Source organism: Rhipicephalus sanguineus, chromosome 2, assembly GCF_013339695.2.
Source record: "Rhipicephalus sanguineus isolate Rsan-2018 chromosome 2, BIME_Rsan_1.4, whole genome shotgun sequence".
Lineage (NCBI taxonomy): Eukaryota > Metazoa > Arthropoda > Arachnida > Ixodida > Ixodidae > Rhipicephalus > Rhipicephalus sanguineus.
The window spans coordinates 110,074,879-110,219,057 of NC_051177.1; the positions used below are offsets into that span (position 1 = coordinate 110,074,879).

A 144,179-nucleotide genomic window follows, 5' to 3' on the forward strand; every position below is an offset into this window, starting at 1 on the left:
TGGGTCTGGACGCCAATACGACGACGCGGACTGAGCGAGAAGCTTCTTCGACGATACTTCGGACCGTACAGGGTGCTTCGACGTCTCGGCGCACTCGACTACGAGGTTGTCCCCGACGGCATCACGAACTCCCAGAGGCGCCGAGCTCGACCCGAGGTCGTGCATGTGGTGCGCCTTAAACCGTACCATGCTCGTTAGCACACCTGAGGACTCTAATGTTTGCCTTCTTTATTAGTTTTCTTTAGTATTGCATGTATTCATGTTCTGTTTTTAAGCATCGGGACGATGCTTTTTCAGAGGGGGGCATTGCCGCGAGTCTTATATTTCATGAGTGTAAGCTTCACCCACAAAGACTGTGGGCAACGCGCTGAGCAGGCCTCGCCATGATGTGTAGGAAGCTTCGCGATTGTTTTGGAACAATCTGTTAAGATTGCGCGCCGCACGAGAATGTTCCAGCTTTGTCTAGAGATAACGTCGCCACCAGCGATATCGCTGGAAAGTTCGACAGCGCCTGTATAAAAACCGACGCGCTTGACTGCTTGTAGTTGATCGACGGACGACGCCCTGTTCGCCGCTATCATTGTACAGCGTGTATTGCTGTAGTTCTAGTTCTCAGTTTCTCGACCACAAGTTCGGCCAAATAAACAGTTTCATCTCGGACGTGCTGACTGTTGTCTTCGTCGACGTCACGACTACGGGACAATAGAGAAAAAGTTAGAAGGCAAGAGAACGAGTAGAGAAAGAGTGACAAAGAGATGTGAAAATAGAAGTACAGAGAAAGGAAATGAAAACAAGAGAGAAAATTTCAGAAAGACAGAGAAATGAAGAGACAGATAGAGAAAGAGAGAGGGTAAGGCAAGAAAGAGAGAAAAGATAGAAGGCGACGGAACAAGCACAGAGAGGGAGAGAGAAACAGATTGAATGAAAGAGAGTTAAAAAAGAAAGCGAAAAAGAGAAAAAATATTGAAAGACAGACAATAAGCTAGAGAGAGAGAGATACAAAAACAAACATACACAAAAAGAGAGAAAAAGAGAGACAGAAGGGACAGCAACGTATAATGTGATATAGCAAGCGGCGGGAAATTGAGATGAGGGAAGGGAGGAGGAAAAGAAAGAGAGCTACGCCACTAGCTCTGCCGCATCCTCAGTCTTTGCACCATTGGTGCGCAGCTACCACAATTTATTTTACTCCCACAAAACCTAAATTCCGCCAATTGAAACCCACAGCTCATGCTTGGCAGCTTATTTCGCAGTAAGTGAGCAAATGCTGCGTGCGCGTATCTAATAAATGACGAATTCTAAATTAAAAATTACACCATCTCCCGCTAAAGGGGACCATGAGGCGATGCGAAGCCGGAGCACTTGCACGATCGTGTTCCGTTGGCGTTCGTTGGGCATGCTACCGACGTCGCGTCGTGGAACGCGAAGAGGAACGCTACGCGCGTGGTGTCTTCCCTCTAGCCTAGCCGTTCAATCTCACAGGGCGAGCGGGAACGCGGTCGACAGGCGCACGAGAGGGGGAGCGTAGGAGAGGAGAGAGAGAGGGGGAGGGGACGCGCATGCGCTGGCGCTCGTCGCGGCGTTGCGCAAGAGATGGGCACACCATCTCCCGCTAAAGGGGACTATGAGGCGATACGAAGCACCGTTTCAGCATGTCGAGCCCGCGTTTCAGAGGGGGAGTAGGAGTGGAGAGGGGGGTAGAGAGGGGAAGTGGAGAGGGTTCGCGCATGCGCAGTAACGGTGGTCACGCCGCACGCCACCACCACCACCACCATTGGTTTGAGCTCCGCTATAAGATGCTTCGCATCTAAAAGTTGTTTTTTGTAACACAAAGAAGGGGCGGAACTGTACGGACCTAACAGATTCCGCAGCCCTGCAGTAGCGCAGCTCATCGCGTAAAAACAAGGCACGCTTACATAATATAAAGACGCAAGATCCTACATCAGTGTGCGAAATAAAGGAACGACGCACATTCTTTTCAACAACAATATTTTCGTCATCATATTGATCATTTCAAGAAGTATTAGTCCACTTTACAGATTACGGTATGGTGCTTCATAAGACTGATGAAAAACTAGTAAACTTGCGCGTTCTTTTTTTGATATGGCGCCACATGTGCCGGATTTCTCCTTTATTGTTTTTAATAAATACTCGGATTTGCACTAAAGGTTCCCCAACCAATGTGTGCGCACTGAAATTTTAATAAAATTTCGCCATGCGCGGATGGGCTCTTGGGAGCCCATCCGCGCATGGCGTGCTACCTCAGCGTCACCAGCTGGCCACTTCTGGCCTGCTATAAAGCCGACAGCGAATGCTACGCTCTTCAGTGGGTCTTGCGGCGGCACAATGTGCACTTGGTTCAAGCTTGTCTGCACTGTCTTACAGGTAGGGCCAAAATACGACTTCCCTTGCTATAGGAACGCCGATCGATGTCTAGTGCTGCTGCCTGACCCACTTATGACGGCATTATCGTTCTTCTCTGTCAGTAGAATTTTGTTGCTATTATCCGGCGATGTTGAGAGCAATCCTGGCCCTGACAAGTTAAACGAAAAACTGTCGTAGCTGCTCGAGGGACAAGAAAAAATCCGTTCTGAGCTCTCTTCATGGACAGCCAAGTTCGCTTCCCTCGAAGAAAGGCTAAATAGGCTTGAGGCCTCGGTATTATCAGCCAAGGAAGCAATTCCACGTGTTGAACAACTTGAAAAAACGGTAACTCATCTTGCTAACTTGGTGTCGAAGTTAGACAACCGTTCTGATGAACTTGAAAACAGGTCCCGTAGAAATAATATTATTGTCTACGGACTGCCTGAACACCATTCTGAGTCTCCCGGGCAGCTGCTTGATTTGTTCACGAGCCTAATGTCTGATAAACTTGGTCTTGAATGTACCGACATCGAACGATGGCACAGACTTGGATCGCGCAGAGGGGGAAAGCCCCGCCCTGCTATATTTAAATTTGTGGACTACAGATCTAAACTTGCTGTTTTAAAGAATGCCAGAAAGCTGAAAGGAACACAAATATATGTAAACGAGGACTTCTCAGAGCGCGTTAGAAAGGTACGCAGCGCCCTTTGGAAACTTTCAGCTAGCCAAAGAAAAAATGCCACCACCTCTCGTCTGCAGTATGATTCCTTGCTGATAAATAACACACGTTACGTGTTAAGCGAAGCGGGCGACTCTATCATTCAAGCCAAGAAGCAATCTTCTCAGCCTCCAGGAACTTGACTCCGCTCTGATAACTTTTCTTTAGCAAATATTAATGCCCGTAGCATTCTTAACAAGATTCAAGACTTTCATCACTTCGTTGCATGCTATCATCCTTCTGTAATATGCGTAACAGAAACTTGGCTTAATGAACATATCATAGACTCGGAAATTTTACCACCAGGTTACAATGTTCTGAGAAAAGATAGATGTGGCCGTCGTGGTGGTGGAGTTGCGCTCTTTGTGAAAAAAGACATTGAATTTACTGTACTTCCCGATGTAACCAACTGTGAATCTATTTGGTGTAAAATTAGGATTTGCGGTCTTACGCTGGCTATTGGAGCGGTCTATCGTCCACCTGATGCGGGTTTTGGTATCTTTTCTGATCTCATGGATTATATAGCCAAACAAAAATTAAATGGTTGCAAAATGTTAATCACTGGGGACTTCAATACCCCCGCCATAGACTGGAAGACTCTATCAGCACATGGCCAACACAAGGTCACCTGTGACTATTTGATTGACTTAACTATTTCTTTTGACCTGACGCAAATTCTTTCTTCTGCAACCCGCGAAAATGCAATTCTTGATCTTGTTTTCATTAATGAGCATATCAAAGAATATGGCTATCATTGTGAGATTGTCGAAGGCCTGTCGGATCACAAAGGTGTCGTAGTTGATTTTAACTTAACGACTGTACCTAACCTTCCTTTACATCAGACTGTTGTGAAGTACGAGCATGCTGATGATAACTCCATAATCGAGATACTTGCATCCTGTTTTGATGAGTTTTTAAACAGCGCCAGCCATTACCACGTCGATGTACTAGTGAACCGCTTTAATGGAATTGTTGGCCGTTGTATTGCTAATTGCATTCCAACAAAGTGTATAAAACGCAATCCCAAGCATCCTTGGTACACTCGCGACATTATACATCTGATTCGCCGTATCAGGTGTCTTCGCAAACATTCCAAACCTGGCAATCCAATAACCCTTTCAGACACGGTGTGTACAATTGTACACATCAACTTCGGAGTCGCATTACGCACCGCGTGTTTCTTCAAATGGTCTGAAACTTAGTGTGCACATTCGTCCAGGCCTCCTGAGTGGACAACTAGCGGTTATTTAACTTCATTATGCTGCTTATTGCTGCAGATGATCACTTTGCTAGAGAGAATACCATGTTCGACGATCGTTCGACGTGCGACGTTCCAGGACCGACGTCAAGAGTACCTTTTTCCTCGCTCGAAAAGCATACAACCAAAAAACAAACTGTGCATGCATTTTGGGCCTAATAGTTGATTCATTTTATGCAAAGATTAAAGCTGACAGATTGCAGAATAATTATATATTTAATTACAGGCTAATTAACATTAATTACCGAAACTCATACAAAACAACACATTCCTTCATTTTATTTCTTGGAATGTAATACTGAGTGCCTTGAAAGCATGCCATGCAAATTTGATGCATTTTCAGACAGTGCATCATAATTCGTGCCTGAAAGGGATAAAATCCTCTGTGTTACCTAAACTGAAAAGTAGTTTAAAATCTGCTATGTCAAGTGCGAAAAGCTTCTATTTTAATAATACTTTGTCGTCGTTCATGAAAGACAGGCCGTCAAAGTTTTGGAAAGCCATCAATCCCCCAAGTCAGAGCTGTCCTTCCTCATTTATTATTTCTGATAAACCATGCTCTGATAATCTTAGCATTTCTGAAGCATTTAATGACTATTTTAAATCAGTGTTCACACGTGATGATGGGCGTAGTCCCACATTTTTTACTAACTCATCTCCACCACCTTTCCCAAGCTTGCTAATTACTACTGCGGGCGTTCGTAACCTTGCACTCAAAATTGATACAACGAAAAGCGCCGGGCCAGATGGTATACCTAATATGTTTTTGAAACGTTATTCTGAATGGACCTCTGGGTATTTATCAGTCATTTTTTGAAAGTCTGTTGAGTCATCTACTGTCCCATTACTCTGGAAGTGCGCCAAGGTCGTTCCCATACATAAGGATGGCAATAAACAGGTGGTGTGCAACTATAGGCCAATTTCATTAATATCAACGTCCTGTAAACTCCTGGAACACATCATCTATAAATATATCATCGAGTACTTGTCTGAACAGAATATTCTCTCACATGCTCAACATGGCTTTCGTTCTGGTTTTTCGACGGTGACACAATTACTAGAATTCTCCCACGATATTGCATCCACACTTAATGCCAGAGGACAGCTTGATGCCATCTTCATTGACTATAGGAAAGCCTTTGATACAGTATGTCATAATAAGCTTCTCATTAAAATCAAGGAACTAATTCATGACACTAAACTTACAGACTGGATACAGGACTATCTGAGCTCAAGAACACAATTTGTTGCATTTAATCGTGCTCACTCATCTCAGGTCAGTGTTACATCCGGTGTACCACAAGGATCGGTACTGGGTCCATTACTCTTCATCATCTACATAAACGATGTCGTTAAAGTAACTACTGGGACTTCTGTGAAATTGAGACTTTATGCCGATGACTGTGTCATATATTCTTATGTGACTGGCACTCAAGATCAGTTGCAGTTAAATAAAGTTTTCGACCGTTTTTGCGAGTGGAGTAAGACATGGCAGATGTCGCTGAACTTCAAAAAAACAGTCTCAATGACTTTCTCAAATAAAAAGCATCCGTTAAAGTTTTCATATTTTAGTTGTAACCACAAGCTCGAAAGTGTAGACACTTTCAAATACCTCGGCGTTACTTTCACCCCTGACTTGAAATGGCATGCTCACATTCTGAATATATCAAATAAGGCGTTAAGAAAGCTGGGTTGCCTAAAGAGAAACCTTCGAGATGCAACTAGGGAATGTAAACTAGTAGCATACAGATCTCTAATAAGGCCTCTCCTAGAGTATGCGTCTGTCGTATGGGCACCGCATCATGCCAATGACATAAATATGCTTGATTCTATTCAGAAAAAAGCCATAAGGTTTATATGTAAGCGTTATGATCGCCATTTTTCACCTACATTATATGCTAATGAATTACAGCTAAAAAGTTTGGCTCTCCGACGCACTTGTGACCGTCTTGTCCTGTTGCATAAGATCACTCATGGGGAAACATTTATCGATGCACCCATTGCCTTTACTAACCCTTCTTCTCGAATCACAAGGAGAAGTCACCACCTTAACATAGCTCCTTTGAAGTCATCCATTGATTGCTTCAAGTTTTCCTTTTTTCCTCACACTATTGATACTTGGAATGGTCTTCCGGGCTCCCTGCGCGAGCTGTCAAACGATGAATTCGTTGAGCAGTTGCCAAACTTTTTTCACTGATCAGCTGTGTATACTTTCCTGATGTTCTGCCCATTCAATGTGTATACTTCAGTGTGTATGCTCAATGTGTATACATTATCTGTGTTGTATTTAATGTGACTTAATATGATTTAGTGTGACTTAGTGCGTTGTATTTTATCTTGTGTTTGTACTCACTCCTGCAATAGCTTGCTGTGCAAGATGGCAGTATTTGTAAATAAATAAATAAATATCGCACGATATCGATGGCGGCTCAAATGAAACAAAACTTGTGAACGAAAATAGAACTGAGTGTATTGAAGAAGAAGGCGAAAAACGGCGGAATTCATGTTGTCGTTCACCAGTACAAATCGCTCGCGCGTGCGCCATTGAATGCAGGCAGCCAAGAGGTCTTGTATGGCAGCGCCCGACGCTTCACTCTTGCAAAGCATTTGCGCCTGCCGACACTCGACTTGAATAAAGCACGCATGAGTCCTCCGTCAACGAGGGTCGCGTTTCGAGCGCTGCGACAATTCCGCATGCGTGCAAGTGCAAAAATAACGATGATAAATAAATCTATTGGAGAGCAACGCCTAAGGCTTCGCATTGTGCGAATTTCCGCCCCGCTTCTGGTGCTTTTTATGGCTGTTCCGACGCTGTATAGAAGCAGTCTGCGATGAACGCGTGGAGAGGAATACCCACTGCATCCAGAGAGCCGTGTTTACATCCCAGGAGAAATCATGACATCGAGAGAAGCATGCAGCAAATTCAAAAGGAAACAATGGTACTAAAACAGATTAAGAGTGCTTATACCGATACAGAAAATATACGAGAGAAAGGCACGAAAAAAATGAAAAAAAGAACTGAAAGAGCTGCAGTCAAAATTCGGAACAACGTCCCGTTTTGCGAAGAAGCAGAAAATTTTTAGAATGCCGGTTCTCTCTGCCCCATATACAAAAAAAAATAAGGAAAAACAAACAAACAAACCATCTGAGGCTGCCGTATTTATAACAAAGACCCACTATCGACATTCCTGTCGTTGTTTGTCAGCGACCGAAGATCTGTTAAAACAAGAAACAAACTCGCACCACAAAACAAGCAGCGTGAACCTGTCAGTTGTCTCTTCTATGTTTGCGATCGGAAAACACGGAGCAGCACTCTTGTGGATTCCCTAACTTGAACTCTTGCGATCCCCCTGACGACAGAACAAGAATCGAGGAAACCGTCTGTCTTTTTTTCTTTTTTTTCTCACCTCTCAACTGTCCTCACTAGTATTCAGTTGCTTTCAGCTCACATGCAGCAAGCGACTCTGGTGCCGCTGGAGTTTTCGCAGTTTTAAAATAATAACAGCATCCGGAGAAGCAATAAAAACACTTTAGTTTCGCGAACGCCGCTACATTTAGTCATTATCGATGCCTAGTCAAACAAGCCAGGTAGCCTTTTAGGTTATGACGGTTGTTCTGCGTTAGTTGTAACTTTTGCTTAGAAAGATACTTAACCCGCCTAAACACAGAACCACGCGGGGAACAGAGAACCGAACACGCTTCATTCCAGCTGGTGCTCAGCGTCTTTGAAGTGTTTACTGTCTGTCTACCTACTCTATAGTTGCAACATTGTTTTCATGTCTACGATAAACTTTACGACGGCGCTATGTTTGATGAGACCGCCGACAGATTGAGCCAGCATCTTCACCGCCTTGTTTGCGAAACTCGGTTGGCAAAACCTTCTTCTTAGTAATATTTGCACATTCCAAAGCAGAATATACAGCCGCATGAAAATTACTCCTCTACTACAAAAGAAATTTATTGGACTGCCCACGTTCCTTTGAAGTGAACCGTAATACAAAAACTCGCATATATCTCCACTAATGCGCTATAGTTCTGAATTGGAACACTCAGCGTAATGACGACAGGTGAGGTTTCCTTGCTTCATTTGCGCTCTAAACAACCTTTAGAGCTGTCCAAAAGTAACACATTTTGTATTAAAGGCGTGTAGACACGAAAATCGAACGGTAACCTGGCACGAAGATGCCTGCAGCACGAGCACTACGGGCTTGCAAGAAATGATATCACGAATTTTTACATAAAACAGGGGACATGATCTAATTTATTTGAATTTTGATGTTTCGAAACGAGCATCCTATTGCAAAACCCAGAGCTACTGGGCACCAGCGTTCAGTGCCATGCCTCATTGTAGGCCCAGTGTCACGCTAGATGCTGGGTCGCTGGAGCGGCATTTCACTGGGAGGCGCTCCCAAACTTTTACTGCACCTCCCAAACTCTGATCATGAGGATGATGATGGTGATAATGATAATGATCGCTTGCGATAAAAATGGAGCATCAGAATCAGACAAACAGTGATTAACATAAATAGAGACAGAACTGTAGGAGACTGTAAAGAGAGATAAGGTTGGATAACAAAAGGCAACGGCAGATCACAGTATACAGAGGCATATACAGCTACACAGATCTATATAAAGACATATAGAGACAGGAGTAGATACAGATGACTGATAAGGAATGATAAGAGCTGAGAAGGCCTCAAAACAATGATATACATTAATAATGGTATAGCACACCTGAACTGAAGAGAGTGATCGCAATCGAAATCAAGTCAACGCGTCAAGGCTTTCGCCTTCAAGGTGGTGTAACCAATCGATAAGAGGCCCCGAGACTTGCTTTTTTTTTCTTTGTGCTTGTCAGGACTGCTCAAATAATCTCAATCACAGATGGTGCTTTTGCTTCTCTTAATACTTCTTTAGAAGGTATATTAATAATTCTTGGGTTTAACGTCCCGAAACCGCGATATGATTGCGTGGGACGCCGTAGACGAGCTCTCCGGACATTTCGACCAAGTGAGGTTCTTTAACGTGCACCTACATCTAAGTACACGAGCCTCAAGCATAATGGCCTCTATTGAAAGACCGGGATTCGATTCCGTGACCTTCGGGTTAGAAGTCGAGCACAGTAACCACTAGATCATCCTGGCAGATTTCTTTCGTAGGTGCTTGCCATGTTTTATAGTTTGTACCCACTAATATCAGACGAGCTACGAGACTGGCAAGTAAACTGCATTATTAAGTGCAGTAATAATTGGGCAATGACAATTTTCAGGTTAAGCGCAAAGCATAAGTACTTACCGGAATAGACGAGACCGGTAACAGATGCTTCAGATCACAAGTCCCAATATCAAGACACGGTAACTAAATGCAATCATCGCATGCATCTTGAGTGCATTTTGTCTACACATTTAATAGATAAGAGAAAGGAGACTTTGTCAGGTGCAATGCAAATTTCACACATTAATAAGAACATTTGCATAACATTTACCTGACATAAGGTAACAAATACGTTGAGATAGGGTATACTCATGATGATTAGCACAAACAAGAGACAGAACAATAATGTGCACTACACCAGCGCAGTGCTGCCGCGTACATTCTTCCCGTCCTGTGTCTTGTTTGCGCAATCATGATAAACTCACCTGAATCTTAGGAATAGAGATAACGAGTACCATGCGAGTTCTCGGAGAACTAGTTCGTTCTAAAAGAAGCATACAGGAGCCAAGGACTGCGGCGAGCCAACATTCGTTCTTATGTGTGTTTTTATTTCTGTAAAAACTGTAAGAACCCTTACCTTTACCAGAGGCAAATGCGAAGGCGTCGTTGCTCTTTCATATGATTTAGTTGCTTTGTGCGCATAACATACCACTCGTATCTTGCACGATAGACAGTTAAAAAAACCAGCAGTATAGTTAGCTTCCGGTTTGCCTCATCTAATTGTCTGTCAGGTTTACCCCCCTGCTTTTCCCACGCCGGCGAGAAGCGGACTCATGATTGGCAGTCGCAAGCGCCCACGCTACAAGCCACAACTATGCGCTGCTAATTATCTCGAGGGTCGCATCCAATAGTGCGTGCAATTAGCGATCTTCTTTCCTCCTGCATTCCCGCTGGCTTTCTCAGACTGTCCGTGTCGGATGATGGTCATGGACTCGCAGGTACTCCCACCGACGAGAAGCCGGTGCCGATTTAATGATCCCGCTTGCTTGCGAAATGATGGTCGTCTCGTGTGGCAGGAGTCAATTAAGGCCAGCTCGGCTCGACAGAACGGCGCTTTCTTTGCACTAATGAGAAGCCTGATGCGCGGTAAGAGGTGTAAACTTGACCCCATGTTCTCGATTAATCCATGGTATGGACTTTTTATCCGCAACACTTGCAAGTCGGAAACCCGTCTAATGATGGGTTAGCGTACCTGCCTGAAAATATGCGGGATAGGACAGCACAATAAGTTGGGAAAGCGCAAGTATACATATTATAGAAGCAATGTAGAGAAGCTATTTTGCGCCTGATGCCTAATATCACGTTATTGCTTAGTGCCGCCTTGCCTTATAATAAATTCTAATGGGCGATCCTCTTTTTCGCTACAGATACTTGAGAATATGTAGGAATAAATAAGCGGAAAATTCGCTGAAACCTGGTTCTTATTCACGCAACGAGATGCTTGTTTCTTGGGAGCCATTGCAAATTAGTAGCGATCTTTTATGCGAGAGGTGTAGGGAGAGGCGTTGTTGGGGCGGTGCTGTAGACACAAAAATACAACAAGATCAGACACATGGTGGTCGACCTGCTGAGCATAGCGTTTCCACATCTGCCCTGAGTAAAAGAGAAATGGCGAATAGGAAGGCTGGGAAAGTGAGAAACTGAGCACTTTGCTCAGCGAGAAAATATGCGCCTTAGGGTGCCTTGTAATGTCCGCACAGGTGATCCATTTGCTACGTGTGTTGAGGTCATAGGCAGGAGTGCCAGAAAGACAACATGACAGCTTACGGAAAGCCTTTATCAAAAAGAAAGGGTCGCTGTGTAACAGCAACAGTTCCGTTTGTTCATATTCTCCACAACTCAGCTTTTCCGAGGCCCATTTTTAACACCGATACCTAGCGATATTGAAACAAGTATGCTTGGTGTAGAGCGTTACAAAGCTTACGTTGATGCTCTAATGTTTGAGAAATGAAATCATTTGGTAGCTAGGTCACTGCGTATTGTACCTCTTTTTTATGTCTCTCTTTGCGCCCGCAGTGTTCAACTGAGCACTGCGTACACTCTGCATAGGATGCACATCGCAGTAGTGACAATGAACTGAGAATCCCAGGCTAAAGTCCCTAGATTTTCCTCAAATCTAGGGACTTTATCCCAGGCTGACGAACAATGTATGGTGACGCCTGAGAGATGACGCCTATATTGAGATATTTATTTTATCATTTGAATAAAAAAGCAAGACAAAGAAACTAAGATGATGCCACGACTGCAAGGTACAGGCTAATTGCGCTAGAGTACAACGTTGTATTCATATGATGATATAACCTAGGGAGATACGACCCAACCAAGGAGAATAAACCTGAGAGGGTAGGCGAAAAAGAATTCAGGGTGGTAGGAAAACTTCCTGGTGTGAAAGAGAAATGGAGCACGGGTGATTACGGGTGACTTGCGCAGTAAAATATTTTTTTATATTGTAACTTCAACTTTTATCGTGAGACAAGTTAAATGCTACGAACTGGTTTGCTTGCATTCGTCCATTCAACCTTTCCGTAGTGAAGACGATGGAGGTTTCTTTAGGAAGCTATCGTTAGGCCACTTCCTTACCCTCACCACCAGGGTGTCGGAACGGAACGAAAACAAAAAACGAAAAACGAAAAAAAAAACGATATTTTTGACGGGAACGGAAACGTAACCGAAACGTTATTATTTCGTTCCGGAGTGAAACCGAAATTTTTTCAATCGTTTTTCGATTCACGAGAAAACTTGGCAATCCCGAACTGAGGTCATGCAACGTGAGCGATTATGCACACCTCAGAGTAGAGTATTAGCGCGTACGTCAGGCAGAATTCCAAAGGAAAGGTATCTTGAAATTGTGCGAAAAACGAAAAGAGTGGCAACCAGATATGTTCATATTAACGCAAGTGGACTTTTGCGCGCCTGTCACGCAGGCCAGCGTGGAGAGGGCAGAGTCGGCACAGAAGTTTGTTACAGCGAAAGCTGTTATGACATCAGAACAGCCGATTTTGGCGCCATCCGCCGGTGTTCGTAACCACTACCACGTAGAATAAGAAAAAAATTAAATGAGAAACAAATATCTAGGATCCGAATGGATTTTAACCCGCGCCCTGTGCGTGGCAGTCGAGTATCCCACCACAGTGTCACGCTGTTGCTTGTAACTTCTCCTCAAAAATACTCTACACAGGCATCATGACGGCCAAGGAATCGTGTTAACATATGTTATATAGCGTGGTCGAAGAGTACAATAGCAACCCGGCGTCACACAATGCGAATTGCTCAATGAGTCAGTCGTTGAATGCTTTCAACCCGTTACAAAGGGCTCAGCCATAATTCTTCATCGTCATTAGCCACAGCACAAAGTGCACATAGTGCCTCACAGATGTGTAGCAGGTACTACGATTCTCCGAAGAATGATGAAAAATGGCATAGTTGGTGCTTCGCTACCGCAGAAAAATTATGATTTATGGCGTAGTGGGTACTCTGCATGTGTACTTGTATTAGTTTCCCCAAGAAAGTATAGAACAGGCACTAGAAAGGCTGTTGTTCAAGCTTACGCTGTGACTGTGCTGCGTGTTCCACGCAAGCCTAGCGAATTTTTTAATTCAGATCAGCGGTCTCGCACAGAGAGTGCACTCACTGACGTGCTGCTTTTGAGATCGTGCTCACTCCCTTGACACAAAGCACTGAGCCCGCTAAAAAAAGTCGTAATTGACTACTGAGAAAATTAATATTATGACTTTGAAGGGTATAGTACTGGTTTGTGCTAGTTGGTAAGAATTCGTGGTAGAGTTTCTTCCACTGCTCTGAAGAACGTAGAAAGAACGTGTTTTGCCTCTCTCCCACTTTCTTAATTAAGAGGAGGGCAAGTGACTATATCAAAAATCCCATGTTTTACGAGTACTTTAAATTCAAATTTTTGCATTAAAAAAACGTTACGAACCGTTACGGAACGTTTCTTTTTTCGTTTCAGAACAGAAACGGAACGAAACTTTTTGCGGTAGAACGAAACCAAAACCGAAACGAAAAAATTCGGCAGATCCCACGCATTGTGGGAATCGATGTAATGCGAAACAGCCAGCAAAAAGCTGCATACATCGCGTTGTTTGTCTTTAGCCAAATGAAATCATTCATGCTATGGCATCTAGTCCACCATATATCGCATGTTTGCCATGCACGCATGCATGCACATCGTAGTGTACACCATGCCAATGAAACGCATATTCTGGTATATAAACGCATGACCTGTCGCTTATGTTCATCACGCACTCGTGTCATGCCATACCAATTTTGATATATATCACGTTAACAAAACGGCCGGAAGCGCACCATGACAGTGGCATGTAAATCATACCGTACATGACATGCATAACATGATTCGCATGTTAAGACCTCTCATTTATGTTCGTCATACAGTCACATCGCGCAATACCAATTTTGGTGTATATCAAAGGAGCGAAATGGCCGCGAGTGCACCATGAGTAGAGCATGTAAATCGTGCCATACATGACATGCATATTATCGTTTTTCATGTTACCACCTGTCACTAATGTTCATCATACAGTCATATCGCGCAATACCACTTTTGTTGTATATCAAGCTATCGAAACGGCCGCGAATGCACCATGAGCGTGGCATGTAAGTCATGACATACATGGCATGCACGTCATAGTTTTCATGTTACCACCTGTTATTCATGTTCCTCATACAGTCACATCGCGCAATACCAATATTGGTGTATATCAATCTAGTGAAACGGCCGCTAGCGCATCATGAGCGCGGCATGTAAATCAGGTCGTACATGACTTGCATGTCATGATTTTCATATTACCACGTCTCACGCTCGTCATACAGTCGTGTCGCGTAACACCAATTTTGGTGTATATCACGCAAGCGAAACGAACGCGAATGCACCACGAGCGTGGCATGTAAATCATGACATACATGTCATGGATGTCATGGTTTTCATGTTATCACCTGTTATTCATGTTCTTCATAAAGTCACATCGCACAATACCAATTTTGGTGCATATCAATCTAGCGAAACAGCCGCGAGTGCGCCATGAGCGTGGCATGTAAAGCATGTCATACATGACATGCATATCACGATTTTCATGTTACCACGTGTCAGTTATGCTCGTCATACAGAAATGTCTCGTCATACCAGTTTTTGTATGTATCCCTTCGTTTAAACGGCCGCGAGCGCCTCGAGACCATGTCATGTAAATCATGCTGCACATGACATCCGCATCATGATTTGCATGTTAGGACATGTCATTATATTCGTCATGAACTCTTGTCACGCCGTACCAATTTTGGTATATATCAAATTAACGGAACGGCCGCAAGAGCCCAAAGGCTGTGGAATGTAAATCATGCTGTTCATTACATGCGTGTCATCATTTTCATGATATGACCTGTCATTTATGTTCGTGATAAGGCCATGTTATGACACACCAATTTTGGTATACATCCGATCAACGGAACGGCTAGGGAGCCCAAAGGCCGTGGAATGTAAATCATGCTGTTCATGACATGCGTGTCATAACTTTCATGACATGACCTGTCATTTATGTTCGTAATAAGGCCATATTATGACACACCAATTTTGGTATACATCCGATTGACGAAACGGCCAGGAGAGCACAAAGTCTTTGGCGGCTAGATAGATAGATAGATAGATAGATAGATAGATAGATAGATAGATAGATAGATAGATAGATAGATAGATAGATAGATAGATAGATAGATAGATAGATAGATAGATAGATAGATAGATAGATAGATAGATAGATAGATAGATAGATAGATAGATAGATAGATAGATAGGTGCGCTGAAAGTCGCAGAAGTTCGCTAAGAAATGCTTCGCATTTAAAATATTTCGTTCCGACACCCTGCTCACCACATGCTCAGTCCCAAAGCGATGCAATATAACCCTTCCTTAACCACACATAGCCTTCAATTTCTTTACACAATTGAGTTTAGCATAAAGGTCTGGACGGCTGCCATACCGTGCACCTTATAGATCATTACGTCTTGTAATTGTAGCTGGTTCTGAGCCACACATTATCACAGTATAGTGGTGTCTTGCCCACCTTTCGGAGGCCAGAGCACCCACCATAACAAAGCCACCATAGCCCTCCATAAGGAAAGCTACAAAATTTCAGTAAAGACAGGTGTAAGGAAAGGAAGCTTCATCTCCCCAATAGTGTTCACAACATGCTTACAGGAGGTTTTCAGGGCCCTAGATTGGAAAGAGTTAAGAATATGAGCTACTGTGGATAACCTTAGTAACGTGCGATTCGCCGATGACCTTGCATTAATGAGTAACAGCGGACGAATTGCAACTCACGATTCCTGAATTGGACGAGGAAAGCAGAACAGTAGGTCTGAAAACATGATGCAGAAAACAAAAATAATGTGCAACAGCCTCGGATGAGAACAGCGAGTTGCGATAGGTAGCGAGGCACTGGAAGTGGTAAAGGAATATGTCCACTTAGGTGGGTCACCACCTTCAGAAACGCATTTTTGGAAGAAAAAGTTATTTTTTCGGATTCAATATTTTCAAGCTCTCCGCCTATTCATGAATATTTAGCAATAAGAGTTATGTAGGAATATTCAGCCGTTCGAAACTTATGACTATCTTTCCAACCATTCCTAGACATTACTAAACCGATACTGAAGGTTTCTGATCCCGCAACACCACCAGTCTCGTTATAAATGTAATTTCGTACACATAATACGTGATGCTATGTTGTGTAAGCACGTTCTTGGCTTGTGGGACATGATGGCTTAGATTTATATAAAAATTTACACTACACGGCTGCGGCACTCTGTTTTTTTAAGTTACGCGTGCTTTCGCTCAGCTGTCTGCGTTTTCATACGCCATTTCATGCTCTTGGACCTAGTTTTGGCCTTTCAAGGAGAAAGTTATAGCACTGTGAAATATCGCAAAGTATAGGACAATGAAAAGCGTCAAAGGAAGTTAGGAAATCAATGTAACAAGAGTGGACCCACTGTGGAGCACGTGGATGAGAGTCAATTGAAACGCAAAACGAGCTAGAAAAAAAATACGTGGTTCTCCTCACTCAAAAGGAGGTTGTGCCGCTTCAAAGGAGGTCCAAAGCTATGAGCCTGGTACATTTCAGACATATTAAATCTTCCTTTATTACATGGACATGCAGTGGAAATCGTTAACGCCATTTCTCGCAAAGTATCAATTTTCGCAGTCTACAGCTACACGAACAGTGATAACTTTCCTTTTAATATATATATATATGTATACATATATATATATATATATATATATATATATATATATATATATATATAATATATATATATATATATATATATATATATATATATATATATATATATATATATATATATATATATATATATATATATATATATATATATATATTCACATGCAATTTTGCGTGTCAATTTCTTATAAAAGGATCTGTGCATTGGAGCAGAATCATTGAAAAGAAGCGGTAACTTATTGTATTATAGCCAATTTTGTGCAAAACATACCTGCCGAATGTCAATCTTTTCAGTCTTTTTATGATAACACACCTTGGCTTAGAGAGGTGGTGATTGTGAAGGTTAGGTGCACAGGATATTGTCCCCACTACTTACCTGTCAGGTCCCGTTTGAATCGCACGGACCAGTTTGTAGTTATCAATCTTGGCGCAACATTCATATTCGGGCATATTTTGATTTTTGTTAATTTTATTTTTTACATTAATACAAGTTTCGTGATTTTAAATTTATATTTACCTAAGCCCTACAAGAAAATACCGTAATGATAATATTTGGACTGCAACCATAAATATTTTTCACGAAGGTGGTGACCTACCTTAAGACAGGTAGCGACCGCGGAGCCGAACCTTGAGATTGAAGTAACTAGAAGAATAAGAGTGCGGCGGGGCACAGTTTTAGTAGCTTACCACTATCCCTCAAGATGAAAGTATATAACAGCTGCATCTTGCCGGTACTTCTCCACAAAACAGAAACCTGGAAGCCAACAAAGAGGGTTCTACCTAAATTCAGGATGACGCAGCGAGCAACAGAAAGAGAAATAATAGGTATAACCATGAGCGACAAGAATAGAGCAGAGTGGGCCAGGGAACAAACGGGTGTTAAAGGGCCCCTCACCAGGCCATATAGCAAATTTTAGTTAGACGCTGGAAGTTATGTGCCGAATGGAGAGCAGTATGCCGCAAGAATTTTTCAAATCGGTTCACTACGAGCTGAGAAAAGCAATAATTTGTAGCGGTGCGAAAACACGATGCGAGGAGGCGAGTTTCAAACCCTTGCCACTCACCCCGTGTAGCCTTAGCAAGCCAAATCCCTTCCCTGCCCTCTTCACTTGACACATACGCATGAACACGTCATGCGCATGCATGGTCACGTGCGCATGACGTGCTTGAGCCAGCCCGAGCACGCGAGCGGCGTTGCACGGCCGCTAACTTTTTTTTTATGTAGCGGCCGTGGCCGTTTTGTCGGCGTTCTCTGTGGTGTACTGCCTGTTTCTGCGGGACGGGCATGAAAGTTGAGACATTTGTATGGGCACGAGAGTGCCGGTATCATGAGCCAGCGCCGCATTAACGTTTACTTGGACGCGGTAGAATAAATGAGCATAATGAGTGCTCGAACGCGCTAGAACATTACTTTCGTTTCCAGGGCTGGCGTCTGCTCGATGCGATAACCGCGGGGACATGAACGCATGGGAAAGGTAGGCACATTAGCCCCGCATCTCGCTGCTATTCACGAAAAAAAATGAAAAAGACGCACACATTCCTTTTGTGTGTCTCATTATTTCTCTGAAGTTTTATTAATCTATTCAAGCAACAAATTGCACAAACTACACATGTCGTGTCAAATAATTATCGCAGTGTCACGTGCTGCTGTTGGCGACGTCAGAGCACAGTCGTCTACGTAGAGGAGCGACGTCACAGCACTACCATCTACATAGGGCCATTTTATCATGTACGTCATCTCCTCATTCTCTAAAGTGCGCGCCCGCGTGAGGAAGGGCAAGCAGCGTTCACCTTGAAATTTGACCCGATTCCGCGGCGCGTAGCGTTGCAAATTTTGGCAGACGTGATCGTGAACGCCCAGTGTATGCATTGCGCTCGTTAGCTCAAAATTGTCAAACCTGGTGAGGGACCCTTTAAGGGCGTCTTAGCCAAATCGGGAAAAAGAAATGGGCATGGGCAGGGCATGTAGTGCGTAGGCAAGTTAACCGCTGGTCTTTAAGAGTAAATGACTGGATTGCAAGAGAAGGCGAACGCATAAGGGGCAGACAGAAAGTTAGGTGGGTAGATTAAATTAAGAAGATTGCGGAAATAACGTGGCCGAAGCAAACACAGAACCGGCTTCATTGGCGGAACATGGGAGGTGCCTTTGCCCTGCAGTGGGCGTAGTCAGGCTGATGATGAAGATGATGATTATAATTAACATACAAAAAGTAGCCGTTGAGAACCACGATGTTTGCACCAGATCAAAGTTCAACGAAAAGTTGAAACGAAAGGCGCTGTTTTGAGTACGTCTCACTTATTCTGTGCTGACTTCATATGGTTGCACAATAAAATTTTATTTTAAAAGACGATCGCACCAGCCTTTCCAATCTGATGTGGTTGTTGCAAATTATGTGCAAGCCTGGAGTATCACTCATGTGGTTTGTCAAATATTTCGATATTTCTAAACGTCGAAACAAGATTAACCTTTCTTAAACGGATGAGCGCACTTGTGCTTATCCATCGCAAAAGCATTTCTTGAAAAAAAGAGAGAGAAAAAGAAGCAAGTAAAGTCAGGGAACAGACGCAAGTCCAGTTTGCTACCCTGCACTGGGAGAAGGTATAAAGGGGTGAAAACAGAGACAGTTCTTGAAAAAAAGTCAATCGGACTACCACCAGTTTCTAGTATGAGTGGATCTGGTGCTTAGCATCATTTTGCACAACGCATAAGTATACGTCGCACTTTTAGACGTCGCAAAGAAAGTATCACTTACATGCTTCTTTGCCGCAAGTTTCTGACTATCAATGTATTTGTACGAAAACAAAATAGTAAAAGCATCTGCCCTCCCTCTTAGTCTAAACTAGACGTATATTCTGCACCACCATTACACAGTGATCTGTAGCACGCTGTTCAAAAATTTTAGTGAATGCATAAATAATATAAAAATAAAAGCCAAAAAAGTTTGTTATGGTTACAAATAGGCAAAGTGATCTTTATTGAAACTCATTCATACACACAACATTCTTTGTAGCCGTGAAACAGTTGTTGAATCAACCGGTAACCTCTCAATATGAGCATATGTTGTTGCGATGAACCTTTAGTTTTGTGCAAAAAAGACCATTGATGCAAAAGTAGCCCGGGAAAGTTCTTCACGACAAAAATATTTCAGCAGACATACAGCGTGATCCATCGCGAAGCAATTCAATGAGACCTATCACGCAAACATTTGTATATATACTTCGTTCATATCTATGTGCATGTAGTGATCAAACGTAAACGTAGACTTAAGACAAATAGGTACGAGATATTCCGCGTTTTCCGTTCTTAATTTAAGCCATAGGGACCCGTTTTCACATATGTCCAGTACACGACGTATTCGTATTTCCATAGGTCAATGAACAGGTGCCTTTTCATCCTCATACTTGATTTTTCTGCTCGCTCCTGTAAGGGACAGAAATATAAAGAAATGCCCAGTTTATCAGAAATTTAGATTACTGTAGATATGCTACCTGTATAAGTTGGCACATACATATGTACTTAAACAAATGGTACTCCAGCCTTTTAATAGGAAGATAGAGGAGTCATATCTGACATTTCGAACATCCTGTGCGTTTGGATGAAAACCATGTTAAAGGAGAACATAAGTACAAGTGTGCTTATCTGAAAGCTCTAGTGTAATTAAGCAATATGCGTTGACATCAACTTAGTTGCCATAAGAGGACCTGGCGTGAAGTAGAGAAGCAAATTATTACCGAATTTTACCCCAGTCGACAAAACACTTCTTCCAAAATGACGGAAGCGTTGCATTCTTCTACACTCCGGGAATCTACGTAAGCACAACTTTTTCTATTGTCTTCACCAACTTTGTGCTATAAAGAACGTTCGATTGATGTCATATCCTCAAGAGCAAGGTCATATAATTACCGTTACTATATGTTTTATTCGTAAAGCATAATGTCTTGCCCTATGTGCCGACAGGTCATGAGTGCTGAACAAGAAACAGAACCCTGACTATAATCTGAAGGTTCTCTATATATGCTTTGCGATACTGATGCACACTATAGAAATCACTCTCTGAATATATTTACACTAAAGAAGGTATTCGGATGAAAGCAAACGCAACAAGGAGCTCTGTATATACTTCAAAGTGCAGAAACTGTAAACTTTGCACGGTGGATTATTTATTATTGTTTTAAGCCTACCCATAAAGAAGAACAAAGGGTCGTAAATCCAAGACATGTAAATAGATACACACAGCCACACACATATAATTACACAGCACAAAGCACACCTTCTTAGCACGAAAAAGTTTGACAAACAGGCCGTTCGACTGATGCAAACAAGATGCGGCGCTTCTAGACGAAGTACTGCTTTACACAGTGAAAGAATGTTCACAGACGGCAAAGTTCCCAGGAAGAGTCTGCCTAAGGCACAGATCACGCTGTCCTCACGCACGCGCACACTCACGGGCAAAAATTTTTACACACTGAAAGATTTGCTCGGCTCTCGTGGCATCCATTTCGTCAGCTGTACTTCCAGTAGTGCATGTTCTTCACACAAATAGTGCATAGGCTGAAGTGTCGTTTGCCTGCACTGTTGCTTGGTTTTTATAGTGAAGAACTGTTTGGGCTTCTTCGGAAGGAGAATTGCTGGTAAATGACTCGAAGGAGTGTGCTAGATGTTTGTCGAATCTAATCGGTTCTACTACAGAGATTCATAGTTCCGGCTGAATTTTCCCCAAAAAGCTTGTGTGCCTTATCGGCTAACTACATATGCTCATGACGTTCTAATAAAACTATTACAATGTTTGGCACGCTATTCGAATATAGCGTTAGGTTTCCTTCTTTTCGTTTTGATTTTCCATGCAAGACAGGCCAACAAACTTGTTATTCATAACCCCGAATAACAGCAATATTTATTGATCAGGAAGAGATGGTGACTGCGCAAATCTTTTTGCTCCAACAGACACGAACTCCTTTCATAAATAGAATAATGAATACACGAGGAGCTCGTGGGTCATGTACTCGTTTTTGATGAGGGACTTCTTTTTTTACTCAGTTTTCTACTGGGTGTTCGCCGTTTTCTTTGTTGTTATGCAACATATTGTTTAGGGTATGCCATGTAGAATCCAAAAAGCACTAATAAATGCTACTCGCTATGCTGTGACTTCACTAAGGAATGCTGCTTGTTCTCACATGCTCTCGTTTCGTTGGCATCTAGCACTGAACCTTTTCATTATGCCTCATGCATGCAACAAACATTATTGATTATAAATAGACAGGGCGTGCAAACACGGACACAGGAAAGAAGTCGGGACATGATAAACGCCGACTAACAACTGAAGAGACGTAGAACCGCTTCTACGTAGGACAGATGGGCCGCTGCAATAAACAAATATTATTCGAAAATAAGAGATCGCTAACTGGAGGCTCACCCTCTAATCTATCTTCACATTGATGAGAGTGTAAGTGCACGCCAAAATTCGATGAATGCGCAGTGTTGTAACGACATAGAAATAAAGAAACGCGCCTGATGATTCAGGCACAGCATATCGAGAACAGCGGTAGCGCATGCGTGAGCCAACCGTCCATTAACTTGCATAAAGATGAAATTAAATGCCTTAACAGTTATTTACCCCGTAGACCCCCACGCGTGTCGGATTGATAGGTTCGCCTATTGCATGGGCATGCGCAGATAGGTTTTCGTGCCTTCTTTCTTTTCCGCCGCTGTGCGTCTCTTCAGTTGTCAGTCGGCGATTGTGGTGTCCTGATTTCTTTCTTGTGTACCTGTTTGCACGCCTTCTTTTCTTAGAATGAATACTTACCAGCTAGCTCAGCTCTCTGTCATTCTAAACATTATTCTCTACCCGTAGGAAATTCTAGAAGCATCAGCATTTTTTTTCTCGCTGGCTGACTTAGGCGTCCTGAATCAGTATATATTACAATGTCCATTCCCTCTGAATAGGGAGAGATTGAAGCCCCTGAAATGTACCATGGCGCGGCGCCACGTATCGAGTAACCATGATTCTTAACACTTGTGTGGCACTTATGGGGACTAACTAAGAGATGTGTTCATAAATAAAAATGGGAGGAAGCAATGAAGATGCCACGTACTGTTTATTAATAAATTAGTTTCAAATTGCGAAGTGTATGATTGGCACTGAATTGCTGAGGCAGAGCTGAATAAAATCAAATAGACGTATCTGCCATCCAGTGAAGCTTTCTCCACGCCTACATGTACCAAACAGTTCTTTCACAGTCGTACATTGTCATTTTCCTGAGCGCGAAAACATTCGGATGGGGCAACAAGCACACAAATTAACCTGCGCAGAAAATGACCGGCACCAACATTCCTCACCGATCGTCTAACCAATGCGGACGGTGTATATATAGTACAGGACTCGAGCTCTCGGAACGCTTAGCTTATCCACGCGTACTGGGTCAGTCCCTCGGAGGTCCAGAATTTGCACTCAGTCTTCTTGTACGAGGTGGTCGGCACTACCTCCCACGTGGCATTAGCCCCTCGAAGCAGGGCTACAGTCTTCGGATACCTCATCCAGTCTGCCACGGGCACTGACCGGCCAGCCGAGCGCACAAATCGCAGTGCCATTTCTCGGACAACGTCGCGAAGAGCCAGGTCGGGTTCTTCTTGTGGGGTGCCATCACCGTCGCCTTCTCCCAGAAAGTGGCCCTGAAGTCCAAAGAACGCCGCGAGCGTCCAGGGGTGGAGGCTGTACGGCGCCTCGTGACCCAATATGTTCACCTGTGTTTGAAGATCAGCAAAAAAGAAAACGTAACAGTTGAAAATTCTCATGCTAGCCTTGAACAACGCAATACACTCAGTTTGCTCATAGGTGTCGGGTATGTTTTGACATTAGGGTTTGCCGAATACGTAGTTTTCCCTTTCTCCCAGGGGGAATGGCGAAATATCTTGAGTTACCGTAGCCTAGGTACCTTGGCGGAAGTTTTCCACGCACAAATGTGAAAGTATTAAAGTACCAAACATATTAAAGGAAGGGGAGGTGCAGCAATCGCATCCTTCTTTCTACCCAAAATTGACACCTCTCACCGAATTACGAACTGTGCTTCGCCTTCTTGCCGAATAAGTCCTTACAACCACACCTATTCTGAGGCTGGATGTCCGCCTTTCATAATGAACATGCAGTCTTTTGGCGTATGTATGAGTTCTTTTGGAAAAATATTGCTTCTAGGTTACCATAAATGTGCACTTATAAATGACATAAAGCATCTGCCAAGCCACTACACAGACGTGAGAAGGGGTACAAAGCTACAGAAGAGCAACTTGTAGAGTAGTGTTTGCTTCTTCCTTTATAATCCTCGCTTTGCTTTTCTGAGAATTTCGGCACACTGAAAGAATCGCCGTCTTACCGGCTTGGACGGGCGGATTTCGGACACGTATCGGTAGACGGGGGACTGGAACGCCGTCGCCAAGTTGGAGGCCATGTTCGCCAGTGGACAGGCAACCCGAAGGTCGGTCACCATTGTAGTGTACACCAACTCTGGCGTATTTCCCGGATCTGCGGATGCACAGTCAGGATCACGTTCTTTGATTAAGACCAGGGGGGCTGTAATCAGCGCACACTTCTCTAGTTGGCGATAGAGTTGCTTATTAGGGAGTTTTAGCTTGTACGTATACTTCTTTACGTTACCGTGTTACCGGATACCGGATGGAATCTGCGCATGCGCGAACCTTTACGGAACGTAAACTTTTGCGGAACGTAAACTACTCGTCGGATATGCTTTACGTTTGCGGCCCTATCTCGCAAATCCACCTTCGTTCGTGGCTGCTCGCGATATCCGCTTCGCGGGGACTCCAACCGCCGAGTCAAAATAAGCCGCAGTGCGAGCGCCACTTACGGTCACCTTATTTCAGCCGGATTACCGAGGCTAGAGCGACCTAGAATACCGAATCCGCAAACGTGAGAGGCCTAAAAACGCTGACAGGTTGGATAGGTGGCGCCATCTAGCGGGGCCATGGTGTACCAGGCAAGCACAAAATTGTTATTGCAGAAACATCGGGCGTTCTACTTCCATTGTAAATGCCTTGCAGCGGCATAATGACGAATGAGTTGCCTTTTTAATCATTTTGCCCCCTCAGGAACACTAAGCGAAAACAAACGTGTTCATGATTGTGGTTGCACGAAGCGTCACAAGATGTCGACACCATCGTCCGGTAACCCGGTATTGCTACACCCCTTCGCTTATACTGGGATACTGCACACGCTAAAAACCTCTTATGATTTTTCCGCAGCGTAATTAAATATTATCTAAATTAAATGTAGTTTAAATGCAGTTTAAATGCAGTTATCATCATTTAGTCGTTCGCGCAAACGTAACGGTGTACGTACGTACGTAAAGGTTTACGTTTGGGCAGCTAAAAAATAGGGGTGTGCGAATATCAAATTTTTCGAATACGAATCGAATACGAATATCCACCTTCGAATATCGAATCGAATATCGAATATCAAAGGAAAAATGCCTCCACAGTAACAAAAAATTGGACCATCTCCCCGAAGGGAACGCTGATGGGATGCGAAGCAGCAGCGTTGCGCACGGGTGGCGTCACGGGTTGAACGGCGCTAACGCGGGTGCTGCGGTGAGCGCTGGAAGATTCGTTTGAAGCGAAACTCGGTGTAGTGTTTACTGGTGTAAACGTTTGTTTGAAACGCAGACACGGGAGGTCAGCGGGCGTTGGAGCCGGCAGCTGCGGCGCTTCGGCGGGTGAGGGAGAGAGTGACGTACGCGCGCACCTGCGAGGGAAGCGTGCGAGGGGTGCGTGACGTCAACGCCCAGCTGCGGCGTGACCTACTTGGCACCGCTCCAACACCTGCGCCGAGGGAAGCGCGTTGCCTCGCGTTTGTGCGGACGGACGGACAGCGTTACACAGGCTAGTCACAGAGCTGCGACGCATCTAATATTTTATTTAACATGTAGCTATTTGAAAAAAAAAACATTAACAGCCTGACTGGCAACACAACATACACTGCTATCTTCAGAACACAATGTACAGGCTAGCACAATACACATCACAGCGCAAGCAAATATCACGGCACAATGAAAGTAATGACTACATGTTATCACGAATAAATATGAGTTGCTCCACATGATCAGGCAGCAGGCGCTCCCTCGTAACAGAGACCCCCCCTCCCCCCCCCCCCCCCGCCACTGAAAAGGCACGCTCGCTTGGAACAGAAGTGGCTGGTATAGGGAGGTACATGGGGCAAAGCTTTGCCAGACTGGGGTATCTGAAGGTGCCTACAGTCCGCCACCAGTCACGTGGGTCACTGTCTTTCTTCAGAAGTGGTCCCGCATAGTGAACGAGTGGTAGTGCGGCACGTTACGGCCGCATAATATTGAAAATGCACGGTTACATGATCGCCAACAGCGCTGCACGTCGGAGGTGCACCAGCAATAAATCATACGTATTGGGGCGCTCGTCGCAGGCAGATATCGGGCCTCCGTGCACTTACGATGTTTATCGCTCCTCTCGGCAACGTTTTTAGCGATACGAACACAGCAGAAATGTGGAAGACGAGTTATTTTATGCATGATAATCGAATCGCATATTCGAATTTTTCGAATATTCGAAGTTATCGAATATTTGAAACGTTTCGAATACATGATTTTCGAATCGAATACGAATATTTCGAATGTAATATTCGACGAATATTCGAAACTTTCGAATATTCGCACACCCCTACTAAAAAACTTTACTAAAACTCGAGTTCCGGTAAAACGGTAAACGTAATCCGGTAACAGTAACGTAAAGAAGTATACGTTACAAGCTAAAACTCCCTATTGTTATGAGAGTAGGACAGCACGTAATTACGCCGCTAAAACATCGATATATCGATACCAACCGACCTATGATTGATGTCCGAGTATCACGCTCTGTGTTTTCATAAGCTCAGAGATGCCTGCGTTATGCTGAATTAATGCAAGCAAGTGCCGAAGAATTGATGGTATATTAGGAGCGTAAATATACATTGGAATATTCCACGCTTTACGTGTGTATATGTAACACGGCATTGTAAGTTCGTGAACAGTTCCTGGAAAAGTCAGCGCCGTGCCAAACATTTGTTTTCAAGTACATGAGCTCAATATTATTGCGATAAGAACTATATGAATACTCTCGGCGGAGATTTGCCGTCGCCGTTCTCGTCTCCGTTGTCGCCATGTCTCGTATAAAGTCCAAATTGATGACATCCCCTCACTTATCGTACGTTCTACCGCGGGTAAAAGCGCGCGAGCGAGGGCGACGAACGCGTCTACAGCAGAGATCCAAGGAGCCGGTCCATCTGCGTCGCTCGAAGTGCGCATGCGATAAAACCACCCCGCTCGGGAGGCCTGCAGTCGAAGCAGAGAGGAAACGCCCCGCCCACCTTAAACGCGCATTAAAAGACCTGTGTGTGTGGGGGGAGGCGGGTGTTTGAACTTTCATTCTAAGGACGCGGTCGCGATTGCTGGCGCGCGCTATCTCGGCAGCCATCAGCGGGCGGCTCGTATACCGTTCTACGTGCTGCGCTCTGACGCGAAGAGACTGCGGAAAGAGCATCTGTCCTTGGAGCGACCGTATACTCTTACACCAGCGTTTTGTAGAGTGACGCGCGATAGGATCCAAATTAGCTACGAGCCTCACTTTTATGAATGGGCCACACCACTATGAAATGCCCCTGCTATATTGACTAGACCATTAGGTCAGCACCTGTAATTTCCAGTAAGCACGCCAATAATCTGGCTAAATGCATAAATTGTCCCACGAGCACCTTGGCCGCATTTTATGGTGACATGCTCTCTTCTGGAAACAGAATTGTAATCTATGGCAAAACCGAAGTGCCTGTTGTACACGTCAACATTCTGCCATGTAATTAAGAGCGCAAGGTACAAAGCAAAATAGTACGAACGAAATGTTGTCAGTAGTTATGTTGTCTTGAATGAAGCCACACAGAAGTCGTAAATCCCACCAGTAATAAAACAGGCATCAAGCGGGCCCACAAAATATTCCCCGTGCCTGATATGTGTACAAATACTTTTTATTACCCTGCGGCATGCTTTATCTCTCGACTAATGCGGGCAAGCTACTGTATCAAAATAAAGTTTAAAAAAAGAAAGGCACGATCAGCAGCGTTCCTAGTAATTAAGTATAGACACGATTAGCATACCAGCATGATATACGTGTCACTACGGGTGCACAATTTTTTCGGGTAGTCTTTCAAATTTCTTGAAAGTTCAAAGTTATTGAGGCCAGCAAACCAGCGACAGAGGTATAAGGTGCTGTAAGACACATAGTCGGTATAAAAGTGATTGATTTAACTAATTTTTGCAGGAATGCATTTTATACAAGTGTCTACCATGAAATAAACCCACGCCATTTCTGTCACGGAACTGACGTCAAAAAAAGAACATCCGGCTTCCTGAGAACGAAACTCAGAAAGAAGTTTTGTTGAGTTCACCTGACCGCGGAATCGAACCTCCGGCTTCTCGACTTTCGAGCATAGAAGCCTGACGTGTTCAACACTATGCCACGAACGCAAACAGCTTTCTCGGCGAGAACGCCTCATATGTGCTTCTCGCTTTGGCAGGGATGGCGCCGCCATCTAGGAGTGGGGCAGCAAATTACTACACCAAAGCGCTGCGGGAGAGTCTCGGCGCGGCGCAGTTATAAGTGCCTTGGACCATCAAGACACACGCCAGCGGGAAGCACAACGCATTCAGGCGTTGTGAAACTGCAAGCTATGTTTCTCATATTCTTCAATCTGAGCGCGTTGCAACAATACCGGGCTGTCAAAGACACTATGGGGTTTGACCCAAATTGTTATTGAAGATGCGGCAGTAGATATCGACATGGGGTGCATCCACGTCGAAGTCTAATGCCCGCCCAGTAGCAATACACATTAGCGCATTGTAGTCCCTAACGTCTATCTTAGAGGAACTAGTTTTGTGGAAGCACGTCACGCGATCGTGTTATGAGGAACTTCTACAAAAGAGAGATCAACGATAATTTGTTTTTAACACGAAAGTGTTTTAGGCCGGGCTCCACCAATACTTAAGTGACGTATTTCCGTCACGGAAATGACGTCGAAAAAATTTACCCGATCAGATGGCAAAAAAAAGTTCCGTCAACGGGCATCGAACCCACGACCGGTCTGTCCGCCACAAGAGATGCCGGGCACGCTATCCTCTGGCCCCACGGTCACAGACTCTAGAGGTTTTACAAACGCGCCTTTTATATCTACCACTCTTCCGGTCGGCTGGGTGGTGTTGCTCTCTGGGAGCGGTTAAGTAAAATAGGTCGTCATTAATGTGGCCTCCGCGATCAACACTTGCAACGCGTTACCTGTCCTTACCATTCGGCGCGTTTTCAATAGAAGTTCAATTTTGTCAGTGCCTTAACACACCGCGAAGTGGCGACCTTAGCCCAATCGTCGTAAAAGCGTCGGCCTCGCTCACAGCATCACCCTAATCCAAACCAAAAATATCTCTGCGACGCGCGCCTCCTTCACATGCTGTTGCACCGCGTTCGCCGCTCACGCGTTCGCCCCGAGAAAGTTCACGGCCGGGGGGCGGCACGACGCACTTTGCCTTTCCCTCCAGTCCGGCCGTGGTGTTCAATCATTTTAACATGCCGCGGGATGGCGACCAAGTTCTGCGTCCAATATGCGACGCTCTTCTGGCTAGGGCACCTCGTTCTCTGATTACGCTTTCACCGTTAACTACTACAGCTACCACAAGGTTTTGTGAAATCATTTAACGTTGACGTTGGAGATGTACCACCAATCATCAAAGTGGGTGCATCCACGTTAAACGGTGCTATAGCTTGCGGACATCAATATACATTGTGCAAACTCTCTTATATCAATATACAGTAAACATTCAGTTGCTTCTGTAAGGGCACGCTTTACTTTCGTGTTATTCCGATTCCTGTGACGGAGGGATCAGCCATCTTTTTCCATTTCCTGCCGCTCGTACCTCAAAACTGAGAGCAGAAGTGTTTCCAGCACGAAAAAGAACGCATATATCGCTGCCACGTGCCACAAAAGAATAAAAAGTGTTTACTGCACTCATTTTTTAATCCGCCTTTCTTTTCTTTCTTTGAACCTCTTGTTTGCACCGCCATCATAGCAGGCAACTTTCATCAAACGGCAAGCTGCTTTTGTTGCGCCTGAATCTCTCGCCAGCGCTCTCCTTTTTTTTCTGTTTTTGATCTCTTCACTTCACACGTGCCCAAAGAGAAATCCCGAAGGCCGTTCTCCGAGCACACGCAGAAACCCAAAACACCCGAACGCAAACAACAAGAAAAACGAATTGGAATCAGGAAAAACTTTCCCTCGCGTGCAAAGCTCGCTCACTTGGGTGCCAGCGCAGCGCGCTAGCTGAATAAAAGGCTCCGGAGCGAGCGCATTATCGCGGACGGGTAATGCGTTCTCTGGACCGTCGTCCAGCCGCAATCAAGGGGAACTTGTTTTGCGAATCCGAACGACGAGTGTGTTCCTGCTCGTCGCCCCTGAGAGCTTCGTCGCGGCGGAATTTCGGGCATTCGTCAGCCCCTTTTGTTGCCGCGAATAAGCTTCACCGTGCGTGCCCTCTTTCTGGGGATGGCAGCAGTAATTACGGCGAACTTAATACTCTCGGCCTCACCGTGATGATGCGATACAAATATCGTTGCTTTCGTCTGAAACCCTCACTTGTGTGTGTCTTTAGTACAGGCTCTTTCTTTGGTTACGTAACGCCGTAAATGAAGCGGACGCGGATAAAGCCCGCTTCCACTTCGCTCGCGGGACGAGAACTTTCGGATTATAAGCTCGCGTCGGGCCGTGCTTAATTTCGCGTGAAATTGTGTCTGTTACTCAGCGTCGCTTACTCCTAGCATTCTTTGTTTCTCTTCGGTTATAAAAGCTCGTCGTTCGATCGGAACTCGAGTTTAATATGGTTTTATTCTCTTGTTTTCTTTGCTGAAGGTATTTTCTGCATTCTGTCTGGCGCCTTGATATGGCATTGACGAGATCGCTTCGAGTGACCTTGTAGTGAGTTTAGTGTTTCGCGATTTCGGTCATGTCTACGGCAATGTTTGCTGGGTAGCCAAATCGAAAACAAACTTCCTGATTCCGCTGCTCCATTGCTTCCTTCGTACGAAATAGAAGGCGCTGATACATGTATTCCTTGCGCAAATACTACGTCAACATAGTTTCGCTTTCGGATAATTTTTTTTTCGAATTGTTAATACAGGTACTAATGCTTATGGTGGCGATAGTCAAGCACTACGAAAAATAAAGGACGTAGTTTCAGGTAAGGCATCAGTAGCACCCGACCCTCCGTGCAAGTGAAATATTGAAAACAGTGAAAAGTACTGTTAAGGCAAGACAAGTTCCGGTTGTTGTTACAATGGTACTAACAGATTGCGTTTCTCTCGAAGGCTCATTGCGGCTGCCACAAAGCGATCGCTGTATTATTCATCTTACATAAAGGTGTAGGTCAGTACACGTGCTTCGATTATATAGCGGAAAAATACACGCACTGTCTAGTTTTTCACACGTTCATCTGTTGATTTTTCTGTTCTCCTGGTGCCTTACAGTATAAGATAGCCACATTCTGAATTCTCACTAAAATGCTGTTTGCCTAATAAAACTAGAACTCTTGCCGCTGTTAACGGCCAACAAACAAATCTTTGATTGATATGTCCCTTCCATTTTTGGTCCGAATGAGATCGGCCAAATATTTTAATTTCTGCATATATTACAAACAACGCACAAGCGCAGAATCGCATGTTGAACTACCCGCCTGCCTGGCTGTTCACGACAGGGGTACCGCGGTTCCTTCTCTAGGCACACGGTATCGGGCATGCTGATTCTGAAATGAACATGTTCCGCTTTTTGTGCTCGCATATGGTGTTCAATACAACATTCGTGCAGTGTATTGTGCTGTATTTCATATTTAACTGCTTCCAATTCAAAATCATAGCAAATTGAGACACTGCACTAATGAAACACCTAGTGAGGGCACGACATGTCGTAGTCTACTGACAGTAAACCGAAGAAAGAAACCAACAGGGGCAAGAGAATCTGCCGCTTTCTATCTGGCAACGCTTACATTTCTCTCTCTACTACGCCATTTTTTTCTTTCTGGTTGGGGAGGGAGGAGAATTTTTCCTTCACTTTAGCTATTTTATCTCTTTTTGTTCCCTTTAGTTACGATTTCCTTAGTTTTCGTCGTCGTTTTTTTTTAAAGTTTGACCGAAAAATGTTTCTGAATTACCCTATCGCATTATACTGTTGAAGGCGAAGCTCAAGCACCATACAATATAAATAGTGATAAAAAGTTCCTAACGAATATCACCCTAAAGCTAACGTTGTGACAGAAGAACTTTGTTACAGCAGCGTCTGATTGGATCACAGTCCCCCATCTCTAATGGATGAAGATATGGATGAGAAGGACAAGCTTGTATGGAGAGATACGCATAATATATATAGACATATATCTTTTTACAGAGTGTATCGCCACTTAAATCAGCCGCCAAATTTTGGCAAGTGTCGAAAATGTGCTTTTGTGCCACATTTATGTTAGCCATCTATTAAGGTTACCTGTGGCATTGGTGAAGTTGTACAGCTGAAGCGCCATCTGTGTGATGCCAGAACCAAAGCTGTCAAGACTTGTAGTGACGTATTTCTTGTACTGATTCCAAGACCAGTGGCTTAAGTCGTCTGGCCCCGGCCATATGTCGACTGCTTGAGACGATGACCCTGAAACGTGATAATCCCAATGTTGAATCAGCTGAAGTACGAAAAATTGTATAGAGAAGAAGCAGTTGGTATTTCACTTACGGTTTGACTCACGCAACAATGCTATAACTATATTGAGCAATTTGTTCGCTAATCAGGGTTTTGGTTATTGCGGAAGTCACTCTGCATTGTTTTCGAAAGTTTCATAGGAGTAACACCACACTTAGTAAGTACTATATGTCTAATAATCACGATGATATTGTCACGTGGCTGTGACGAGGAAGAAGGCTGCTGCAAAAGTGGGAAATACACAACTCTTTATTGGGCGAATTTGTGCCCGGAATATGGAAAGTCAATGTACAAGCACTTAACCATGTGCACTGATAGCGCCGTGAACAGTCGGCGGTAGCTGAAAAATATATCATCGGTGGAACGTGTCGTCTTTTGTACATCAGTCATCGAACCTTCCAGCGTTATTGCTGGCGTTCGCGTGGGCTCTCTTATAAACTTTTATTTTCGCGTCCTGCGCGTAATTTTAACAGAATGATCTCAAACAATCGCGAAGCTTCCCAAACATTGCGACTGAGTCTGCACCGAGCGCTGCAAACAGTTTTTATAGGTGAAACCCGCATACACCAACACAAAGCAATAAACGTGCGTGGCATTATATTGGTTTATATCACTTTACCAGGTAAGATAAAAGATTGTGGTTATATTATATCTTGTATTTCTATGCATATGTACTTATATTTTAATGATATATTAGGCTTAATATATATATTGTATGAGATGCAAATTCTAATCACTATTTACAATAGTTAAACGCTTAAAATAGTGTACGTCCAATTTGGAGCTCTTACCGATTAAGATGGGAATGTCGCACTTGGAATTTCCTTCGATCATTTCCAGCGGGGGCTTCGTGAGTAATGTTCCTAAACAACGAGAAAGAGGACACATGACGTTTGCCGTTCTTGCGATGTTAAACATTTCGTGGCTAACATGCTGTGAAGTCGTATTTCGAGAACAAAGAGATAGCATGTCAATTTATTTAGGCGTCGTCATGAGATATTAGGCAGCACTATTGCTCCTTATGTATACCGATCGAGATCCCCGCAGTTTAGAAAACATTCTAAAATCGAAGCACTGTGAAATGCGTTATCAAAAAAAAGATGTTCGCTTTATGGTGGCTTATAACTATAGCGGACTACTCGCTCAACAGGGCTCCTTCCCATTTTTTGTTTGTATGGCGTGCAAGCAGGTGCGATAAGATTGCGGAGGTAAAGAACAATATTCTTTCATTCTTGAGAAACATATTTCAGCGCATCGTATCAATATTTCTAACAGGGATTCGCTACAGCATATTATAAAGGCTTTCAAAATGTTTTGCGAAGGGTACTAAATGCAGCTTTTTATAATAAGTCTAACAATAATTTGGATTCTATCTATTATGAGAAGCGCAATGTACCTTACAGAAGAGAAAATTCTAGGCACAAGTACACGATGCCTAAAGGTCCAGTTTAGTTTTCGCGGTTATTTTTATGTAACTTAAACATTAAAACGAGCTCTCCCACACAATAAATATTGAAAATTTGTGCTTAAAATGTGTACTTCAAGTTTACGAGCGCTACCGAAGCTGAAATTGAAAAATGCAAATTGGGAATGTGTAAAGTGTTTCTCCTGTGGACACGACCTATGACGAAGCTTGATCTCTATTGGTGACATGCTGATATCTTGTTTCGCATATAGATGAAGGGCATCCAAAATGCTTCGCTCTTCTCGCATGTCTCCTAACTCACATATATCAAGGGGAAAAGCAAAGGAAACAATACGTGATGCGCTTTCGTTGTATACTCTGATAAATGGGCGCCGAGAGTACGTGGTAAATTTATCTGGGATGACAGTCAGTGGTAAGTCGTTTAGTAAATGGTGCGTGCTGGACTCTGAGGGTCTGTCCAGCTATTACGCTCTCGTTCTATCGGAGTAAAAAAAGTGGGGCAATGCAACGCAGGCGACATCGAAGAGATAGTCGTTTTTGCTTGCTTACCGTCTACGACGAGAAACTGCTCTGGAAATATCCCTTGAATGGGCAGGTCGTTCTGGTCCCTGATCCTGAAGGATGGGTCGTCTTTACCCAAATGGGCTTTGATGACGTCATGGCCGCTCAGTGCTCGCAGGCATGTGGCATTCGAACAGCCCGAACGCTGCTGGAAAAATGCCTTGTTGTGCTTGGCAACCTGGGTCGGGTAACATCGGATTACCTTGAGAAGCAAAGCATCAATTTCGTGCCCTTGTTATATTTCTGGAAAGTGCACGAGTTTTATTGGTGAAATATTTTTAGGTGGTGCGTAGAGGGAAACATATAAAAGGAAACATGGCCTGCGTGACGTATGTACCTGCATTCCGTCTCCGTTTACTCTGAATGTGCCATTAGCCTCCTCGCCCCTACACTCTAATCACGGTAACGTTTACGACAGCATAAAAAGACATGTAACTTATAATTTATAAGTTACGTGTCTGTTACAGCAATTTTATCTTTGTGTTTTCTTCATTTCCCTCTCTCATAAAGGTTACATCGACAGCAGCGTGCCAAGTTAAAAGCTAAAGCACCGCGATGAGCATTGTAACCTTTAGATTGTAACTTATAAAAGCGCAATGACTCATCCGTCAGGGGACCTACACTATGGAGTGGAAGTTTATTGATCAATGTGTCACATCGCGATCTGTCTTGTTCAAGGCTGGCTTTATCAATTGAACAGCGGATGATGTACACACAGAACGGGTCTTGACAGCAGAAAAGCAAATCACAGAAGCAGCGATTTTACATTGCGGCGTACTGAGGCAAGCGATGGTGGGGTATGAACTAAAACTGGAGTTCAATAAGGTGAGCCCGCTTCCAAAACCCGTAATTTATGAATTGACATAATCTGCACAGACATCGGCAGAAGCACAAGAACGAAAAACTATCGTATGTTGGTCAAATGTCTGTGCTAAACAACTTATTAAGTAGCTCTTATATCTATTTTGCTTTTAAGCCGCAGAAGTAATTAATTTGCCTCCGGGAAGCTTCGCATATGGCGACAAGATAAAGTACAGTGAGCACACGACAACCGACCAAATTAAACTGACGATGCGATCGAAGAACCATCCCATGGAGCGAGAAAAATATTTTTCCGAGACTCGCAATGCAATTTATTTGAATTTCGCTGTCGTGTTGTCTAGGTTTTTTTTCGCGTTATAATTAACGGATCGTAAAGTGCAGCAAACGTCACGGGCAACATAGCACCAAACACGCTTAACCGTCATCAATTCGCCAACACGGGAGAAAAAGGTGCCGTTGAGTTCACAAAACAACGTGGGACGGCCGCTCCAGTGGAGAGGCCGCGTAGAGAGATGTATGAGCTCGCAGTGAGTAACAAATGTGGCGTCCTCGAGGCGCCGCTTCAACGTTATCGAACCAGGGACGGCGTCATCTCTCCTAGGCTTTGCACAGCTTGAGGTGTATGCCGGGAAGAGCATTCAAATGCGAGGCGGTTTGTGCGGTTGTTGAAGTCGCGTTTGTGCAGTGCTGCTCTTTGTTTCATCGATTTAAACAGATTTTACGCTCCGCGCTTTGTTGACGTGCTTGGTTTAATCGTGTTGTGTACGTGAGTGGCGTGTAACTAGTGATACAGCACGCAGGGACAGTCATTAACGTGCGCGATCCGCCGCAAATAAGCCCCGAGGCATTGCAACGGGCACGTTCAGTGGGCTGCGCGGCCGTTGCGATGAGCTGCATTGCTGATTCTTCGCTTGCCCGAGACTGGCAATTGTCGAGCGGGTTGCATCCGTTGTTACGTTGCCTGAAGACAGTAGTAAATGTGATTTGCAGGTAAGCAATATTCCCTCTTCAGTACGTTATTTGCTTGTGTATATGTACTTATGTCGCGTGTTTACCTGAATTCATGCTCATGCTTACGCTACTGTACGAGATAGGTCGTGTCATACTTTTATGTAATCGTGTCATAATTTTACGTTTTAAATAAATCGTGTCATACTTTTATGTAATGCATTGTTATTGGCAGTATTTGCTCTGCGTTTGACATTACAAGATGAGTGTTTGGGCGTATATTATCAAACATCGGACTAAGATCATTCGTTATCATACACGTGTATGTGATAAGAGATGAAGGACAGAAGTTTAACCCTTCTTGCTGTCGCCGCCTTGGTAGCTTCAACACGCTCGATGAAGGCTGCAATCACGGTGTGAAATACTGTAGGCGGCATAAACAAAGTGCCTCAGATCAGCTTTGCCCAGACGAGCTCTGCGTGCGCACTAACTCGCTCCTGATGTCAATGGCAGTCTGGGCTGTTTATCATGTCATTGTCACCGGTACATGATATTTCGTGGCCTATATACGCAACGTGTCGGCTAATTCAACTTTTCGCCATGCTTCAAACTCTGCTGCGGTTGTTTTAGGTGGACGAGTGAGGGTTTAAGGCGGTAATGCGGGCCAGTTGGTTGTGATCACTGGTGTTCATTTCGGTAGCGCAAAGAAAATTAGACACATTAAAAGAAAAAAAAAAGCCCTCGTACAGTGATGTAGCGCGTCGCGCCTGTGCAACGGGTTTTTGTGTGTTTCCTTGCAGTAAAGTCAGTTGATGTCTAGCGCCCGTCCTGTCTACGTGTCCTCTCTTGTCTTTAATTGTCTTGCGCTACCGAAATGAATAAAGCTTTAAGTACCCGAAAGACAATGAAATGGCGTTAAGAGTGCGTTTTAAGTGTAGTTTTAAGTTTCTTAAAGGAAATCACAGCATCCTTCCGTGTGTAGCTGAATGTAGCGAACCCGAGGCACTGCGCCGACCGAAGTAAACATTTAATACACACACACAAAAGGACATTTATGACGTGAAAAAATAAATGGTTAAATCCAGTGCTTTGGCTGAGCACGTTTCAGGGGACACGCAATCGACTGGGGGAAGGCACGTGCTCGCGCTAGAGAAAAATGACTGTCACGACGTCTTTATCTCGAGCCGCTCTTGATACCGACCACTCCGTGTGTGTGCGTGCGTACGTGTGTGTGTGTGTGCTCGTGCGCGTGTGTGTGTGTGCTCGCGCGTGCGTGTGCGCGCGTGTGTTTGCTCGCGTGTGTTCGTGCGCGCGTGTGTGTATGTGCTCGCGCGTGCGTGCGTGTTTGTGTGCTCGCGCGAGCGCGCGTGTGTGTGTGCGCGTGTGTTTGCTCGCGTGTGTGCTCGTGCGCGTGTGTGTGTGTGTGCGCGCGCGCGTGTGTGCTCGTGCGCGTGTGTTTGCTCGCGTGTGTGCTCGTGTGCGTGTGTGTGTGTGTGCTCGCGCGCGTGTGTGTGTGTGCGCGCCCGCGTGTGTGCTCGTGCGCGTGTGTTTGCTCGCATGTGAGCTCGTGCGCGCGCGCGTGTGTGTGTGCGCTCGCGCGTGCGTGTGTGCTCGCGTGTGTGCGCGCGCGTGCGTGTGTGTGCTCGCGTGTGTGCGCGTGCGTGTGTGTGCGCGCTCGCGCGTGCGTGTGTGGGCGCTTGTATGTGTGTGTGCGTGTGTGTGTGTATGTGTGTGTGTGTGCTTTTTGCTTTAGTCGGCTCAGTGCCTCGGGTTTTCAACGTCACCACGTATCAACCCAACCAGACGGGCTTCTGTCAGACTTCAAACTTCTGCGTCTTGAACTAACTTGAAACCTTACCACAAATATATGCTGAAGTCATCTTCATTCCATAGTTCCACTCATACAGATCACAATGTACGGCATTCAAAATTCAGATAATTCATGCTCATGCTTACGCTGCTGTAAGAGTTCGGTCGAGTCACAAAAATAAATTGTCATGCTTTTACGCATTGTTGCCGGCAGTATTTGCTCTGCGTCGCTCGATTACGTCTAAATGCGTCGCTATCGAAACGGGGCAGCTGAGAATATGTTACGCGATAAGCGATACGCTGTGGCTTAACGATTTTTCAGATAGCACGAATGCCAGCAATCGTGCAACGTAGGAGTTCAAAGGGAGACATGGTCAGTGTGGTTGGTATATGTCTTTCGATGTCCTTAGTTCCTTGGCGATAAAAGTTTGTTCTCTGGCACTGAGATAACTTTTTTTGTGTATTCTCGTTCTGTTCTAGGGTGCAAGCAACGTGTCATTGTGGTTAGAAAAAATGAATTGTGATTTAACTGTCAAAGCCGGAATGTTTAAAGGTACGTAGACAACACAAATGATTTTTCCCGCCATATTAAATGTGTTGCGTTGGAACTGTTTACAGCATACATCCCGCCCAAGGCATGCTGGGATGATCTCCTATCAGGCAGCTTGGAAACTTCCAGACGCCGATATGCCTTATGTTCGGTGCAGCCCAGGTTATGAACTGTCAAGTGGAATATGCCCCTTAAGGAAAACGAGTATATTCAAGCTCCACGTGAAATGCCAAGTATGGTCACTGAAAAATGTAAATTGTAATGTTTCTGTTTCTAATCACCTGCTGTCGTGTTTCTGCTACTAAACTGTCACTTACATTATTGTATTGCTGACTCTTGTGCTAAACAGATGTAAATTGCGTTTGGTATTAACGTGCGTTTTCAAATAAGATTTTTGTTTTCCGATAAACGTATTGCACAGGATAGTAGATTTGAGGAACGCTTATGTAGTGGTCAAGTAACACCCTTTTTTTGGGGGGAAGGGGGTGGAGTATGTGTCTCACATAACATGTTATCGGCAGTTGTGTGCAAAGTGGCAGTAACCGTTGGAATAGTGTAAAATAACGGTCCTCTCCTTTTAGGATCGACTGTCCAGCGAGGAGATTGCGGAATCAGCAGCTGACATATTGACTGATGAAACATGATGGTGCGTGCAGCAAGAGAGGGTTTGACTGCAGATCCTGACCACCTGCTCCTGTAAATTTGTACCAACCACAGGCGAAAACAAGGAGAAACGCTTTGAATACCTGCGGTCTTCTATCAGCTAGACAAGTCCCTGAAGCTATAAATCATTAAACTTTGATGTATTCTGCTTTGGAGGTATAAAGCAATGATATATGAATTCTTTTCGAATGGTGCATGTTTTTTTTCTTCAGAAATTTTCTTGGGAGCACGCGCAACCCGAGCAACAAAAGTAAAGGACTGACAATCACCCTCTTTTTGGCTGCCCTCTGGGTTTCAGCTGTCCTGCTTATGTGCAAAGTACCAGCAGTTATGGTATGCCGCACACATTAGTGTACTTAAGGAGAAGCGCGACGCTGATCACGTATTATTTCCAGGGGGCTCTACTCAGTATGACCGCTCTATACCCGTGGCCCACCGACCCAGGTGTCGCCTAACAAAGGGTATGTGCCTCTTTTTTCTTTCGATCTTCTTCCTGCGACACATCTCGGACCACTCGCTACGCGCATGATCGGCCCAGCCAAGTGTCGTCTAGCAAGAGAAGCGTGGCTCTTCCTTTAGGGCTTCGTTCTGTGCACGCCTAATCTTTTGTACTTCTTTCTGCGGCTTTATTATGCAGCGTACAAATATGTACACAGAGTAATGAGAACTTTCATGGCGGTGTGATATGGCCTGCCCTGTCCTGAATACACACGCTGGAGCTTTGGAATAATTCTGGTACATGTCTGCTTAGAGCACGACAGTTGCGGTGTCCGTGGCAAGAGATGTACGCTTCCCTCATCGCAAGGAAAAGCACAAAACAATTTCCTTTGGAGTTGGCTTAGAGCTTGCATGCATCATAACGTCACACCTTCGCCCACAAGCATCGTGTTGTTCAAATGTGGTCTGCCACTAAAACGATAATTGAAAAGAGCAGGTGATTGGCAGATATTCCTAATCATGAGTTGTGCCATGTGTATCAGACAAGTATCCTCTCTTGATCCAATTAAGTAGATGTTTAAGCATTACAATTTGCGTCTCTCGAGAAAACCGCGTTGCGGCTCTTGTTATGCGCTCTTGCTATTATTTTATTTTTGCGTATGCATACATTTACCTTTAGTGCGTCTTTATATCATTCAGCATTCGTATATAATATGCACATACGTACCAGCCAGCTACTTATTAAGCGATGATTTCAGACATTTCTTTGGGTTTTGCGAGAAGTACGTAAAACTGACTAAACGTGGCGTATGGCGAACGGTTTGTATATCAATTTTGAATATGCTCTACGCCGTGAGGAGCAGTGTTAATTCTCCGCGCACTTTACGCCTTCAGCAGCTTCCCTGCTTTGTCAACCTCACATTTTGTCAGTATCCACGTTTCCATTGCTGATCCCACATTTGAAGGTGAACAAAATCGCAAATAGCCCTGTAACAAATAGACGGCTGGTATTTATAGTTTGATAAGTTTGATATTTATAGTTTGATAAGCACGAATAACACTGTCAATGAAAGTGCACGAGCAGCAGAAAAATAGTTAAAAGTGTTATAATCACGCCAACCTATGCTTAAACTGCACAGAAGCTGGACCAAGAGAGGATTGCCTGACACGTATATCATGGTACTATTATAAAACCTCTGGTCTTCATTGATATTGACGGGTCAACCACATTTTAACAATAATCGCGGTTCATCATTACTGTAGTGCATGCTAACTCCAAGTCGCCTCGAATATTCGAATGTTTTGTTAGCTGCCTCTTCTAATGAGCGAAGGCGGCGCGTTTGGCCTCGGTCACAGCAATTGTCACGTTCTATAAGCAGTCATGCACTTGAATTATTACAATGCGCCAGAGCGTGATTTCCGAGAAGCACGTTCCATGTGACACCTTCCGCAAAGGTTCGCATTTTTCGCATTTCTTAGCGTACGTATATAGACGGTGTATTAAAACCGCAGAAGGAAGCACGGAAAAAACACGAGGCACGCGCAGCACGAAGTGCGAAAGAGTGGAAGGCTGCGCTTCCCTTGCTGTGGCACACCTGGCTGATCCAAGCATGCGATGAGCGTAACCTCCTGGAATGCGTCGAAGAAAGAAGAGCGAAGGAAAGAAGAGGCGCAGAGCGGTGGCCGCATAAAATATCCTGCAAGCCGTTTTGTGTAAACAGTATACCGTGTACTGTACAACGTAACCTCTAAAGGAAAGAAGAGGCGCAGAGCGGTGGCCGTATAAAATCTCCTGCAAGCCGTTTTGTGTAAACAGTATACCGTGTACTGTACAACGTAACCTCTATTTTTACGCGAGAACGCTCGATACTGTGAACGGGTACTAAAGGTTACTAGATAACTTCTATTTTATAAGTACACAAATTTGTGAAAATGTGCACCTTTAGTAAACGTTACCGTGCTTAGAGTGTACCCTGACTGATCGAATAAGTCGTTCCATATTGCCCATCAATCAAGTGACGACCGCAAACCGCCAAAACTAGTGACGTTAAAATGGTGCCTGCGCAGGGGTTGGGCTAAATAATGCCGACCAGACTTCAAGAATTTGGCAATAACCGGTGAGTTGTACCTTTCCAAAACGAAATTGAACATGGCGGCGAGTTCCGTACTTCAGAAAAAGAAATGACTGTGCGGCCATTATACAGCCAGGTGAAATACAAATATATAAAAAAAGTTCACTAGCACCACCAGTCGCAAATTTTGTGCACCGTGCACGCATTCTTTACAAACAAAAATACTTCGCGAGGTTCTGACAAATTCAGGCGCGGCTCACGAGCCATAACATATGTAATACTTCTAGCGAGTCAAAACCGGTCACAGAGAAAAGGAAAAAAAAGGACATGTGTCAACATTATCTGCCAAATAATACACTTCTTTTATTTCTTTTGGAGGCAAATATTCCAAATATTAAGCATCTTTGTCATTTTCCTGTGATTTATGTCGTCAGCGCTACCGAGCCGTGAGGCAGTTCTTACCTGTGCGTACGTTCTGTTGAGTACTGACGACGGGCCATCAAGCCAGGCTGCTCGGAAGAGGCGGTCCCAGCCAGCTTGGGGTCCCGCTGCCAAAATCGCTAACGCGAGCGAGGCACCGGCATCCGCTCCCACCACAGTCACCTGATGTATGCGAATAAAGTTTTAAAATCTTCCGTAGGGTCCCAAGTTACAATGTTTTACTCACTCTTTTGAATACAAGCGTATCAGAGTCGCTAGAATACATAAGCACGAACTGTGCACACAAAGTATCGTACTTCGCTACACTTAATCAATAACTTTAGGCATTGCGACTAGCTGTTTTGGGGAGTTTTACATTTGAGTATCTTTGAACGCGCTATCGTGGTGTTTTCTGTCATTCAGAAAAACTTCACAAGCGTCACACTTGCCTGTAGGTTGACCTTCGCTTAGCACATTTATGTTATACCCGACTAAACACTTATACAGAAACCGCACGCGCCTATCTCGTACTTCACTGCAGATTGCAGATAAATATTGTAGTTAACACGCTCGTGTATGGTGCAATCAAGCATGGAAGCGCGAAATCTCACATAACTAATGAGCGTGCCTAATTCATAATCCCCACTTCCTGTTTCTGAAGAAGCTAGTGTAGGTACACTTATACCTATATATACATGGTGGCAAAAGAGGTATTCGGCGAGGTTTACGGTAACAAGGCAGAAAAAACAAAAAAGAACTTGCCAGCTCTGCGACACACACACACACGTATATATATATATATATATATATATATATATATATATATATATATATATATATATATATATATATATATATAATCGAAGTTATTTCGTGATTGGAAAGGAGGTGAACCTTCGTCGCGTATTGAATTCAGGCTTTTGCGCCGCTTTGTTAATTGATACCACATGTCTGTCCCTTACTAACCTCAAGAGACGAACGGCTGCATATGTGGGAAGAACACCCGCATTGCGGAACTATTGCGTTTTATGAGCGGTGTTGTCGTTTTCAAGCAATGACAGCCAAGCATTCGTAAATCGTTTATTCCATTCTTGTCCTGCCAGATGTATATTGCTCTCACTTCGCGGTGGCAGCCACTTCATCAAACTACGCTGGGTAGTAACTCACTGTGGCTCTTTCTATTTTTTCAGAAGATCGTAAACTGAAGCGTTGAGTTGACGAAGTTCTAGACTGCGGCTTGTGTCAAGAAACGTTATTTCGTCTCTATAGTCGTTTCGGCAGTGCTACAGAGTATCGGAACGTTTCCGCCAACGCCTACATTCGTGCTCCGGCAAACAAGGTTAGCCGAGACAACTGTTAATTAGTCGACAGAACAGTTCACCTTCTCAGGGTCCCCTCCGAGGGAACGAATGTTGTCGCGGACCCACGTGAGAGCCAACGCCGCATCCCACAGACCATGGTTGACTTCGTTTCCCAGCGCGGCCAGGGCGAGGAAGCCCAATGGCCCGAGGCGGTAATTGAAGCTGACGAGCACAGCGTTGGTGACCTTCGCCAGGCGCCCCGAAGGACTCAGTCCCGGTTGGTGGCCTGAACCCAGCTGCAGGAATCCGCCGTGAATCCAGACTAGCACATCCATACTGGCCTAGGGTACAGAAAATACAGGGAAGGAACGCACAGATAAGAGTGAATAGTGCGACTAGTATTTGCTAGTTATACCTTTTGTAAGCAGTAGTAAAGGGTTGTATATTTGGGGAAATATATAATAAAGAATGGAAGAAAAAGGAAGGTTTGCACTCATGACCACAATGTAAATATCTATTTCGAGCAGCTAACACCTAAACGGTAGTTATCTGTGAAGGATGAGCAATAAAGCAGAGGGAGAGAGGAAGGAAAAAGACAGGGGAGGGGAGAATAAATAATAGAGAAGGAAAGACAGGGAGGTTAACTAGTATAGGACAACCGGTTTGCTACCCTACAACAGGGGGGGGGGGGTACTATTTTCATATATTTCTGAGCCTGCTACTTTGGTGTATTTCTGCGCCTGCTTTAGATGGCATACAGGGGGAAGGGAGGTTACTATTTACATATATTGTCACGTGGTCGTGACGTCGACGAAGACAGCAGTCGGCGTTTGCAGGATGAAACTGTTTATTTGGCCGAACTTGTGGCCGGAAAATGAGAACTAGCACTACAGCAATACACGTTGTACAATGATAGCGGCGAACAGGGCGTCGTCCGTCGATCAACTGACAAGCGGTCAAGCGCGTCGGCTTTTATACAGGCGCTATCGAACTTTCCAGCGATATCGCTGGTGGTTGCGCAATCTCTAGAATGAGCTCGAGCGTTCGCGTCTTGCGCGCAATCTTGTCAAAATCATCTACAACAATCGTGAAGCTTCTCGAAGAATGAGGCGCGGTTTGCGCTGAGCGTTGCCGACAGCCTTTGTGGGCGAATGCAGCAAAAGTGATCAGAAACGTACGTGGCAATATGCCATCCAAAGCAGGCTCAGAAATAAACCCGAAAAAAATCAAATAGGTTTGCGCAGACGCATACAGACAACAATGTAAACGTTTCGTATTGTGAGCATGTCAATCCGGCAAAAAAATATATCATAAAGAAACAACTATATGGGCCTCTTGCGACACCACTGAGACAGGATGTTGGGTAGCCCCGACAGCAGCGACATGATGAGGCAAATGCTTTCCCATATACAACCTCCAGAGTTCGCTCTACCTTTATTAGAAGTTTTCGTGCTCCAGACCCCAATCTGGCTTTTCAGCTTCACGTATCGAATACGGTCCTGGCCCGACATTCCCTGCATGAGGGCCTCGCGTATTTATCCCAAGGATTCGTCTGACGGCGCGTCAGGGGAAAATGCCGTTAGCGCGTTCCATCTACGGGCTGCAGTGGGGCTACATCTAAATCCCCGCGCAACTACCCTCAGTTGATTTATGGTCGCATCCATCAATTACTGCTCAACTTCGTGAAGTCAAGTTGTATAAACAGCAGAAATTGTAGCACTCGGTTTTTGCCCTGATACGAATATATAGGCCATAAAGAGAGAGAAGCAAGACGAGGCAGGGAGGTTAACCAGAATTCTGGAATAAATATGAGGTTGCATTCGCTAAACGTCCCTTAAGCAACGTGAATGCGACTGCTCTTTTTAGCTACAAATATTTTCATGGTTTCAAGCAAAATTACCCAAAAACAATGTTCAAGGTTACTTTTTTATTCGAGCACTGCTACTCGGCCTTCACATCGACTGCCTTCGCACTGTTTCTAGAAAGCTCAGGTGAAGGTGAACAATACCGGTACATGAGCACTTATTTTGATCACGCAAGTTCAGGATAATTAAACCATCTTGATGGAGGTCTTCACAAGTAGCTCACTCAGTGGAGCGTAGTGCTACGACGCTTGGAAAGGCTCATAAACACAATGTTACATCCTACGCGTTTATGGTCAGGAAGTTCGTTTCTCTCGCAGTGGAGGCTGTGCAGTTCATACACATAGGCCTTTTGTACGTCATGAAAATTTAAGCGAAGAAACGTTAGTATCGATAGGTGAGAAACTGAGTCCGCTCGAAACTGGACCCCTCCGGTCACAAGGGAGAGCGCATGAGCGTGTGCGCCAATCGAACTCATTCATTGCACAAGAGAAGAGGAAGTGCCTCCAGATTCCAATTACGCTCGAACTCTAATGGATTGACGCTCCATTTCCGGTTCAGCAGTGCCGAACGGGGCTGGCCACCCATGACGAACCGAACGCGCCAATCCCCTAGAAAAACGGCTACGTGGGAAAACAATAAAAAAAGGAAGAAAAAGAAACGCCTTGGTAAGGAATCTGTACCAGATGAAAATATAAAAAAGTGGCGCAGAGAGAGAGAGTTTCGGGGTGAAGATACATGCCGAAAGGGAGCTCACCGTTACACTGCAGTAAAGATCTGATTCTTGTTCTCTTTTCTATATACATTGCTCCTCGGTCGCTTCCTTTAAATCGACCGCCGGCTGCGTTGTCCCCACGAAAACGGTACTCGCCCTAAGTCCACGGCCACATCTTTCCCTCAGAACCCTGTCCACTGTCGCTGACCCCCGGAGGAAAAGCCCTCCGGCCGTTCACGGCGGCCTAGCAGCCTCATCGATCTTCCCAGTGGTGGCAGCACAACCTTTAACGACACTCCTCGGGAGTTGTTTTCGGCGTCGAGAATGTTCTCTTCCTTCCTTCTTTCTTTTTCTTTTTTTTGAAGGCGAGCCTTAGCGTAGGCGCAGTTTTGTTCATCGTTTCTTGTCCCGTGTGTAGGAAGAACGTATCAGCGTCCATGTACCTCCCTCGATTTCCTCGGGCTCATGATCGGGAGAAAATGACGCAAACGGGACGCGGCGAGTGACTTATGTCGACTATTTGCCGACTTGCCCGAGGGCGACTTCCCTCGAGATAGCAGGTCTCACATGACGCTTTATATCTGCCCTTGGACTTAGACAGGACAACGCTGACGAATCATTATGAAGTCGCGCATTTAGGGCGACGCAGTCTGACGTGCTTTTACTTTGCGGTGACGTCCTGCACAATACGGCGGGTTCACATATACATAATGCAAGCGGTGCAACTGTGTTTTTACTGAATAATATACCCAAGAACGAATTGAAAAATATTATGAACATATGTTCAGGAAAAACTCTAGTGCAAATAACTCCATGCCTTTAAATGTTATATAGTGGGTTAAAGCTCTCATCAGTAACCATGATAATTTCGAACGACGTCCTCTTCCATAAGTCTTGGAGCCGCACTCAGCTAGCTTCCTTTGGCTTATCAGGTCCTTTACTAGGGCATGGTAGTCCGACAATATGCCTATCTCTGTTTGACACATGGTGCATAAGTATACAATGAAAGTAATTTGTAGCATTGTTTCGGTGTCAAACTGGTCATAATTTGTTTTGTGTGAGTACAACTCGTTGGCAACTTACCTCTTGTGCGTATATGTCAAGTGAGAACTTCATCGCACTCTAAATGCACCGTCCATTACCGACAGAAATATTTAAAAAGAGGCATTAGAAGAATCTTCAGGTAAGAACTCTGCCTCGTCCTATTTAGCGTTAGGTAACGGTCAATATATTCACCAAAATTCGTCCAAGCAGAGCAAAACTTATATTATATGTGCTAAATATCTTCTTTTCTGATGAGATTAAGTTTAGGTGAACCTGATTTATGTTAATCAGGTGGTCGGTCTAAACAGGCTTACTTCGTTCCTGAAGTCGCTTCGCATGCCACATATAGCAACACCCTCGAGTATGCCAATCATACTCGATGTTGTATACGTTTATGAACGTAACTATATTTTATTCTTCTTGCTACACGAAGTAAGCTCGCCTCGTTCTACGCAGTGACGTCCCGGTGTGTTCTCGATGACACACTCCGCTTACAGAGACCGAAGCCAATACTATTTTATCTGTTCGCTGTTTAGCCACTGTTCAGCTACATATCGGCCATATTTTTTTTAAACGCCAGAAGTATGACCCGTACTTCCAGCATGTTCAAATCAGGCACATTACGGAAGAGCCATTATTATGTTTGTAATTTTGGCACACGTGTGAAGTATACTGGACGCAAAAGCGAAAGATCCTCATGCAAACCCTCTCATTGGCCCGCCTACTCGGAACCGAATGACTTCTTGTAAGAACAATGAATGAGATGGCATTAGAGTCGCCTCGCGAGAGAGCTTTGTCACTCTAACGCTGTAAATTTGCGTGCTCAGCAAATATCAAACTGAAACAATCCAATCCGCACAAAACACCGCGATGCCGGTGAACTATCCCTTTCAGTCACGGTGTGTACATTTGTACACATCAACTTCGGAGTCGCATCACGCGCCGCGTGTTCCTTCAAATGGCCTGAAACTTTGTGTGCACGTTCGTGCAGGCTTCCGGAGTGGACAACTAGCGGTTATTTAAGTTCATTATGCTGCTTCTTGCTGCAAATGATCACTCTGCTGGAGACACTACCATGTTCGACGATCGTTCGACGTGCGACGTTCCAAGACCGACGTCAAGAGTACTTTTTTTTCTTCGCTCAAAAAGGGGGGGGGGGGGGGGGGCATACAACCAAATAAGAAACTGTGCATGCATTTTGGGCGTAACAGTTGATTCATATGATGCAAGGATTGAAGCTGACTGGTTGCCGAATATTTAGATATTTAATTACACGCTAATTAACAATAATTGCTGAAACTCGCACAAAACAACACATTCCTTCATTTTATTTCTTGGAATGTAATACTGAGTGCCTTGAAATCATGCCATGCAAATTGGATGCATTTGCAGACAGTGCATCATAATTCGTGACTGAAAGGGCTATACAAGGAGAAAGAGAGGCATATCTACATGAGAGGCACATCTCGTCCGCAATATTATATTTCTTTGTTGTACTGTTTGTTCGAATTCGGCGCTCTCCAGGACGGAAAGCACGGCCGGTCGGTTAGGATTCAATGTAAAGTGCAAGCGTAAAAGCAAAGGCAGGCGAAACGAAAAAAAAAAAAAACAAGACGACCACGATGCGTTGACGTCTTTCTTTCTTTTCTTCGTGTTTGCTTTTTCTCTGTCTTATACCTTACAATGAACGAAGCCTTATCCACCTTGCCTATTTTCTTTTCCGCTTCAATCCAACACTCGCAGTTAAAGGACATTTTGGTACCTGCTTAAAACTGAAAAGCGATTGCCTGTGATGAAACTGATAGCACTTTAGCTAATCGATCTTCTAAGAGCTGTCGTTAATGATTCAGTATTGAACAAAAACATAGGACAAGACGAAAACACTCCTGCGCACCTAGAACTAATGTTTGGGTAATGTAAGAACGAGAGCGTCTGCGTTTCTCTCTTCACCGTAGGTTGGGAAAGAAAAGAAAGAAAAAGGGGGGTCAACGAAAGCGACCCTTGTCTGCGAAGCCGCTGCAAACGACTCGTGCAGCCACCATTCCCTAATGCGCGCCGTCGAGGACGGAGATAAAGCGGGCATTTGCAGACGAGTTTCTCGGGACCGCTACGCCGATGTGGGCCGATCTCCCACGAGACAACCGACCAATGGCGCGCTGAAACCCGACGCTCTCGGTGCAAATGTCTTGAGGATGGCGTTGCGCAAGCCACCCCCTTCTTACCAGACCATTTTCAAAATCGATCCGTGTAATGCACGTCTCGTCGCCGAGATGACCTTGCTCCCTCCGGAGATCAGGTTTAAAAAATAAAAAAGAAAAGGAACACAGCCGCGATAGTCAGAGTCGTTTTCTTTTGAACGTAAGTTTTCCGAACGAATTCCCTTGATTCCAAGTAGATGAAAGCAATTTACGTAGGAACTGTAGAACGTCGTTTTTTTGTTTTTTTTTTGTTTTTTTGCCGAGTCCAGACGTTTCGTATTCGTGTTGAAGTGTTCCTCGCATTTTTTCGTCTCATGGCCTGGTTTCTGCGCCATTTGGAGGAGGCTACGCTACCTATTGCTTTGTTATTCGACAATGACAGGAGGTCTGTTGTTTCTTTAATAATTTACTTTTCCATTGAGGTGGTAGGAAAGAATGAGCTGACTCGCGATTATGAGAACACTGTTAAGGGGGAAAGAACTTTCGGACCTGCCCATGAGGGCTCCCTTTTGAAACTTGGACATCTCCTGTTGGACATCTACTCGCAATTTTTAGTTGTTCTTGCACGCATAATAAAATGTTTTCGGAGATGGACGAGAAAGTAGAATTCGCTCTTCGGACGACTACTGATTTGTGGTTTACTGTTCGTTCTGGTTCTATTCATGACGCTTCGGAGGTGACGAGGTAGCGAGACCTTTCCACGAAGATCCAATTATTTCGAGGTAACTCCGTGGGAAAAAAAAAAAATATCTCTCCACGTATTTGCAGTGATACATAATTTTTTTTCAATGTGGGAAAATACTTTTGACATCTCCTTCCTTTCCTCCTTATGAAAAAATAAATAAAACGTGCAGCATAAAATATAAAGAGATCGCTTGTGTATGGAACGGCAATATTAGGTGAATCGCGTATGACGTGGATGTTGGCACTTATTACTTCACCTCAAATGTAACAAGGTCCGTCAAATGTTTTCAGGCCACGCCGCCATGGGAATACTTGGGATAGTGACCTGGGAACTTTTGACAGACCCTGCACACCTACGTATACATAATAGAAGTGGAGAGAAGCTTCGAGGCATTGCCTTGACTAGCCCCACCTATATCTGAAACTGCACAATGATAGCCGTAAGCTCTACTTTGCACGGATTATCCAAGAGTCATTTTAAAAACGTACCCTGTGTAATGCTATCTTCATGAACCTTTTGGTCGGCCTTATTGAGTAACTTAATATAATTATTGCACGAAACACTCAGTTCTATCCACAAATACAGAACCAATAAATTGTCCCGCTTTTGAAAACGCCGAAGAATGCGAGAAACAGACATATATAAAATAAGACTCGGTGTTTGCCCATGTAAAGGCAGCAGGAACCGCAAGCGTCGCGTGTTTGATGTGCCTTGCACAAAATTACATGACAACTATACGACTGAGAATCCGTTATCTCGGCTAGAATAGGGCAGATTGCTTCAGTTGCTTCATAATGTATGAAAAAAAACGAAAGTTTAAAACGGAATAAAACGGCAAGATAAACAAAATTGGTAAGAAAATGATCGAGTTCCAGGTGCCAATTATCCTCGTCCAATCATATATGCAAGCCTGTGTGTTAAGGAGACATGCATGTTAACAGTGAAGCATTCGTGTTTAGTAACCAAACATAAAACTAGGCAATATAAATATAAAATAATACGTGGCACTCTAACGCATAGCGGCCGTTCGACATCAGTGATATAATGTAGCAGCGCTGCTTTAGGACTGCCGTGACAATCTGCTCTTTTAGGAATTGTTCCTGGTATCCGCTAGAGCTGTCTGTCGACGACAGGCAAGGTGCCAAGAAAGGCCTCCCTCGCTGTACGGCGGAAACTAGTGGAGGCAATTTGTTTACGTCATTCACAGCTCGACGTGGATAACTGCCGCTTCTTTTATACGCCCTAATAATAGGCGAAGAAAGGGCCGGGCAGCGCTAAAGGCGATCGAGCGACGAGAGCGGCAGAAATGGCTAGAACGCCCTCTATTGTGCGTCTCTCTCCACAACTCACCGTAGGGTCGATGCGTGGCGTCCACACGTTGAGGAAGAGGCAGTCTTCGGACCCTTCGAACTTCTTGGTGACCGGGTTGGCCTGCAGGCACGCCGAGCCAAAGTGCTCGGCCCGTCGGCCGGCCACGCATGACTGGGCGGTGCTCGGCTGCGGCTTGCGCCACCGGCGCTCGCCCACGGGGGCCTCGGCGTAACGCAGCGCCTGGAACGAAACGAAAAAAAAAAAAGTCGTGAAGGCGCTTTCAGATTTCACTCGACATATATGTCGCCTATACATGCATGCATGAAGAGTTCAGCAACGACGCTACACTTACAATCGAAAGTGTGCACAAAGAATATGAGAGTGACTACGAGAGTGAGGAAAGCAACAAAACGCAAGAAAGACAAGCGAGTTCCGCGAAGTGCCTGATGCATTTTACATCGTTCACACTTTCCTCGGCCCCAACGACGACGACGAAGTTATGCAAGGCTTATTGGGCTGAGAGGCTCGGGCCGTCAAACTCTTTCAAAACAACGGGAAACAAAGCGAGATTAGAGACTTCGTGACATAAATCTTGGGTGCGCAAAGTAATTTTTGGTGTGCCTATTTTCCGATTTTCACCATAAAGAAATTCTTACGAGAACGAACGAAAATCGCTTCCCCGGCAATTTCGTTATTGAGGGGCCCGACCGTACTAATTATTGCACTGTGAAAGAATTGTAAGGCGTCCCGAAAAACACTCGAAACTAATGCGGAAAAAGTGTTTAGAAAATAGAAAAAACGATGTCAGCACTTTAGATTTAAGAAAAATTATTGACGACTCGGAGGGCAATATATTCTACTGTGGGAGAGCGCTAAGCCGTCCCAAACTTGTAGTATGTGTAGCAAGGAAAAAAGAGTATCCCTCAGTGTTCAGAAAAAAAAATGGTCGAGGACTCCATTTATTATGTGCTGTACCATGGTACAGTGTTAAGCCGTTTCGAAAATCACATGAGGCGTATACAAAGAACAAGCACAGATCTCTTTATCATGCTAGAGCGGTAACCTGTCTTGTGTGCTGTGTTTGAAAAAAAATTTGAGCGTGGCTTTACTGTCCTAAACACCAATGGACGGCAGAGCTGAGGGAAAGCCTCAGCGACGAAACTTCGCTTCCCTTTCCCATTCACCTCCCTCCTCGCCTCATTAATTCCTTGCCTTGACACTCCATTGCTTTACTATGCTGTACTCTCTCCGTTAGGTGTACTTTCATGTCAAAGAACACCGGGCCGTAAAAATTCCCGGCGCCATCCACTACGGCCTGCCTCATATTCATGTCGTGGTTTTGGCGCGTAAAACCGCAACAATTATTATTATTTGGCGTCCGCTTGCTTGAATTCCTGATGCCACTTTTACAAGCTACAGAACAAATAACACACATTTTCGGCAGTAACATTACAGGTGATTCATTTGCTAAGATTTCTACAGAAGCTGCCCATGTCGACCGAAAGCCATACGAACAGCTAGCTCATTGTTTACCTAATAAATTTAATGATTCACAAAACAAAACTGTAGTTGAAAGTGCACAAAATTTCAAGAAATGTGTCCGAAAATCCTCAAAAATCTGGAAAATGCGACATTTGCTCGCTGCCCTCACAACTGATTTTCTCTGGCGGCAGGCGTCTTAAGATGGTGAAAGGCAACCTTTGGGACAGTAATAAAGAAAGTAAGTTAATCAACTATTTAATTAGTAAAGTTAGGCGCTTATGGTAAATGGGAGAATTGAAGTTCTTCATGCCAAGAACCCATCGCAGCTTTGAAATATAGAAAATGCGGCCTCTAGTAATTATTCTGGCGTAATGAAATTCAGCCAACTTCAATGGCGAAACTGAAACCGACGCAACGACGTGCGCGACCAGCAGATGACCAGGATGACGTCAGTGCTCTAGACAACAATTACAGAGGTGTACTTCTTCCACGTTCGTTAACGTATGTCCACCATGCGTGGTATAATTGCAAGCCCAGCCCGCACACCTACACAAGTCGGTCTATAGTTGATATAATAAAGGTCACTCATTCTGGACGTCTCCGAAGAATATGAGAATATGGCAGTTACGCTCTTCCTCGTTGCGTTTTCCGTTTCACCGCTGAATTTCGCTGAATTTCATTACGTCGGAATTTTTACCAGAGGCCGCTTTTTCGATATATCAAAGCTGCAACGGGTTCTTCGCATGAAATACTGCAATTCTCCGACTTGACATAACCACCAAACACCCCTAATTAAAAAGTCAATTAATTTAACTTTCTTAATTGCTGCCCCAAATTGTCTCTTTCGCCGCCTTAAGATGGCTGCAGCTACAAAAGCAGAATTGTGACGGCATCGGACAAATATCGCATTTCCCTGATTATTGTGATTTTCGGACACATTTCTTGAAAGGCCCGGTATAAGCAGTGGCTGGTCCCAGTGTGTGACGCCGCCTACTACTCTTCTCTCGCATAACGGTTGCCGTCGCACAGTAGCGAACAAGCACAAAACTAACGATAAGTATATAGACGAACAGTCATGCACTTAGTTCGACTTGCTTACCGATAGGCCCAGTATTCCAAACTAAAGCAAGATCACGCGGCGAAATACACCTCCACATTATTTTGCCCACGGCGGTGCTCGAGTGCCCATTCCGTATAACTAAACATGTTCCTACAGTTCATACTTATCGACAGCGCATATACATACTGGCAGACACTGTAGTTATCAAGTGTCTTTTCTCCGCAGGCGGCTCTCAGCGAACGTTCCTTCCATCGAAATATTGAGAATCGGCGGAGAGATGCTAGATACCAACAGGACGCAACTGCGCCTGCATTGTGTTCGAGTGTGTAAAAGCAATTTTCTTCCTGAGATCATATCGCATGCTGGAACTGGCGCTTCGGTTACGGAAGAACGGCCTCGTGTAAAAAAGTATGCTACAGACACGGTGTACCAGTTTCTGAAGCTCTGTATTCGATCTGAAACGCACGCTCTTTCTTACAGAGACAAGCAAAACGGTAAAAAGCGATTGGTAAAGGCCTCCATCTCGTATCTCGAACCTTTGATCTCATTTTGTCGCCCCGGATACACCGCAATCTTCCTTGGTGCCGCGACCACTGCACGCGTTGTTACGTTTCATTTTTCTCCGTTCTCAGGTTTCAACCTTTTCCCTTACACTTTTTTCCTTTACACTTCCAATTACTCGCGCCTGGGCAGGCTTGCGCGGGGTTCTGTTTTCGAAATTCGCGTCCTTATTTTTCTATCTGTCCAGATCGGCGTATCTCCATGCTCCTTAACGCATACATTATTCTTGCGTGGCCGTTGCTATAGCTACTGCTGTCGTCTCAGAAGGAAGATGTGCTATGCAACTGTAAAGCTAGAGAGGGAGAGTAAAAAAAAGGAAATCGCTAACGCGAGGCTTGCATTCTTTTTTTTCTTCTTTTTTATAACCAAGGCTATTTCTCTCTTCCGATTGTCTTCCAACCCTGAAACAATGCTTTGCAAGGTATTTCGCCGTGTTAACAGCATGGATATTTCACAAGAAAAGACTGCGTCAGGAGAAAACAAGGAATACTGAGCATAAATGTCGAATAAAATTAAACAGCAGATCTTAGCATTGCAAAGTATTCGAGATGACTTTCTCAACGACGTGCCCAGCTTACGAAAAAAATGGATCGAAAGTACCTGTAATTTGTGAATTGTTAGTAAGATCAATAAATTTAGGCGTATATTTCAGTACTAGTGCTTCGTCGTTGCCTCCTGTGCATTTAAGTTAATTTACGGATGCTCTCCAGGCCTTCAAAAAGACATCGGTTAAGGAAAGAAGAAGTGTTATAAGTCGTAAGCAAGTAATATCTAAGAGCAGCAAATACACCGTTAAAATAAAAAGATTATTCACATGATTCAAGAAGACGCAACAAGGATGCTACACTCAACGATACTCGGTGTCAACCCGAGTGATGCGAAAAATTCTGGATCACGTCACCACATGACCTCATCAAGCCGTCACACATTTCCAAAATCTGTCACGTCACGTAGTACGACGTCAAATGATGACGTGATCACATGACGTCGTTGCTTGGTGATGAATTAGCCTATCCCGGAGGCGCGAGAGTAGCAGAAATATTACACTACCCCCGATATCCGAGGTCATGCAAAGTCACACTAGATACAGAAAGCTTTCGAGGGCGAATGATCAATAAAATCGACTAAAAATAAAACGAAAAAGAAGACGGATTTCGCCTTCGAGACATCTTAGGCGAATGCATAAGGAACCCTGTGAGTTTTGAGATTTCTATTTCCCGCTCGCGTTGAGCATACCCCGAGATCGGGTTGAAGTGTGATCCTCCTTAAGTAAAAATTAAATAAAATCCTACGCAGCATTTCTCACGAGGGGGTGCTGAATAATTTTGTATATTCCTTTGAAAGAGCTTGGTCGAGTACATCAGGCGTTTCCATAATCATCCTACAGCCATCAGACGTCTATACTATTTCTGGCGTCTTAAGCTCCCGTGGGCGAATTACGGGCTCCGCATGAGTAATACAGGAGACCACGGAAAGGAAGTGTTCGAGAGATATTTACACGCGGAAGTACTCAAGCATCTTGCTACTAAAATACATTGGGCCAACAAATTAAAGTTTTGTCAGAATTTTGTTGTAAGAAGACCCATCGCTGCTCTCAATAATTTATTGCTGCATTTCAAAAGGGCACTTTTTATACTTAATAAACAATAAAAAGGCAATACATGGGAGAGAGCGAATGGACCAAGTGAATGAAGAATATTTATCATTTGCGTCCGCAATGACACCTATGCGCAATATTACCTATCACAATAGAAAAAGATTTCCAGTGGCTTAGCTCGGCTATGCCCGGATATACGTAGGGTTAGCAAAGGTTCCGCTGATTATTCTTAGCCTTCCAGATTGCATAGGATTATTAGCATTCTTCTGTTTATTCTTCGTACACTGAACCGCTAATTGCAGGCAACTACTTTGGGATCCGATGAGATAAACTTCTCGGCTCTTCTGCGCCGTCGAGAAGCATTTGCACTCTCCTTCTCCATGGCGTTACCCACCTGCAAACACCAGTCAGAGGCACTATCAAGCGGCCCAGCGCAGTGTCAGACGGCGACTGCACAGCGAAGGCTAATAGTTGCGCGCGCGCCGGCGCCACTGTGTCTATGGCTACGACGTTACTCCTCTAGAATGCGGCGCAGACCAGCAGCGGCGAGCCGCGCGCGGCGGTGGCGGAGTCTGCGCGCGCGCCGGCGCCACGTGTCTGCCACGCCTACGACGCCACTCCTCCCGAACGCGCAGAGCAGTAGCGGCGAGGCGCGCGCGGTGATGTCGGAGAGCGTGTGAGATGGCCGCTCCGGTGACTCAGCTGTGTGACATCACTCATCCTCGCGCATGCGCAGCACGGCTCTTGACCCTCCAAGCGAAATCGGCTTCGGCTAGGCAAGTGTAGCCAACGCTAGAAAAGAAACAGGCAGGCACTAAACTGCTGCGACACATAACCTCCTTCGCACCCTTTGCTAGTCACAAAACTAGGTGCCCCGTAACCGAACCAGCAGTTGCACTGAACAACAAGGTTTTTCGTGGTGTTTTATGGAAAGCGTCGATCTCAGAGACTACCGCCTAGTATTATTATCCAACTGCAACAAACGATTTTCTTGATGGCCCCTCGTAAATAAGCACTAACCAATGTAATTTTATGTAAAATCAACACACCATAAAATAAGTTTTATTACTTTGTACTTCAGCTATTGAACAATGTGAAATAGCACCTATGCGTGGGAAACCGTTGATGTAACTGTGGTCTTTTCTTTTCGATAAAGTTGTGTACATCATTATTGTACTATTGCACTTTGGTCGCCCAGAATATTTCGAGCACTTGCAAGGATGTCTGTGTTCACTACCAACCTTAGTCATTGGGCATTTGATACTACATATGTGTCGCTCTTAACTGAGATATAGCCAATCGCTTGAAACTGCGTCGAATCGAACCGCCGCTCTGTGTATCGCAGGATGTATATCATATGCATTCTCATTATACATATTTACATACCCAAATACCATGATCAAATACATCGTACATAATACAATGTGTCGCCCACATTGTCATATAAATGTGCTACAAGTGAAACCATTACGCAGACCACTTATGAAAGCGGCACCAGAAAAACAATGGTTGACCTTCCTTTTACAGGCAGTGGCCGTGTCCAAAGAAGCACAGAAAGCTAAGTTTTCCTAGTTACCCGTACTGTGATCAGAAAAAAGGTTCTCGTCTTGATTATTTTCTTGCTTTTTTTAGTGCAATTTCGAGACTGCTGGATTTAAGACGACACGTGCAGCGAAGGCTCATATACCACATCGTAATAGGCGAGTGCTATGGCTAAGTAAGTAATAAAACATTATTACTCGCTTCTTCCGGTACCCGTCACGAAGCATCGTTTTCCAAAACAACACCCTCCTCTCCTCGTCTCTGTCTGCCTCTCCGCTCTCTTCTCAAACAAAATATATCTCTCTTACCAAGGAAAGTAAAGCCCGCTGTAGTCTGCTCCTGAAACCAAAATACAAACGCGTACAAGCATATACAGCCTATTCCGGGGTTTGTCTTTCCTCTTAGGATCTTCCTTATCGTACTCATAGAGACATCCGCGGGAGATAGCGGCTTCCGCCCGAACAAAAATATTACCCTCGTATTTCGTTTCGATTTTTTCCCCCGCGCTTCTGTACTCCCCGTACCAATGCGCCGAACTTGAGACGACACTCCCGGGCTTCTTCTCATCCGCTTCGCAAACAGTGCAGAAATAAGAAGACCCGGGACGTTGTGTCTCCGCTCGCTTCTCTTCTTTTTCTCGTTGGCACCCAACCAAGGGCGCAGATACGCGCGGGGGGACTGGGACACCGAGATTTGTTCATCCTTTCTTTTGTTATTTTGTTCGGCCAGAGTTTCACTCTTATATATCCCCAAGCGGAGGACAACAGTCCCCTCGTCCATTCGCGCGTTGCAAAACGAAGGAGGCTGGCTGCCACTTTTAGGTTGCTGCTTGCTTCCCCCGCCCTGTGGTGTCTGCGATCGATAGTGGGCGCGCTGCTATAAGCAAGTGGGGAGAGCGCGGTTCTCCCTCAAGCCGTTCCCCTGCAGGGACCCTCCTCACCATGGACCTTGAACAAATTGGAAAGAGGGAGGAAGCGACGGCGGAAGGCGTTGTCTCTTAAGGGGTAGCGAACGGGCGACTATAGCAGCGGCTCCCGGCACCGCGGGAAAAGGCAGTGGAGATGACACTGTCAGGGTTGCTTGTGATGTAGCGGCTTATACGCTGGGCGTTATCCCCTTGGGGTGGGATCCGTGTCCTGCGAGGTTGTTTGCTTTGGCCGCAGAATCCGGGGCCCGCGCTTCCGCTGTCAACCGGGACATGCCATGGGTGTGCGCTTATTTCAGTTTTATTTTTTATAATCTGGTGTTGCTCCTTTTCGTAGGACTGTTTCTTTTTCCTCCGAGCCTGTACTCAGTAGCATTCCGGTGTGTCATTTGCTTTGGAGCTGCGGTTCTCCCTTTCCTGTGTCAGCAATCTAATCCACTTGCCCGGTGCACGCGCGTCTGTTCATGTGTATCAGAATCTACACTCGGTGAAGCTCCTTCGCATATTTGACCAACGCCTGTAGTTAGGCGTGACTTTCACGCAAGCGTACACTCTCTTCTCATTGGAATGCCGCACACCTTCAGATGGGAATCCCGCAACTGCGACGGCACGATAGAACACATACCGCGTTCTTGTGGTCGCTTTACTGCCAAGCGCGATCTTCTTTGCGCTGCTTTGAACCAACCAGAGCATATGGGATTTTCAGAGGCAAAGAGGCTCGGACCATGAAACTACGCCTTGCAGGCCAGCAAGGCGACATGGCCGTAGCTACTGTTTTGAAGATAGACTGGGACTACAGTGATCAATTGGAGGCATGTATGGGACATGCGCACATATTCCACCCTGGTACCACATTGCTCCCTCTTTTTTTAATTCTCTCCATCTCGTAATCCATTGTCCCCTAGTAGGGTAGCAAATCGGACGCGCGTTTGGTCCATCTCCCTGCCTTGCCTTCCTCCTCCTTCTCCAACGTCCAGACACGCAATATGCGACTTGCTTTCCGGGGCCCTTCTTCCTTCCATAATGGGAATACCTGAACTCGCAGACCGGGAAGAAGGTAAATAAACACGAAATGTAGCTTAGAAATATAGACTGTTGGGCCAGTTGGCAATTCGTGATGAGTAAAAATAGCGCGAAAAAAAAAAAATGTGGGACACGACGAAGAAAGCTACAAGACATACGCTTGTCCTTAACTTTCTTCGCCTTGTCCCACGGTTTTTTCGCGCTATTTTTGTCCGCCACGAAATGTGGAAGCCGGCTGTGATTAAGCCAGCAGGAAATGGCATAATCAAAATTACAATTACCCGTCATCCCAACGGCTGAACAATTCCAGGCCACTATAAATGGGTCAGATTTGGCAAGACGAAAGCACAGCAAGGGTTACCGAAAATACTGAGGTGTTCACAAAGAAATCGGCTACGGTGAATTGGTAATTTTCATTTACCATAAATAACCGCCATCCTATGTATTTCCTTACGTGTCGTACTACCTTCCACCCGCAACGGTGGCGTAGGGCTTATGGTGCTCGACTGATGACCCGTAGGTTGCGGGATCGAATTCCGGCCGCGGACGCCTCCTTTTCGATGGGGGCGAAAATGCTTGAGCCTTCTGTACTTAGATTTAGGTGCACGCTAAAGAACGCCAGGTGGTCTTAATCTCCGGAGCTCTCCACTACGGCGTCTCTCATAATGACATCGTGGTTTTGTAACGGTAAACAGTAGTAGTAGTAGTACTAACTTCTGCGTACGCCTCGTTCTCTCTTTCACATGCATCACGTAGGGACGCCATTCATCCTCGAGGCATTACTGCGCCGACGTCGCATACAGCGCGCTGTACGTTGGCAGCCACATCATTATCACAGAAGCCGCAGATGCAAGTGAAAGGCTTCAAAGAGAGATAGGGAGACAGTACCTGCTCTTGAGATTCACAGTGCGGGTGAGACGTTTGTCAGCACCCCGTCCATTGCATAGTCCAAAAAAAAGAGCCGACAGAAATGGGTTATTCGTGCAAAGAGCACTTGGGAGGGGAGACAATAGGCGATGGTAACATTTGAGACATTTGTCGTCGACTTGGCACCTGCTTGTCACCTGCGCAATCAAATTTATATATGCGTCCTTTGTATTGATAAAGTTCACTTGAAGTCTAGTGGTTGTCCTGTGCCGTTCTGCGTAAGGTCTGTACTGTGTCCTCGCTATAGTTGGTTAATCCATAAGAATAAATATAAGCTCTCTCAACAGCCGCCGCTGTCCCACCCGGAAAGAATTTGCATAGGTAATCTATCCAATCGCATTTACTCATTTCCTTCATGGTATTAACTATTTGCGCATTTCAGGTAGGTGATTTACACCCACAGACATACGTTCGTGTCGCTGGTCTTCGTTGGGAAATTTGAATGTGATATGATTTGGCCACATTTCATCACTTCGCAGCCGAACATATTGCCACGCCCACTTCTTGTATTCGGGTTTGACCAGCAAGGACAGTTATCAACGCTCGACGCAGTCACATCCGCAGTGTTTGAGAAGCTTCGCGATTGTAGTAGATCGTTTTGTTAAGATTGCGCGCGAGACGCGAACGCTCGAGCTTATTCTAGAACCTGCGCGACAACCAGCGATAACGCTGGAATATTCGCCGGCACATGTATAAAGGACGACGCGCTTCACCGCTTGTCAGTTGATCGACGGTCGACGCTCTGTTCGCCGCTATCAGTGTATCGCTGTAGTTTGACTTTCCGTTTCCCGGCCGCAAGTTCGGCCAAATAGTTTCATCTCGGACGTGCTGACTGCTGTCTTCGTCGACGTCACGACCACGTGACAATATTGTTTGAAGTAAGGACGGCGAACTTGTTATTCGTACTATGCATATCGAAAAAGCGCATTGGAAGCGAAAAAGTACTTACGGTTAGAACGGCAACCACCTATCACGACTGTCTTGCACGGATGAATAGCAGGCGCGCTGCAGTTATATATTCTTATTTTTAGGTGTTGTTCTATTTATTATTAGGCTGTACCAACTGAGTATCACGGCGCTCGATAAAAAAGAGTGCGGCCTGTTGCATTGCCCGAATATGCCGGGAGCAGCCTGGTTGAGTTGATTGCCGCGGTGGCGCCGCAAGGCCAACCACACTAGAGTTACTGTATATGTCTTCTCCTTGTGTGGCGAATTTTCTTGAGGAGCCTGAAGCTCTCGAAAAATATTACTGGTGACCACGTCATCCCCACTTTTATGTATGCGTTATTTTAATAAGAACGAGTCACCTCTTATTTCATCTGTTGGACTTTTGACAGAATAAAATGCCATAAAAAATTCGTGGTAGCCGACATTGACATCACGAAACAGAGCGGCTGCACGGCGTGCTCATATATTGCGGGATACAGCGTCTCGTGCACGCCACAACCCTAGTTGTTTTTAGGGGCGAAGCACCTTAGGGTCTCAGCTTGTCGGCGGTGCACAAGAAGCTTTAAAAAATTTAAAAACTGCTTGACGGTGCATCGTTGTGTGCTGTCGCCGCGTCCATTGTCGTGACCCTTTTGCTTGCTTGCATCTCATGTCCTGTTCATTTGCTTGAGCGCAAGAGAGGGCGCCACTGCCTCAGCGCTCCCCGTGTGGCGAGAGAGAGCGGAACGGCACGTGTTGACTATGTTAACACTCTTTCTGCGATCAACCCTGAACTACCAGCTCGCGAGGAGCGAAAACGCGCCCTTACTCGCGAGAGACAACGCCGACCCAGGCAGCGTCTGCTAGCGAGTCTCTTTAAAAAAAAGCCGGCAGATCCCACGCATTGTGGGAATAGATGTAATGCGAAGCAGCCAGCAAAGAACTTCATACATCGTCTTGTTTGTCATTGAGGCATTGAAGTCATTGATGTTGTGAACATCTAGTTGGCTATATATGGCAAGTTTGTCATGCATGCATGCATGTGAAATAGGGTATATGTCATGCTAATGAAACGTATATTCTGGTATAATACACCAGAACGTATATTCCGGTATATTGCCGCCACCTTACATATACGATGCGCTGACCTGCTACATATGTACGTCACACACTCCGGTGATGCCATACCAATTTTGGTATATATGCCACCTGTTATTTATGTTCTTCACACAGTCCCGTCGCTCAACACCAATGTTGGTGCATACCAAGCTAGCGAAACGGCCGCCAGTACATCATGAGCGTGGCACGTAAGTCATGCTGTACATGACATGCGTGTCATATTTTCATGTTAACTCCTGTTATTTTGTTCGTCACAGAGTCACGTCACGCAACGTTAATTTTAATGTATATCAAGCTAGCGTATCTACAGCGGAATCTACAGCGGATCCACAGCCACTATAGTCATCCATAAAGAAAGCGACAGAATCCCAATAAAGAAGGGCGTACGGCAGGGAAACACGATCTCTCCAATGCTATTCACCGCGTGTTTACAGGAGGTTTCAGGGCCCTAGATTGGGAAGAATTAGGGATAAGAGTTAATGGAGAGTATCTCAGAAACCTGCGATTCACTGATGACATCGCATTGATGAGTAACGCGAGAGACCAATTACAGATCATTATTACTGAACTGGATACGGAAAGTAGAAGAGTAGGTCTGAAAATTAGTATGCATAAAACTAAAGTAATGTGGAACAATCTTGGCAGAGAACAGCGCTTTGCGATAGGTGGCGAGACACTAGAAGTTAGTAAAGGAGTACATCTACTTAGGACAGGTAGTAACCGCGGAGTTGAACCATGAGAGTGAAATAACTAGAAGAATAAGAATGGGATGGGGCGCATTCGGCAAGCATTATCAAATCATGGAAGGTAGTCTACCACTATCCCTCAAGATGAAGGTATATAAGAGCTGCATCTTACCGGTACTTACCTACGGAACAAAAACCTGGAAACTTACAAAGAGGACAAGGCCGGACTTACAAGTGAATTTTAATAAAAGAAGGTGCTCCCTAGAACACCGCCACGAATGCGTACAGAACAAAGAGTAGAACCATGCTAACCTACAATCTAACACGTCGCCCTATCCCCCCCCCTCCCCACCGGCTCCCGCTTATATTTATCATTTTATGCGGACGTTAATTCATGTACTACATGGTGCAATTATAGTTTCCGTCAGATATTGAAATTTGTTATGAGCGCTTTACGCCGAATGTTCACTTAAGCATAATCGAGCGCCCAAGTTCTTGATGTGGAAAGCTTCGCGTATATCCCTCTCCAGTATGCGTTTGTCTGTATTTTGCCAAGTGGGCTTAATTTGCAAGGACATACACGTGTATGTTGTTCAGCAGCATCTAATTTTGTTCATATGGCTTCTTCTTACCGCAGGAGTGGTACGTATTCAGCCATCATTCCGGCACTGTTATGCAATGACCTCGGAATAATTACGGCGTCAGAGTGCTTAGATTTTCCAGGACCGTAAGCGTGCCATCGCACACTATCCATGCTTGAGTAGACATGCCTGTGAATGAAAACTTTTTACGAGAAGTGAGAGCGTAGGATGTCGTCCTTGCGAGTTATGCTAAAGCACACTCCGGCATATCGCTTGATCCTCACCTTGAAAACAAACGCGCCGTCCTCGATGACTCCTGCAATCTCTCCACAGCCGGGTGTCCGCGCACGCACCACGTCTTCCAGCGACCTGCCGGAGCCGCCTGACGACCAAACGGACGTGGTCCCGGACGCGTCACCAGTTGACGCGGTGCTGGCACTGCTGCTAGATGGGCTGACCGTCGTTGCAATCACCCCCGCTGCCACAGTGACCAGTACTGTTAGTGTCACAAGCGTAGTGACCGCTACGAGAACGCACATCTTCGGGCTGCACCTGCCTTGCTGAGACCCTGCTGCTCCAGAGGTAGACCAGTAGTGACGACGCGAACGCTGGGCGTGGTCCACAAGCCGAGACGCGGGCGCGGCACTTGCAGTTGGCGAGTTGCGTGAGTCCTGCTGTGTGTCCGTGTACCGGACGAGGTCGTCCTCGTCGTCCAAATGGCTATAAGGTCGATGCGCGCCCCGCAGCAAGGACATGCTACACCATGAGACGGCCGCAACTCAAGATCCGCCCGCCGCCGCGGCAGAACAGTCTCTTGACGTCATTCCTCTGCGAGGGACCTCCGCCGGTGTTTCCAAGCACTCGTCGCCGCCTGCGCATACAGATATATGAAGAGGACATTAGGCTAGCTCTGATAGAACGTGTTTTGATCACCTGATTCAAAGCATGTACATTTGTTTGTACAGGCCTAAACTAATTTGTTGCTAACAAGGTAAGCCTTGATACATGATTGATGCTGGTTTTAAAAAATACACAGAACTCTTTTCGACGGCTGATTCACGACTTTAATAAAACGTATATTTCGTAAGACGTGTCAAAGATATTTGTACCTATAAAACGTAAAGGAAATATTTCACTCTTTATTTCCTGCTCAATTTTCAGAGCAAAAAAAGCATTATTTGTCAAAATAATGGTTTTGTCAAAAAGCATTATTTGTCAAAGTAATGGCGGCGCCACTCGCATTGGTGCCGCCAACGCCGAAGCCGACGGTCAGTTTTCTCTTTTGCTGAGGCATCAAACGGCTTTCACCTTAATAAATGTGTAAACGAAGCAGCAGCTTTTCAGTGCTGTCTTCGATGGCACATCACATACGGCGGGAATAGCGGCAGTGTAGTGTTATCATCCTGAAATCTACTTCTATCGTCGACAATGTGCTGACCTACGCAGCGAGCGGAAAACTGAGGTCATTGTAGCGTAATGAGAATTTACGAGTGCACATTCAGTAATTGCACTCTTCTGTAACAAGATGGATGGTCGAACGTGCGCTTCTACGGAAAGCAACTACCATCTACTAAATAGCCCAATCTCGAACATTGCTTCTGCGGGAAAGACTGAGATTCGCGAGACTCGCCGCGAAGTCTGCCAAATGTGGTACAAATCGTTGGAGAGTACATGTCGAATACTTCAATTTGTCACACATTTGCTGTGTAGCTTCTTGTAACAACTCAGGCAAGAGCTTTCCACTGGGATGTTTAAATATAGTGCGTAGCATGCGTGATCTGGAAGACGCTGTTGCACAGTCGTAAATACGTGCCTGCCAAGAAGAATGACCCACATGACATTTTTAAAGACGATAGTTTTTCTTGGGATACTTAAACGCAGAAATTTTGGTCTGTCTTTCTCTCTGTCTTTCTGTTTGTCGGCACGTCACTCGATTCAGCCACTCGACCAAAATTGAACCACTTGCCCAACGGCCAGCCATCTTGAACAGCTGACTGGGTTCATACTTGTGTACATTGCCTGATCAAAAAGCAAATATTACGCATATCTGAGGCGCAACTAGTATTAGGTGGTGTGTTCCTTTAATAGAAAAGGCATAAATACGTAATTCTAAAGACCCTAGTTTCTTAAACTGCGCTGAAAATGTGACTGCGCTGAAACTTGCCTTCCTCCGTGCCCTCTGCACGAGCTCATTCTTGTGTTTCGGTTTCGGTTGTGTATTGCACTGTACAAAAGCCATGGGGCGCCGCTCTGACATTCCTGTTTTACCCAGGCGACGTGTAAATAAAACAGTGTGTGGAGAGTACTCGTTGAGTGCGGACGTTTCTTCTGCTTCAGCACTTCGCGCCCAACCGCGTGTTCGGGCTGGCTGGCGTCCCCGCCGGTCGCGTTGGTCTCCACCGGTCTTCGCCTGCTGCTGCGCCGGGACTACCAGCCCGCATCACAGCACTCATGTTTCCCGAGGTATTGCCAGATGGCGTCCATATCTCACGCAGCGCCTCTTCTATCGTATTTAGACGACATTTGCAGCAAAGCACGCAGATACGCGGCCAGTTTTTGTTTCAGGATGGGGCCACTATCCTGTGACACTGTCCGTGCTATGAGCGCGCTGATAATCTATAGTGGTGGAATCTTCCAAATAGAGTGACTGCACTGCACTGACCCACTAAAACACTAGTGAGACGGCGAGTAAACAAGCGCCCTGACCCACTAACCTTGACAGCAAAGGAGGCATACTGATATTTGCTTTCCAAGGGAACGTTGGTCTTCTTCAATGATATTTTGTTGCAGCTGAGAATATTGAGATTCAGTTTTTCCTGATACTGCGTAATCTTGTAGCGTACATAGTCGTCAGCCAGGGCATCTAAACTTGGGAAGATGGATCCCAATCGAATTTTATCAGGATGGTGGATCCTCATCAAATATATGTCGCCAAACTAGCATCTGAATATGTGGTACGCTCCTGTGGTGGACTTCGGCTTTTATTTTGTTCTTGTGTACGTCCCTGTGATGTTTACATAAACCTATGTACATGGACGTTTTTGTATTTTGCAATCCATTGTCAAACCGTCGTTCTTGAGCTGAGGCGTGCTAAGCCATAACGACTGGGATACCGCGGCAGTTCATCGGAGCAAGACAGCGATCTTCTACGTGTGTATGCTGTTCAGAAATTCTACGCATGAGTAATCCGCAATGGAAGCTTTGCTACAAAATGAGTTCACTACTCGATGCTGTATAACTACAGTGAAAAAAGATATCCTACTGCTGTCGTTCTCACTTTTACTATATTTACATCCACTGTTAAAGCATGTCACAAAGAAGCAAAAATCACACCTAATAAATTGTTCATGAGCCACAGCCTGCTACCCTCATCCTGACAAGTACTAGATCAGTTACAGATCAACAAGCCGCATGACTATACTTAAACCATAAATCAACGTTATCCACGTGCTACTCACTATATTGCAAGGGGATTCATTTTTTTATAATTTAATTGCCGTGGATGCGGACTCGAGAGCAAGACCAACGATCTACAGCAGTGGCGTGTTCTTTGTTTCGAATGAAAGAAATTCAAATTTTTTTGCTTTTTTGTTGCATCAAGCTCAGTTGAAAAACAGATTCTGCTTTCTCTCTTCCTTTCCGAGAAATGCGTGACTGTAATTCCTACACTGCACACAGGGTCGATGCTTTACTACCGCCTTGCAGAAAAACACTAAACAAGATCGCAACATGACTGTGTACGTCATCTCAAGTTAACACTGCTCAGGACAAAAATAAACAAACAGAAACTCCATACAGCGAAGCTGGTGCAGCGAGGTTTCCCGAGGAAACTGCTGATATAAGCAGCTTGGCAACATCGGCAAAGTACGTGCGCAGAAAGCCTCAGAAGATCACTGCTGCTGTTTCCTAGTCGCTTCTTTAAGGGACGAGAGCCTGTCAGGTTCTAAACCTACTTTTTTGTTATCGCATAGTTGATGTTATCTCGTATTTCTTTCAAAAAAATAAGGTTCCTCCCTATCTTGCACGGTTCACGGAATAATATTTCAGGGCGAAATTCGCTCAGCAGAAAATTTGTTACGGTCACTCTTTGTGAAAATTTGCAATAGCTTGCAGCCTCTTTGAAAATCTACAAACTTTGTCATCATATAAGCAGACACTCATATCCTTGCGAAAGGGCAGCATCTCAATTCCTTTCTTGGTTTATCTTGTTGTGCGTTTTATTCCGTGTACCTTTACTCTTGCTGTGCAACCTGCCTTTTTTTTATTTCTGCATGTTACATTTTGTAAATGATGAAGTTTTCTCTCCACTTGGGCCCTTGAATTGCGATTAGTGATTTCTCATCAATGCATACTGATGTAAATGTTAATAGGACTATAGTAGCAGGAGAAGCAGAAGTTTGAACTTGAGGCACCCGACTTACTGAAAAACATCCGAATTTTGCATCTAGTACCTGTATCTGTATCTCGCCCGACTGTATCTCGCCCTTCTGTGAAGTGGGCTCCTGATTGACAGGCAGATGAAAAAGAAGTCTAGAACGAGTCGTCGCTCTGAGAACTTATTTCTGGCTAAATAAGGTAATGCAAGCACTTATCGATCGTATTTTAGGAGAGCGCGTTTATCTATTAGTTTTTAATTGTCCACTGCGCAGAGTGGCTGATACTGATGATAACGAAACGGCATGGGACGTGTACTAAAGAGTGTCGAAGAGAGGGGAAAAAGCGTTCGATTTTCCAAAACGCCAGCCCTCCTGCACTGGATATTTAACTTACAAGGGTCCTGGCCTGGGTTAGCTGGTAGAAATTCATAGTGTGGTTATTGGCGTATCCTATTATAAGCCTAAGATAGGAAGAAACACACTTGTGCGCTTGTGTCCGTTTGTTCGCGTCCTGGTTCTGAAGAGGAGTGGAGATTGCCGCACCCAGGATATTTAAGTGGGGACATTTAAAAGCCGATAACGCCTAAAATCCATTTAGAAAGAGTATTTACTTTAGGTTTATAGGACCTATAGACGACAAGGATGAAGATAAGGAAGCCAAAAAAGAAATATACGGTAATTTTTGTTGCTTTATTGAGTTGCACATTGACGACTGCGAAGCAATAGATGAAAGTGGATGAAGGTTTAAAGGAAAGAAAACCTGCCCTCGGTGGAAGTCGAACTCACGTCCTTGAAGATATGACCGTAGCGTTTGTCGGTGCAAGAAAAAAGGCATAAATACATATAGATAAGCGTCTCAATGTAAGTCTCACTATGACTCCCGTGTGCACCACTCTGTGGTATACATATACCTTACCAGTTCTGTCGTATAAGCTTTACTGGACGCGCGCAGTGCTTATAGCAACAGCGGCAGCCATACGCTTCCTTCCACCGCAAAATTCATAGAACAGAATGTCGGAGCGGGCCACTCCAATTTCTCGAGATTCACCAGCAACCACGAATATTTTGCCGCCGCGATTGTACATTTCTTTTAGTGTTCGACTGCTGGCACGATGGTAGTGGGTTTGATTCTGCCTGCGACGGTCGCATGTCGATAGAGGTGAAATGCTAGATGTCCGTGGTAATAGATGTAGCTGCACGTCGAAGAACCCAGGCGGTCGAAGTTTCCGGATCCCTCCACTACGGTGTGCCCCATAATGCCGTCGTGGTTTTTGCACGTAAAACAACAGGAATTATTATTGCTACGAATATATAACGTGGGAAACCTAAGCCTCCAGACGCGGATAGGTTATGCACGGTGACACCGTGGCAGTGTGGCCTGTAGCTCCAGCAGAAATTTTCACCCAATAATAAAATATTGTAGCACGCGATATTCACAAAAACAACGGCTTCTCAATTAGCCTTTAGAAACATAGCCTCCGCTTAGATGTTTGAGCCTGTAGTAGACCTTGAGACATGGACAGTTATCCATTAAAGCAGAAGTATCGTTATCAGCCTATGCTATGTCCACTTCAAGAAGCGCAACTTTCCCGATTATTTCCATCTCATCCTGGACTGCGCCAGCTGATTCCATTTACGCTTACATTTTTGTTAATCACGTCGCTCCTTTGGCGCCCTCGGCCACGCTTCTCATAGGTTGGTGTCCATTCCAGCGGTCTGAATGACGATCGCTTATCTGTCATTCTTATGACGTGACCCAGCGAGATCCGTTTTTTCCCTCTTATATATACGCGGGTAACCGCAACCCCTGTTTGTTCTCCGATTCATTCTGCTGTCTTCCTATCTCTTAGAGGTACGGCTATTATTTTTTGTTCTATAGCACGATGGAGGGTCCTTAACTTCTTCGAGAGTTGTTTTTTTCTGCTCCAGGTTTCTGCCCCATATGCAATAATCTAACCCGTATGCATTACCTTTCAATGCAGCAGTATGACATTTGCCGTGTAGCCCATGTCCCGCAAATTTTCGCTGCCAAATGTAATTCAACAACGAGTGTGCTTCGGAGGAATTATGGCGTGCGAACCATTGTCGCTTTCAAGCACAAAAAACTTCGTTCTAGGGGAGGGACAAGGCATATACAGTGAAACCTTGGTGATAAGATCACAGCTCATACGAGTTTCGGGGTGATACGAATTTTTCGTAGGTCCCGGCCAAGGCCCATTAGCCTGCAATGTAATGAAGTACGGTTGTTGCGAACTGATTTTCACCTCGCCACGTTTGATACGAATGTACGCTACCGTCCAGGTACGAAGAGGTGCTGTCCGCGCTGTTGTGGAAGACGCGCCAAGCACGTGCAAGCGTGTGCATGCGCGCCGCACCGCCAAATCGTCAGAATCACGGTGTAAGAAAAACAATTTTTTTTTTCACCGATAATGTGTGCGCGAATCTTTGAGGCTATTATGTGCCTCCGTGTGCCTTCGCGTTTAGAGAACAGAGGACATTAGCGCCATGCTTTTTTAACACGAAAGTGTTTTATGCCAGGGTCCACCAAGTACATCCGTCAAGGATATGACGTTGATAAAATGGACGCCAACGAGCGAGAAAGAAAAAAACGAAGAAAAAGATCGCCCGCTGGGAATCGAACCCACGATCTTGCGGCCTCGTCGGCAAGCGCCCGACGCCCTACCGACTAAGCTAACTCGGCAGTCCACGCCATGGCGCGAACGCACCTTATATCTGTCACACATTCTCTTTCGCACGGCGCTCTCTGTTGGTGGTGCAGGTAGGCGGCGCGGAGCGGGGCGGTGTCGCCGTCTGTGAGAGGTGAAAAGAAGTAATGCTTGACGATCGACACTTACTAGCGCTTACTCCGAGATTTGCGCGCGATATCGGAGGTCATGGTTGCAGGGTCTCGATACCAGCGAGGTACACTGGCCGCGCTGGCGTCGCCGAGGCATTCTTGACGCAGTTACATTGGTTGCGTTCTTTCGTTGCCTTTTGCTTCGTGTTAGCGTGCGTCGGCTCACCGGAGTAGTGCAGCATCCACATGCACCAACGGGATTTCTCCGCCGCCGACTGCTTCGATTGCAAGAGCACCGACTAACAAAACGGCTGCAATACGCGTTGCAGAAAGGACGCGATTTCGACGGGCGAATGTCGTGCCTTGGTGGAGTGAGACTTGCGCCTGCGAGACAGATCACAGCGGGACGCACGCGTCTCCGGTTCAGGCTACGAACCTCTACCTCCCGTGTTGCTGAAGCGCAGTGTGTGGTAGTGTATGCATGAGCGCAGTCGTCGGTCACCCATTGCTAGAAAGCGCACACCGTGCCGTTTCTCTCCTTAACTGACGACGCTTTGAAGAAGTGCATACCGGGTACCAATGTTGATAATGAGCTTGTTGATATCATCCTTACTCGGGATTCACGATTTGCTGTGTTCAAATATATGTTCGCAACGTCAGCTACCACAACGGTTTTATCAATATCATGGGCGTTAGTCGACGCGATAGAGACATGCCGTCAGCATGGGTGCATCCACGTCAAAACGGTGCCGTAGCTGCCAAACACGAATAGACATCGTACAAGCTCTCATATATCACTACGCAATAAGCACTACTTCTGTCAATACATGATTCACTGTCGTGTTATACCGATTCCTATGACGGAGGGATCAGCCATGTTTTTTTTCCTAACGCGTCGACGCGGGCTGCTCTCGTTGTATTGTGTTTACACGTGCCTGCCTCGTGCATGAGACATACTATGAAAGGTGGACGAGGAACGCAAAGAAGGCGAGGACGGTCTTAGCGAAGGAGTCAGGTCTCACAACGTCAACATGCGCGACCGTTCAGGTCGCACCTGTGCGAGCACGGCCCTAAATCTCCCAAACAGCATCCCCAGCACCTCCGCAATAACAAAATCATAACACAGGACCATGGTTTTGTAATTTTGTGGCCTTGATCCATCGCGTCATAGCACTTCTTTTCTTACGTTCGTTGCAGTACTCCGTTGTCATGCAAAAAAGCATACTAAAATTTGGCAGGGGCTATTGCTGTCGCGGGTCACAACGCACCTGTTTCATTAATTAAATACGCACGTATGCGTCGTATATTTACGAATGCTGGTATGATTGGCGACATATAAAAACTTAACTGACAATAATTCAGGGTTCTTCCTGGCGTTTATGCGCCCCTGAAATACAATAAATGAATATGTACGCCAACTTTCTTTTGTCGCATGCTAATTTTCCATGCTTTCTGGTGATACGAATTTCGGATGATACGAATATTTTTGGTGGTCCCGTGAGATTCGTATTAGCGAGGTTTCAGTGTAGAAGGTCAAATACAGATGGCGATGATGATGATGATGATGATGATGATGATGATGATGATGATGATATCCTCCATTAAAGGGGTACTGACACCAAAATTTTGGTCTCGCGCTTTTTTGCTGCAATGTGTTGCTGGGGGCCTGTGAGTCATAACACGGCATATCGCTTGCTGCAGAGCGCGACAGATAATTAATTACAGGCTCCTCATTACCGACCAGTGTGTGTTTCGGTTTCAAAAACGACAAGCCTCCGGATGAAACTATCACCACCTAGCGGATGCAGCGCTCGATCACGTCTGCACACGGAACTGTGACGCACTTCCGCGTGGTTCGCGAGCAGCCGCCGAGAAGTACGCTGCTGGAGTGAACGCGGCAAAAAAAAAACATGGTGGCTATGACGTCAACATAACTTGTTGCAGCGTGGTCACGCGAGGGAAGTAGGGGGTCCCCAAGGGTCCCCTTTGAGGGTGTCAGTAGCGCGAGGATGTCGATCACTCACGTAAACTTCAAAATTCATTTAAAATAACTTCCAAAGCTATATTTGCAGTTGGTATTTTGCAGATGATATACGCATGTTCACCGGAATCGATCCCGCAGGCTATCTCGGCCGCGAAATATTGTGTTAGTACCCCTTTAATGGTTCACACCCACTCCGAGAAGTTGGCCAAGGAAAATGTGAGTCAAAGTAGTGTTTTAGCAGTGTCACTTTACCGAACGGTAAGAACCGAAGTACCGTACCGTCATTGCCGGCGCGTAGGTTTTAAAAGCGGAGCTGCTTAAGGTCGAGGTATCCCTGGGAAGCATCGTGCGCAGTTTCCGAGCGACCATGTGCCACAGAAGTAGGGCAAGCCCTACTACTCAACACTGGTCCACTAAAAATGAAAACGTCCAGCGGGCAAGAGCGTATGTTTCTCGGGGAGAGAAAGAAAACAGGAGAAGAAGATGTAGAAAGAGATAAGGAAAGACAAAAACATGAAAGAAGCAAGAAATAATTATAATACTAAGAAGCTGGAGAAGGAACTCAGTGTGTTTGCCAGGGGGTGGCGCTCGCTTGCCAGCTGCGCTTTTTACTCAGATTGCGCTGGCGTGGAAGGAGCTTTATTTTTTTCTTCTGAGAACTTCCGGTCCAGCACTTACTTTAGCTTTTCCAATTATGCAGGAAATTTGCTGTAAAAAATTAAAACTGCTACTAAATCCACGGTCAAGGTTCAAGTAAAGAGTTATATTGGTTAAATGATTGCCTGGTAGTATTTTAAATTTCTGTAATATTTCGAGCTGCGCTGCAAACATATTTTTTCTATGGACTCGTTTTTAAGATTGTCACAGTTGTGTAGGCGAAGATTGTGCCTTGTAGCCGCTCCGTTTCTTGTGTTCAAGAAACGCACCGTTTTGTTCACTGTTCCCGTGCGTGTATCTTTTGTACATGCTGAACTGCAATGCTTTCTGTTTACCTTATGATTTTGCAATTGTTTCTTTTGTATTTTCTTCCAGTTTGATATGTACAGGTACATATATTTTGTGTATTGCACCCCTTACTCAATGCCCCCCATGGGGCCTCTAAGGTACCTTGAAATGATAAGATATGATATTGGGGGATAAATTTAATTATGATAAGGGTAAATTTCGTTTCAAGAGCCGAGCGAACAGCCGGGATCGTTGCTGCACCTGGCGGAGCAGATCTCAACCAAACGCTTCTTTATACGTGGCCTCTGAGATCAGCTCCGGCAGTGCGCGAAATGCAAACTTAACCCGAGGAATACACTTGGGCACACGATCGCCGACGTGCAGTGTCAATGGCTATGGTCGCCTCCAGATATTTCATTCGCAACATATCCATTACATTTGTTGTGGTCAACCAAAAACTTTGCAAGTCCTGGTGAAGTTTCGTGACATCCTGAGAGTGGAAGAGAAAACTAATGTCAAGAGGAAAACGCGCTATTTTATGTAGCGTCTTATAAGGAGCATTCCTGATCATTGGCAGGGACTTCGTGAGAGCATTATCCGAGATAACGTTACAAAAGAAAAATGATGATGAGTGGGGCGAAGCTACGGAGGGAATCATCTGTAAACCGTGAAACTCTTCCGTGAAATGCGCCCAGTACATAATATAAAGAGTGTGAAACATCGTGTATATATTAAACATCAAACTTTTATTGTACTGTTGGTTTACGTGGTCCCTTCATTATCACTTGTGATCGGTGAAATGCAAGGAAGAAGTCCGCTCCCGAGCGAAAGAGCGCCAAGAGCGACCGCATTCCCCGCTCGCCCTGTGCGAATTAAAGGCAAGGCTAGAGGGAAGACAGGACGCGCGTTCCACGACGCGAGGTCGGTAGCATGCCCAACGAAAGCCAACGGAACGCGATCGTGCAAGTGCTCCGGCTTCGCATCGCCTCATGGTTCCATTTAGCGTCCCAAAACCAAATATATTGCTCAAGGTGTGCCTTGCGTTTTTCGTAGAAATAATTTCTTTATCATGTACATTAAGACGAAAGTTGAAAGCTCACTAGAGTGTATCGCCCGCAAAGTATGTCTTTTAGTGTGATTTAACTCTCGTACGGCAGGGTCCTCGCGCCGTTGCCGGTCCACCTCGCCCGTTGACGATCGGGCGAGGTGGCTACATACAACTGCTACTACTACACTTTAAGAAAAACATCTGGCGTTCTTTCGTTCTGCTTTTACAAAACATCTGGCGTCTTTCGTTGGTTTATTTCATCAATCAACGGCGTTTTGAACAAAATTTTTATTGTTTAATCACGCACAGGAGAAATCTCACCAGGCACTACCTTGGAGGTAAACAATGGCTGCTAATGGCAGTGAGAGACAGAAGAAGTCGGCTTTTAGCTAACACTTACACTTCTACTTCTACTAACGTTTCCTACTGGAACATGCCAATGGCTGCTAATGGGGAATGAGAGACAGAAGAATTCGGCTTTTAGTTAACGCGCACGCTGCGAATTTTTTATTGTTCAACAACGCACAGGAGAAATCTCCCACCGGCACCACCTTGGAGGTCAAAGCGTAAGACTTGTTACTCACTACTACGACCACGACGACTACGAGGGACGAACGGGTGCCGCCTTAAGGAGCTTCGCCCCTAAAAAAACAAGAGGGAATACAGATAGAACTGTCAGGTTGTCTCTGTGCACGTGTGCGCGCATAAACGCCAACGTGCAGACGCTGCTTCCCGGGTCGAGCAATTCTGCCCATTTCCGAAGAATGCAGACAACTATACTGCACCACGGGACGTTAGCTGAATTGGCCGTACGCAATGTCACATCCCTGTTTGCCTCCTCTCTCCACTCACCTGTCTGCCGCCAGCCCATTGTTTGCAAGTCCCTGAGTTGGCCGAATCCTGCTGGAAGCACGGGCACAGCAGGCGTCACTTACCGTCCGACTGCTGCATGCGGAATGAGCCTTAGCTTCAGCCATGAACGCGGGCCGCGATCAATCTTTTCTCCTTCGTCCCTTGTCGTATTTCTTTCCATTCATCCTTCGAGTGACTAGATACAGCGGCTTCTTTTATTCCTCCTACTCTCGCGCGCTGGATTTCCCTCCTATAGACCAGAGTCAATGGGTCGCCTTTTCTCCTTCCCTCTTTATTTACTTGTGGACCTTGCGGGAACCTTTAGTGTCGATCGCAGCATTATTCCGCGGAAAACGGGACATCCGTCACCGTCTTTCACCTCTACCGTCTTGTATATAAAGCCTGCGCCAGTCAACGACCCTCTGTGTTGCGAGGCTCAAACTCTCCTCCTTTCTCTCGCGATTTATCGTCGTTGTCCACTGCAGCCAAGACCAGACGCCTCCTGTAGCCGAAGAAGAAGCCGCATTCCAAGTCGCCACGAAGCCACCATCCCGTTCTCTTTCTTCCGTACTCTATACGAATGGCCGTAAAGGGTGAATAGGTATCGTTTGCACTCTCGCGTTATTGCTGCCGCCTGGACAGCATTGCTGCTGTAGCACTGTGCCTTAATGGCTATCGTTACTACCACTGCCCCCTGCCGTACGATGTGCCGCGTGAATTACTTGTTTATGACTGCGTTAGAGATAGCGCCAACAAACGGGGCTGTATTAGCGTTACGAGATCGGTACCAACGAATGGGAAAAGCGGTCAAGGATGGCACAGGTATTTGTGGTAATATCCGTTTCTACAGGCGATCAAGGTGAAGCGTGGGTGTTATCAACGTCAAAGCACGCGCTACAAAGTAGCGTGCGGGAGAACTCTTCCTGACCTAATTACGACCAAAAAGCAGGTGAAGCGTTGCTGAAGCAGCTGCGACCACGGGCCTAAAAAAATCTGCATCGCGTTACTTCCTTCGTGTCGTATTGCTCCAACGTAACTTCACGCCTGAAGAAATTTGCAATATTAATAGAATAATTAGGCTTTCACGTCCCAAAATCACGATATGATTATGAGGAACGCCCTAGTTGAGGTCTCCAGAAATTTCTGCCACCTGGGGTTCTTTAACGTGCACCTAAATCGAAGTACATGGGCCTAAAGCATTTTCGCCGTTGCCAAAAGCCTGAAGAATTTTTTCAACGATATTTTCTTCTTGGAAGTGTTCCGTGATTCTTGTTCTTGGAGTCGTTTCAAAAGTTTTTTTTTAACCGTGCTTACACGACCGAAAATGCGTGCACGCCTGTGTGCGTAATGATAATTGTTGGGGTTTTACGTCCCAAAACCACGATATAATTATGAGGGGCGCCACTGTGGACTGCTCCGGTAATTTTGACCATCTGGTGTTCTTCAACGTGCACCATAATTAAGTACACGGGCTGCAATGCACGCGAACGGGTGTGTGTGTGCGTGTCTGTTTTTGTGTGGGTGCGTATGCGTTTGCGTCTGTGTTTGGGCACCTGCGTGTGTATCTGTGCGCGTGCGTGTGTGTGCGCGCGTGTGTGTCTAAGGTGACCCAACGTTGGACTGCCTAGCGAGCCAATCAGCATCGATTATTTGTCACACGTTTTGGGTGTCCGCGAAAGCATGGCTTGTCAAGCTTGTCATCGGGTATCGTTTCCAAAAACTTGCTCGGCCACTGCATAATTAGGGAAAAATTGTGAATTCCCTGGCCTTGCGCATTCATTTGCTCATCACTTTGAGGACGCATAGTGGGCAAATTGTAAAAGAATGGCGCCTGTCGCAAATTAGATTTGTTATTTATCTTTTATTCATGATTCCTTAGTGGGCCATGTCGCTTGAGCCTGATGTTCGATATGATAACATAGAAGTTTAGACATGGACTGTGCATATCCTGTGGTCAGCGCAACAGCAGAAAAAAGCAAAGCACACTTAGGCAGAGAATATTGCCCTAATCAAGTTAACTCTGATTCCAAATTACCGCGATCGGGCACAAGAGGAGATAACTCGATTGGAAGCTACACGCAGCTGCGCTTTAGCGCGTTTTTCGTATATTTTTTATCCTTACTAAGACGTTATGTGCATTGCCTTACTTTCAGCATGAGCTCTTAATTGAACATAGCTACTTTCCATGACACAGACAAACGGGGCGCTATAAAACACAGCAAACTCGACTACTGCAACAATGCAATTTTTTGTAGGCCTAAGTACAAACCTCAAGAAGAAATAAGGGGCGTTAATTTGTACAGAAAGTAGAACTTCTGATTTTTCTTTAACATTTAAAGTGTAATGAAAGGTTCATCCGTTCTAGAAAGCAGGTCATTATGCACGAGTGAGACCTCCGTTTATTTCTTTGTGCGCAAGCACACTTTAAGGAAGCAATCCGAAAGCGAGCGCAAGTTTCTTAGATTACAATGCACCAAACAAATATCACAGCAAACACTCGGAGAAAAAGAAGAGAATGACAAAAGGACTTAAGAGAGGCAACAGCAATTTGAAGCGCTTTCTAATTATGTAGACGGCTTAATGGTCGCCTTTCACTCTCAGAATATCCAGATTGCATCGATCCATTTAATCCTTTCCTTTTCCCCCGCAATCGTTTTATACACGGCAGCCTGCTCCGCAATCTTTCCGATATAAACTGGCGAGCCTGCTAGGAGCAGCCGAGTGCGAAGGGTAAAAAATTATTTATAAATAAGAGCTCCTTGCGCGGATAAAACCTTGTTTAAATACTATGAAGAGAAGCGCTGGTTTTTAAAACGCAATTGAGAGCTCGGTTATCGCAGACTGGAATCACGGGGCTTTATTTTTTTTTCTAGCTTCACATTTTTATCGACTCCCGCTCTTGCCTTTCTATATGACTGCCAAACGAGGACTTACAGAGTAGTTCTCGCTTTATGCTTCTGTCTTTTTTTTTCTGAATACTGTAAAGTGTTGCAGCTTGGGCTATGCAAGCACAAGTGAAAGCGACTACGTCTTCGGAGAGTTCATTTGCAGTAGTCGCTTTGCAAGGAACCCATGGATAATATATTTCAATGCAAGAACGCACGCCTATATCATTTATGAATATATATGAGGTTTCAGATGCCACTCCCACAGACAAAAAAACAAAAACAAAAGAAACAAGGAACAAAAAGCATATGTGCTTTAAAACATCCCTGTCTCACCGGATTTCCAGGGCTAATAAGTAGAACAGCATGGCAAGGCAAGGACCACTGACCCAGCGGTGGAATTTAGCAGAGGAATGATGGTGGGAAAGCTAAGACGTTACTTCACATATAAGATACGAGGCTGCGGTGCTCCAGGTTGAAGCGGGATAGAAGATGAACCGTTTCGCTATGAACGGAGAAGAATGAATCTTAGGTAAAGAAGATCTGACCAAAATTTCGATAGAATTAAGTTTAGTGTCCAGAACTGAAGATTTGGGATATATGGATGGTGGTGTCGGTAATTTTAAGCTTGACAAAAAAGGTTGGGGATCTTGCGTTATGCGCTTTGTCTGCATCGGGTTATAATCATAACGATCATAAAGGCGGTATGTTCTAGGTTTGGTGGGCGATGCACCGTATTCTCTGGAAACGGATGCCCGCGAACTGTACGAGCTTAAATGTTGAAATTTCGCGTAAAGCAGAATCTCTGCCGGTACGCTCCGTACATGATTTTACTTCGTGTGATCGGGGGCACGCATGTTGTAGTAAAGGGTCGACTGAACCCGTAATATTTTTTTTCGTTTAGACTACCACAGCGGGAACCGATGTATCATCACTATCCCTTTCATATTCAAAGAATTCCTTTTTTAAAATTTCAGACGAACTCTAGTGATAGAAGACAATAGAGGCCTAGCTTGTTGCTGTGTAGCTACGGCCACCCAATGCCAATATAATATGCAGTCTGCTTTATGTTTGCACGTCTCGCTGTTCAGTTTTTCTTTCACAAAATCACTCCTTTTTTGCGAGTTATATGCAAATTAATGTTACGTACGTTAGTCTAGGCTATAGCGAGACATTTCATTAGCGGTATGTCATACCGAGGCTCGTTTGCAAGAATATTAAAAAAAAAGAGGTCGTAAAACCTCTACTTCAGACCACACCCGCGTTTCACTGCTGTGCTTGAGAAATATTCTTCGATGAAAGTTAACAAAAGTTTCTCTGCACCTGCGTAAAAGAAGGCGCACGACGCTCTCGCGAATAAACTTTGCTGCTACGAACTTCAAGCGTGAAGTGCTTAATTTCTGATGTGACATCTCAGCGTGGCCTTGTACATAGTTCTAGACAACAGTTTAATTGAACTCGCGCCTACACTTTTGCACCAACGGAGCGTAAATGATTAGGTGAGGGACAGGAGGTATACGAGCGTACAGCAGCGAGATGAAGCGTGGTTAGTGATGTAAGACACTGCGCGAATCAACAGAGCACGGCTCATTGCCTAATGAATGAGCAGTGAAGCGTGGCCTCTTCAGTGACAGTGGAGCCCTGACAACTTGTCACCGCCTCCTCTATGAGTTGACATCGCCTTTCTCGACTCGAAGAACGCGACACTTGCGAGAAGTTGACTGAGAAACTTTGCTAGATATATGAGGTGACCTTTATATCTGTGTTTTAATTTTATCACTTCCTTAATACGCTACACTTATCAGAGACACGCTATAGATTGTATTCACTATACTGCTTGAACGGGAGCTGCTACTTCATGTATTTTTTCTAAATATCAGCACTTCGATAGGACACATTTGGCCGATTTTTAGCTATAGCTCTGAGTATTTGTTGTTGCACTTGCAGCCTTGACACTTCAGTGCTCGCGACCCTTACATGGGGCAGCATATAGTTTACGTATACACTATTGCCTCTGAGTAGCTCTGTTCCTTATATGTGTATCCACGTCGCAATCACAGTGCGCTGACGCGTAGTTTTCGTTAAGAAGTAGCTTACAGGGCATTAGAGAATTTCAGTGTTTACGTTATTTCGGTATAGGCAGAGGTGTTCGAAAAATACCGGGGTTACCGGTTCGTGGCACAAACCTCTTGAGACGCTTCGTACAAGCACAAATATAGATAAGATTTTGTATTTTTAGAGTGTGTCATCGACGACAAAAGATAAAAAAGCAATGCATTCGGAATTACGCGACTGCCGAGAATTTACACCAGAAGAGACGTAACATCCACTAGGTTTCTTCAATAACAATTCTGTTATTGCCCGGTTTACCTGAGTACCTCCATATGGCACCAACTATCAGGTCTCTCACGTTTACGGCTACGGTAACCCGGTATTACGCTAACGCAACAACGTCAACAGACAAACTAAAATTTTCTATTATTTCGTAACAGGTAATTACACTGGTAACGTTACATTTCTAACAGGGTCACCAGCCAGTCTAAGATCTGGCTAGCCTCCCTGTCTTTCCGCTTGTTCCTTCCTTGCTTAAATTTCAAGAGAAGGAAATCATTCACTATTGTGTTACTGTTTATAGAAACCATCGGCATGTATTATGCACGTCATGTAACAACGCCAACGACCGACAGAGAAAAGCTTAATTCAGCTGCAGTGCGTATTCGGTAGGCGTAAGGCAGAAAGCGAGCAGAATCATGCAGTCATAATGCTTGGATAAGAAGGCATTTAAAGTCCCTAGTTAGGTGTTACATTATGAGCAAACTAGATTAGCGTTCGTGTTTTACAAGAAGGTGTTACAATGTAGTCAGCTAAGTCATCTGGAGAGATTTACCACTGTGATAACAATACTTAAAGCGCCGGAGTAAGGGTGCGAAACACTTGCAAAGGCTTGCTACGAATTGGTAATTTCGTTATCCGTAGCCTCAAAAAGCGTTTCTACAAAAGCCTAATGGCCGCCAACAACGCTGGCAATGTCATCATAAATACCCCAAGGGCGAAAAAAAGATACGGTACATTCATGCGGGATTACGGTATGACAAAAAAAAATGATGAGCGCAGATGAAAGAATACGTCGTTTGACTCGTGGCACAAAGGAAATTTCGGAGGACAGAAATTAAAGTAAAGGAGTAAAAAATTGATGAAAGATAAAAGGCGGGGGAAGACGGAATTTGGGTGTCCCGCGGGTGCAGCGGAAAGTGCACAAAAGCGAAGCGGAGGCACAAAGGCGCGAAGCCGCGAACGAAGACGATCCCCAAACTAAGGCGCCATAAAAGGACTGCTCTCTTTAAGGGCTGAGTCGGAGAGCAAGAAAAGAAAGTGGGGAGCTGCAGTCAGCAGGCGCCATCGTTGTAGAGTGCTGTCTGGGGCTGCGGAGTTTTCTCTGAAGAAGGAGACACCGTGCCCTACGGGGCCAGCCGGCGACCCGAACGCCAGAGCTGACCTCGTTGACGTTCGTTTGCGCTGTGCTCGCCTGAGGCACCTTCTAAGGACGGCGATGATGCGCGCCGCATCAAGAGTCTGCACTTTGTTCTTAACGTAGTCTCCATTTCGGCGCTATTTATGTTGACAGATATGTAATGGCGACGACGCCGGGCAGCCTGAGATATCAGATCTTCAAGGAAAGCGATGCAGGAACCCTGTCACTGCGCCGTCTCAGTGCGCTGTCTCCCCGCACCCCCCCCCCTCTCGCCCCCGCTTATGTTGTCAGCGAGGACAGTGACCAGGCTGCACCTCTTGTCTTTCTCTCAGAGATGTCCTGATGTGGTCTCGATGAGCTGTTATCCTTGTCAAATTTGTGCCTTCCCTGATGCATCGTCTTCACGTATACAGTGTCGTCAAGGGCGTAGCTTCCGCTAGGGCCTATCGGTTCGGAGGGCTCGCGTTTGGAGCAGCCTAGTCTCGCTCCCTCTTGGGAGTGTCCGTCAACAGTTCCTTCCGCAATGTGTCATTAGCGAGGTATGCTTGTCAACGCAGCGATGACACCGGTAACTACGCAAGGCGGACAAGCTCTTTGGGACTGTGTACTTACAGGGAGCTGTCAACGTGGAAGGTGCCGGTGTTTGAAAAGCCTTTAACGGTACTAGTTCTCATGCACAAAACAGCATTAAAATTTAAAGTACATTTTTTTTCCTTAGGTTTGATGGCGGTTTCACATAAAGGAGAGACTGAACTATAAGTGAATTCCTGAAAAGTTTCATGGCGACGTCGTCTTTGATATTTATAATAATTAATTAAGATATAGGGAATATTGCAAGAGTATTTATGCTCTGTGTAGTTAATGGCCAGATGGCCAGCTGCATACACCTTGTATGCTTCTACGTTGGTTTCCAAAAGAAGGTGCACTGTTTTTATGCCTACATTACCTTCTCGTGTACTTTGGTCTTGTACTTTGGGACTCCTCGCCATTAAATGCGTGATGTTGTTTATTTAGAGTGCAGCTTACATTCCAACTACTGCTGCGATTCAAGAGTGAAAGTTATTGACTACAACAGTCAATTATAAAAAAGCGATTTGTTGTTACGTTGGAAGCGTACAGTTTATATTATTGAAACATGCGCTTCACGTAGTCATTCTTACTCTCTTTCGGGCACTCATGCATTCTGTCTTCAATCGTTATTTCCTTACCCCAGACATTGTAATAGCGCATTCAAATAAGGCAAGTGCTTTATAGAAACATGTCCGTGGTGGAATGTAATGTAATGAAAAAAAACTTTGTTCAGGTTCATCGGGCGTGAACTAGCACGTAGCGAGCCACATCCACGTCGGGACAGATAGGCCTAGCCTCTCCGCCACGTTGTGGGTGCGTTAGATTGTACATAGTTCTGTTTTCAAATCCGGACTGCCTAGCGCAGCATCCCACTTGGACGATGTAACGTCGTCGTCAACCCGTAACGCGGGGCACCGCCAGAGCATGTGGTCTAAGCTGGCAAAGTCTGAGCAAAACGCGCACGTGTTTGACGACTGAATTTAGAGATAGATATTGCGCAAGAGTGCGGGACTAGGATATGCCCTGACCTGCAAGAGTCTGAGCGTCATTGCCTGAGGCCTGTTCAATGTACTGTGCGGCGGCGGACACTTTCGCCTCCTCAGATAAAAGTTGTTTGTCAGTTCTCTGTACGTGGCTGGGGGATCCCTATTGTCCAGAACCCCAGCGCCGCGCCATTCGGTAGCTACACGCTCGATGACTCCTCGCGCAGCTCCGTGGACCGAGTCGTTGAGGTTGGACGGGGGCCCTCGATATGTCTCATGTGAGCGGGGAACCAGACGATCGGGTGTTGCTTAACTTCCTTATATCGTAGGATCCGCAAGGCTGATTCTGAGACGGTGCCCTTGGCGAATGCTCCAACCGCCGATCTTGAGTCGCTAAATGAGCCACTTCTCGTCCATGGTGGAAGAAAAACGCTTACTGTTTCGATCTATCAAGCTCCTGACATACTGACGCCTTTTTACGCCAGCGGACTATGTATATATGGGAGGTAATTGGCAAATACCACAGATTGTTGTCGAAAATATTTTTCTCTTGACAAAAATCCCTATCGTAGTATGGTAATTTCCGCGTTACATCTCCAAGAATAAAAATATATGGACGAAAGTGATTAGTTCCTTGGTATAAGATGTTTCGCCTCAAGAGTTTAAAGAATTGTCAGCGCCGACGTACGAATAAACAAGTGTTAACCTTGAGTGCCAGCGCACCAAGTAATTTAGCAGAATGTCCCTATCGGAAAAAACAGCGTTCCCAGTGCCTCCCAGTGCCTTTCAGCGCACTGGGTGGCACTGGAACCGCTATACAGTGTGTCCCAGTGTACTACAGCGCGCTGGGAGGCACTGGGACAAACTGTACAGCGTGGCCAGTGCCGCCCAGTGCGCTGAAAGACGCTGGGAATACTGTATAGTGTGGCCCAGTGTATTACAGTGCACTGGGAGGCACTGGCCACGCTGTACAGTGTCTGCCCGCGCACTGGGAACACTGGCAGCGCATTGGAAAAAGCAGGGCGAGCTGGGTGAAATTCATACTGAGTTGGCATTGGGTGGCGAGAAGTCGAAATAAAAACTTATCGGATATCTTTAAAATATTATTCTATTCTGTGTCCTACACATCTCCAGCTTTAGTTTTAGTTAAGCGACGGACGTACGTATACAATAAAGCAATCATCTGACGAGCGCGCGCGCGCGCGCTTTCTCAGAAGTGTGTGATCGAGTGTCGTAAATGTAGTTCATATAACTGTATCGAAAGAACTTATCATTCGCAACATAATATGACATTAGTATGAGTCTGATAATACCATAAACCTACTCTAGCAGCCGGTCCTTCCATATGGGCTCGTACCGCTGAAAGCCGCACGTCACCGGCAACAGTGAGCCAATGTAACGCTGAATCTCGGCGTTTTTGCTTCTGATTCATGTAGTCGAAGGTGCAAATATGGCCTCGCATGAGGCAGGTATGATCAACATTACATTTGAATGGTTATTAGATTCTTCGTAATTGAATATCCGCGTTCTTCACAGCGATCGTGGCGCACGGAGTACAGCTCTAAGCCTAACGGTCGGTTCGGCTAGGATGAAGTACTGCGGCTGTATAGTACGCGGAACGTAAACAAAAGGGACCGAAAATATGTTCAAACGGGTGACGAAAACTAAATTGTTCAGTGTGCAGGTCAGTTGCGCATTGTTTTTTACATAGGTATGACTAACTGCTTAGCGATTCAGTGCAATTGCCGCAACACATCAGCGGTTACGCTAATATTTTTTGCGGCAAAACGTGCCAGATAGACATTATAATTCTAGGCAGTACATAAAAAAACAAATTAAGTACCTTCGCTTAGGATAATGCGAGCACGAAGAGACTGAAATCTGCGTTTCTAAACGAGAAAAATGAAAATACTGGCTACCGGACGTAGTTAAAACGTGAAGTAAAAAGAGGCGGTCTCTCGTCTTCCAGGTGTGGTGCAGCGGTAACGTGTCAGATTCTGGATGCATGGCGCGTCGAGGTGGTGGGTTCGATTCCCGCTCGCTCTTCCTTTTTTTTTTTCTTCGAGTTTTTTTTTTTTTTTTTTTTTTTGTCGCAGTGCGCGCGTATTAGCCCTAATTACGGTCTGGGTATGACCACAGTTTTTTAAGGCGATAGCGTTAAAGAGCTCGTATCGCGGAAATTCCGCCGTCGGCGTCGGCGCCGGCACCGTTGGTTGTGAGCGAAAAATCATCATCTTGTCCGTGACCGAAAAATCGAAAAAGCTGCAAATAAAATAATAAAAATGTTGGGTCCTAGGGAGAATCGAACCCAGGCCGTCTTCGTGGCAAGCAGGTGTTGTACCACACAGCCACGCCTCTGCTTGGAGCTGCGCTGAAAGTAACTAATGCTTCCCAAAAATACGCGTCCTGTATACAGGTGTCGCAGTACGAGATGTAATATGGCGGTAATATTGCGTGGTACAAGCGTACATTGCCATTGGGCGTCACATCACGTCAATATCATAACGACTTGGTGGTTTAAAGACAGCCACCCATTACAAAAGGCACACACATTACTGCGCGTGTTCCCTTAAGACCACGTAGTGGCTGCATCGCAGCTTCGAAAAAGGTTCTCGCGCATAATTGCTCCTGGTTTAAAGCATGCTACCCATTACATAAGGCACACACCTTATTGCGCGCATTCTGTTAAACACTCGTAGTGTTCGAAGTGCGCACTAGGTGCAGGATATTGCTATCGCATTCAACTCTTAAAGGCGAAGCTTAGGCGCCCCCAGTTTTTAAAAAAAATTAAAAGCCCTATTTCGGCCCGTAACGGGTGGCCCAGTGTGCAGTGTGCAGTGCGCCAGCGTCCAGCGTGCCTCGTGCAGCGTGCCAGCGTCCCAGTATCCAGCGCCACACTGGTCCAATAATCTGATATGGCACTGGGACAGTGCCACTGGGTTTCCCGATAGGGGTGCTTTGATGTTCTGTGTGCTCTAATAATTTTTTTTTTGTCATATACATTGCACAATACACGAACAATGTTGCTGGTACGTATTTGTCGCGTTCAAAGCAAGAAATGTTCGGTTCTACCAGGCTGTATGTCTTAACTTTAATTACAGGCGGGTAATAAGCATTATTCGCTCCGTAATTTGACGCTATAGTACACCGGGGTTCCACTTTTATTATTTCTTTACAAGAAAAGAAGTGATCTATTAAAATATTGTACCGTGTAAAGTAACACAAACCCGTTCTTGTTCCTTAAGGATTAATGATGCTCCTTGAAGTCTGTTTTCATTCTTAGTGGCACTTAATAGACGCATCGAGAGGGATAGTATATCCTGGCTAATTGTGTTTATAACCGAACTACTTATCCCCCCCAAAAAAGCACTCATGTTGCATGTGTAGAGTAAACTTAAAATCAACATTCTGAAAGTATGACTATGCGGTATTCGGATAATTTATTAGCCCCGCCATATAAAGCGCAAGAACGAAGGCTACTGATAAAAATTTTTTTGTTTGTCATTTCTTATTCGCCGTTTCTAAGAACGATTCTCCCAAGGCGCTAGCAAATCTTGAGTAAGCACCAAAGCACTCAGGGGAGCAGCCTTTAGATTATGAAAATACGCTTGGGGAATAGGTTTATATTGCTTCTAAGAGCGGAAGCTTTTAAGGAGAAATTAAGCGTCGATTTATCGCAGAGTGGCGCCTCAAAGGTCTTTTTATAGCTGAATTTAGACTCGTTTTGATAGTACGCATTGTCTTGCAGAAATATTCATGAAAATGGGTGGTCTCTATCTTCTTTTTCAAAACGTAGTCATATTCTAATGGGTAATCGGGATAATGAAAAATGGCGACTTTTGTCTAATTTTTCACGTTTCGCCATTCCTTTTTTAAGAACGAACCCTCTTAGTAGAATTTGCATATCGGAGCACTTTTGTTTCGCCAACTCACTGAATAATAAATGAGACCATTGCTACCTAAAGCTTTCATAGAACAGTTTCACTGCAGCGATGATATTACAAATGCATGACGGCGAACTTAGTACACGCTACGCGTGAATCTAACGTTCAAGCGTTAAAATCGCAACAAGCGACGCATGCGGAAGCGTTAGATAATTGTATCATGAGTTCTAAAATGTGAGGAATTTACGAGATCAAACGCTGATAGATTGAATTTTAATGACGAACACGCTTAAAATATGCAAGCTGGTCTGCGCGTAGGTCCCACTGAAGGTTTGTGATGACGCTTTGAATACCAGTTGTTCAAATTCACCGGGGAGAGCAATGTAGTATAAGAAAAAAAAAAGCACGGATTCTAAACAGACGCTAATGAAACATCATACAATTAACAAATAGGCGTCGAATGAATAGAAATGCAGGAACTACAAGACTACGAACAAATTTGCCTCGTGACGGGCTGCACAAAAGGAATGTGGAATAAAAGACAGGTTGCGTAAACGGAAGGGAGGCAAGGTATCTTGACTGCCTCGAGGCAAAGTACGAAAGCAGACAAAAGCGGACGGAGGCACAAAGAGGCCGCGAACGGCGAAGGATCGCAAACTGTGGGTCTAATAAAGAGACCGTTCTCTTTAACGGCGCGGATATAGAAAACAAAGTACGCATACGATCGCAGGAAGCGCAGCGACAGACTCCGTGATAGTAAACGGTGTTATCTTGCTCGCAGTCTAATGTCACGAATAGATGCCGTATAGCGGACCCGCTTTCCCCTCCTGCTCTATAGCCGACGACCGAGACACTTCTTTGACGTGCGGGTGTGCGCGTCGCAAGCGCCCGAGGCGTGGCTAAGGGCCTTGGTGCGTAGAGCGGGCAATGCGTCGGCCTTCTCTCTCCACTGCATGCCTTTGCTGCGGGAGCAAAGCTTCTTTGAGGGTTATTTATGTTGACAGATCAGTTTCCCCGCACAGACACGTCGTCCGCACGATGCCCGCCTGCACCCCGGTGGCAGCCGCGGCAGTCCGTAAGGGTACGCATTGTCGTCGCTATCTTTCCGCCCTAACGGTGATGGTGTCACTGCAGACACCGATGCAGGGTTCTTTTTGCGTCTTTCTCAGCGTAAAAGGTGGCTGCTGTCCCACTGAGCTGTTGCCATGCCAAATGATGTGTCCAAACTAGAGTTCTTATTTTTTCTTTCTCTTTTTTTCTAGTGTCGCTGGCGGCGAACAGAAGTCCTATTCCTGTCTTCCATTTCTTTGGGGTCGATTCTTGCTCGGAGCGTTTACATCTCGCAGTGGTACTTTAAGTGTCAATAAAGAGATTTTCTTCGAATATATCTCCTCGGAAGAAAACGTCAGTGGTGAGATTCTGCTATTTGATGTGCGCTGAGCTGTGCATGCAAGGGGGATGTGCCAACATAGCTATTCTCAGCGCAGATGGAAAAGAAACGATCGCGCTGAGACTCTCGGGCTGTCATGCACAGATAGTGATGGGAATTTTTTCTCGTTTGCGAAACAAGCGAGCATGCTCATTATTAATAATCGCGCTATGTTCAAATGGTCATCAGGTGCTGCACAGCGGGTATAATTTACGAACTATGTTCTAGACTTATGCGCAAAACACATTCATTAAAATGTGTCGCCCTAGGCCATTTGAGTATACGCGCCTTTTCTTTCAATCCCTTGATCTAAATATGTAGCAGTACTCAATAATTACAATTCGTCTTTGTCAGAATCGATTTTACTATAAATATGCAACTGTAACGATTGCAGTACAACAATTCTTACATATCTAACAACAATTCTAACAACTGAAGCAGCAGGATATTTTCAGTTGTCTTTTTCAACTATAAGAGTGAAAGAATTAAGATCCTCCAAGCGTAGTGCATCCTGTGATACGAGTACAGTTTTTTCCGTCTCCTTAAATTTGCCAGAACCTGTAGATCCACTTCACTAAATACTATTTACCGCAGATGGTGAAATAACGGGAGTAGTCAGCGCAATTGAACATATGTAAACAACAAGATCATCTAACTATAAATGCATTTTATACCATTAGTACGACTATATGATGCAATTTTCATGGTGTTTATCAGTATACGCAACCCATCAATATAAAAAATAAATTACGCATCTATGTTTCATAGCAAGTTATAACCTCACTTTTTGAAAATGCATGCTACTCATTCATAAGAAGTGCGCTAAGTATGAATATAGTTTTATTTTCTGCCCTATTCGAGTTTTGGTTGTGAGGGTGACCATTTGAGAGATTTATGTATCTGCAAACATTGAATGTAGTGGTGTAACAGAATCTTTTATTTTAATCTAAAACTGAATATGGTATTTTGGTAATGCTTACCTGCGACATAAAATGTATGCAGTTGCGCTCAACGTGAAAGCTGTAGGAAGTGCGGAGCAATGGCTCGCATACCCTTCGGTGACGCAGTCATTCACGGGCTAGCAAGCGCTGACGTTCCAAATGTGGAGCCTGCTCGGCGACGATGGCGGGAAAGGAAGCGTTAATTTGTAATGTTGTGGCGCCCACGCCCTTCCTCCTTTCTCCCTTACTTTCCTTCCCACCCCCTTGGAATACCACACTATACACGTCTATGCTAAGATGTACCTCCTCACCTACCTCTCCTCGCCCTCACTTATCTTGAAAATTTAACGTTGCGCAAAACGCACGAGGACTAGAAAGGAACACTTAAACAGACAAGCGCAACTCTTGCGCTTGTCTGTTTAAGTGTTCCTTTCTAGTCCTCGTGTGTTTTGCGCAACGTTAAATTTTCCAGTATGCTACACCAACTCGCCCACATCAAGCTCCTCACTTATCTTTCCTGCCAACTTGCTTCACTATGCCATATATGGCCAAAAGACATCAGACGAAAGACGACAACATACGACAGCCAGGGCCCCTAAAGTGCTCCGCACTTCAAACACGCGTTTCATATCGACGAATTCGCCCATGCTGTGGTGGTGCTGTTTGGTTTGAACATTGCTATCTGATCAAATATGCTCTGAAATTCTACCTCTCTAAAGTAGCCTGCTGTCGCCTGTGAAAGAGCGCGGTAATCTTGCTCAGCGTTTTATTGTAGCCGTAGCTTAAAGAAATGCGACAAACTTCACCTTTTGTTTGTACCTTGAAGTCAATGTCCACGCGACCACAGAACACGTGTACATAGATTTCCAACGAATTCTTTATTTAGAATCCTGTGCTTTGTTTTTAACTACGCTATAACTATGCTATAACTACGCAATAACTACGCTATAACTAAAAATCACCAATGTCATTGCGAACTTTTTCTATATGCACGTGACCATATCTTTCCGGCCGGCATTGGCACTATGTATGGCATAATGGAAACAAATTAGTGCTGGGAGCAAGCAATTTGCTTCTCTGTGCTCATTGCTCTTCATTAAATATAAGACATGCGCGGCGGCGCTTGCACCATTACACGCCCTCTATTCACGTCTCTACAGCCAGCGCGTGCAGCGACAGTGTTTGAAATATTTGAGCCAAGGAGTGCCGTATTTCGTTCCACCGATGACTACGCTCTATAAATGCGACTTTTAGTGAAAAAATAGCACTTTTTTTTTTAACATAGGCCGCACTTTTCTCTTTTATACGGGTACATAGTTTTATTACGGCTGCGTCTTAAGCGTGCGTTTGAAGCATTGACATTGTTTATTTCTCGTTCAACCATAGATTTAGATGCAGGTTTTGTAAAGCAAATAGAAATATGGATCATTTTCGGCACACAATAACAGATACCGTATATTCGTGTTTACTTCGAGTCGCCTCCGAAAATGGTTTCGTTCCTCATTACTGCAAGGAGGTGAGCTCGTGACTGTACGGGCAAAGAAAAAGGCTTTGATAGAAAAGTGATGTTTTGCCTTGCTTTTGTGTTTGGTTCCGAGCCGTGAGGCGCCGAACGCAGCCCCATTTGCGCCGCATTCCCAGACGCGCCGATTCTTCGTGCTCGCTAAAAAGAGCAAAAGCCACAACTCCCGTGGCACCCAGATTGGGCTGCACCCAAACGTTGCTTCGGCTGTTCTCGAACATCGTTGTCTGTGTGCCACGAACGCGGTCATCACTCTTCCATTGGACTTCGTTGCTTTTATCCCTTGGCGTCTGATACGTTCTCTACTGCGCGCGAATCTGCGCTGAGGTCTTCGCGGTATGGGAGGCCCGACTCACCACAAACCGCCCAAACAACCATCCATCACCGGCCTTTCTGAATCACTTTTTTTTTCTTGTAGCTCATTCCTCCTACCATCTCTTCTTGTCGCACACACGCGCACGTGCCTACACTATAAACGCAATGTCACGGCCAGCGATTGCATCAAATTTTCCGTACTAGTAGACAAATTTATTCGATATAATCTGTAGAAATGAGTTACAATAGAAGCAGCATCGCAATAATTACGGGACTGTCTTGAAGCCATGGAATGAAAATCTTCTAAAGCACTCGTGCATAGGCCCTTCATGCAGGATGTTCTGCATTGATCCATTGCTGCCTGACTAAATTTTCTTCCTAACACACCGTTACCTGCTCCCCCTCCCCCCGTACGCTTCGTTTTTCCTCGTACGTGCGTATGGTCTAACACTGTTGTGCGCTTCACAAATGGGTTACTGAATGTATATGTTGACTTTTCGCATTTTCATGTTCTTTTCACAACTCGGTGTTTTCCTGCAGTGGAAATTGTGTGGGACAGCTTAAAACTGTTTCTAGTGTTCTGAGAAAGGTTAGGTTCCCACCGGATAGCTAACATAGCGAGCTCTCGTTCCATAAGTATCATTTGCTTTGAAATTAGTTTTTATGAACACATTTTTCGAAGTGATCGTAAACTTTAACGTTACATCAATGAAGTTCATCGGAGCTATCCGCGAGAGAATTATTGGACGGTTGGAGCAAAGGCGGAGTTTAAGCTAATTTATACAATTTATCCTCTGCATAGAATCAATAATGGATGCACGCTTCTTTATTGAGGATTTCGTAGCAACCTGCGACCTAACTACATTTTAATGTGGACGTAATATTAAGTTCCGTCAAACGGAGCCATTTCGGCCAGATAGAGATACAAGCATTACACCTTCGGTCGTATTCTGAGTGCACCGTTGCAAAAACAATAATTATGGACTACATTCGGCGAAAGAAATATCGCTTCTTTAAAGTTAAGTCTGTTTTCTTGCATACCGAAGAAAAACGGGTATAGTCGTAAAACGACGTGATAGAATTATCGCTGTAGGTTATACTTGAGCTTTGAAATTATATTGAAAATTTTGTTTGTGTAAAGTAGGTACGTTGTTGGAAAGATAAAAAGAAGGATATTACCAGGAGAAATTTCTATATGTCCTTTTCCAGGATATACAAAACAATGAACATGAAAGGCCTGTCATCTTCAAAGAGAAAATGAGGAATTTAAACATTATGCACTGAAGAAATAATGCATTTCCTGTGAAACACTAATTTACTACGTAAGTACCGCGACACTAAAGTATGCTTTGATGTTCGTCCCAGTGTGATGTTTTTCCCCTATATGTGTAAAAGAACATATAAATGGTGCCATCCTAATTATGCGTCTCCAGTCTTTAAAAGTACTTGCAATACTTATTGAGTTGACTTGCTACCTGTCGAAAAACACTTAAACACCAAGTAGTATAGTTTCGCCTATTGAGATTAAATATTTCATTTTTTCTTCCAAAACATAAAAAAATCATCACTGAAATTTTGTAAACAACTGAACGGGCCTGAATAATTAAGCCTTGCGATTCCGATCCCGCAGTTATGTCTAAACTTTCTGTCTATTTATAACATTGGCCACTCTATTCCCAAAAGCTATGCGCAAGTCCTTAATAGCAGATGTCGCAACTCGCGACAGAAAAAAGTTGCTCTTTTATGACTTCGCAATACTCATTAGCTAATGGTACTGCGACATAGGCCAGAAATTCTGCCCGCAACCACATTGACACGTGCCTGGGTTTCTTCATGCTGTGTATCATCCAACGAAATTACCAGCATATTAAGAAACAACCTATAGCGAGACAAGATCATTACACTTAAGCAAAACGCTGCTCTTGTATCACGTCTTCTCGCCAGACTAATTAGGACCAATTTCTTCGCCGGCCACAGCAATTAGTGCAGCTAAGAAGCATTAATATTCAAAGGAACTTTCATATGGACACCGAAATAAGAGAGGAAACTAATGCGTACAACTGTGTGCTCAAGTTTGCAGGCAAATAAATGATTACTGTTTTTCGGTGCATCATTAGCGAATATTATCGTGTATTTGTTTTCATACAGCTTAAGTCGACATCAACATAAATTAAGCCGCAAAAAACTATGTTCACTGTGCAATAAATTGAAACAAATGGAATTGCCAAGTTTGTTAAATTTCTCTAAAAGCAAGATTTGAATTCGTGATGTGGCAAGAATAAACGCAGTGATTGAATATGGCTGTTAAACAGTCACCAATTTTTGTGCTTTTCGGTATATCAGTTGCTTCAACAAACTCTCTGTGAAAAACTTGGAAAATTGAACAATTGATCTGTTAGAGTCTAGTTCCGAACCTGGTAAGGTAAACTTCATCTGAAGCATCACTGTCCTAGTCACTCAAGTGTCTAAGTCTGTTGTCACTGAATGCAAAATTGTAATAAGTATTCACCGCCCCTCTCCTCTGGCGCTAACCTTCTTTTGCAGCTCTCCTCGTAAACATTGTTAAAAAGCTTTTAAAGCATTTCTCGGACTCCAGCATTGGCCGTCATGAAAGAAAACTTCGCGGCAGTTTGCGCCTAGGATTGATTTACAGCTGTACCAAGTGAAGACGACATCACGTGCTCAAAATTGCTTAAAACGTGTTAAAAAATACGAAGCCTTCACTTTTAATATCCGGTGCACTCGATTAATGCACGGCAGATTACACCTCTTGTCTCGATGAACAGCAATCTTCATTTTCTTACCTTTCGAGGGCGACTTGCTACTCTTTTACGCAATACGTAGAAAGGGCACAGCAGGCTGACAGAGCAGGAAAGCAGTTGGAACTGTGCAAATGTCCAGGGCACACTGACAAGCACCCGGTCTCACACACAGCGAAGAGTGCAAGTCCGCAGATCCGGGATGCAGGCGCGACGGCGACCGACTGGCGCACTCCCCAGCATCTCGCCAACGAGGCCGGCGCCCGAAAGATGCGCGGGAGAGGTTGGGATGGGGAGAGGAAAGCAAACGATGGATGACGGGAAAGGGTGCGTAGGGAAACGCTGTCGAAGGAAAAAGGGGAAAGGGAGTCGGGAACATAGGGCGCGCAGCGGAATCGTGGTAAGGGGAGGAGGAGGGCTGCAGTTGCTTGAGCTTTCAGGCCGAACTGATGACCGTCGGCGCGGCTCAGCCACCAATCGGAAGCGGAACGAAATCTGGCTCTGGTGGCTGCCGCCATCTGCTGGGAGCTTCGAGAGGCAGTTCACCGGAGGGCCGGCGCTGAGCAAGGTGGAATCGTCAATTAAAGCGAAGAAAGTAAAAGCAACAAAGCCTGCTCGCATGAACCGAAAATAAATTTTAATAAAGGTTGCAAAACTCTTAGTACGGAGTTTAACAAATATGGGGTCTTGAAAGTTCGTTCCAGCTCAGTAAAACTAGATTATCAAATTATATAACTTAAAACCAAGTTTCATTTCCCAAAAGCTATCTTCAGTGACTGAAATTTTTATACACTGGCTCTAATGCAGGATGTTTTATGAGTATAAGTAAAGAAAGAACAGCGTGTTCAAGGTGGGTAAAATGGATGATTAATTGGACACATGGTGCACGTTCTTTCACCTCTTCGAGCACTTCAGATAAGCGGGTCGATGATCTACTTTGTGTTGAAAGTTTCATTTGCGCGCCTCGAATAATAAATCACACGCGCATTACAGAATATGACGCTAACGGTGCTGGGCAAAACTGGTTCTTGGCCTAGTGTGTTCGACATACTTCAAATGCTTTTTGTTCTTTTTTTGCGAAAGGTAAGTTCGTGTTTCTAAAATTTATTCCAACAAAATGGACTGACAATCTTGGAGGTAACTAAGTTGGACAGCAAATGGCTGATCTAGTATTTTGCGAAAGATTCATTGGAATATCAGTTTTACTACGAGTGAAACCTGCAGCACACGTGTATCCTTCTTACGGCAAGAAATGTATTCACATGTGCTCATATACGAGATCGCATGGAGCGCATCTAGGCACTGTGTCATCAACGCATCAGTTAATTGTTTTGGTGCGCTCAATATACGGGTATGCCGCGCTTTTATTAGTTTCTTTAGTTTAAGAAAGGTTGATTACAATTGAAATTGTTAGAAATTTTTGGTAAGGTGAACGTCGCCAGCTCTTGCCGTTAATTGGTCTACACCACACACCCACCACCGGGCTTCGTCATAAATGTTGTGCAACATAACTGGTAACGTTGTTCCTGTTATCGAGTATCAATTATATTGACGCTCCAGGGCGATTCGTAACATCGGCGGCCCCGCCGCTGTTATGCTTTCCTATTGAATACACAAGCTCGGCTCAAGCGTTTTGTTTCATAAGTTCTCCAGAGAACTTGCTTATTTCGCTATGAAAACAAAGCGCGCATATTACTCAGATAAAGATAAAAGAATATATAGTGAGAAACGGCAGCGCTTGTTTTGCATGGGAAAACTTCTTATCAGATTAATCTACTACGCTGGACCAAAACAATTGCGCGCGTCCTGTGCACTGTGTTTTTTACGTCTTCGTGATTTTTGCGCTGCTTCAATCATGCAAGTATTCCAACTAGCCCAAGTTTCCATTCTACTACACCAAAAAAAAATTTCTTGCCGGGAACAATAAAATTTCATCCCGGCTGAATGTAAACCAAAACAGGCGAAAAATTGCTTGCTGCTGCTATGCCGGTGGCAGTATGCGCTGCTCGCACAAGATCTATCAAGGCCGGTAGCCATTTTATGTAGCCATCTCTTGTCTACGTTCGAGGATGTAGTATGAGTACAGAAAAAAAGTGTTCTATAAATCGTAGCAATGTGCTGCACTCGAAAATGTTTTGCAGACTACTCATGCGAAATCGATTAGCGCTTCAGCAGGATGGGAGGAAAACTACATGGCTTATCTCTCCATCACAGGAAAAGGTATAAGACGAAAGTGAAACGTGTCTTCACAGATGTAGTGCTTATTGAGTAGGGATATATGAGGGCTTGTGTAATGTCTATTGGTTTTTGGCAGCTATAGCATCATTTGACGTGGATGCATCCACGTTGACGCCTAATGACACATCTCCATCGCGACGACTAACGCCCATGATCACGATTTAGCCGTTGTGGTAGCTGCTGAAGATTTCAACATATACCTGGAAACCGCGTATCGCGAATCCCGCGACAAGACATCGTCAGCAAGCACATAGTAGACATAGTAAACTCGATATGCACTTCTTCAAAGCGTCACAAATAAAGGAGGCAAACCGCGCGGTGTGTGCTCCGGAGTAATAGGGTATACCCTGCGCCTGCGCTCAGGCATACACTACCACACTGCGCTTTAGCAACACGGGAGGCAGAGGTTCATAGCTTGAGCCATGAACGTGCGAAGGCGTTCTAGGTCCCGCTGGCTTCTGTCTCGCTACACCAAGGCACGACATTCGTCCGTCGGCATCATTGCCTTTCAACGGCCCTCATTGAAGCAGTTTTATTAGTCGGTGCTATCAAAATAGAAGTATTAGGTGGCGGAGAAACAGCGTTAGTGCATGTGGCAGCTGCACACTACGACAGCGAGCCGTCACACTCTAACACGAAGGGAAGGCAAAATACCGTAATGGCGTCTAGGGCGACTCCTCGATACCAGCTAGGCCAGCGTTCCTCGCTGACATCGAGACGCCCTACCTACGTCGTCACCCAGTCGCTCCCTATTGGCGCTCGTTAATGCCATAAGGCAATGCTTTATTGCTCCCAGACGGCAACACCGCTTCGCAAACCAAGAGCACCGTGCGAGTGAGAATGTATGAGAGATATAAGGCGCGTTTGAGCGAATGCCCACCTTTGCTTCGGTGGCGCAGTGGTTAAAGCGCCCAGCACCTGTTGTCGCGGACCGAGAGGTCGTGGGTTCGATTCCCGGTGGCGGAACCTTTCCTTCTAGCTTTTTTTTTTCTTTGTCACCCGTTAGTATGCTTTTTACCAACGTCATATCCGTGACTGAAATACGTCAGTGAAGCCTTGGTGGACCTCGGCATAAAACACTTTCATGTTGAAACAGATAGCTGAAATTCTGTTTGGAAATCTTTTGTTCAGTCGAAAAACGACATGGTTCAAAATTAGGCGGGAAAGTCGCAACATGCGAAGCTTATGACGGGCAATTATCACAGGTTTTCACTAAGCAAAAGCTGACATGTTGGAGCTAATGTTATCAACGAATGGGGCCGGCTGTGTATCCTGTTAGGCGTCTGACTGAAAACCATGCAGATCATAACAGAAATATTTGAGTTATAGAATAATTAAGTTTATTCTATAGCTATGAGCTATGTGTTTATTTATATTAAGCAAATGCTAATGAGTGATATGAGTCTGTACTGTTCATTTTAAAAATGAGGACCATATTGCCTAGTTTTCAGCTGTGCATTAATCCTAATGAGAGAGACTGTCAATAGTAATAATCGACAGAAATAGTAAACAAGAAATGTCTACTATGATTTCGTAGTTTTGTTGCGATAGCAAATATATTGACTTCCCAAGCGGGTCATGAAGGCTAGTCGGCGCCGTATACAGTGTAAATCGATAACATCGCCGCGAGCGTGGTATGTTCTATGTGCGAGTGAAAGCGCGTGAACGCTGCCGACAAACGCCGGTCATTGAGAGATAAAGCGAGCCGTTCGCCTCCATCGCGAGAAAGACGCATGACGATAGGAGCCAAAGGAGGGGCTGCATGGATTTGGCAGCAAATGCCTACTTCGACCAAGCGGGCGTGATCGCGAGTGGTCGCGCGCGACCAGTTCGCCCTATAGAGTTGATCAGGAAATTGCTCATAGCTTTGTACATGTTGGACGCTCATCGCAGAAATTGCGCGGAAGCCATAGATAGGTTACTTTTGCTGGCTGCAGCAGCCACGTTTCATGACGTAGTGAGTTGCTAGCCTTACTTCATATAACAATCCAGTTGGATGCTATCACATTCATTACGCCCTTGAGGCGAAACTGCGGCATTTTTAGGAAAAGTCAGTTTCGCCTCAAGGGGCAAGCAATGAACACGATAGCAAGAAATTGGAATGTCACAGGAAGGGCGGCAAGTAGCTAGAAACTTGCTGCGCGCTGCTAAAGCACAAAGCACGGTGCAAAAGAAAACACAGAAGGCGAGTGCGCAATAACAACTGTCACAGCTCGACACTTGCAGCGCGCTCCTCAAACACAAAGAAGGAGGCACGAAACGAACGCACAGGTTTGCATAGCACGAGCGCGAACTGTCACAGTTGTTCAACTAACCCCCACTTTGGCTCTTCTAGCTAGCAGATCACTCCTTTCGCAAACGCGGCCGCTGCGGCGAGCAATGTGACTTTCGTGTGGTCTATAGCTTCAGCGCAAACTTTGCGGTGAAAGCACAAGACATACAAAACTCCCCCTCTGCGATAATCGCGCTATGTCAAAGTACAAGTCGAAGGCGCACATCACAACTCCGGCGAAACATCAGACAGTTTTAGAGTTGAGAACCCAAGAAAATTGCGAACCACCAGGACACATGCACAGAACGCAATCCACTCTTGGGCTCTTGCGCTCGCATTATTCCAAGACCTCGCAGCGCCTTCCTTTGGGCGGCAAACCAAACCGCAGAGCGCGTGACCTCAAGAGAAGAAAATAAAGACGGCGCTTGGCAGTGGCACGTGAAGCCACGGCTCGCGTTCCGTGCGGGCGTCGATTCTGGTCACTACAATAAATATTCATTTGCCTCTAGTTCGTACATATTCCTAAGGCTAAAATTACAGCGCAAAGGCACTTCTTTGTCTTTCTTACTTCTTCTTTTCTTCTTTGTCCCTGCACCCATCTCAATATAATTGCATGTCTCCATGTATCTAACGCACTATCATCCTTGTTACACGTTTTCGTTTAGAGCTATTGTTGTGTGCGTATGTGGGGTGAGTTTGCCTGGTGCTTATATATGCGCTGTTTATGAAAGAATAAAGTAGTTAATCAGCGCTTGTGTCGTACGCTTCTTTTCTTCGTGGGTGTCTTGTTCGTTTGCGCTGTATTATTAGCCTCATGATTCTGGTCGCGGTGTAACATATATACTGTGATTCTGGTTCAGCTGTCTCGTTTTTTCCCTCCTGTGGTATAAGTCTAAAAGAGCCAAAGCGTTCCCACTAGCTCGCGCTACCACGAGCCACGGGGCGCTCTACTTTTTCTCTAGCCGATTAGCCAGGAGTGGCGTGGTGCTACAACCCCAAAATGAAAAACTAGCTGGGTCGCCAGCAATACGACGCAAACGCAGCGCGGGTGACGATGCAGCATGGCCCGCGTCTCGCATAATTTTAATTTCGGCGTCGCGTGCGTTTCAACCAACGCCGCGTGCGTTTGTATTGTGCCGTTAGTATCCCGGAGATTGAATGAGGCATGGCGTAACTAGGGAGGGGTCGCGGGTTCGAATCCCCGGTCGAGCACATCGGAATATTTTTATTCTGAATAATTTCCATTTGTGGCCTTTATTTATATACACATAAATATGCATATCCGGGACTTGACGGCGTCGGCAGACGGCGACGGCAAAAAGTCAGTTTGGCCGCAAGGGTGAAGCAATGAATGCGATAGCAAGAAATCGAAATGTCACACGAAGAACCAGAAGCGGCTCGATACTTGCAGCGTGCCGCTGAAGCACAGAGAATGACGCCCTAAATGAACGCACAGGCATGCACAGGGCAAGCGTAAACTAACTGTCACAGCTGTTACGCCTATGTGCTTGAGCAACCCTTAATTCTTAGCTCTTGCCCACTACGGGGGATCGGCCATGAAACCGGCGGTTAATATACACGATTTTATTTTCGATTCATGGGCGCCGCCATCTTGGACTGATAAGCAATTGATCTGCCTGTTTTCTATGTTGTAATATGAAATGATCATGGTCATTAAACGTTGAATGTACCGGCCCAAGCGTTTTCGTGCATGCCAGTTCACCGTAGCACTGTTTGTTTATATGATACGGATACAAAACTGCAACATTATCAGTCCAAAATGGCGGCGCTTTAGCGTGTCCGGAAAATGGTGTATAAGTGGGGAAATTTAGAATTTAGACGCTCTTAGACATTTCTTCTTCTTTTAAACTGCGGCGCGTGGAGTGACCCTCTGATTCTCCTACCACAAGGGGCGTCTGATGCAAAGTATTCCCGGTGTTCTTTCTTTTTTTCCTTCCATATCACGAGTGGGTACAGAAAAGGGCCACTGTCGTGCGCGACTCAAGGACAGTTTTCAAATTGAAAGAAAATTAGGAGCGTTGCATGATAGAAAACACGTCCACGCTCCTCCTAGATTTGCTTACCACCAGCGATACATGGTGTATATAAATAGCTCGCCGTTATTTAAGCGGCGCATACATGACGTGTGGCTGAGTTATCTAACGCAGCGCGCTGGGCAGCGGGGGGTTGCTGGTTCGAATCCGCAGTCGGGTACTTCAGGATTTTTTTTCGTCTGCAAAATTTTTCTTTGTGCCTTTATATATATATATATATATATATATATATATATATATATATATATATATATATATATCTGTCGACGCCGTCATATCCCGGATATGTATATATATATATATATATATATATATATACATATCCGGGATATGACGGCGTCGACAGATGGCGACGGCAAAAACCATCCGAGAGCGTCCATATAATTGCTATCGCTATAAAAGCAGCCGAGAGTGTCCATAGAATTGCTATCGCAATAATATATTAAAGTGCTGAATGCGCTAGCATTAGAGGTTATTGGCAATGAGTGCAAAATTCTCGTGATACCATTGGCTTAAATAATATTTAAGGCATGGCGTTATTGAAAAAAGTCACAGCTTCGCCGCAAAGGCGAAGCAATCAATGCGATAGCAAGAAACTAATGCTATACGAAGTGAGGCTCGCCAATGGATACTCTCAGTTTGAACAGCGCTCCTGTTGCAAAGGCGGCCAAAACAGCGAAGGAAACTAGAGTGCTTCGAGTGTTGAGCTGTGACACTTGATAGTTCGCGCTCATCTTCTGTTTGTTCGTTTAGCGGCGTCCCTTGAACACGAGGGACCTTCGTACGCTCCGTAACACGAGCGCGGACATCACGGTGAAAGCGTGAAACATCCCTCTTCCCCTCAGCACGAGAAAACCACGCGAGCAGACAGCGGAAGGGCAAGGTTCTCCCTGAGCAAATATAAGAAGCGAGCGAGCTCGCCGACCTCTTTTAAATCCGCCCGTCGCGCTCCTAGCGCCATCTCACTGGTAATGAATAAACGCTTATAAGCGCCTAGCGTCTCTGAGTCCGTCCAGCGGTAAAGGGTGTGTATATAACGCTCGCCGTTAGCTACGTGGAGGATCTGCGTTTCGTGGCGTAGTGGTTAGCGCCACTCGCTGCGGAGCAAGAGGTCCCTGGTTCGATTGCGCGCTTCGGAAGCGTATTTCTCAATTATTTTTCTGTGGGGCTTTTATATATATATATATATATATATATATATATATATATATATATATATATATACATACTTATACATATACGGTGCATGACGGCGGCGACGGCGACGGCAAAATTCAGCCGAGACTGTCCATATAATTGCTATCGCAATAAAAGCCGTATCAGTTGCCAGACACATTGGTAAACATGCAACACACTTCACCATTTAATACTATTAAAACATCTCCATTTTCAACGCGATAACAATTTATATCAATGAATGATATAAGAATGCACATGACAAAGGTTGCGGTGTCAGCGAATTAGGAAACTTCAATTAGCTGCAGTGCTCACAATGTTGCCGACAGTGCAGATAAAGGCAAAAATCAAGCAGGAATTGGTGATAGACTCATGAGATAACTGTAACGAATGGGGAACAAATGTTTGCGTTGAATCAATACACATTTATATCGATTAATAATTTGTCATGCCTTATTTTATACGCTTTTAATTGAGCCTCACTGTACGATAGCAAGTGTCTTAAAATAGCCCGGGTGTTTGACGAACAGTCATGCCTAATAGTGCAATCGCTGCGATTCCGCTGTCTAGCATTCCATAGAACGTTTTCGTTCACATTGAATTGTGCGCGGCCTGCGGCGATGGACTAGCTGTAATTGCCGTGAATCTTACCAATAATGCGAGAACAAAGTCATTTGTTTCTAACGCTACTAGATCGAGAGTACATTTTATAAATAAATTGTTTAAACGTGACAAGTGTCGAGGTGTCAAGATCATGGCGAGATCATGAAAAAAGCAAGGCTGATCCTTCTGTCATAGGAATCGGTATAACACGAAAGTGAAAGGTGTCTTAACAGACGTAGTTGAGCGTTTGTTGTGCATTCTTTCGCCCTAAGCGCGAAGGAATGAGTACTACAGCATCAAATTGTAATGTTACGCGAAGAACGCCAAGCCGCTCGAAACTTGCAATGCGCTGCTCAAGCAGAAAGGACGCGCGGAACGAACATACACAGGATGAGCGCGAACTGTCACAGCTGTAACTTATTTCTGTGTGAGCAGCGCGTTCTTTTCGCAAAAGCGGCCGTTGCAGTGAGCAAGGTGACCTTCGTGCTCTCAACGGAAACTTGCAGGGAGAGCGCAAGACGTTCAAACCACCGAGATCACGATATAAGCGCCCGCACGAGCGACCACGCCCTGTCGAGGCGCGCGCTAATCCGCGTGAGGGACGACTTTTAAAGCGCGCTCTTCGAGCCCTTTGCGCCATCTCGCTAGTGATAACGAAAACACGCTGTACCACCGATCTCTGAGTACAGCCACCGGCAAATGGTGTACATAAATAGCTCGCCGTTAGCATAGCAGAGAACATGCCGTATGTGGCGGAGTCGGTTCGCGCTGGCGATCGAGAGGTCGTAAGTTCGACTCCCGGTGACGGAACTTTTTCTTATAGTTTTTCTTTGCCATATGTTAGTCTTTATATTTTACAACGTCATATCCGTGAGGGAAATGCGTCAGTAGAGCCGTGGTGGACCCCGGCATAAAACACTTTCGTGTTAAATAATTTCGCAAACAACCCTTAGTCGTTTCTGCAAAAGACACACACACAGTGTTGGACGTCCTGAACCAGGAACAGGATGAGGCAACTCGGCGACATTCCATCAGTCACTCACATCGCAAAGCAGTTCTCTCGGCGGCCAAGAGCTCCTATGCTAGCGAGTGGACAACCTCGCACACATACATGTGACCGCTTGCGCGATATATATGATGCGTTGCACTACTGTGTCTGATGTCGATTTCAAGTAACTGTAGTATCCGCATCGAGTTCCTTGAGTCTCGATGAAATTCCAATCAATTTTGGTAGTGACTTAGCTTCAGACTTGCACCACGCGGAAGGGTGGATTAGGGCTGGAGGACATAGTCGTGGGCCCATTAGCTTTCGGTGATGGTGTCTACAACGAGATGTGCAGTCGGAAAGACACATTGGAAGACCAAGCGGTTCGTCGAAAGATACGAGCATCATTGTAGGGTGAAGCTGGTATACAACGAATAGATGACGAAGGTAAAGACGAGGTATTGCCGACGCATAGCCATGACTACTAGCCTTTGTATGAATATTTATGAATTATATGAATTCATGCATGACGTAATAACGGCCGCTCTTCACCGTGAGTTACTGCTAGCGAGACGCTCAGTCAAGATTAGCTGCTGTTCCGGTCTTCACGTATACAAGAAACGCGTACCACGGCTGGCGTGGTCGACTGGCACGTTGAATAATAGATATATAGCACATTCCTTAAAGGACCCCTGACACCAAAATTGAAACCTTGAGATGTTTGTGTTGTTTAACTTTCCTGTATACGGGGGCACATCTGACCGATTATTAGCAACGAACGTTGCCTTTAAGATATCTTAATTTGGTTTTAAAGTAAGCATGAGTGCTAACTTGAGTTGGCTACACCTTGCGACACCCTGGTATGACTTAGATAGAGGCCCCGTGTGACGTTCCACGAGTAAAGCGAGTATTGTGGACGTCACAGAAGGTTTGCGTGGCGCACGTGCACAATACGACGACTTGCACCCGGCGAGGCCTATTGTTCCGCACCCCTCTCGCACTGTTGTCGGGCTGCTCTCGAGGTAGTTTTCGTGAGGGGTCACGCGCTTAACAGGTTTAACCCATACGGAGGCACCCACATACTTTCAATCTCTACCGCGCGCGGGGCCCCGATTTGAAAACCGCGCTTTCAACGTCACCACAGCTTGAGTGCACGTGGTCTTTGACGCTCCCCGCATGGGTCGCTAGTTTCTTGTGGTTTTTAGGCGGGCGTTTTGAAGTGACACTAAAATGGTCGCAATTAACTACGCTAGAATTAATTATACGATACGCTAGAGCATTTACGATTTAACTTAGGGATTACCAGACCCAAAGCTGCAAATTACAGTAAAAAAGTCACCAACAAAAATTTTGCTGTCAGGGGTCCTTTAACGTCCCGGCCATTCGGGCTCTTGATATCGTGTGGCATGCTTCATTATAGCGGTCAAATCGAAATAGCGAGCTACTACTGACAACACGATAGCATGAGGAGCTTGACTCTATGTACAACGTGTGTCTTGTTGGGCAAAACATCGGCGAAGTTAGCGACCACAGTAAAATATCGCGGAAGCAACCAGTTTTACAGAGGCGACCCGTAATTGCATCTTCAAAACGTCAGTGTTCTGAAATTTTTTTTATTAAAGCGCCGACCACCCACAAAACGCCAGCATGAGATTAGCTTTGCTTGCTGCAGCGGCCGCGTTTCTTTAAGCTCGCGTTTTGCTCAACTACGCCATATTTTATACTGCTAGTCTTTCTTCTTATGGCATCCCAATTTCTTGTTATCGCATTCATTGCTTCGTCCTTGCAGCTAAACTGTGACTTTTTAGATGCGAAGCAGCTTTTGCTCGGGACTGTGTCCGCCGGTGGCGTCCGCGCTCCACTACGCATGCGCGTCTTCGCCCCCTCTCTCTCCTCTCCTAGGCTACCTCCTCTCGCGCGCCTCATTCTCTCCTGCGACGAGTAGGCAGCAGCGACGCCTCCGGCGTCTTGACGTGGCACGAGCGGTTTAATTTTTTTATTTTATCTTCCGCAACGTTGGGCGCCACTTAAAGTCCGTTACGAAATACCTGATTTGTCAATATATTTACAGCGTGCGACTGTGACTAGCATCGTTCAAGCCCACAATTTTTGTCTGATGTAGCCGTAAGTGTGCACAGTACGGCTTTGTGTTTCGGCCGGTTCGCTCCGCCGGCGAGCGGGCACATGTCAGGCTTTCGAATTAATCTGCGAGCGTCTTTATTGCACTGTATGCATGTATCGTCAGTACACGAGAAGCAACTTAAACTCATTGGTGTGCGTCCAACACTACAACATATCCCCATCTAATTCTATCTCCGTTTTTTTTTACATTGAATATACTTCAGTCACACTATACCACGAGCAACAACGGGTACTTGAACAGGTGTTGCCTACTCAAATGAGTAAAATTGCTTTGGTGCACAATCTGAAAGGTAAAAACTTTGTAAGAATGCAGTACATTAAGTTTTGGTTACAAATGAATCATTCTTATTAGAACACGGAGCAATTATTCCAAGAAGAGAGGGACGGTGGAAAAACACTGCTTCTGAGCATTAATGCAACTTGTGGCTTCACGAACTGTCTTTCGATTTTCAATCTCAATGAAGGACTGAAAGGCTTATTCAGGTAGCATCGCATATCATACAGAAAAAAAGGTATTGCCAGGTGTTGTACTATTCATTTTCATAAGAGTACTACAGTAATAAACGTGTCGCTTGGGCAAACCATGCCTACAGTCTCCGAATTCTTTAACCCTTGTAACCCATTTTTTATAGATCCGTGGATTGCGTGTCTAATAGGATTATGCACGCACCGCAGTGTTGTAAGCGTGTAACAGCTGCAGTCTTGCAATGTATGTTACTGCATGTAAAAATTGTGGAGAGATATAAATAATTAAGATGCTTGTCACTAGTACTGTGATTAGGTTTTATTCGGAATTAGGTTTCAGCACGTTCTACTAGTATTCTGGTTACTTCATGGTAATTACAGCGCATTAAATTTTTTCTAGAGATCGTAAAAGTGCGTCTCACGTTGTTTTACAGTTCCGAGGATAAGTATTCTGCCATGTTGTACAATGTTTCTAAAAGGTTCTTGCTGAAAAAACCCCAAATCTCAGTTTAACTATAGCGCTCCTAAAGTCATGTCTGTGTACATTTGAGATTATCGGTAAGCCGGGATACACTTAGGGGAAAATGTCAGGTTTTAATAACTGTGTTCCGGTTTCTATGCGCCCGCATATTTAGGAGATAATTGTAAATTCTCGAAAAGAAAAGCGTACAATCAGTACCGTCTACCGGTACTGAATTTTATATACAGAGAAAGCGGAGAGCATGCAAGCATAAAAATAAGTTGGTCGTCTAAGAACCGAAGGAACGGAAACTATTAAACGTAAAGTAAGCAGACTTCTAGACAGCACTTAGGAATAGACAACAAACTAGGAAAGCCTATATGCGATTTGCTATGTAACAAGATTAAATTGAGCTGAGCTATTCATGTGGCACGTAGGACAGATAGCGCGAGGCGTGCTGTCATATTATAGTTCTTGTCAAGAGAAGCGAGGACCTGTTAAGTGCGGCAGGTAATTAGGTAATATAACTAAATTCAGAAACCTGAAGGCATAAGATGGAATCACAAGGAGCACGACACTCACACCTAAAGCGCATGTGGAGGAACAGTGGATACAATGATGATCATAATAATGATCAATTAAGTTTGTTTTGTTTTTCAGAAAGAGTTTGAAGAAATCGTATAGATAGGAACCGAGAAAACGCAAGCGACTGCGCAAGCACTTAAGGAAGGAACCATAAGAAGCGCTCTTTCCTCTCTTTTTCTGCTTCCTTCCTTAAGCGCTTTCGCAGTATGCTACCCGTTCAATGATATGAACCAACTACCCTGCAAAAAGGCCTTGTCACAAAGCAGATTTGAAACATATGCAGGGAGATACCCAGCGCTGCTCTTTCAGAGAGAAAAGGAAACACGCAAACACACACGGACGTAGGTTGACCTAGCTTCATCCCGCCTACTTTAGCTTGTTGTCAGACAGCTGAAAGTTGTTTTCGAAGTTTAAATATTCACACACAAAATGTAGTTAGGCGAACTTGGAAACGCTTCCGGCTTTACCGTATACGTCGCTTGTTTTGAAATGAATATATGGGGAGAAAGGTTTATGAAAGCACAGTTTTCCTAAACTAAACTAGACGGCTGACAGATTTCCATTCTACTAGGTATTTAATAGCAATTGCAACGTACAAACTTGTCTTTCTTATTGATCCGGTTTAAGCACCATACGTTGGTAAGACTCTCTAGACGGCGGTTACTGTTCCTCTAGCAGCGATCAAGCCACCTCTCAAGTGACTGCCTCAAAAGACTTCGCTCCAAGAAGAACCCAATTTATGAAATTCGTAGCAGCAGCAGAGTAGAGAAAACACATCTCATTTAAATTAGATTGATCGGCTGGAGAACATTTATGTTTTTAATGCTTAGTTTATTGCAGAGTACAAACTGGTACTTATTCGCCCAACTTTAGTGGCATAGGGCAATAAAAGTCGCTATACGAAAGCTACGCTTTCGAGTGAAGCAACGCAGTCGCGTCTCGAGTGAATGCGCAGAATAAAGACAAACGATTATTAGGAAGACCATACTTCGTCGAAGAGCGAGAATGCTTCTTGCATTACCAACTTTTCTAAGATTCCTACAGCTCCTCTCACTCAGTCCCATTAATATTACTGAAAGCAGTCTCCGGTTTCCCTTCTTCCCACTTCTTTGCCCATTTCTTCTCTTTATTCACATCGCTAGAATTACAAATACCGCTGTTTGAGAGTGATGCATTGGCGTGAAACGATGCAGAGAATGCTGCTTTTAATGCCGCTGTATGCCATCATGACATTTTGCTCATAAAAATAGCCGCTTTCGCACCACGAAAAGTGAAAACACGAAGCGCGTATGATTCCCTCGCGCCTGTACTCTGTAAGGCGGCGACAGACTTGCAAAAGAGAATGCGAGAGTGTGGGCGGCTTGACGTCATTGGAGCGCTCTACATCCGGTATCATGTCGAAGACATCAATCCGACCATTTTGTTTCGAGGACAGCATAGCGTGTTTACAGCCTGAGCCTCATATCAACCACTTTATGGACGGCCACACTGGTGAACCTACAACTAGGAATATGTTGTAGGCTACATCACGTGAATGCTGCATCCGCACCGATGGTGGAACGACACGTTCATGACGCATCAGTACGAAGAGTGGTGTAGCCCTACTTACACAACGGGATAGGTGGATGTTAGAGCCGGAATAGGTGCACAGTTACTTCAGGACGGTCTCATTTATTTCTCCGTATCGTCACTGCTAGACATTTTTTTCACTTCAGGACGACGGGCCCTGTCGACTGTCTTATTGCATTGCAATAAGCGGTTCCCTCTTATATGCTCTTCAACTTTCCAGCCCGATTCCTACAGGCCTAGACTGCACTTGTGTTCAATTAAATATTGTTGCTCTTGCTCATGAATTCATACACACAAAAGAAATATACTCATCTCACATAAGCTGTCAGCATGAAGTCTGTTATAAATATTGCAGTCTTTTAAGCTTTTACTTTTCCGTCAAACTCTGTTTCGCTAGCGGCATGATTTAATTGTTGCCCTCGTGTGACGTCCGTCCAGTATAACGTTCGCCATAATTACGTGTTATTTTTTCCTCCATGACACGCTTTGTGTACGATTGTCCAGTCATGCACTTACGAGCAGCACACATCAGGGCAACTTGGGAACGCTTCCGCAATTTGTCTTCATCTTTCACGCGTTATCTGAGTTGATGGGCTCGACCTACGTATCATTTTGCGATGTTCAACTTCTGCGCATTATTTCTATAAATCACGGTTAATATATCGCCAGTACCAGATCGGTCTCTCTGACAATCCCGTTTAGTGTACTGCATGTAGTAAATGTAATACAATCGTAAGAACATTTCGTTGCATCGCTATACCCGCCACGGTGGTCTAATAATTATGGTGCTCGACCGCTGAACCGAAGGTTGCGGGATCGAATCCGGCCCGGGGGCGGCCTACTTTTCGACGGCGGCGAAAATGTTGGAGGCCCGCGTACTTAGATATAGGTGCGCGTGATCGAACCCCAGGTGGTCGAAATTTCCAGAGCCCTTCACTACGGCGTCCCTCATAATCATATTGTGGATTTGGGACGTTAAACCCTTTATATTTGGATCGCTATGTCATCGGGGCACCAATTACCGTCCCATGAGAACACAAAAGAGCAAGCTACCCTAGTTTCGCCTCTCGTGCTAAGTGACACCGCCGCACACCTGCTAACTTCTGACGTCGCTACTGTGTTTCTCCACCAACCCAAGCAGTTCTAGCGCAAGCCTGTGTATTCCCTGCGGGAACTTCGTCGTCTCTCGCTTGGGCTTAATTTCTTCCGCCTAAACGGCGTGCTTCCTTCTCTTTCGCCATTTGCGCCTGCGAAGGCGTTCATGCATGCACCTCATCCGGGAACTCCTAATGCGACCACAGCGCAACTCTTTCCGGGAAGTGGCTGTAGTGACCGAAGTGCCTTTTAGTAGCATACTTAAGCCTGAGAAAAAGAAATATAAGCAGTTTATTACATCACGCCCGCTAGGCTTGAGGCTAACTAGCACTGAGTGAGTGCCGCACGGGCACTTGGTCACAAATTGCAACCTCACCCGGAATGTGAAACAAGCTACTCCGGGTAACCTCATTGTTAGGGCATGTTTAGAGCGTATTGCCGAGTTTTCATTAAACCTATTTTTTTCATACTCCTGCTCGACCGCTACAGTCAGTGAGAAAGTGTCGTAAGGCACGTTTAAAAAATTGAAAGAGAAACGAAATACAAAAAACTAGCTGTGGCTGTAAACAGCAGCATTTTAAGAATAAGAGTTCCCAAATTGCACATGTGTCCCTAGAGAATTTCTTTTCTCCTGTGGCTGTGGCACTGACGCGTTGCCGATGCTGTCGTCCGCCAAACGCAATTGAAATATTTTACTTAAACAGAGTATTACAACAACACTGCCGGTGATGCATTTTGGCAGGTTAGATTAGCCTTGTATTTGTTACCACCTCTCTTTGAGCAAGCATAATAATATCAAAAACACAAGCTTGGCAAGGTGACAACGCTGAGATGTCAGTATCTTATTTTAAAAAAAAGAATGATGGTGTTCACGTGACAAATATTACTCAAGACTGACGTGTCATAACCATGACATGATTATTGACAGGCTGTCCTAAGGCACGCTAGCTTCTTTTTTTTTTTGTGGCCGCTAGGGTGTTTGAATGCTCACTTACTCAGTACACGACAGCTTTCCGACTTCAGCTCCTTCTAAATGCGAATAGAGCGGCTGGCTGCCACTTTGAGCAGAGCAGCGCAACACCACTGTGCTTTATATACATGGTAAAACTTACATGGTTAAGAACGTGTTTTCTGAAACCGAATTCGGCCCCAAAAGAGAGGTCATTTAGAAAAACGCGTCGCCAACCACAAAATAAAATTCCAGTAGCCATGCTTATGTACAAAGCTGGATTTTCATTCAGACCTTCGGTAGGTTTCACAATTAGTTGTCTATTGAACTGCGACTAGTTAAGGCTAGGGAAAGTGAAAGGCCAAAGAAAGCGACGCTGCCCATGCACGAGATGCTCAGATGGTTGCGCCTTTTCCTTTCCTCAACCTCTCCTCCTCCTCCTCCTCCTGCTCAGATGGTATTTTTAAGACAACACATTAATGTCTCGGTGAGCTTTAATACATCTAATAAGTAGATCCTAGAGGCATTCGTATGTTCCTGGTACCACAGGGAGTCGGCAGCGACTGGGTAGCACATTGGAACAACAGCAACGATGCGTGATGTAACTAATTTCCTGGATGACCAAGGGCTTCAGTTATTTCGACATGGCAGCATTATTTTACAAAGAAGGTGCATATTATTGAACTCAGTTTGCCATTGAAAATAAGTAGAATCGGTGTCGAAAGACACAAAAAAGAAGAACCAAAGCTTGCCAGAATACCTCTTCGAAACTTTTTTCCGCGCTCTTTATCACCTAATTCCGCCTAACTCCTAATGCGTGACTTTTCGCATGTATGCTTTCTTCGGTGAAACAGTGAGTATATTGGAAGTGACGAACTGCACAAAGGATACGTGCACTTTCGTGCGGAAAGAATAATTCTTTTATTGCGATAGCAATTATATGGACAGTCTCGACTGGTTTTTGCCGGCGAAGCCGTCATGTACATTTTATATATATATATATATATATATATATATATATATATATATATATATATATATATATATATATATATATATATATATATATATATATATATATATAGCGCTGAATTGAACGGTGTTAGACGGCTAGGCCACGAAGGGGTACCGTCTTTCAGCACCCTAACGGCGAGCTATTTATATACACCATTTACTTCGTCGTGCTTTCCCATTCAACAGCGAGATGGCACAAAGTGCGCGCGGGGCGCGCTTTAAAGGTCGTCGCCGCACTCCTGCGAACGCCGATGCTCTTGGCCCTGCAGCGCGTGGTCGACTTCGTGCACTTTACTCGAGGAAAGAAGGGGGGCGGGCGGGGGGTGGAGCGGAGGGTTGTCTGTCTTGTGCTTTCCCGGCGATGTCCGCGCTGAAGTCACAGAGCGTACGAAGGTCACTTTGCTCGCTGGAGCGACCGCGTTTTTGAAAGGAGCGCGGTGTTCAAACAGAAATAAGTAAATTCTGCGGCATTTAGTTCGCGCTCGTCCTGTGTGGACCTGTTCGTTCGTTTCGTGCGTCCTGCTTTATGTTTCAGCAGTGCGCTTCAAATATCGAGCTTTGACGCATGATAGTTCGCGCTCGTCCTGTGTGCGTTTTTTCGTGCGTCCTTTGGGCTCGAGCGACGTTCTGGCAATTTCGAGCTGCCTTCTGTCCTTCGCGTCACATTCCAATTTGTTGCTATCGCATTCATTGCTTCGCCGTTGCGGCGAAGCTGTGACTTTTTTATTTTTAATCCACTAGTACCGACACAGTTAATACTGTGCCGGAACCAGCTATGTGAATACGTGCCACTATACATGTTGTCTCCAATGCACTTTGGTACAATACGTTATGCACAGAACCCTTCAAAGATGTTCCCTTTTGCGCAGCCGTGAAGGTTGGACAACGCAGCGATGAAGCTTTTTCTTTCAGGGCGTGTCGCGAATTTGCACAAGGCTAGGAAAACCGTCGTCTGACGGAAACGGAGGGATTGGGGATATGGTAACACATTACTATTCAGAGGACGCACTCATGTATTCCGACACTGCCCCACCTGACAGGAAAGAAGAGGGAATTTCTGATAATTGTTTTGTACTCGTAAATTTGTTGGTATGATCTCCACAGCTCAACACTGAACGCAAAGGAGCGCCATTGTGCAATTTATCGTCCACCTAAATCGGACACACTTTGCATTCGTAGTCAAAGGAACCTTCGTTTATTATACACCATCTTTCAGGATAGCCGCTCTCCAAAAAGAGGGTAATGTTTTCTTTTCGCACACATTTCTTCACTACATGACAAACTATATCGCTATTTAAATGTGCCCCATCACACATTTATGTTGCTGCGCGTATGCTGTGGTGTCTCACTGCTCAGCTTTACAAGTGCATCGAAAAACTACCATGCCGGGGGCTCATATGTAAGAAGCTGCATTAAACTCCATTCGTCAAAGCCGGCTAAGCATGCTGCTCTTTGGCTGTGTTGTGCTTGCAGAGCTGCTTGTTCTCGTCGTATTATGCACTAAGTGCTTCTTCTGCTTTACGAAACGCTGTCCGCCAGTACACACTACAACTGGATATATTCCAGTTGTAGCATTTTTCAACGCTGATATGCGTAAGTGAATGATAACATTGATGAAAGCTATGAGGCGGGCTAATTGGTGTTCATTCATCTTCGAAGGTGGGCTTAGTTAATACAGACACAGGACGACCGAAATACAGGACACAATACGACCAGCGCAGAATATGACTGCGTCACCTGTAGTCATCTCTAGACGTAGTATAAGATGGCGTTTAATGATTGTACAAAAAAATGTGGTTAGGTAGTGGTCACACTCGAACATCTGCTTTACGAAAAGTGTTTTATTCTTGAAATAGTCCCTAACGCGGACATGCACACGTCTTAAACAAACAATAACGTCAGATTCCTCCTTTTACAAGGTTTATCATATTGAAGTAGCATACAAAAATGGTTTCCTGCAAAAGATAGACCGATTCAACTTACCCGATCGCTGCTGTAGTCATGAGGATGAGAATGTGGGCCTCTGCCATCTGGAATCCATAAGGTGCGCCAATGGAAAAATAAAAGGTTAGAGAAGAACCCAGGTAGCCTGGACAGGCGCCCTCTCATTAGAAAATTTAATTGGGCCGTGGTCTGAATAGCGTCGTCGGAAAAAGGCGAACATATTAAAATGCTTCTTAGTGGACACTGGACTAAATACGCGTTAGTGAGGGGCAGCTGCGTGTAGTTATACAGGAAGTGACCTGTTCACTCCGCGGGCAGAGCTTAGACAGAAACATGTGCGTGTAAACGTTCTATGGCAGTGCGGAACTCCTGCAAGCGAACTGTACGTTTTCAACTTAATTTTCATTTGTTTCAGTCTGCTATACGATTTTTTCCTTACTTGTTCATAACTTCTTTTGTTTTATTGCTGCAGCCTTTGTGGAAGCGGAGTAGACGAAGTGAATTACACGTCAACCTATCCACAGCAAACAAGGTAGATAGAACAGAGCAGAGGTGGAAGTGAAAGTGAACGGCAGCACGCTTTTATCCTTGCTTTAAAACCTCATTTTATTTCATGCAGAACAAAAAAGATTTAGGCATGGGATGTAAGCGTGAACACGAAAGAATAAATTCATACGCAATTACAAAATAACGTTACAATGGTTGCCGCAATTGTGTCTTGGTAGTGACGTTTGATATTTTTCAGTGAATGTCACGTAATATGTACATTCCCGTGATAAACTGCTCATATGCCTCTGAACATTGCTATATTACCTTAAAGTGGCGCTGGCTCAGGCTACTTCGGATTGGGCTAAGGGAAAAGCGGGACAAGGAGTGTGCTGTACGAACTCATTATCTTGTTTAATTAGCCATCAATAATCAATCATTCTTGCAAAGAGAAAATAATTGCAAAAATATTTCTGTAACATATGCTGAAAAAAAAATATATATATGTATATGGTTAGATGAACACGTGTTAAAGATCAATGAGCAAGGATTGTCTCAGTGACATGTTTCCATGAAGTCTAACTCGGCGGCAAGAGACGTAACCGAGGGTTTTCGCGACACATGAATTACCTGCTTTGTGAATGAGATACGCTTCTTCGATTTCACGCGCTACCCTATCCTAGGACCTGGATTGCACTGTCGTATCAGCGAACAAGGACACAACTTCGTACTAGTAGAAAAGCTACACCACTTCCCTAAGAAGACAAACAATCAATATTCACAGCTCAAGACTGACTGACATAAACAAGAAACATATCTGATGAAGACTGTTATGCGTAGTAGCGTTGGCCATGTAACTTTTTTTCATGCTGTTAGGCCATGTATAATACTTTCTTTACATATGAAATAAGACAGACAATAAGTACATAAATACTTCCGATAAATCTCCCTGTATGAGCGTGCACACAGGGAGAGTTATCTCCCTCTGTGCATGAAACGCAGGTCTCAAGCTTCGCGTAAATGTAGGCAGGACTAAGAAAGGTGCAATGAGCCGAGCTTGATGTTACCGGTGCATCATCAGAGATATATAACCCGTTTCTGGCTCGTTATTAGCGCTGCAACGATTGCCATTTCTGTCATGGAAATGCAGAGCATCGTCGAACGCCCTGCAAGCGGCTCCCTATAGAAGCTCGCTCACATAAGGACATGATCAAAATGCGCACAGTCCTTGCCAGAAGCGGCAATAGGGGCAAAAGAGCTGCCTTATATGTCTTCTAAGCCAGCACGGTGAACGGCCGGCAGTCGGCGAGGACAGTCGAGGGCGCTCTTCCGGAAATGAATAGAGAAGACATGCCCGAGCAACTCCGCGATGGCGAAAAGGGCAACCGCGAACACAATGTCTGCGAAGAAAAAAAAATATACATGAAAATGCTTTCTCTTCTTCAGAAGTTCTAGTCTCTCCCTGAGCTCCTTTTGAAATCGTCCCCGGTATGGCGGAAACTACGAACTCGTTTTTTCTATTTGTATTTGAACTCTTTTTTATATTTTCCCTTTCTTTCTTCGCCATAGAGGCTTTTCATTGTCTTTTGTGTTATTACGCTGTCCATTAGCAATGGCGAAGTGTGAATAAAATAACAAAAAAAGTCTTAGCGTCTTCATATTTTGATAGAAGGCGACCGATATTACCTCTGGAATAATGACTGCATTGAAATTCACATGTGTATACAAGTGAAAGTGACTTTAGAGGGAGGTCGCGCGCATGGGAGGTGGTGAATACCTCGCTCAAGTCCTTTTTCTTCCTGTTGTTGTTTTACCATCTGCCACATCGCTTAGGCCCACTCTGGGGGATTGGCCAAGAATTGATCTTATGACTTTTTTCAGGTATTTTGAGCATTAAATACTGATAACACCTAGCTTTTTCTTCTGTTTCTATCTCTTCTTCTTCTGTCTCGCATTGCCCATTAGCAGCGATTTCGCTGTGGGAAACACCGGCGCACACGGCGTGCTTCGCCCCTCCCCAGGTTTCACGTTAGTGGAGCTTGAACATCCTTCCCTACATGCTTCGCCCTTCCCCAGTTCTTTCGGATCGTTTTCGCGCAACGGAATCAAAACTACAAAGCAGGACACCTAGTTTCTGAACATGCGTATGAAGTCTTCAGCCTAGTTGCCGTCAGTCCTTAAATCACCATTTGTCGATGCAGGTAACCTGCGAAGTTGTACATTTCCTCTGGCCAAAATATATAATATTTCAGGAATTGCACATTCTTTACATATATTTTTAGAGTATGCGGTGTGTCATTATTGCCCTTTGTTCCATGAACGAGCACTGCACTGTAGTACGGGCATCTGGTGACGTGCTGTTCATTTTGTGATTGTGATTTTATTGGTACGATATTACATATATTATGGCACTTTCTTAATTTCGTATGACAGCTTCTCAACGAAACTGACATGATGTCGATGATGACATCAGACATGTTGTCATCATCGAACTTCTTGTCAAAAGAAAGAGTCCTCGGGGAGTGTATAATTTGATTTGAATAGGAATTGAAAATTAGCGTGAGAAAGCCAGCCAGAAACCAGTAACTACTGGCTGTCGCCTATGCGGGGCCATTGGCCTGCCACATTAACTCTGAGTACTCATAACAATGTTCGTTCCATGATTCTGTTCGGCCAAACTTGGTTCTTTTTAAGTGTTCTAATTCCATTCAAACTTCAAATTTTGGGAATTGAACACCACTAATTCGTATTCAGAAACACCACCGCAATTAACAAAAGCTGGAGCAGAAAAACCGATGTGAGGTATACACTCGACTATAAAAAAAACATGGTTGATAGCCCGTCTTTGAAATCGGAATTCCACGAAAGTCAACCATTTCTGCAGAGGAGTATTGTTGATTGTTTGTTGTACATTGATGCGTGAGAGCTTGAGCTATGTCTGTTGGTGTTTGGTAGATATAGCACCATTTGCCATTAATGCACTCACGCTGACGCCGAGTGGCACATCTCCATCCCAATGACTAACGCCAACGATCATGATTTGACTATTGTGGTAGCTGAAATAGTTAACATGCACCCGGACACAGCATATGCTCAATCCCGCCCAAAGATGGCATCAGAAAGCACATTACATTAGTACTTGATATGCTCTCATCGAAAGCGTCATCATTTGAAGAGTGAAACGGCAAGGTGTGTGCTCCCCAGTAATAGGGAGACCTACGCCTGTGCTTATGCATATACTACACGTCGGTTTTAGGAACGTGAGAGGCAGAGTTAGTGGCTTCAAACGTGACCGCGGGAAGGCGTTCTGCTTCCCACTGCACAGAAAGCTGAAACTAGTGAAGCCCTCATTGTCGGCGCTCGTTAGTGTCATGATTTCGTCTCCGAGATTGGCTCCAGTAACGCGCCGTTGCTCAGGCCGTTCCATACTCAAAGGGAGCACGTAACCAGAGCAATCGCTGTGACAACCAGAACAGCGTCACTGATTGGACGCTGAGCTTGGGCCGAGGTTGCCATCTCGCGGAATTGTAGAGTTAACAGAAATATCACGCCATGGCCGAACATGAAACGCGAATGTACACGCGAGGCGCGTCGTGTCTGCCCTCTAGCCTGGCCGTGATTTTTCGCAGCGCGAGCAGGGAAGCAACAGTGCGTTGCCAGAGCTAATCTCGGAGGCCACGGTCATGAAGGGGTACTTTAATTCACCGATCTGAGACGGCGTCAATGCCCCCCGTGATCCAACGTCACTGTGAAAGGGAGAAGGTATGAGAGAGGTGTAAGGCACTTTTGTGGAGCAGCCTGCGTGAGTGCCAGTGGCGTAATGTTTAGAGTGCTGGGCTCCTATCGTCATTGGCCGTCGTGTGATCGAGTGCCAGGTCATCCAAATCAACAGAACTTGTCCTTCTGATTTTTCGTAGTCATCTGCGTTTTACTGACGTATATCGGTGAGGGAAATACGTCAGTGAAGTATTCGAAGACACCGGCATAAAACGCTTTCGTGTTAAAACAACGTCGTTTGTAAAAAGCAAACTGAAGACACTTTAGGAACGCATACTGCGTCAGTAAATCTTGCGCTTAGTTTGCCGACTCACAATAGCCCATAGTTTTCTTGCTTCGTGCATTGTTAGGGGCCAGTGAAACGTTACGCGATTCGAATTTTATACCAAATAATTGAAGTTCTCTTTATCACAGTGTCTAATGAGCTCCTCTGCGCAGTTGTAATGTGCCGCAAAACTCTAAAACAATATGAAAGTGACAAAGCACTTTCGCTCCTCGCCGCATAATAAATAGGTAACTTTCGACTCAGTCACCAATTCGCGCTACGCAAGTGATCCCAACGGAGCGGAAAGTAAATCACGTAGAAATGTTGAATTGGAGATACGTGAGGATTAATATAAAGCGCACTGGAGACTAGATGCGATCAGTTTTCGGCAGCAATCTTCACGTTAGAAATTATCAACTTACTCGCGAGACTGGATGTTGGAGAAAACTAAAAAAAAACGTGAGAAAACGAATGAGATAACGCGCAAGTTTGATAAAACGAAATGAAGTGTAGCGTTAGGCTATCACACTCGGCTCGTAAGAACATGCGAAGGGTAAAAAAGAAAAGGGGCAGGTTGCAAGGCTTGGCAAAAAAGAAAATACGGCTGTGCGGGCCTGCACAGTTTGGGAAACTTCGCAAACCAGTCCGAACTCAATTTCTGCTCTGTCAAATTGAGCCACTGGTCTCCCGAGAGGAAGCGCCTCCGTGAGCAGCGAAAAAAAAATATCGCATCACACAGGACGTCGCGCTGTAGATACACTTCCCACGGAATACGCCTACCGAGAACGACAAATAGAAAGACGGAGTGGGTGCGAAAAGTAAAAATATCAGAAGTGTTTGGAAACGGAGCGTGAAATTTTTCGCATAAATTTGCGACTCCACTCGCTCGAGCGCTTGATTCCACTCTCCCACGCAGAGACTCGAAACGGAAGTCCGCCACGCAGACAAGATATAGGTTAGTGCAGCATCACTTCTCTCCATTCCGGGTAGCAGTACAATTTTCTGGATACGCTTGAGATTGGGGAAATGCGATCAGCGCACTGCTTCTTGGCACTGAGCTTTCAGCAACAAAGAAAGAAATAATGTGTGAGAAGACGGATGCTTGTTATTCAAGCAACTTATAGCGTTCATCGTAAGAAAGCATTTAACTCGAGCGTCTTGTTTTACTTACAGAAGAGCTTTAGCCTAACTGATAATACTTGTACTTGGATACCAAATACGAAGCGTTTCAAAGAAGTATATTACTTGTTGAAATACTGAGAACACTGAGGTTTCGAGTGTTTCCTTTATATAGAGAGAAAGAGATAGAGGTTTTGTGAAGGGCAGGGAGGTTACCCAAAAGATAACATCCCGTTTGCTACCCTGCACTGGGGAAGAGGTAAGAAGGGTCAGAAAGGTAAGAATGAAAAGAATGCGAGATATGGTTTAAATATGCAGGCAAATACACACACACACACACACACACACACACACACACACACACACACACACACACACACACACACACACACACACACACACACACACACACACACTCATGCATGGGGGTTTCATAGTCGTTCAGCGAAGCCAATTGACCGCAGAAAGTTCATCAACGCCTTCATCGCTTTCCGGCATTCCCGAATGGAATGATCAGAAATCGACTGGCAATCGAGATGTGCTAAAGCTGTTGAGAGGGATTGGCTCTGGGAGCTGTTGAGTGGTCACAGGTAGCACTGTCTGCCATTCTGGCTCGGTAAGCAAAGCTCTTCGTTTCAGCAAATTATCAGAGTATGTATGATAAATTGGATGCTGCTTACTTATGAAGAGTGTCAAGAAAACCACGTATGTAGGTCTGAAAGAACGCAATCGGCTTATTTGAATTGGGGACTTCAAAGTTGATTGCGGCATATACAAACTGGTAGCCAAGCTTCCGAATAAAAGTACACATATTTAGGTGGGAATTATCAGCGTGTAGCAAGCGCCACCAACTTCTAATATGAGAAAAATATTACTTCTCGTCTGCAACAGGAAGTGGCGTCAGTACTACGCTGATAACTCACATGTTCGAAATGACCCAATGTACGCTATTTGAGGTACTCTGGTAAATGTGTTTTTTTCTTCTCTGAGCTTACAGCTAACCTGCGCTCTTGCGTGAGCGGACCGTAAATATGCTTGCCCACGTTACTAGAGTACGCAAATAAATAGTTTGGATACAAAGACAGTGCTAGAGGGTCATCAGATATAATTCTACTTTTATATAGCTAAATATGTCACTCCAATATTCGTGCCAAGAGCAAAACGTTACCTTTGAGTGAGTGAAATGCGAACCATGGCAAACAAACAGCCACTTAATAGCAATATATACGACACCTACATAAAGATTATGACTTACAAGTTTGTGCAACAGCGTGTATTTTTATGCAAAACTATCTGACAGTACATATTTGAACCCTATTGTGACATTCAAATTATTACCAGTTAGGAGGGCATTTAGGCTCGTTAGAAAGCATACCGCACTGCCCACATGTTAACGCAGCGCAAAGAGCGCAGTGAGCGCGACAACCCATCGATTCTTGAAGAGACGCAGCTTATGGCGCTCATGAATCTCACTCATGTATAATCTGTCAGGGCAATACGAAACGATATTATTGTGCAATGCACCTCACTAACTTTTTTTCAAGCTCTTCAAAAATGTCTTTAGTGCTTCCTTTCTTTTATTCTACCTTTGGCATAACTACATAACTATCTACTTGTTATCACGATTGCTGTTACTTCTTATCGCGATTACCACCAAAGCAATTACAAATTATTATCTCGGCATTTCATAACGCCGTTGCACCAATACGTCAGGCACTCCGATGGCTCAAAAGGCTTTCAACGTCAGAGTATGTTATGAGCAGGAACAGACATTTTTGCCACAACCAGTGGAGCACATTGCGTGTTCCACATGAAAAGGTTCTAGAGGCAGCGTCACAATTCGGGATCATATTGAAATCCTTTTTTCTTTCCAACTTCGCTCAGATTGTGTGTATAACGGCTTTTCTTTTTCACTGACACACACATATTTGCCTTTCCCAGCTTTCTTCTTTTTCTCTGACTAAAGAAAAGGTTACCCATACTTCGCAACCTTGCACTGGTTGTTTTTTTCTGCTTTCCAATTTCGTCATCGTAACTTCTACACGTGGGCCAATTACGACGGCCGCTGTTTCTCCGCCCTTCGAGGTCGACAGCTGTGACTTACGGTTTTCCTTTCCTGCGCTGCCCACCCGTCTTCTCCAATATTGCAAGACGGCCGGTTCGTTCTAAAGTTGTAGGTGGTCAGGCAATCTTCTTATCATGTTTGCCCAGGCAGCTTACACAAACCAATAAGGCGAGAAGTTTTACGGCACCGGGCCGATCGTACGCGTGTGGTTTCTTGCATGTTTTTCTCTGTTTCCTACAGGATGATGGAAACGGAAGTGTCGCTGCTCGTTTGCACTGTGGCGAGGTCGTTGGCACGCGAACAGATTGAGGCTGTTTCCGTTGGGGCTATTTAGGACTTAAAAGCAGCGGAAACGCTGAGCCTGCCGGAGTTGTGATGTTTATTGGTATCACAAACACCGACTCACAATCTTGTTTCCTTTCCAAGAACTTTTGATCGAGCGCTTACTTTTGGTTTTCCAAATATTCATAAAAAGTCTTCAACCAAAATAGAAGCCGATAGTTCTGGTTTAAATTGAGTGTCGCATTGGATACATATGATATCGCAGCAAACCATTACTTAAAGGCCCCATATCTGCCAGGATAGCAAATGAAAATTATTGATTGTCTTCATTCCAAGATTGCAAGTGGCAGGTATCATTGGGGCACCTGGCGCAGCAGGTCTCAACCACACGCCTCCTTCTTGTCGCCTCTCATATCCGCTTAGGCACCCGCCACGGTGGTCGAGTGGTTATGGTGCTTGGCTGCTGAACCGCAGGTTGCAGTGTCGATCCCGGCCACAGCGGCCGCGTGTCCATGGAGGCAAAGTGCTAAGCGCCCGTGTGCTTAGATTTAGGTGCACGTTAAGGCAACCCGGGTGGTCCGTATTCCCGGGCCCTCCACTACGGCGTGTCTCACAATCATATCGTGGTTTTCGGATGTAAAACCCCAACAGATGTTATTATGATATCCGCTTCGGCAGCCCACGTAACAGAATGTAAACCCAAGGAATACACGATGGCAGACGAACGCCGACATGCGATTTCCACTACAACACATATAAGTCAAGAATAAGGGTTCACTGCTGATCTTGTTTTTCACACTAGTTCGAGAAGTGACGATATACATATAGATTGGTGAAGGTAAGTTTTGTTACGTGCTTTTTTTGAAATCTGAGGCGAAATACCCATGACAGCCTGAGCGATCGTTAAGGCGAACAGGTTGAGCGGCCCCTGGTGACCGAAATAGGTGTAGGATAACCCACGCGACATATGCGTCACTAGTGACGCCATCTTGTTACATCATTATATGCAACGACCCTATGCAAGTGTTAACACGTCCTTTTTCTGTTGTTTTCTTTTTTGGTGTTTTTGCAATATATGGACAGCTATACTCCGTGCATAACTATGACGAATATATGAATTTTCATTATTTATTTGAGCTGTTAATTGACCCTCCTTTGTGCTAAACGTATGCTCCTATATCACATCTACCATATACAACCCTTAGGAACTGCTTTTTATGTTCCTTTATTTTTGTTCGGGGTGTTTGAAACTCATGGACGACCCTGCTCTGGGATTTTATGGACAACTCCACTCGGTGATGAATCTGGCTGGGCTGTTACGCAAGGGACTTAATGTCCCTACGTGCTATCGCCGTAATAAATAGATCAATATCATCATTCTTGGTCCTGTAGTCCCTTGAGAAGAACGTAGTTGTAATGAAATAATACCTCAGGTTTCAAATATCGCTTTTTGTAACGCAATGAACGAAAGAAGGGGAATTTTTTTCCGAGGGGCTTGTTTCTATGTTCATCATCATCATCATCATCAGCCTGTCTACGCTCACTGCAGGTATTCTTACTTGTGTGCCGACCACCGAGCGTTTCTAATGGGAGACGCTGGCACCGACGGTGATGCCTTCCGCCGGACGCCACCAGAGCGCGACACTCTTAGGGACCATGCTAACCGAGCGGTGCATCAAGCCAAGCGCGCACGTTGCACGCGCGTCGCTCAATTGCGCTTCGGATGCCCGTTAGTAGGCGCAGTCGGTGGTGATCACGGAGTTGCGGTAAACTTGTGGGGCGTTGTCGCTTTCGAGCCAGTAGCTTATGGTGTCTCCGCATCTCATTGCTAGGTTTCTTTTCTGTGCGCGCGCTTCACTTTTGTTTCTGTTCACAGAATCGCGATATGGTTGCAGAAAACGAGGCGTAAAGACAGCACCTGTTTTGCCCCATATTGTACGAGTGGCTACCGCTCAAACAACGAGCGGGTCTCATTTTTCAGCGCTCCTGTGGACGCAGAAATTTAATTTTTAGCCGAGTAGGGGAAAAATATAAAGAGCACAAATCGAAGACTAACTCCAGCGGCTGTCGTTTGTGAGAAGCACTTCAATAATTGTTCATTGAGCGTCGTTAGGTGATTGCATATATAATTAGTAAAATAGGTGTCGTTAGGTGATCAAATAGATAATTAGTAAAATATGTGCCCTTAGGTAAATAAACAGATCATTAGTAAATGTACGGTAATTAGCAACAAATTGCCGTGAATTTAGCATTTGTGGTCATGTGTCGCATATAATAGTATTTTTCGAAGAAACAGCCGGTATCGCGCAGCGTATTAATAGGCAGTTTTCGAATAGCGTAAGCTAAATTAGCGTTAGCGTTTGAGGCCCGCTATTTCCGTCACTTAACGGGAGCCCGCAAGCGATTAGCGTACGACGCATGCGCAGTTGCGCGAAACGCCAACGCACAGCTCGCTAATGATAACTGTGCGTACGATCGCTTGTTAGTGTTACGAAATCACATTCCTTCGATTACGCTTTGCACTCCACCCAACGTTCCGCGGCGCAAAACTGGCTGGGACAGCCCGTCGGCGTCTCTCACAGGCGTGCGCGTTGGCTAGAGACGCCGCTCGGCATAGCATAGCATAGCATGGTCCCTACGGCTATCGCCGTCTGGTGGCCGCCGCTGGAAGGCATCATTCTCCGTGCCACCGCGACGCCCGCGGTCGGCACACTAGTAAGTATATTCTAGGCACTATACTGCAGGGCAAAGGCCTCTCCTATGTTCCGCCAATCAACCCGGTCCTGTGCTTTCTGCTGCTACGTTATACCCACAAACTACTTAATCTCATCTACCCATCTAATTTTCTGTCTCCTCCTCACGCGTGTCATCTCTTAGAATCCAGTCAGTTACCCTTAATGACCACCGGTTATCCTGGCGACGTGCTACCTGCCCGGCCAATATCCATTTCTTCTTCTTGATTTCAACTATGATGTCCTTAACCCCCGTTTGTTCCCTGACCCACTCTGCTCTCTTCCTGTCTCTTAAGGCTACACCTATCATTTTCCTTTCCATCGCTCGCTGCGTCGTCCTCAATTTAAGTTGAGCCCTCTTTGTAAATCTCCAGGTTTCTGATCCGTAGGTAAGTACCGGTAAGATGCAGCTGTTATATACCTTCCTCTTGAGGGATAGTGGAAAATTACCATTCACGATTTGATAATGCTTGCCGAATGAGCTCCATCCCATCCTTATTCTTCTAGTTATTTCACTCTCATGGTTCGGCTCCGCGGTACTCTCTGTACTCGTTCTTTTTCCTTACATCTTTTTCTGCGTTTCTTTCCTTTCTTTTAGTTCTTTTTCTCAGTACCTATTTCTTACGCTATCTTTCTATCTTTATCATTAGTTTTCACAGTTGCAGAAATTTCTAATTGCTAACATCTTCAGTTTAACGTTCCCAAAGCACGACATGATTAAGAGAGACGCTATAATGGAGGGCTGCGGAAATTTCGACCACCTGGGGTTCTTTAACGTGGAGTTAAATCTAAGTACACGGGCCTGGAACATTATCGCCTCCATCGAAAATGCAGCCGCCGCGGCCGGGATTCGATCCCGCTACCTTCGGGTCAGCAGTCGAATGCCATAACCACTAGACCATTCCTAAGTGGTATGGCGCATAGGGCGATAAATGAATTTCTTCTCTGAATTTGCTGACAGAAATAATTTTCAGTATGCTACTCATATGCCCAGGTGAAAAATTCGTTAAAACCAAGTGTCGCTAGAGCCGACGTTTGAATAAGGCGGACTTGTCTTCTACAAGGCTTCACCTTCAGCCTTTAAGAAGACAAGTCCGCTTGTCGAAGCGTCACCTCTAGCGACACTCTGTCTTCACGAATTTTTAAATGCGAAGCATTTCTTAGCGAACTTCTGCGACTTTGAGCGTATCTATCTATCTATCTATCTATCTATCTATCTATCTATCTATCTATCTATCTATCTATCTATCTATCTATCTATCTATCTATCTATCTATCTATCTATCTAGTCGCCTACGACTTTGTGCTCTCCTGGCCGTTTCGTTAATCGGATGTATACCAAAATTGGTGTGTCATAACATGGCCTTATTACGAACATAAATGACAGGTCATGTCATGAAAATCATGACACGCATGTCATGAACAGCATGATTTACATTCCACGGCCTTTGGGCTCCCTGGCCGTTCCGTTGATCGGATGTATACCAAAATTGGTGTGTCATAACATGGCCTTATCACGAACATAAATGACAGGTCATATCATGAAAATGATGACACGCATGTCATGAACAGCATGATTTACATTACACGGCCTTTGGGCTCTTGCGGCCGTTCCGTTAATTTCATATATACCAAAATTGGTACGGCGTGACAAGAGTTCATGAGGAACATAATGACAGGTCCTAACATGCAAATCATGAGGCGCATGTCATGTGCAGCATGATTTACATGACATGGTCTCGTGGCGCTCGCGGCCGTTTAAATGAAGGGATGCATACGAAAACTGGTATGACGAGACATTTCTGTATGACGAACGTAACTGACACGCGGTAACATGAAAATCATGATATGCATGTCATGTATGACATGATTTACATGCCACGCTCGTGGCTCACTCGCGGCCGTTTCTCTAGATTGATATACACCAAAATTGGTACTGTGCGATGTGACTTTATGAAAAACATGAATAACAGGTGGTAGCATGAAAACCATGACATCCATGACATGTATGTCATGATTTACATGCCACGCTCATGGTGCATTCGCGTCCGTTTCGCTTGCGTGATATACACCAAAATTGGTGTTACGCGACACGACAGTATGACGACCGTAAGTGAGACGTGGTAGCATGAAAATATCAACATGCAAGTCATGTACGACCTGATTTACATGCCACGCTCATGATGCGCTAGCGGCAGTTTCAGTAGACTGATATACACCAAAATTGGTATTGCGCGAAGCGACTGTATGGCGAAGGTAAATGAGACATGGTATCATGAAAATCATGACATGCACGACATGATTTACATGTCATGCTCATGACGCACTCGTGCCGTTTCGCTTGCTTGACATACACCAATATTGATATTGCGCGACGCGACTGCATGACGAACGTAAATGAGAGGTGGTAACATGGAAATTATGACATGCAGGTTATGTATGTCATGATTTACATGCCGCGCTCATTGTGCATTCCCGGCCGTTTCGCTAGCTTGGTATACACCCAAATTGGTATTGCGCGACGCCACTGTATGACGAACATAAATGAAAGGTGGTAAATGATAATCATGACATGCATAAAATGTACCACATGATTTACATGCCATGCTCATGGCGCACTCGTGGCCGTTTCGCTAGGTTGATATGCACCAAAATTGGTATTGCGCGATGTGACTGTATGAAGGACATGAATAACGGGTGGTAATATGAAAACTATGACATGCATGCCATGTATGTCATGACTTACATGCCACGCTCATGGTGCATTCGCGGCCGTTTCGATAGCTTGATATACACCAAAACTGGTATTGCGCGATGTGACTGTATGATGAACATTAGTGACAGCTGGTAACATGAAAAACCATAATATTCATGTCATGTATGGCATGATTTACATGCTCTACTCATGGTGCACTCGCGGCATTTCGCTCCTTTGATATACACCAAAATTGGTATTGCGCGATGTGACTGTATGACGAACATAAATGAGAGGTCTTAACATGCGAATCATGTTATGCATGTCATGTACGGTATGATTTACATGCCACTGTCATGGTGCGCTTCCGCCAGTTTTGTTAACGTGATATATACCAAAATTGCTATGGCATGGCACGAGTGCGTGATGAACATAAATGACAGGTCATGCATTTATATACCAGAATATGCGTTTCATTGGCATGATGTACTCTAGATTGTGCATGCATGCGCACGTGCATGGCAAACATGCGATATATGGTGGACTAGATGCCATGGCATGAATGATTTCATTTGGCTCAAAGACAAAGAAGGCGATGTGTGCAGCTCTTTGCTGACTGCTTCGCATTACATCGATTCCCACAGTGCGTGAGATCTGCGAAATTTTTTCTATTTTGAAACTTCCTTCTTCTCATAGTAATAAACAGCGCGAAAAAACTACCAACTAGCCCAGCTTATCACTCTTTTGAACTTTTACCTTCCTCTGTACTCATATGCTGGAATTTTACGCAAATACAAAATCTTTGACGTAGCGGGAACTAAGAATTTAGACGAAAGTGCTTAGCCGCACTGGAAACAAGCCAAAGACTCATGATTCTTTATATTTCGCTTAATTAGGTAATTAGCCAATATCACCTATATATATCGTAGGCTTTTGACATGGGGCGGAATGCATTTCGTAGCGTTGCAGAGGGGATTCGGGAACGACAGACACAATTTTCCGTAGCGCCATAAACACTGCGTGGTAATTTTTTCGGCGTTAAAAGAAAGCCCGTGCAGTATGCAATAAAACCAGGCCCAAAAGAAGTGGTCATCGCAGGAAGAGCACCGACTTCCCGTCTTCTGTTTTCGCACCGTCTTCTGTTTTCCCCCAGCATCAAGAGGCAGTGACAATACCATGCCGTATAATGAATACTGTAGACCGAGCACCAAGCTTCATCAAATGGCACAGCTTGACATCAATCTTATATATTTTACTTTTGTCAATGTTGCGGCTACCACTCTGCGATAAATCAGTAGACAAAAAAAATATTGCGTGGTAATACAACTTAGAAAAGATGTTTCATTCGGTGAATGAATCTTATGTGATCACGTGTTAGGTATGGAGCTCATGCTCCTAGTTACCGAATTTTAACTTTAATTTACTGGCAGTGCAAAGCCTGCGAAAGAAGAAGAGTGTTTGAAACGTCCGAAAAACTTTCACGAAGGAAATGAAACCATTGATATCTTCCATAGGCCAGTGTTTACCCCTTTCTTTTCCGTTGCACAGACGAATATTTATATTGATTGTAACTATTTGGAAGTGCAAGCCAACGCTGTCGCTTTAGCAAATAGTTACAATGAGTCTACATAAACCTCTCCCGCATATCAACAATCCTTAATGTTTCTCTATTTAATCTCTTCAGTTTTTTTCCGTCTCAGCTTACTCATGTTATGCATGCTGGCGGAAAGATGTTTTTCATATCCTATTGAAAAAAAAAATTACAGGCTTGAGTCAAAGGCCGATGAACTCTATTTTGCATGGCGCAGTGAAAATTAAATTTCAGTGAGCTTATGGTTTCGTTTTCCAGGACTTCGTGAACTAGGTGCTCATTGTTTCACTTATGCGTATTTTCACACTGTGCATGTGCCGCCATTGAGAGATTTTTTTCACCTCGATGTTTTCTTCGAGTGTTTCGGAACAGTGCTAAGCTTTTTTTCAATTAGGTTTCTTCAAAAACGTGAAAGGAAATATTACTACTGAAAAGCCAGCTGCTTGAGAAGAAAGTGAGCCAAAGATATTGAAACAAAAATTAAGCGAATGTGACAGAAGAACCTGAAGTGATGAAACCACCGAAACCTCATTAGAAATTCAGTAGCACCGCAATAAACAAGTAAGCCTTCTAAGAGTGCGACAGAAAAGTGGAAAAAAAATAAGCGATTTCAAAATACCCTTATGTGTGCGGTCGCAACGAAGAAAAGCGTATACACCTCAATGTTTGAGTTAGACGTGCGTAAAAAAGGCGCTAATATTTGGGCATCTGTTTCATCTCGGGTTTTGCTACATTTTCATGCGCATTGGATGTACTTGCAGCTAGCCGGGACCTTGGGTTTCATTTTGCAAGGATTAAAAATTAAGACTTTGAGCATAAATTAAGGAAACTTCATGCATGAATATTTCACACGCCTGCTATCATCCCAAGACTATTTATTCTCCTTGCTCTCGCAAATAAACGTACGTGTGGATAGTATAAGGAAGTCTCGAGGGGAGCTATTCAGGCCTGTGGTTTAGGAAAAGCCTGTCCTGTGTTTCTCGAGTGAAACCGGTGTCGAAGTATGCATAGGAATTGCCAGTGTCTCTCACGAATCGATGTCAATAACAGTACCGAAGAAATGGGCTGGTCGTTAAATTCACAATGACATGACAAGAATTTTATTGACGTCATGAAGAGCTAGCGCCCGGGGGGAGCCGGAACGAGCCGATGACTTCACCTGTGACGGGACTAGCAGACCTGGACCCACTGCAACATCATGGGCCTTCTGGACGGCCTAGAGTTGATGTAGATGTCCTGGACTCTTGAGGGCGGATTCCCAAGAGTCCTTGTTTTGAAGAAAAGAGGCCTCTTAGGCTAGGCACAGACAGGACATATGTTCAAAATTACAACAATCGTGTCCTGAATTGTGGTATTCCTGGGAATTTTCCTTAACTATTAAGCCCATTAGGCGAAGTGTAGGTTAATGTCTAGTCTGTAGCATTCTAAGCATAAAGGCCGGGCCCGGTTAAGCTTGTGATGAGGCAGGGGGAATGTTTTATGGCTGAGCTTATAATGAATGGTAATCTGATTATATGTATGGAGAGTGTTTTCCTACATCTATAGGAATTCCTGAGGCCCCAGGTTTGGCTGCGTGGTTCGTGAGGTCACGCTCAGTTCAACGGCAGCCTCATTCGGGTTAATCTGATTCGGTCCATTGATGTCCCTTAAGTGAGCAGGGAACCGTGAAATATGAAGATACCTCTGCTCTCTGATAGTGAAGTCATTATCCTGAAGGATTTTACTCGTTATCTCTGCTATAAATGCGGACGAGAATGAGCGGATGGCCGAGCTTGAGTCCGAGTATATAAAGGGTGGCTTCTTACGATTACTGGCAGTTAAAGTGGTAGCAGCCTCCTCCGCCACATGGGTTGTCCTTACCCTTACAGATGCTGTGTTAATGATGTCCCCCTCAACGTCCGGTATTGTTATGGAGAACCCTTGACATGTGGGGTAGTCCGCTGCGTCAACAAAAAGCGCGCCTAGCTTGTCTTGATGCAACTTTTGCCGGATTGTTCTTGCTCTTGCATTCCTCCGACCAATCTAATACAAAGGATGAATGTTGCGGGGTACAGGGTCTGTTGCGAACTGAGGCCTGGTATCTGTCCTGATAGATTTAGTGGGCTCAGGGCTATACCTGGATTCAATGCCGGTCTCCTCCGGAATCGCAAGCCCAGGTTTAGTGGCAGAGAGCCGTGTCATGGGAGTCATGCAATGTGCTTCAATATCTCACCAATAGTGTTTTGGATTTCCAAGGCCAGCATCTTTTCTGTGCTAGCAGACTGTGGCTGTGCAATGGCACTTTAGAGCTCCGTGTGAATTAGAGAGCAAAGCTTCGCTTTTCCGTGGCGTGTCCATTCTAGACATGGTACAGTGTTATATACATGACTTAGGAAAAATTTGCAGTGGCTTTGATCGGCTATGCCAGGATATACGTAACGTTAGCAAAGGTTCAGCTGATTATTCTAGGCTTTCCAGATTGTCTAGAATTAGCTTGATTGTCATGTTTACTGGTTCTCCAATGACACACACACGTTTTCGTATTATGTGGCACATGCATATTTATTTTTGCTCAACGTCAGGTTGCTTCTCCATTCTTCGTACGCTGAACCGCTAATTTCCAGGCAACTACTTCGGGATCCCATTACGTAAGCTTCTCGGCTGTTCTGCGCCGTTGAGCAGCATTTGCGCTCTCCTCCATGGCGTTACCCACCTGCAAACCTCAGTCAGGGGCGCCATCAAGCGGCCCCAGTGCAGTGTCAGACGGCGACTGCACAGCGAAGGCGAATAGCTGCGCGCGCCATGGCTATAACGTCATCCCTCTCGAATGCGTAGAGCAGCAGAGGCGAGTCGCGCGCGCCGGTGCCAGTCTGTCTGCGCGGCTACGACGCCACACCTCCCGCTCTCCGCCACCAGCAGCGGCGAGCCGCGCGCGGCCGTGGCGGAGGGCGCGTGAGATTCCGGCTCCGCAATGATCCTCGCCCATGCGCAGCACGGCCCATGACGATCCACGCGAAATCGGCTCCGGCTAGGCAAGCGTAGCTAACGCTACAAAAAAGCCTGAAAGGCCCACATGTGATTGTCTTCCTTGAATCCTTGCCTGCGGCTAAGCTACCCTAGCAGTGAGTTTTATTGCACTGCTCTGTGACCACTTGGTGACTGCGCAGTTATTCCGGCTATGCGCTTTGTCTTTCGCGTACTGTCAGAGTTTTCTGCCTTGTCACAAGCGTTAAGGAAGCTTCCACATGCAGCAACGCAGTTTCTCAGCCGCCTATTGCGTTGAGTGTGATGGCACCGACTAAGAAAACTGCTGCATTAAGCGCCGCAGAAAGGCAATGACGTCGACATGCGAAGGTCGAGCGAGGAATTGCTTTAGTGCAGGAAGATGCATGCCAGCAGAAAGCGGAACGCCTTCGTGCGCTCACGGCTCAAGCTACGAGCACTACCTCTCGCGTTCCTGAAGCGCTGTGTGGTACTGCATGATTAAGCACAGGTGTAGGTTACCCAATTTCTGGAGAGCGCACACAACGCAGATTGAGTACGGGTGTATATTATGTGCTTGTTGATGTCATTATTGCGCACAATTGACAATGTGCTTTTTCGGGTGCATGGTAACCACTTCAGCTACCACGAAGGTTTAATCGTGATCACAAACGTTAGTCATCGGGATGGTGATGTGTCACCAGGCGTCAACCTAGGTGCATCTGCATGAAACGGTGCTACAGCCGTCAAACCCTTACAGAGATTGCATAAGCTCTCATTTATCAACGTACAATAAACTTTCAATCACTTCTGTGAAGACACCTTTCACTTTCATGTTATACCAATTTTTACCATAGAGGGAGCCGCTATGTTTTTTTTTTCAAGTAACAATTCATTGACCTCAGCATCTGAGTTTAGTGCCTCGGGAATCGCTCGCTACAAATTTTTTCGCATCGGTGAAATATGAGCGGAGTTGCAGAAATTTCACGCATGCTTTAAGCGCTTTCGTTGTTAATTCGTTCAGACGAGCGATCTGGAAGCTACACACTAAGAAACGACAAGAGCGAAACAAGCTAGGTCATGACGTTGAGCGCGCGTCATAAAACGCGATGGCTCCCTCTGGGCGTTATTCCGGTGCTCGCTAGTGTTGGTACTGCCTAATTTTAGCACACTATATTACGCGGCGCTCGGCACGGGGTGACACCCCGTGGCAAGAAGCGCATCTGATCCGACCGCGGCTCTTGGTTTATGTCAGATATCAACCAATAGCAGCAATCTATTCGATGACGTAGTATTTGTCGTATGACGGCCCTCCGACGACAGTGTACAGGCCTCTGTATGAAGGGAGGGCGCTTGAGGAAGTGGCAATTTCGGCGCTCTGCATGTTAACTCTCCTTTCCACGCACGACTGCAAGATTTCGTAGAGCTGTCCACAGCAGCGTCTGCTTTGCTCGCTATGTGTTTTTTCACCGAGCACTACGGGGCTTAAGGAGCCCTTTAAAACATTATTTCTCACGTCCTAAAAAACCGTGAACTTTGTGCTTTCTGTGTGATGCAGCCTCGATCACCGCATAATGTTACGAAAAAAATTCTCCACGCCACCCTTGCCGTACCTGAATGTTCCTTGCCGACAACACTCCAGCACTGTAATACAACAGTTGTACGTTTATTCATGGCTCCATATGAAACCACAAGGATTATCTGTAACATCATGCCTGTTGGTAGCATCACGGCTTGCTACAATATCATGCTGTACGTCTCGGAAGTCAAAATTAAGTTTACAATAGGCAACTACAGGTGCTTTCAAAGAAGCATCCTGCAGATCGGCATAAAATGAAGACCAGTTTTCAGTATTGCGTCCCTTAACATTTGTTTTCTGTCGCGACTCTGGCTGATAGTTCGTGTAGTGTATCGCTCTATTATTAAGGTGCTCAGGGCTGTCGTGGAGTCGACACTGCTTTGTGCGCATATTTTTAACAGCGGGGCTGTTCGAGGTCGAGGTTATTCTCTTGGGAGCTTTGCACAGTTTTCTAGCAGCTATGCAACCCAGAAATAGGAAAAGTACCACAACTCAACAATGGTCCACTAGCAATAAAGTCCACGGGCAAAAGCGTGTGTCACGGGGAGAGAAAGAAAGCAAGAGAGAATGAGAAAAAGAAATAGGGAAAGAAAGAAAGGAGGAAAGAGAGAAACAGAGATAGAGAGAAAGAAAGAAAGAAAGAAAGAAAGAAAGAAAGAAAGAAAGAAAGAAAGAAAGAAAGAAAGAAAGAAAGAAAGAAAGAAAGAAAGAAAGAAAGAAAGAAAGAAAGAAAGAAAGAAAGAAAGAAAGAAAGAAATGGGAAATGACTGAAGAATAAAGATTTCGTGTAAGATTTCGTATAGGTTGGGAGAGAGTGAGGAAAATACGTGAGGCTTCCTTTGTACTGATGTAGGCTATGCCCACCAATGTGATGCCACCAGCTCCGCTGATTAACCAGCCTTCGCCACGTTTATGTCAGTGAAGCTACCTCAGTTTTCTTAATCTCCCCAACAACTGGGGCAACGTGTCGCTAAAAAACACATTGTTTGCATCACAGCATGTATTTGCCTCAGCTCTCGCGCATTCGTCGATACAGTGATGGTTTGTCTTGTATTTTCTGAACCTAAGAAGCGTGTAATTCCTAAAAGAACAGCGATTGCTATATTGTATCTGCAATGCTCTTCGTTAGGAACGTTTCCCTTTTGCACTTGATTTAAATTGCCTACGAAGCAATGAACTGAGGCGTAAAAGCAATGCTTTTGCTTTTAAAGCAGGAAAGCGAACTGCCGACGTTTCGAATGAGCAGTCACGTACTAGAGCTGTGCGTGCTGTTTACAGAAATTCTGTGAAAGGTAGCTGCTTTTGTTTGTACACCGTAATCAATATTGGTACAGAACATGCAAGACATCAGGAACTTTTCATTCATACTGCAGCACCTAGTGCTTAATAAAATGGGGAGATGGCCTTTCAAACTAGGTGCGGCTTTTTGACGAACAACTTCATGGAACATTTAGCATTTTATCTTCAGGCTACTTTCGTGGATTTCGGCGGCATATTGTTTTTGCAGAAAAAGGGAGTGTGTATCGGCTCGTGCGCGTCGCCTATTTTATGTAACATATGCCTAGCGAAATTTCACAACTCTATATGTAAAATTTTAAATGATGACCGAGTTTCCCGTATGTTCAGGTGCGTATATGACTTTCTTATTCTCTTAAATCTCGGACCAAGTGACTGCCTCGCTAGCGCCATTCATGACATCTTGCAGATGTTTCAGTCCTGCTCCAAAATCAATGTTTCACTTATGAAGAACCTCTCGATAATTGCATCAGGTTTTGAAATTGTCAGTTACGTTTTTTGCGATATCGTCATATGTGCTGGATGTACAGTTGTAGGACAAAAAGGGCGCTTCTCCCGTATGAGTTTTACCACTCGAAGCTTGTGAAGCGATCTACTGCGAACCTTTGCATTTCCAACGAATTAGAAAAAAAGTTGTATGCATCAACTGCTAAACAGTTTTCATCAGCAGGTTGACAGACTATCGAATGCAGGCTACTCTCATGTTACGAGTGAGGCGGTGGCGGAAGCCCTGCCCCGCAAAAAGGAACAGGTTCGCAGATAACGTAACGAGTGTGAAGAGAGGAACCAAATGGTTGTTATGCCATGCTTACATGGCGTTCCACACTACCTTAAAAATGTGGCGGCGAGCAACGCCATCAAGCTCGTTTTTTGGCGCCCTGCACTTTTGCCAAGTTATGTAGGCGCGTTGCGTGGCATGGGGAAAGTAGGTCCAGATGTGGTACTGCTCATGTCAACATATTCAGCAGGTGCGTCATGTTCATTATCTACACTATATATATTACATTGACCTGTGGCAAATATTATATTGGACAATCGGCAGATGTGCCGATGATTGAATGCGCGAGCACTCCAATTTACTCCCTACTGGCATGGCTGGTAATCTACCGATTCGTTGCTAGATGTGCGCTTGCGCCCCTCTATTAAGCAATTTTTCTGTGCCTGTATGGGCTGAAACAGAGTAAGAGCGGGAAATTATAGCAGGGCTTCAGATCTACAAACTTGGTCCTGATAAGTGCGTGAGCATGCCATTTGTGTTTTTTCCTGGCAAAAACCTCCTGTTTCTTGAGGATGATTCTAGCAGGTAGTGATAGGGCGCCTTTTAATGTGATTGCTGTTGTTGCCGCGCATGCTCATATCGGTTTGCTGCTCGCGTTTTCATCGAATTAAAGTCAGTTGATAGTCCGGCATCCTTGCTCTCGTTGTCTCTGTTTTGTTGCCTTGGTTCCTTTGGCTTCTTTTTAGCGTGCTGGCTTTCCCTACCTAGACCTCATACACCCAGTGTAGTGTGAGAAACAGACGGCTACCTTGAACAAATACCTAGAAATTTCATGGTTCAGAAGCGTGGTTGCGCAGTCCAGTGAGAAAACAAGAGCACATAAAAATAGAGCGATGGCTCTTCCTAACCTCAATAAACCACACAGGACCCCCATTAAAAGTAGTAGGGGCAGCATTTAGTCAGAGACGCAGCCTTCTTCGGCATACTGCTTGGTTTTTTGGAGCGTTACAGCATTGCTAAGTTCAGTTCTATGCTCCTAAATATGTGCTTTAGAGGCATACGGTGCCATTTATTTTGTCGCATATTTTCTTTTTGCGGCCCGTGACGAGTGTCAGTTATGCAGCACGAATGTAGTTTTATAAATCACAGAATAAACTCTAAAAAGCCATTGAGGCTATCCCATTCAATTGCCTCAGTAGCACTCACCTGTCGGAAAGCCCGCGCAGTAAATATAATAAGGAGGACAAGAAAGAGACAGTAGAATTAAGCGCTTCTCTCAATTAGAGGTGCCGTAACGGTCGACAGCGTCAGAGAATGAGTGAAAAATGGTAGAGGTCTCATTTGACATCATTACGTTTTGTTCGTCTTATTCCAGAGATCTTCGTTTTTACGGAAGACCTTTGAATACGCAATGAACCTCTCTGCGTTCGAATGGCCCATCCTCCCCTCGCAATATATTTTAATGGAAGAAGCTGCGTCTGGCTTACTTCTCATTTCGGAGAATATTAATTGCCTTGTGCACTCAGGGCCACCGATTAAACATGAAAAATGACACCTGTCATGGGAAGTTGCAGCAGGAAGTGTTAACGAAGTACCCCGTGCAATATTCACGCTAAGACGTGTGAATGCTTTCCAAAGAATCAAAAGTGCACTGCACTGTTAGCCTGCGCTATCTCTTTTCATACTACCCGCTTGTGTTTCTCTCGACTGCTCGGAAGAATGGTCAGACATTGATTTATTCTTATTCCTCACATTTGCTGTCCGTCGCCGATGTTTAATTTATTTAAAACGTGGGTCATGTAGCTCGAATAAGAATGATTCAACTGGTACCCCATCGTAGACGACATGGAACGTTTTGGAGACTTTTTCGGCATTGTTGTGCTTTTTGCAGCAAGCACCGCATTCAGTGACCGGCTTTAAAAGCAATTACGAACATTTTGAATTCTTTTTCCTCCTGCATTCTTCCTAAAACCCCTTTTCTACAATCTGTGTGCACTTGTTAGCAAACTCGCAACGTCAGACGGGTAATGAAGATAAGGTGTGCTCACTTTGACTTAATATCTCTTCGTCAGACGTGTCGTTTAGGCGAAGAGTTTCTTGATGAAACCACGCTTTTTGGAGTTTTCATTGTTACAGGGTCGGCTGAATGGCTGAGAGGACACAGTGATAAAGTTTTTAACTTTATTCACAGCTACCTGCTCCTGGAATGTGGCATCAACGAATGCTTTGTCTCGGTAACAATGTGCCTGATTTCTTAAGCATTACCACGGTGTTTCATACATAGGTTATTATAGAAAACTTTCATCTTGCGACATCTGTTGCCACACGAATGAAGAGTAATGGACGCGTTTGTATGATATCTGTTTATTACGCACTTGTGACTTTGTTTACTACAGATGCCATTGCCTTTCTAACCTTAAATTTCAAAGGAGCTGCCCAACTTTGCTGAAACGTAAGACAAACATATTCTGTGGGTTTGATTAAAAGTCGCAAATTTCCGCATTTGTAGCGCAGCGTTTCTTGAAAAAAAAATGGCATATTTACTGTTACTAAGACGCTTGATATCGTATCGGAGTAGTTTAGACTTGTACCTGCGACCGTGCTTTCGAAATGAATAAAACGAAAGCTTGGGTGCTTTAATGCAATACCCATCATTCCCATGCTAACTGAATCGCCATGCTTGCACTTCCCGTGGACAATAGCATTACAGCTTACGGGAGCAGTTCTTGCAACAAAGTGTTGGACGGCTCTCGAAGTCAGCGGATAAGCAGACGATCAGTGTATTTTCCGTAAACCAACAACAAGGCGAAACAACAAAAATAAGCCCAGTGGTAAGAAGCAAAAGGTAGCATAGGAAAGGTCGAGCGCCGGTTGTCTCACTATGTTCACGAATACACATTATTCTCCGCGGCAATTTCTGTGCGCTACAAGTAATTTAATGCTTGTTCACATAAACAGCAGTCTCTGCAGCTTCGAAACGCATGCACGCTAATGCGCTCAGACTCTGTTTAAAACACAAAGCCTTGCGCAAATATTCACTACTGACTTATATGCAGCGATAGCGGTTTAGTGAGCGCGCTTGATAGGATTGCCTTCAAACCCTGGGGCATGTGGTTCTAGAGAAGTCTTGCTTGTCATCAAGATGTGGCAATGGAAAATCTTGGCGTTATGAAGCGGCTTGCCGACTACAATAAGAGAAGCTCTTTGTGTAATGCAACGGTCGAGCGGACGAACGAACGAGACAGAGTTACGGAGAAGACTAATTTAATTTTGCGCACGTCACTTGCGTCGCCGTAAATATTACCTCCACTTTTCAGTAGCGCGTGGGTGACTGTTATGCAGGCGATGTTGTTTGCTGCTGTGCGGTAATATAACGAATAAATGTTGAATTAATAGTGGCCTTTCTTGGTGCGCAGAGGTACGTGCAGGGTCGTCGATAAAACTACATCCGCACAGTTTCATGCCCGAAATAAATTTGAGTCCAAGAAGTGAGACAACAGATAAAACAAAAGAGAATGAGGCTTATGGAAAGTCAAGCTTAGGAAGAATAGAAAGAAATAATTGATACTCTTCCTGAGCCGGGATTTCAAGCTTAAACGGCAGAGACACGACAGCGGAAACAATCAAATCCACTTGGGGAGAGTGACTACATGAACCGAGTTCTGCATTACACAGACGTATAGAGAGAAAGCCTAGCTTCTCCATGAGACTAATCGACCTTCCGGGAGAAAATTGAACTTCAACCCATTATTGAACACGGACTACCCTCGTAGTATGTGTCATTAGTTCAAACAAAAATGCATTTTTTGGCAAATCTAAGCCAGGGAGTTTGAGGTTCGCATTCGGAAGAAATGGTCTTTTATTTTTTTTTATTTTTGAATGGGGCTCTCATATCCACTTCCGAGTAGAGCTTCGCTTACAAGTGCTCTTCCAACGAGTGATCATCAATCAGGAAATTGGGGCCGTTCACAAAGCAAGTCGTTTTCGTTTACTATTCAAGAGTTCAGCCTACAGGAGCCCCTGTGTAGCTTAAATGACTCAACTTTTTCCTACGTACCTGAGTGTAGAACAGCCCCACTGATATCTGTAAAACTACAAAAAAGTGCGATTGGAAGCATGACGTCTGGAAACAAAGTTACCAAATAGCACGCAGCCGCTGTCCTAAACATCGAAATGGGCAGGCTTTCTGACGCTGATGAATCAGTACCGAAAAGCTTCTGAGGTGCACTTCAAATGATATGTATGGGTAGTATTTTTAACGAGTTTGTAGACATTAGGGTCGACAGAGTTCATTGATTCTTCCTTCTCAGAACTCATTCACTGCGATAAAAGTAGGTATCTGACCCCTTATACCATCACTGCGTTAATGATGATGTTGAACGCACGAGAATGACGTGCACCAACAGTGGTGAGTAGATCAAGAATGGCGCACTTTTTTTTATCTCACAGAAAAGATTGCTGTTAGCTTCAATAATAAAATCAGGCGGCACATGCTTTATGCAAACCTCAGGTACTGTGACAGTAATTATGTCGCGCGTGCATGTGGGTGTGTCTGATGGAAGAGCCAAGAATACATAAAAAAACATATGACAGGCACGTCTTACAGCTTTAGTTCAATCTTCCGAGTAATCATTTTCTGCAGGAGTACTCACTTACGAGCTTCACACGCAATCAATCACCTTACGTATCCATTAATTTTTTTGGATTAGACCGGCATGCTGTCCCTGTCCTATAGACCCATTCCAAATGTATTTTGGCTGTAAATGACACGAGGGGCGCTACAAATACATAAACATTAGGAACAAGCGGACAATGTCCATTGTTTTATGTTGAGTCTGTCGTTGTGTTACTAAACCACCTTCTTTTGCTTTTCATCATCGCAAGAGCGTGTTTTTAATATACAGGCCAAGTTCAGCTGGTATTATTTCGCCATTTACCTTGTTGGATTCCATATCTTTATTCTTCACCTAAGACAATCCGATCATCCTGATGAAGGCGTGGGCACAGCGACACTGAGCACAGCACTACACGGGGACGCTGCAAGTGCGACGTGAACGCACAACTCGCATTGACATTACCTTCATATTTCGCTTCATTTAGCTGAAGCCTCTCATTACGGCTTCTCTTTAAAGGTCCCGATCACATGATGCATACAATGCTTCTGCCTCAAAGATTCTTACTTTAACCTCGCTTGCTTGTTGAGAAGTGGTCATGATCAAAGTCTAGATTCTTTGAATTCATATTGGTATTCTTTATTTGTCGTTTTTAGCAAGTGCTGTATGCTGTGCCGTATGTTGTTAATTTTGTAGCTAAGTGCAGGGAATCTTTTTGGTTGCTTTCAATCAAGTTGATTGTTTTAGGTTGCTTGATGTGCTCTTCTGGTTCGGGTATAATGCACGCTGCGACGAACATTGCCGCTCCAGCGTACCTTTATTTTATTCATGCTTTTGTATTACAGGATTGTATTTGCAAATAAAGATTTGCTTTCGAAAACTTGCCGCTAGATCACTTATGTTCATGTATCTAGGCGCAACAAACGCACTTGATAAAAAGTGGGCCTAATTCGGCCTCAGCTAAAAACTCAGCCACACAAGTGCGGACCCACAGTTTTGCGAAAGTTCATTTTAATGCGGCAAATTCAATTAGAGGAAGCCAGCGAGGAAATTTCGCGACAGAAAAGATGTCATTTACTCGAATGCAGCGCCAAAGCGATAGAGGCAGCATAACACTGGTTCCTCAGTAAACAAAAAAGTCGATGGAGCTGCTCAGACGATTATCCTGTTCCACCAGGGACCAGTAGATGCAGAGACCAACGCCTCTGCCGCGCTCTCACTCCACCGTCTGAGATAACCTGGAGGCTAAGAGGTCGCAGTGCTAAGGTATCCGCAGAACTTATTTGTAATGTTGTCTATCCTTGTCCTTTCGTAGACGAATTCGTCTACGCGAGGGACAAGGATAGACAACATGACAAATACGTTCTGCGGATACCTTAGCACGAATTTACTGAACTTGTTCTCATTAGCCCTCGGCTAGCATAGCAGAGGTAACATTCGAGTGTTTTCACTGAGAAAACTCACAAAGGCTTTTGGTGCCGTAGATTCACTTAAATGAATGCACAATGTGCGACACCGTAAGCGGGAACACATCAATGTGAGTGGATTCTTGAATTCCGAACAATGGACCAGGAGCATAAGCAGTGTGGAGGCGGAAGCGCTCTTAGGAGATGCAAATAGCGGGATTGTATGTAAATGTCTTAGTGAATTTGGGTCGTTCCTAAAGGATGAATGGAAATGTTTACACGGATAATCGAATACAGCTGGTGGGTCGCTAGCCCCTGAGGAGACCAACTGTACCTGTGATCTCTTGGCATTCTGCGGTATCTAATTCTTCTGCCATGAAGATGTGTTCTGAAGCACTGAAGAATGAAGCCCTTTCAGTGGCCTATGCAGTCAAGCGCGTCTATAACGAAGTGTTTGTGACCTTCGAGATACCTCATGCGGGTCCATCTGTTGCATCAGTAATACCCCTACTAACTTTGAAAGCATCGTGTAAAAAAAAGAAATGTAGTGTACCTAGCTTCTAGTGAACTCATTTTTAGCGCAGCTTTGGTTAGAGTACAAGATACATAACATGTACAACAGATTCATGCCAGACAGGGCAGCTTATAGACAGCTGCGGCTGTATCTACAGGGACCGCTGCGCGTGATGTGAACATTTAGTGCAGAGTTTTAAGCTTCCGTAATTATTAAGAACGGCATTTGTAAATATGAAATGAAAACGCATCATAGCTGCTCGCATCATCCGCACTTACAGGCGAAAATTGCCAAGAGGTCTCAGACAGTGCGAAGTCACACAATTTTTTGTGCTTTGGCTGTAGGAATCACTTTTACCTAGACATTTGCTTCACGCATCGAAATGGTGAGCAACCGGTCATGTGATGAGAGTGTTTGTAAATCAGGACTTATCCGCGATCGCTAATTATGGCGAGGGAGACACTCGTGAAGTTTTAAAGGTCAACACACCTACGCAAGTGCTCGGTGTTCACTTTTGTATACAAACGATCAATTCCCGAGATTGTCTGCGGCGATGCTGACCGACTGTGAGCATGGTCATAATAATAATAATAATAATAATAATAATAATAATAATAATAATATTAATAATAATAATAATAATAATAATAATAATATTATTATTATTATTATTATTATTATTATTATTATTATTATTATTATTATTATTATTATTATTATTATTATTATTATTATTATTATCTGGGGTCTAATATTCCAAAACCACGATATGAATATGAGAGACGCCGTAGTGGAGGGCTCTGGAAATTTCGACCACCTGGGGTTCTTTAACGTGCACCTAAATCTAAGTACACGGGCCTCAAACATTTTCGCCTCCATCGAATATGCAGCCGCCGCGGCCGGGATTGTGAGCATGGTCAATTGAGCTGCTTCCGTATATTTTTGCTTTGACTGCTAGTGCAATTACTCGCGGGTCAGAAATTCATTTATCTTTTTATTCTTCCCTCCCGTCTTTCATATTTCTGTCAACCTTTCACCCAGCGTAATGTAGCCAACGAGCCTGTTTTCTGATTATCATCTGTGCCTGTTTGTTTCCTTTTTGATTCCTTCTTCAAGGATTGGAAAGCGCTCAAGTGGCGAGAAAAGGTTATGCAAGTTTAGGGGCGCATAGTACGCGCACATGTCAAAAGTAGAACAGTTGCAACATGTAAGCTGTTAGGATAGTCTATAAAGTGTGTCTGGCTTCCTCGCAAAGTGCTTTGGATTCAATCTAGTTCGACACGTTTTTGTTTTCTCTGAACCAGTTCAGAGGTGGGTTATTCCTCTTTCCATTAGAGATAAGTTCCCAAGAAATCTTCTAAAAAACTTTTATCTCGAGGCTGCGAAGCCAGGTGTTTAGCTAACTGTAAGCCGCTATCGTGGGGTGCTTCGTAATGACACACATCTTAAGGTGTTGGCATGCTATTATCGCATGAGTACTAGCCATTGAAATAACCCGTCATCCGTACGCGTGTCAAAGTGCTGTCTGTGTAACCGAAGCGTTTTGGTGTCCTGTTCTCTTTCTTGTGTCCGTGTTTTCACGCCCTGTCTCTTTTTAGAACGAAGCGTATACAAGCAGAATGCGACTTGATATGAGCTGAATGAAACCCTATTTTCTCAATGCCAGAGCTATACGCTATTCGCACACATCACCCCTTCACATGAAGCTTCCAAGTAAAACGAACTGCATTATGTGAAAGCGTCAGTGGAGCGTCACGTAAACAAGGCGAAGTGCGCAACACGAGGATAGTGCATCTCGGTCGTTATTAGCGATTGTAATATCATTCGTCATTCTTGCTCATTTTAGAAGCGGGAAAAAACTGTCTGAGTTCCTCAGCGTTAGGTCATCAGCTAACATACTCTCGACGAAGTCA

General features: G+C 44.8%; 1 protein-coding gene and 1 long non-coding RNA gene across 4 annotated transcripts; one reads left to right on the plus strand and one right to left on the minus strand.

Annotated features, from left to right (window-relative positions):
- Positions 1-23,200: 23,200 nt before the first annotated feature.
- On the minus strand, positions 23,201-94,865 carry LOC119383513 (para-nitrobenzyl esterase). The gene is made up of 10 exons (XM_037651683.2): positions 94,662-94,865; positions 64,139-64,725; positions 51,464-51,664; positions 43,690-43,950; positions 42,351-42,491; positions 34,575-34,764; positions 33,391-33,462; positions 32,393-32,551; positions 24,183-24,331; positions 23,201-23,556 (listed from the first exon to the last, which is right to left on the minus strand). The coding sequence occupies exons 2-10, from the start codon at positions 64,607-64,609 to the stop codon at positions 23,212-23,214; spliced, it is 1,989 nt and encodes a 662-aa protein (XP_037507611.1). The 5' UTR covers positions 64,610-64,725; positions 94,662-94,865; the 3' UTR covers positions 23,201-23,211.
- LOC125757205 (uncharacterized) lies at positions 36,257-39,541 on the plus strand. 3 transcript variants are annotated; one of them, XR_007415139.1, is made up of 5 exons: positions 36,257-36,398; positions 38,488-38,551; positions 38,646-38,718; positions 38,784-38,966; positions 39,297-39,541. It is a non-coding gene; the product is annotated as an uncharacterized LOC125757205 (long non-coding RNA). The 3 variants fall into 3 exon arrangements; XR_007415140.1 differs by having other exon boundaries at positions 38,784-38,948; XR_007415141.1 differs by lacking the exon at positions 38,488-38,551 and having other exon boundaries at positions 36,365-36,398.
- Positions 94,866-144,179: the final 49,314 nt, after the last annotated feature.

What these genes read in the sequence shown, in the direction of transcription:
- LOC119383513 (XM_037651683.2), bottom strand. Translation starts at nt 64,609, where the DNA reads ATGTCCTTGCTGCGGGGCGCGCATCGACCTTATAGCCATTTGGACGAC. An exon ending in CGACATTCCCATCTTAATCG is followed by an intron (nt 32,552 to 33,390) that starts GTAAGAGCTCCA and finishes ATCACGTTTCAG; the next exon opens with GGTCATCGTCTCAAGCAGTC. An exon ending in AAATCCGCCCGTCCAAGCCG is followed by an intron (nt 23,557 to 24,182) that starts GTAAGACGGCGA and finishes CTTCAAACACAG; the next exon opens with GTGAACATATTGGGTCACGA.